This window comes from Mustela lutreola, chromosome 3 (genome assembly GCF_030435805.1).
Source record: "Mustela lutreola isolate mMusLut2 chromosome 3, mMusLut2.pri, whole genome shotgun sequence".
Lineage (NCBI taxonomy): Eukaryota > Metazoa > Chordata > Mammalia > Carnivora > Mustelidae > Mustela > Mustela lutreola.
Genome location: NC_081292.1, coordinates 41,316,972 through 41,431,829, shown reverse-complemented (window position 1 = coordinate 41,431,829; position 114,858 = coordinate 41,316,972). Strand labels below are relative to the sequence as shown.

Sequence of the window (114,858 nt, the reverse complement as noted above, 5' to 3'; positions counted from 1 at the left end):
ACATGCGTGTGGCCATTAGTAACTGGCATCTCTCTTCCTCACTGGCCAAGGGTCCCCCCCCTTGGGGGCGGGTGAGGTTCCTTAGCTCACTGCCTCGCTTTTCTCCGTGCTTTACCCAGTTGCGTCAGGGGGGGCTCAGAATCAGCTTCTCTATCATGCGTACTTTTTGTGAAAATATTTTGAAAAATATCCTTAATTAGCTTCACAATAGTGGGGCCTGTGTTTTGTGTTTAAACATTGGCCCCCACTTACGACACGGTTGTGCAGTCAGTAAACTGACTTTCCTACTGGTCGGGTAAATATCTGGCACCCTAAGAGTCCTCCTACCTGGTCTCTTCCCAGCCCTTCCTCTGGGATATCATCCCCTGCCTCCTGTGTCCCCGCACAGGGTGAGGATTCCAGACCTTGAGCCTCAGCAGAGGTTACCTCCTGGCTGCTGTGGGAAGTTCTCGTTGTTCCATATTTCGGAACACACTGGAGTCTACCCGATGGGCCTCCCTTCCCCAAATAACCCATTGTGATGGGGGAGAACCCCCTCGCTGGTCTCTGTGAACAGGAAGTGGCCCTCTCTGTATCATATTAGAGTTTTCTTGTAGAGGCCCCATCTCTAGAATTTTCCAATCTCAGGTCATGTAGGTAGCATGGTCCCACCTCCTACCCAAGTGTCAAAATGTTACTATCCTTCTCCTCCTGTCCTGGTTTATTTCATATTCTACTGGTGTCTCCAGGTGTCTGCTTCAACATCTCTTTTCTCAGAGACTTGAGAGTTCGACAATGAACCTCATAACCCTTCCTCACCTTTTCCTTATTAATTCTCGATTGCCTCCCCTCCCCCCCCCCTTTCTAGGCTCAAGACAAAATTGAGTCATGGTCCTCTCATTTTCTCTCAACTGTTATGTTCTCCCACTATTTCTTGCTCCTGCTCTTGTTTATTGCTTATGGTTATGAAAGTCATCTGTCCCGTTCTCCAAACACTGGCCCCAAGCTGAGATCTGTCTTCTTTATTTTCTCTTGGAAGCTTTTCCAGAAATATTCCCATCCTTTTACATATCCCTTCTTCCCTCAATTCTTCCCTTCATTCTTTCAGACAAATGAAAATAAGTCATGGGGCACCTGAGTGGCTCAGTGGGTTAAGCCTCTGCCTTCGGCTCAGGTCATGATCTCGGGGTCCTGGGATCAGGTCCTGCATCGGGCTCTCTGCTTGGCAGGGAGCCTGCTTCCTCCTCCTCTCTCTCTCTCTCTGCCTACCTCTCTGTCTGCTTGGTCTCTCTCTGTCAAATAAATAAATAAAATCTAAAAAAAAAAAGAGAGAAAAAAGAAAATAAGTCATCACGTGTACCTCTTCCCCTTTCTTTTGTATGCCCTTCAATCAAGCCCAACCCTGCCCACCTCCTTCTAATTTTGTCACGCTCTTGGGCAATTTGCCTAACTGTATGGTAACCATAAATGACTGATGTTGCTCATCTTCCCCATTTACCCCTTCTGACTTACAGCTGGACTAGGGTTCCAATGTCACATTGCACTCAAGGGTTTTGAATCACAGCTGTGTGTCTTCCACTGTCTCTAAGTGGAATTATGTAGCATGTGGTTAACCTCCAGTTCCCCTTTGACATAATTTGATTCCATACTAATCATCTCCAGACTAGACCCCCAAACTTGGTCAGCACCTTTTATTAGGCTCATGAAGCCCCTTAAAGTAAATAATAAACTCTCCTGCATCCATCCTTACCTGTAGAAATAGTATCCAAAATACAGCTGACTCTTGAACAACACAGGTTTGAACCACACAGGTCTACTTATGCAGAAAATTTTCAATAAATATAATGGAAAGAGTTTTCGAGATCTGTGGTAATTTGAAAAAAGATAACAAACGGCGTAGCCTAGAAATATCAAAAAAATTAAGTATGTCATGAATGTATAAAATGTATGTAGATTCTAGACTATTTTATTATTTACTACCTCAAATATACATGAATCTATTATAAAAAGTTAAAACATATCAAAATGTATGCACATGTGAATTTACAGACTGTACATGGTGCTATTCGTCTGGAGAAAAATGTAAACAAATGGAAAGATGAAGTATTAAATTATAACTGCATCAAATTACTGGAGTACTGTCATAATTTCATGGCCACCTCCTGTTGCTATCACATTTTCAAACATTGTATCTGCTTAAAAAGTCACGTGATGCAAATTATCTCCATGAAGAGCTTGTCTCTCCAGCAATCGCATATCACTGTAAAAACTGATCTCACTCTTCCCACATATTTTTCGTGTTAGTATAGCAGGTTTACCTTGAATCACATCCTTAGATCTATATGACATGCCACTAGTGATGCTACAAGTGCTCTCAAGAAGCAGAGAAAAGTTGTGACGTTACAAGAAAAAGTTGAATCCCCTGATATGTCTACAAATTGAGGATTGAGGTCTGTACCTGCAGTGGCCCACGCTTTCAAGGTAAATGAATCCGGTGTAAGGATCATTGTAAAAAGAAAGAAAGAAAAAAAAAGAACAGAAAATTCATGAAGCTATGCAGCAGATACAACCAGCAGGTTGCGAAAACTTTGCACTCTTGGCAAAATACCTTTTCCTCTCATACTGAAAATGCAGCCTTTCTGTGGGTGTAGGATTGCTAAAAGAAAGGCATACCTGTGGACTCTAATATGATTCGAGAGAAAGTTAAGTCATTATATGACAACTTAAAGCAAAAGCAAGGTGAAAGATCTCAAGCTGGAGAATTTAATGCCAGCCAAGGATGGTCTGATAATTTCAGAAAGAGGAGAGGTTTGGCTTAAAAAAGTTCAAAACCAAAAAAAAGTTCAAGATAAGAGGAGAAGCAGTTTCTGCTGGCCAAGAGGCAACAGATGAGATCCCAGATGCCAATAAGAAAATCACTGAGGGGGCACCTGGGTGGCTCAGTGAGTTAAAGCCTCTGCCTTCGACTCAGGTCATGATCTCAGGGTCCTGGGATCGAGCCCCACATCGGGTTCTCTGCTCAGCAGGGAGCCTTCTTCCTCCTCTCTCTCTGCCTGCCTCTCTGCCTACTTGTGATCTCTGTCAAATAAACAAATAAAATCTTATTTTATTTTATTTTTTTAAATTTTATTTATTTTAAAAAATATTTTATTTATTTATTTGACAGAGAGAAATCACAAGTAGATGGAGAGGCAGGCAGAGAGAGAGAGAGAGAAAGGGAAGCAGGCTCCCTGCTGAGCAGAGAGCCCGATGTGGGACTTGATCCCAGGACCCCGAGATCATGACCTGAGCCGAAGGCAGTGGCTTAACCCACTGAGCCACCCAGGCGCCCCCAAATAAAATCTTAAAAAAAAAAAAAAAAGAAAAGAAAATTACTGAGGACCATGAAAAAATGCCCAATATCATTAATCATCAAGGAAATGTACATTAAAACCACAATGAGTTATCACCTCACACCTGTGGGAATGCCTAGTGTCAAAAAGATGAGAAATAACAAATGTCGGTGAGATATGGAGAAGGAGCCCTGGTACACTGCTGGTGGGAATGCAGACTGGTGCAGCCGCCATAGAAAACAGTATGGAGGGTCCTCAAAAGTTAAAAATAGAGCTACTATATGATCCTATAATTCCACTACTGGGTATTTACCCAAAGAAAATGAAAACGCTAACTCAAAAAGATACAGATATCCTTATGTTTATTGCAGCATTATATACAATAGCCAAGATAATGGAAGTAAGCTAAGTGTTTACTAGATAGATGAGTGGATAAGGAGTTGTGTTATATATATACATATGTATATATATATACAGAGAGAGAAAAAGAGAAATATATATATATATTTCTATATAGAAATAGAAATAACTTGGTCATAAATAGAATATAATAGAAAATAACTATAATATAATAGAAAATAACTTGGTCATAAAAAAGAATGAGATCTTGCCATTTTGACAACATAGGATGGATCTCGAGGGTATTATGCTAAGTGAAATAAGTCAGATAAAGACCAATGCCGTATAATTTCACTGACATATAGAATCTAAAAACCAAAACAAACATTAAAAAAATCAGAAACAGATCCATAAATACAGAGAACAAACTGATGAATGCCAGAGGGGAAGTGTGTGAGGGGATAGGCAAAATGGGTGAAGGGGAGTGGGAGCTACAGGCTTCTGGTTATAGAATGAGTACATCACGGGGATGAAAGGTACCGCATAGGGAATATAACCAATAATGTAATAGCATTGTGTGGGGACAGATGGTAGCTGTACTCTGGTGATCTTAGCATAATGTATGAGTTGTTGAATTACTATGTTACACACTGAAACTAATGTAACATTGTGTGTCAACTATAATTCAATTTAAAAAAAGCATTGAAGAGAAAAGATATCTACCTGAAAATTTTTTTTTCTTTCTTCTTTTTTTTTTAAGTTTTTTTTTTTTTTTAAGATTTTATTTACTTATTTGACACAGAGAGAGAGAGATCACAAGTAGGCAGAGAGGCAGGCAGAGAGAGGGGGAAGCAGGTTTCCTGCTGAGCAGAGAGCCCAATGCGGGGCTTAATCTCAGGACCCTGAGATCATGACCTGAGCCAAAGGCAGAGGCTTAACCCACTGAGCCACCCAGGCACCTCCTCCTTTTTTTTTTTTTTTTAAGTGAGTTCTACGCCCGGCTTGGGGCTCAAACTTAAACTTACCACCCCAAGATCAAAAGTGCCATGCCTCTCAGGCACCCCTATGGGGAAAAAAAATGCCACAAAGGACATTTATTAGTAAAGAAGAGAAGTGAGCACCAGGATTTAAGGCAGGAAACGGTAGGCTAGCTTTACTGCTTTGTGCAAATGCAAAGCTGGGTTTATGATCAGGCTGCCCTTACTTATAAAGTTGCTAACCAGGAGGACGCCTGGTTGGCTCAGTTAGTTAAGCCGCTGCCTTTGGCTCAGGTCATGATCCCAGGGTCCTGGGATTGAGTCCTGCATTGGGCTCCTGCTCAGCTCCTGCCTGCCTCTCTGCCTACTTGTGTTTGCTCTCTCTCTCTCTCTGACAAATAAATAAAAAAAGTCTTAAAAAAAAAAAGTTGCTAACCGTGGCACCTGGGTGGCTCAGTCATTAAGCGTCTGCCATCCGCCCAGGTTGTGATCTTGGGGTCCTGGGATTGAGCCCCACATCGGGCTCTCTGCTTGGCAGGAAGCCTGCTTCTCCCTCTCCCACTCCCTCTGCTTGTGTTCCCTTTCTCACTGCCTCTCTCTCTGTCAAATAAATAAATAAAATCTTAAAAAAAATAAAATAATAAGGTTGCTAACCCCCCAGCCTTCGAAGGGAAGAGATAAACACCAGCTGTCAGGCTTTTGGTTGTACAATAAGAAAGCCTGGACAATGAGAAACATTTTTCTGGATTTGTTCCATCCATGCTTTGTCCCTGACGTCAGGAGTACCTTTCCAGTAAAGGACTGCCTTTTACAGTTTTTGATATTGGACAAATGCCCCTGGCCACCCAGAACCCCATGAGTTCAAAAGTGAGGGTGTCCAAGGAATCTACTCGTCCCCAAATTTAATGTTTCTAATTCAGCCTGTAGATCAGGGACCAGAAGGACCTTTAAAGCTCATTACACAGGGCGCACTATGGAGAAGACCGGCAATACCCGGGAGGAGAACCCCAACAGAGAGAAAACCACGGAAGTTTGGAAGGGTCATACCACTGAAGATACCATTGTTACAGAAAAAGCCGTGGAAGTCAGCAAGCCCGAAACAATAAATCCCTGCTGGAGAAAACTGGGTCTAGATGTACATGACTTCCAGGTTTACAACAGAGCCAATCAAGGAAGTCATGAAAGAGATCGTGGCTGTTATAAAAAAGGGGGCAGGGGTGGGGTGGGGTGGGACTGGGTGAAGGGTTTCAAGATACGCATCTTGGAGAAACTCAAGAGCTAAGAAACATCACACCAGAGGCATTAACAGAAGATGACCCCATGGAAGCGAGTGATTCCAAACCAGTGCCGGATGATGAGGAAAAAGACGACGAAGGAACTGTGCCAGAAAACAAACTGACATTAGGCAATCTGGCACAAGGGTTCTGGTTATTCAAGGCTGCTTCTGACTTCCGTTAGGACATGGACCCTTCTACGACATGGGCATCGAAACTGAAGCAAATGGTAGAAGAAGGATTGGTACCCTCTAGAAATATTTTTAGAGAAATAAGAAGCAAGAAAGTCAAATAGAAATTATGACGGATTTCCATAAAGTTCCACCACGTGTGCCTCCCTGTCCGCCTCGAATTCCACCTCCCCCACCTCTTGCGTCTCCACCCCCGTGAGAGAGCAAGACCAACCCCTCTTCCTCCTCAGCCTTGGTGAGGAGGGGAGGATAAAGACCTTCAATGACCCACTTCCACTTAATGAATAGTAAGTAATCTTCATGCTGTACAGTTACAAAACTCCTCTGTTGTGTACGTGTGTGAGTATCTTCATGTGAAAACCTAACAACTGTGCAGCAAGAACTGTCTGAGACATTTTGTGTCACCATCATCATCACGGCCTAAGTATTCATTGCCCAGACATCTGCAAGACTCATATGGAAGTAGATAGCCTATCCTTATGGGCATAAAGTGAGTAATTTTCTTTCTTTCTTTTTTTTAGAGAGAGAGAGTGAGACAGTGCACATGAGTTGGGGGGAGAGCAAGGAGGGACAGAGGGAGAAGGAAGAGAGAATCCCAAGCAGACTCTATGCCCAGCATGGAGCCTGGTGCAGGGCTCAGTCTCATGATCCCGACATCACAACCTGAACCAGAATCTAGAGTTGGACGCTTAATAGACTGAGCCACCCAGGTGCTCAATGTGAGTGATATTTAATATAAAATTCATAATGTGGTACTTATCTTACTGTTTTATAACCTTGCTTTCAAAGAATTACATTACCATATAGTATTGCATCTTTCATAATTGGAGAAATTACACATCCGTCTAACATCATAGGCAAGTGGTTTTTAAAAATGTAACCATGTTTCTAATACTGCATTATAAATATGACTGTAATATGGTAGGCCATAAAAATTTTATAACCATTCATTAGTGTACAGGCTAGGCTGCTGTGAAGCAATCCTATTGATTATAGTAGGTAACCATAAAGTAATCATATTGTTGCTTCTTTACTGTCAACACATGAATTGTTATATTTGTAAATGAGAATTATGTTTCACATTATCTTTTCATTTTTGATGTCTAGTGTGAATAATACATATAACGGCTACAGTGTTTATATCTTATAAAGACAATATTGAAATAGCTAATGATAGACATGACAGACAGATGATTCATCTTGCAGTCAGGTGATGTAAACTTACTGGATCCATAAAAACAGTACAGTACTGTAGAAGGATGTTCTCTTCCTTATGCTTTTCTTAATAATTCGCTTTTCTCCAGCTTACTTTGTTGTAAGAATACAGTATATAATACTTACACACTTGATCTTAGCCAAAAGGCCGAGATCTTTACACAAGTGTTTGTTGTGTAAAGATCTTACACAAAGTGTTTGTTGATTGACTTTATGTCTTCTGGTCTATCAGTAAAATTTGTGGGGAGTCAAATTTATAGTGGATGTTCCAACGTATGGGGGTCAGCACCCCATCTTCTATGTTGTTCAAGGGTCAACTGTATATTAACTTACACCTACCAGTCTAGAGTCTACAACTTCCTTTGTTTGGAATTAAGATAATCTGGCATCTTAGCAACTGGCCAAGTGAACACCGCTTTTAATATTTTGTCATTGATTCTTTCTGCTTTTAACACCCTAAAAGCTACCACAAAATATTTTAAGTCACAAAAACTATTTCTGAACTACCAGATATAAAATGTCATATGATCACTATAAACTTGATGTTACCATTGATACTTCTCTATTATGGGATATAAATTTTAGGAAATCATTAACGATTTTATAAGTCATTTATGTTTAAACACCAGAAATGCTTTTTACTCTTTTGTTCAGGCAAGGAATACAACAGGGAAAAACCTAACAGGTTTTAGCTTCTATACTGACAGACTTAGATAAAATCACCCTGAGAAATGCTTTTAAAAGACAGAAGCTTATAAAATTGGAAGTCATTATGCTCCCAAATATGCTTTATTTTACTGAGTTAAAAGGAAACTGGTTTCAAAAAAAGCCAGGTATTCAAAAACGTAATCTCTTTTACCCTCACTGTTCTTGCTCTAGCAGTTTGCTCTGCCTTTTCTATCTCCTGATACATTACTCTGTATAATTGTTTTCATCTAGTTGGCAACATTCCCTTTGTACATATGAATACCAATGTTTCTGTTTACATATTTCATTTTTCTGAAATATACCATGATGTGTCATACTGGCTCAAACACAGATGTAAAATTGTTGATAATCGTGGCCACTTATTTTTCCTATTGCAGAAATATGTTTTCAAGTAATTTTTGGAGAACTGTGAGCTCCACACCTACATTATGGCTTTTCACTAAAACTCTCTTAAAATTGAATAAATTTCATTCATGAATTCCTCATCCAAATTGAGGCCTAAGTTTTTTCCCTCAAGCTTACTCTCTGTTAGGTCAGGGTCATACCACTGTTGATTTGTGATTTACTTAGAAGTTAAACTAAAACTCTGAAAATAAGTTTACGCTTTTTTTTTTCTTTTTTACTCTTTTAACTGAACTCGTTTATTAACAGGTGCTAACATACAAGTTTCTTTTCTTTTCTTTTTATTATGCCTGTACTTTTTAATCATCGTCATGAAATAAGAACAACTGGAAACCACCTGGCTTATCTTGGGAAAGCTAGCGCTTGGGTGCTGTGACAGATGTCCACTGACTGTAAAGCAGCAGGTTTCAAATCCCCTGGGGTCTTAGCAGGGGTGCAGTTAGGACAAATGAGGGCTGGGCTTGGTTCCTGGTTTTCCAACTCTCCCTTCTCCAGCCTCTCTTCGACGTGCTCTAGGAGCTCCCATCTCTAGTTTTTAGCTGATTTGTATATGTTACCCTTGCGTTTGTTTTGCTTGCTTGCTTTCTCTTTTTTCTGTCACCTCTGCCTTTCTTTTTCTAGGAGGTATGGAATGTGCAGCCCTTCCTTTCTGCATGATTCTGTCCCAATGCCATTAGGTGGGCCGGAGCAAGGCAGGGGTCTATGCAGAGGAGCAGCTGGTATAGGGTGTCAGAGACTAGAGGAGAGTGTGCAGAGCGGGTGTGAAGGTTGGGGGAGGATAGATAGCCTGGTGCAAGGAGTTAGAGCAAGATGTCTATGTCGGGGGAGCAGGTTGGCATGCTGGTTGGAGCCTGAGCAGGGTGAGGAGAGAGGGTATCCTTCCATGGGGGTAGCTTGGTGCACAGTTCTATATCTCAAGAATGATGAAAAGGGCAGTCACACGGGCGGAAGCCTGGAGGCCTGGTGTCAAAGCTCAAGTAGGATGAAGAGGGAGCTTAGCCATGTGAATGAGGGGAGTCAGAGACCAAGCAGGGTAAAAATGTCTGTGTAGGTGTTTCAGAGCTGGGGCGGGGGGGGAGTCCACTGGTGAGGACTGGAACCCAAGTGTGGAGGGTATCGAGAAGTGAGGTCCAGAATGAGGTTTCAGAGAATGAAGAGGGTGAAGATGTTCACAGGGGATATGAGTGGGGTTGGCCCAGCATGGGGTCTTGGAGCCTAAGTGAGATAAGGGAAGCACCCATGATGGAACAGCCTGGTATGAAGCATCAGAACCCCAGTGGGGTTAGAGGTATCCATCCATGTGAGAGAGAGAGAGGTAAGTGGTGATGAGAGGTTACAAACAGGGAGACTGATCGAATAATTTAAATATACTAAAGTGAATGTGACCTAGTCTTTCACCATCAGGGAAAAGAAAAACCCTATAGTGTTACAGTCAGAAACACCAATATGAAGTCATGGATTTCAATGCAGAGACAGATAGTAATCTAGATCTAAATGTGTATATGTCCACATGTATATACGCATGCTCTCCAGATTTGTCTCCTAAAAGAGCTTGAGAGTGGTACTCCCTCCAAAGCAACAAGCACACTGAGTGCCCAGAACTTGACTTTTTCTTTTTAAGATTTTTTTTTTTTTAATTTGACAGAGAGATCACAAGCAGGCAGAGAGGGGAAAGCAGGGTCCTCAACAAGCAGAGAGCCCCATGCAGGGCTCGATCCCAGGACCCTGAGATCATGACCTGAGCCAAAGGCAGAGGCTTAACCCACTGAGCCACCCTGGTGCCCCCAGAACTTGACTTTTAAGTACTCTCCACTATAATATAAGAGCTCCTAGGGAAATGGCCAACTCCTGGGCTGGGGCAGGGGAAAGTCAGGATGAGTCTAGAACATCCTACTGTAGCAAAATGTAAAGAACTCGAATAACAGTTTGTCAATAGGCCACAGAAACCAGCTTGGCACTGGCCAAATTAGGGACAATATGAACTTCAAAATAAACTATGATAATAAAGGGTAGTAAAGTATGGTCCCTGGGCTGACAGCAGCAGCAACACTGGAAACTTTTCAGAAATGCAAATTTTTGGGGTCTCAATCCAGACCCACAGAAACTCTGGAGATGGGGCCTAGCAGTTTGTGTTTTAATAAGCCCTCCAAGACATTCTCATACACTCGTTTGAAAACCACTGAACTAGGAAACCATGAGTCCATTAAAGAAATGAATAAGATGAAGATTTGTTGAGGAATGTAACTTCTACATGGTCTCCAAAGTACTTCACAAAACACTTATTATAGGGACGTCTGGGTGGCTCAATTGGCTAAGCCGCTGCCTTCGGCTCAGGTCATGATCCCGGGGTCCTGGGATTGAGTCCTGCATCGGGCTCCTTGCTCAGCAGGGAGCCTGCTTCTCTCGCTGTCCTCTGCCTGCCTCTCTGCATGCTTGTGTGTACTCTCTCTCTCTCTCTCTGGCAAATAAATAAAAAAAAGTCTTTAAAAAAACAAAAAAACAAAAAACCACACACTTATTATATTTTTATTTTTTTTTTATTTTTTTTTTTTTTTATTTTTTTTATTTTTTTTTTTTAAATTTTTTATTTTTTATAAACATATATTTTTTATATACATATATTTTTATCCCCAGGTCTGTGAATCACCAGGTTTACACACTTCACAGCACTCACCAAATCACATACCCTCCCCAATGTCCATAATCCCACCCCCTTCTCCCCAACCCCCTCCCCCCGGCAACCCTCAGTTTGTTTTGTGAGATTAAGAGTCACTTATGGTTTGTCTCCCTCCCAATCCCATCTTGTTTCATTTATTCTTCTACCCACTTAAGCCTCCCTGTTGCATCACCACTTCCTCATATCAGGGAGATCATATGATAGTTGTCTTTCTCTGCTTGACTTATTTCGCTAAGCATGATACGCTCTAGTTCCATCCATGTTGTTGCAAATGGCAAGATTTCATTTCTTTTGATGGCTGCATAGTATTCCATTGTGTATATATACCACATCTTCTTGATCCATTCATCTGTTGATGGACATCTAGGTTCTTTCCATAGTTTGGCTATTGTGGACATTGCTGCTATAAACATTCGGGTGCATGTGTCCCTTTGGATCACTACATTTGTATCTTTAGGGTAAATACCCAATAGTGCAATTGCTGGGTCATAGGGCAGTTCTATTTTCAACATTTTGAGGAACCTCCATGCTGTTTTCCAGAGTGGCTGCACCAGCTTGCATTCCCACCAACAGTGTAGGAGGGTTCCCCTTTCTCCGCATCCTCGCCAGCATCTGTCATTTCCTGACTTGTTGATTTTAGCCATTCTGACTGGTGTGAGGTGATATCTCATTGTGGTTTTGATTTGTATTTCCCTGATGCCGAGTGATATGGAGCACTTTTTCATGTGTCTGTTGGCCATCTGGATGTCTTCTTTGCAGAAATGTCTGTTCATGTCTTCTGCCCATTTCTTGATTGGATTATTTGTTCTTTGGGTGTTGAGTTTGCTAAGTTCTTTATAGATTCTGGACACTAGTCCTTTATCTGATATGTCGTTTGCAAATATCTTCTCCCATTCTGTCAGTTGTCTTTTGATTTTGTTAACTGTTTCCTTTGCTGTGCAAAAGCTTTTGATCTTGATGAAATCCCAGTAGTTCATTTTTTCCCTTGCTTCCCTTGCCTTTTGCGTTGTTCCTAGGAAGATGTTGCTGCGGCAGAGGTCGAAGAGGTTGCTGCCCGTGTTCTCCTCAAGGATTTTGATGGACTCCTTTCGTACATTGAGGTCCTTCATCCATTTTGAGTCTATTTTTCACACACTTATTATAAAAAGAGTAACCCTACAATGCAAAAGTCTAGGCTACACCACTTAATGGGTTGATCTAAGTGAACATAATGGAATGGGACAAAACCGAAGTGAGCACCGCCTGATATGACAAGAAACATAACTTCGGTGATATTCCTGCTACACAGAGGCATAACTTAAAAATGAGAAAATGTCAGACAAACCCTTGCTGGGGGTCATTCTACAAAATCACTGCTGCAGCATATTTAAAAAAAATAACAAGGTCTACAACTGTAGTGATCGGAAGAGGCACGCGCACCCGAATGTTCAGAGCAGCAATGTCCACAACAGCCAAACTATGGAAAGAACCTAGATGTCCATCAACAGATGAATGGATAAAGAAGATGTGGTATATATACACAATGGAATACTATGCAGCCATCGAAACCCCCTGAAATCTTGCCATTTGCAAGACGTGGATGGAACTAGAGGGTATTATGCTAAGTGAAATAAGTCAATCAGAGAAAGACAACTACGTGATCTCTCTGATACGAGGTATCTGAGAGGTAGGGAGGGGATTCGTGGGGGGCAGGGAGGGAAAAAATGAAACAAGATGGTACTGGGGAGGGAGACAAATCACAAGAGATGCTTAATCTCAGGAAACAAATTGAGGGTTGCTTGTGGGTAAGGGGATAGGAATAGGGTGGCTAGGTTATGGACACTGGGGAGGGTATGTTCTATGGGGAGTGCTGTGAAATGTGTAAGCTTGGTGATTCACAGACCTGCACCCCTGAAGCAAATAATACATCGTATGTTAATAAAATTTAAATAATAATTAAATTAAATTTTAAAACTATTAAAAATTATCAAAAGATTTGAATATCTATTTTTGAATGAATGGCCAATAAACAACATTAAAAGACCGAAAAATATCAAGGTCATGAAAATCACGAGAATCATGAGTTGGAACAGCAACTCATTCTTTTCAACAGTAGCAGACACATTAAAAGTGCTCAATAAATGTTTATAAAGTAAAAGCTTTGCCTTAAGCAGCTCTGGAATTTTGGTTTCTTCAAGTCATTAAAGCGTTCCTATAAAATATATAAAAAATTGAAACTTTACAATTTCATCCTATTACTTTTGTAGTAGTTTATCTTAAGTCAGAATAGCTTATCCTGAGGCATTCTTTTTCACACTCACTGAACTACAAAGTAAGATTATCTTTAGGCAGCTCCAAATAACAATAAACTATGTTGTCAGTATACAGAATAATGTGTTTTCTGTCGGCCTGCAGTACACCCATAAGTAGTTTTACCCTACTGACTGGAAAAAGAAAAGGCTGATGTGAACACATTCCTTTTTCACTTGCCTGAAAATTTGCTAATGAATGGATCTAATTCACTAGGAGGTAGTTTCCAACTCTAATTTTGGAGTTAATACTAAAACTATTTTCTGTGTATCAATAACCAAGAGTTCTCATCAGATTCAGAGTTGGAAGAGGACAGGAGTAAGTCGTCATGATCTTGACAATGGCAATGACACCAAAAGCACAACTGACAAAAGAAAAAAACTGACAAATTGGACTTCATTGAAGTTAAACTTTTGTGCTTCAAATAATACCATCAAGAAAGTGAGAAGACATTTCACAGACTGGGAGAAAACATTTGCAAATCCTGCATTGGTTAGGGACTTCTACTCAGATTACACAAGTAACACTCCTACAACTCAATGAAAAAAACAACCTAGAGCAAAGGATTATAACTAACACTGCTCCTAAAAAGATACGCAAATGGCCAATCAGCACACAAAAAGATCCTTAACATCATTAGCCATTAGGAAAATGCAAATGAAAAGCAGAGATACTTGTCACATGCTATAATCAGAGACAGTAGGTGTTGTGGAAGATGGGGAGAAATCAGAGCCCTCCTATATTGCTGATAGGAAAGTAAAATGGTGTGGACTTGGGAAAAGTTTGGCAATTTCTCAAAAAGTTTAATACAGAGGAACAACATAACCCAGCAGCTCCACTTCGAGGTATATACCCCAAATGAAGGAAAACATGTCTACACAAAAGCTTTAACACAGATGTTCACAGCAACATTATTCATAATAGCCCCAAAGTGGAAACAGGCCAAATGTCAACTGAAGAATAAAATATTACAATATTTGGCAATAAAAAGAAGTACTCTTGCTTGATACTACACAAATGATACTTAACATACTAAGTGAAAGAAACCAGTCACTGAAGACCACATAATACACGATTTCATTTGTGAAGTGTCCACATAAGGCACATCCACAGAGGTAGGAAGTGGGTTAGTGGCTGCTTAGGGTTAGGGGAATTGGGGAATGAAAGGGGAGAGCCTGTTGACAGTCCACTTCTTTTTGCAGTGTTGAAAATGTTCTGGAAATAGTGGCATGGTTTTAGCGAATATACCCAAAACCACTGAATTTTATACCTTGAATTGAATTGTGTGGTATGTGAATTATATCTCAGAGTTGCTAAAAATAAAGAATAGTAAAGCATGTATTTCCTCTAAAGATTAAGATGACAGCAGTATGCAAATTCAGAGTCTGAGTGGTACTTACTGCTTTTTTCTCTTGATAAACTAGTTGATAATACCATCAAAGCTTTACTGTAGTCATTTTAACTGGTATGAATAATAAATAATGGTCTGGATAAAGACAACATAGTGTTAACAATATTATCAACCAACTTCCTCTACTTTTCATTTCTTGATAGAACAATAGGGATCTCATGTCAAGCAATGGCACCAGCGGCAGTCTGTGCTTGCCCAGACATTGGCAGTGGAGGCAGAGAGAAATACTGTTGGTTTTATGGCTTAAAATTCTGCTTCCTAGTGGCAAAATTTCCTAGGAGAATGCTTTTGTAAAATAATATTTCTCTTAGTGTAGATGCCAAGTACAAAGTAATTCTTTTTAAAGATTTATTTTAGAGCAAGGGGGGGTAGGGACAGAGGGAGAAAATCTTCAAGCAGACTCCCTAAAACGAAGAGTTGGAGGCTTAACCCACTGGGCTACCCAGGAGCCCTGAATACAAAGTAACTTTTAAAAATTTATTTTGATATTTAAGAGAATGCCATTGATAATAACCTTTACAGAAATATACCTTAAAAATTTTAGATTACCCAACACCAAATCTATGGAGCCTGACATTATAGTTAATAAATGAATTATCTCAAATAACTTAGTTTTTTAAAAAAGCCTTACAATTACTTCAATAAATATAATTTCATATATTTTAATCCTAGACTTCACTATGAAATTTTATCTTGTAAAATGTATAGCAATCTAATACATGTGAATAGGTACATAATTGCTACTTCAAAGCTACAACCTATATTTGAGAACAAAATTGGTATATCTGAGAGAAAACAGTGTGGCTAAAGTCCTGGGACCTTTCAAGAATTACTAGGTATACAACTGAATGCTACCCATTTTTAAAAGTTTCAGCATACAGGTAATAAAGATATATAAACAAATGACTTTAAATTAACTATGGAATTTTATACATTGACCCAAAGGTATGAAATTCCTGTATTAAGGTGTATTCAACTTAATATTTTCTCTTGGTATCTACAGAATCTTGCTTCCTTCATATTTAATAGTTACCAATTTGGTTAATGTACTGCAGGTCCAGTATAATCCACTCAAGAGGAATGGCCTGAAGAATAGGCACCAAAATCATTTCAGGTTTACATATAACTAAGATTTAGAAAAGCTTTAAAAATACAGAACACATTCTGAAAGAAAACACATCTTGGCTTCTATCTGCATGTAAATTCCATGAAGAGGAAGGAAATTTTGTTTACTGCTCTGCCCCTTAGTGCTTAGAACAACACCTCACACCTACTGAAAGAAGCAAAATATGCATTATACTTCCATTACCTTAAAAAGGGGGGGAAAATCTTCAAGTCACAATATGCACAGTTAAGTCGTAAAATATTTTTTATTGTAAAAACAGAGTCAACAGAAGTTGACGATGCAAATGTCATCACAGAACATTTCCCCTTGGTTCCTGAATTTGCTAGGTTCTGATGGACCAGAATATCTCCATTAGCACTTCTCCGGTTTCAGGGTCATTTTGAGATATGTTGTTTAATTATATGTATATATTGCTTAGAAACAAAAGTCCATCTGATATTAAACAAAAAAAACTGCTGGGTCTTTGTTTCACATTTCCTACAGGGAGATCTATAGATCTCAGATACCTTCACAATTTAATGGTCAAGTTAGTGCCTTAACCAAACCCCCAAATTCTCCACCACATTATTAATTCAAACTCATGACATCTGCAACATAGCCAGATTTAAATATTTAAAACAAAAGTTTGGAATTTAAAACAAACGTTAGGCTGATTTTTTCATATTTGAAAGACTGTAGTTATTTGCAGCATACAAATGGAGAGAATAGTGCAAAATGCATCAAGTTTTATATGATAAATATACTTTCAACCTAAATGGCTGCCTCAAAAGCAAAGAGTGAAAAATTACCAATTCTCAAAAGCAATCCAGACTGACTCAATAAAGTTCACAATTTAGAGAGATCAATTGCTACTCTATTCTATATTTGCAAAAGGATTTCAGAAACAGATTAAACACACAATTGTTTTACAAAAATAGAAATATTGCTTGGGACTTTACAAAACTTTATAAAATATAACACTATATTTGCAAATTCAAGATAATTTCACACTGAAATAGACAATACTTCCACCGATATAAAGTCTAGTCAAACTTAACTGGTCTGTCCTGACCATTCTTGCACATTATTTCTGAAGTCTTCAGCCTAAGTAGATCTGTGCTCTACCATGGGATTTTTTTTTAAGAGATTGTTTAATTTCAAAGGTTTTATAAGATTTTTCATTCTAGAAATAATATTAAAGCAGATGAACTCATAACTACAAATGTTTTACTAAAAGTAGAAACTAATGCAATGTGACAATTCTGTATTTGATAAATTTCAAACCAAATTTTTAAGAATGAAAACCTACCTACTGATTTAAAATATATGTCTGACAATTATAATTTGGTACCTATAAAACGTAAAAATATAATCACAACTATTTTATGGAAAAATATTTATTCTTAAAGAATGAAGAAGCTCTAAATTTAGTTATTTGTAGCTGGATGGAAGATGAAAATTTTATCATTTTATCACCTCAAAGAGCACCAGTGTATTTTCAAGATGAACTAAAAGAAGGTGGGGGCTTATTTCACGTAACAGTGCTATTATAATAAGGCACCACTTGGTATATGAAATAGCCAAACAAAGTATTGTCAAATCACGCTTTTTGTTACTGGTGTCTTAACCATTAGATAAGATGGTTAGGAAAAAGCTAATAATATTAGCTAACCATATTGTTCTCCTTTTCCCATCATTTTTTGCTTTTAGTTTTTCCATATAACAGAACACATAGTAAACAACAATGTAGTACATGATCTGTTAAATATCTTTTCCCAACCTTTCAACAAAACAATCTAAAATGAAACAAGCGTAAGAAACCAAAAATTTATCTGATATACTTTGCAATAATCTATCCCTGTAGAAGAGTGGGGAGTTGGGTGGCGATGGGGTGAGAACACAATGACGGGACCTATTTTCTAAAGGATATATTGAGGCACATAGGTTAAAAGTTTCTCAGGCAAATTCACGGCTAGAGCAAAACTGAGAGAAAGCTCAGAATTTTATATATCCCCAGAGCTGATTTCTCAGGTAGTCACACCCAATTAAATATTTCAAAATATGTCCTTAGTCACTACTATCGTCATCGTCATCATCATCAGATACATCATTTAAAGGAGACTTCAATGACTGACTGTATGAGTCCGATCTAGTAGGCTGGCACGTGGCCATGTCCCCGGTAGAAAGCAGGTCATAGCAGAAGTCACAAATCCGTACAGGCTTCGAGGACTGGCTTGGAAGAAGAAATCTCTTTTCAGAGCAGGGCCCACAGACAACAAAACCACATTTGCGGCAATGGTGACGACGATTAACAGGTGTGAATTTTGCTTTCTGGCAACGCATACACACAGTGGCCTCAGAGTCAGGAACCCAGACAGCAGCATGTTCATTACTGGGTGTCTTCCCACTTTTGGAGAGTAAATCAGTAACACATTTATTTATGTGATTCATCCACTCTGATTTCTCAGTGGCAGTGGCAGCATAAACTGCAAATGATTTAGTTGGTGTCTTGATAAGCCATCCATTCCTCAAGTCTCCCTCATCTTTGATGGAATCAATAGTGACATTTTCCAGGGGAATAATATGTTGTTTGTTATATTTTTTCTTCTGGATGACAATATTGCCATATACAAGAATATCATTAAATAAGAAAAACTGCCTTGCTTTGGGTTTCTTTCTGCACAACTTAGTCAATACTCCTTCTCCAATAAGAACCCTTCCAGGTATAGTTAAGGGCTGACCAGCTGCTCCAAAACAGTTTTCTACTATATTTATACGTCGAGTATTTGCTTCACTGTTTGCCAAGCGATCCACCATCTTTTGCTTGTAGCCTTTAAAAAAAGAGAGAGAAATTAGCACACAGAATGATAAATTCATATGTTTGCATATATAAAAATTATATAACCTAACCTATATAACCTAAACTATATAACTTAAATTTGCTCTAATAAATCCTTACTTTTACTCAAAGGCAAAATGCTCTAAAACTGTTTCCCTCCAAGATAAACACCAAGCATATCAAAAGGGTTAACATCTACTTTCTATAATCATCAAAAATACTTATTAACCATCTTCACATTGCACTATACTCATTAAGTAGGTCTTTATAAAAGTATAAACTTCTTACAGGCAATAAAGGAATAAACAACTGGACAATAAATATAAGTCATCTCTGCAAAATAATAATCTCAGTTCCATGAAATTTAATCTCAGAAGGATTCTAAAAAAGGGTGAAATTCTGTAAAACCCGAAGAAATTAATGATTTTTCTGGTAAGCTAGTCCCATTGAGCTAAAGCCTTACTTAATCCTCTCACCTGGATTACCAGAACTATTTCAGAACATGTCTCCTTGCTTTTGGTCTTCCTCCCTAAATCAGGCAGTGATTTCTCAAATGCAAATCTTGCCATGTCATTATTCCAAAGAACCCCCCTTCATCAACAAAATGCAGAATTTTTAGCATGGTATACAAGGCTGTTTATTATCTGGTTCTTTTTTTATTTGTTTTTAAAGATTTTACTTATTTATTTGACAGAGAGAGAGAACGAGAGAGAATAAATGAGAGAGGGAGAGTGAGCGAGACAGAGCCAAACCCACAAGTTGGGGGGATAGCAGAGGGAGAAGCAGCAGGCTCCCAGCTGAACTGATCGTAGGACATGGGGATCATGACAGGAGCTGAAGGCAACGCTTAACCTATGGAACCACCCAGGCTTGTTTACCACACTTCCCAGACCTGTCATTAGTCACTCTCCAGCTTAAACTTGATGTTCTAAGAAAACTCCACTACTTATAGTCCCACCTCATCCATGCCCACCTTCTCTCATGCTGTTGTACCCTTTACTACTTAAACTTCAGGATTCGGTTTAGTTTATCATATTGAAGCCAGAAGTCTCCCTTAAACTCTTTTAGACCAAATACCTTCCTCCATGCTCTTTACATTCCAAGCACCTTCTGGCTTCATTCTTACCAAAGGACTGAAATCTGTCTTCTTTAAAGGCTGCAATGGAACCTAAAAGAGACCATATATCTATCTTTGGAACTGGCAACCTCCGGCACAGCAAAGGTGATCAAAAATGCTGACAAGAACATTTTGGCATTGTACAAAAAGCTCATATTAGTCTACTTTTCACTTGATCTTAGACAAAAGGCGGAGGAGTGATCATATTAATCTACTCTTAAATGATCATAGATTTAATCTCTAGATCCAATAATGTCTTCACTCAAGTCCATGAGTTGTGACCTATTTCAAATCTACTAACCTAATGCTACCACAACCAAGTCATATTAAGGAGAAGAGGAGCATTTAAAGTCTAACAGCTGTATCTAAATTCCAGTATTCAGGGACGCCTGGGTGGCTCAGTTGGTTGGACGACTGCCTTCGGCTCAGGTCATGATCCTGGAGTCCCGGGATTGAGTCCCGCATTGGACTCCCAGCTCCATGGGGAGTCTGCTTCTCCCTCTGACCTTCTCCTCATTCATGCTCTCTCTCACTGTCTCTCTCTCAAGTAAATAAATAAAATCTTAAAAAAAATAATAAATTCCAGTATTCAGCTCATAAAGTGATGATCTGTACCCCTTCTTGGCCTCCATTATAAAGGTCCTAATTATTCCTGAATTTGTCTCCTCTAATCTTGGGTCCTCATAAAGCCCTCTTGCTCTCCACAAGAACAGGCTCTGTCCCAAAAGTTGTTCCCAAGAAATTATATGATAATGCGTGATTCCAAACTGTGATGACTTCCTTTCCAATAACAGCAAATATCCCAGCCACTTAAAGGTTTACTGTCCTATGCACAGTGCATCACAGAAGAGGAAATAAAAATAGCTCATAAACACGAAAAGAGAGATTGAGCCTCTTTCTATGTTTATGCATAATTAAAGAAATGATAATACAACATTAGTGTAATTTTTTCACTTATCAGGTCAACGAAAATTTAAAAAATTTCCTAAGATGCAGTACTTCCGAAGATATAGGGAAACAGTCACCCTCATATATTATAAAATATGTGTATTCACTGACCTAGGGATTTTATCAAAAGTAATTCCAGTTGAATGTATAAAGATAAGTGCAAGGATATCCAACATAGCACTGGTTCGTAACATACACACAAAACTGGAAAAGCTCCAAATGTCCACCAAGAGGAACTGGTTGAACAATTTATGACACACCTATAACAATATGCTAGACATCTGTCAATAAGGAGACAGATCTAAACACAGCGATATGGGAAAATGTTCAAGATATTTAGGTGGGGAAAGAGCTGAACACCATAATCTCATTTGTTTCACATATACACTAATACACACACATACAAATAAATAAATAAATAAATATATATATACATATATATACACACACAAATCTAAGATGCTACAGATTTTAAGACACATCTTCATTTTATGTGCCACTGAAAATAAAAAATGCTGCCAATTACATCATGGCATACCCCTGATTATATGACGTCCCAATTTCAGAGACATAAAATAGAGTAAAACATGTTCATCTTTAGACTCAATGAAATATGGTATAAACACATAATCATATATAGTTGTAAATATGTAAGCACACACAGAAAATAAGAGAACTATGTAACACAATATCATCAATTGTTACTTATCTCAAAGAAGTACAATTATGGATAATTTTTCATACTTTATACTATCTTAAAACATTCAACAAGTATTTATTTTGCTAGGCACAGATCTAAGTGAAAGAGAAAAAAATACACAATACAGGAAAGGTCCCTGCTCCTTAAGGCTTACATCCTAGTTGGTGAGAAGTAAAACAGAAAACAAAATTGAGAACCAGCTTACAAATCAATGTTATGATTAAAGTGGTTTTTTTAAAAAAAACAAATGGGAAGCTATTCAGACTGGATAGTCAGGGAAGGCCTTTCTAAAGTGGTATTACTTCAGCTGATAAGAAGAACTAGACAGGCATGAAGTGTGGAGACAAAGAAGTACATTTCAAGCAAAAGGAGTAACTGTGGAGGTGCTAAGGCAGAAAGAGGTTTTAGAGAACTGAAAGTACTTTTTTTTTTTTTTTTTAAAGATTTTTTATTTATTTATTTGACAGAGAGAGATCACAAGTAGACAGAGGCAGGCAGAGAGAGGCGAGGAGGAAGCAGGCTCCCTGCTGAGCAGAGAGCCCGATGCGGGACTCGATCCCAGGACCCTGAGATCATGACCTGAGCCGAAGGCAGCGGCCCAATCCACTGAGCCACCCAGGCGCCCCCTGAAAGTACTTATTTATTCCCATCTAAATCAACTGCAGATTCTATTGCTTTGGACATACAGTTATTAAGCAGCTCATACCCGACGCAAACAGCTTCCTATGATTGCTACTACTGGAGTCAATACCATCTAAATTTGTGCAGTACTTTTCACATTTTTTTATTAAAGATTTTTATTTACTTATTTGACAGAGAGAGCTATCACAAGTAGGCAGAGAGGCACGCAGAGAGAGAGGAGGAAGCAGGTTCCCTGCTGAACTCTCAGAGAGCCCAACTAGGGTTCACACAATCCCAGAACCCTAAGATCATAACCTGAGCCGAAGGCAGAGGCTTAACCCACTGAGCCACCCAGGCGCCCCATTTTTCACATTTATTATCTTTTGACTTAACTGTCTCAAATTCCTATAAAGTAATTAGAGAAGTTTTTACATTTTTCCAAAGCAGCATCTAATAACAGCATCTAATAAAATTAGCTGAAACATAAGCTGAAGGAGAAACTGAGACACAGAGAGATTCAATAATATTCCAGGCAAAACAGCCTGGAAGTAATTCTACTCACTGGGAGTCAAACAACCAACTGAGCACTCTGAATGCAATACAGTATATTCTATTCACGGCAACCTTAAATAGATATGCACTATTAGCTCCATTTTACAGATGAGTAAACAGATAAAAGAAGTACTCTGCCTAAGGCTGTTACAGAACTGAGGCTCCAATCTGATTCCTCAGTGCTGTTCCCAATATATTATGGTACACTAATTTTTCCCTACGACTCTACTAACTCTACAAGAACTGAGAAAGCTATTGCTAACCTTTGGAACTTCACTGCACAACTTACAAAGAAGAAAATATTAACTTGAGCAAATAACCTGAAATGACAGGTCATCATGATTTATTTAGCTAGTATCTTGAACGTTTCATTCTTTGAATTTTGCAATGTATTAAAGCCTGAATCTCTTTTCATAAATCTTGTGCCATTTAAGAATGATACAACAAAAGAAAAGCTTAGACATAATTGGTATTTGTCTAGAACAAAACAGCTTTCAAAGTTTGACAGTGACCCACATAAAAAGTACATTTCATACTATAAGGTTGTTAAGTACATACTCATGTAATTCTTTCAACTATAAGTATAATGTATCATTATACATTATAATGTATCATTCATTTATTTTAATGATAGTCACAGCCCACTTGATTGATTTCACTAATGGACTGTGACCTCTACTGGAAAAACAATGAGAAGAACTGAAGACCTTTCCATTATCCCTGTCGGTCCTAAAATATTTTCTGTATGTGTCTGACAGGAAGAAGGAAGGACTGAGCTAAAAAACCTCAGAAATACACAAGTGCCTTACACACACACACACACACACACACACACACACACACACAGTTGGGCATCCAGCAGGATCAGCACAGAAAGGAACAGGAGAACAGGGGAAGTTAGTGAAAGGGAAATCAAAGTACCCCTTTAACTGGATTACTGCTAGATACCGCAAAGTAAGATTCTTTGGTGAACTGGGTTAGGGTATTACCCTTTAGCTCAGGGACTCAACAGGGCCTCAGCCTTTCCTCAAAGCTCAAATCCAAATCTACCACCAGCACACGGAGGTGCCCCAGGCAGTAAGAACTCTTAAAGACTTTTGTGAGAATATTACAAGCATCACTCAGCCTAGCCAAGGAGTGAGTTCTTTGGATAACTTACTCATTGAAGGGCACAGCAAGAGGAAGCAGAAGACAACAATAAGACAAGGACCAATTAAATTTGTCTACTTCTCTTAGGAATACCAGTGACTACAGAAGAGCGAGGAAGAAAGCTTCTGCATCTCTTAGCAGAGATGACTTCTTTAGGATGGTTTCCAAGAAGTAAAATTACTGGGTCAAAAGACATGAATGTTTAAGGCTCCTGCTACCTTTTACAAAATTTCCATTCTGAAAGGTGACACCAATTTACCAAGCAGCACAATGATTGTACCCAATCCATCTCATCTCACATATTTTTCTTTAAAAAGTAACTAGTAAACAAGATAGATTTCAAAAATGGTATCTTTTATTCATTTACTTCATTTATCCAACATTTCCTTAATGCTTTTTAGGATGGCATTCACATTTTTTTCCCTCTTAGAGCACAGAGTCTACTGAAGGAGAAAGACAGTAGGTAAGTACACAACTAGGTGATTCTCAAACATGAAGTGCAATGAAGGAAATCAGCAGGGTGTCAAGATACAGGCAAAAACTCCTTTACTGAGTAGTTCAAAAAGGCTGCAGTGTTGTTACACACGGAGTCTTAAAGGATGGGGAGTTAGCCATACAAAGGAACTAATACTGCGGACAAAGGTCCTAAGACAGCAAAGAACAATACAATACTTTTAGTTTAATTAAATTTTTTATTTCATAGCTATCTAGTGAAGGCAACCACTTTCTAATGTGTTACCACCTATATTTCTAAGCTCGTGTATATATAGGGGTTATCAATATGTATGAGTGTTTTACACATGCAGGCTAAAATTTTTATTTCTTTGCTTTTCATAGTATATTAAGCTATAATTCTATGAATGTGATGTAGGGACAGCTTTATCTCTGAGGTAGTTAAACTTACCAGTATAGTCCTTTGTGATTTTTCTTTTACGACTCCTAAGCTCTCCTGATCCAGATATCAGACACACCCACAGGTTTCCTCTGCTATCTCAAAGTAGAGCATTCCTAGGTAACCTTTTGTAAGCCAAAAAGGCTTAAAAGCAAAAAAACCAATTAACATTAATTTACATGAAAAAAATTTTGAGTGTTCCCAGACTGAAAAACCCCCTACTTTAGGCTTTTCTGATTCTTTAGGACACATCCTGTTAACAGGTAAACAGAAATAAATGAAGATAAAAACACAGATGTTTTATCAAAGACACAATTCAAAGCTGTGGCGGCTTCGGGCATGCTGAGCTCCAGGAAAGGAGCTTGGTGATGTCACTCCAGCTGCTCAGGCTTTGTACTGCCTCTATAAAGGCAAAACACTATTTTCTTTCTTTCTATATATACATATACATATATATATATATATGTATGTATATATTTTAAAATATATATATTTAAGTAATCTCTACACCCAATGTGGGGTTCGAACTCAACCCCAAGATCAAGAGTCGCATGCTCTACTGACTGATCCAGCCAGGTGCCCCAGACAGACACTATCTTCACTTATGTCACCTTTTTTCATAAAAGTAAAATGTTCTTTGGGTTTCTTTCAATTAGTGAAAACAGGTACTAATGTAGGTCTTTCATAAAAGTGAGTTGTTCAAACTCACTTTTCAAAAAGTGGGGTATACATTTTTTGTCTATTAGGATATGAACTTTACATTTAATTCTTTAATCCACCTGAAATTTCTTGAGAGAGGTTAAAAATTTTTTTCTTTTTGAATATTTGCATTCTAAAAGAGCTAATCCACTATTTCATAACCACCAAATACTGCGTGACCTCAGGTTTCCCCCCTTGTAAATGGGAATAATAATAATAGCAACAGCTATGTCAGGAAGAGGATTAAATGATAATGCATATAAAATGTTCAGCAAGTAGTAATGAAAGGACAGCACTTATTAATGGCATTAATAATCTAATCTACACGTTTACAACACCGTTTTATATTCAACTTTTATATATTTTATATATTCTGCTTCTGGGCTATTCAGTCAAATCTATTAACTGATTTTCTATTTTTTTTTTTTTTTTTTAAGATTTATTTATTTATTTGACACACAGAGAGAGAACACAAGCAGGCAGAGTGGCAGGCAGAGGGAGAGACAGAAGCAGGCTCCCTCCCGAGCAAGGAGCCCCATTCGGGACTTGATCCCAGGACCCTGGGATCATGACCTGAGCCAAAGGCAGGCACTTAACTGAGCCACCCAGGTATCCCGGGTTTTCTAATATTTTTTTAAAAATTATTTTATGTGAATCAGCTTTTTTTTTTTAAAGATTTATTTATTTATTTGACAGAGAGAGATCACAAGTAGGCAGAGAGGCAGGCAGAGAGAGAGAGAGAGAGAGGAAAGCAGGCTCCCTACTGAGCAGAGAGCCTGATCTGGGGCTTGATCGCAGGAGTCTGGGATCATGACTTGAGCTGAAGGCAGAAGTTCCAACCCACCAAGCCAACCAGGCGCCCCTGGTTTTCTAATTCTTATCTGAGTACCATGCATCTTGTAGGACTAGTCTAGGCTGTCCCCATTACTTAACCTTTTAAAAAAGTCTTACTTAAGCTCTGTTTATTTGTCCAGATGAAGTCTACTTAGAACAGGGATTCTCAACCTTAGTTGTACATTGGAATCACGGAGTGCTTTAACTTCCAGTATACCAGAAAAAACAGTCCTCCCAATTTACTGAGACCAAAATTTTTATTTTTAAGATTTTTAGCCATTTTATGACTAATTTATGGAAGTAATTAAAGGAATAGTTAAAGATGATTTTAAGAATGATCTTTATAAAAAATTAAACATAGCAAACTTCTTATTTCACATCTGTTATTGAAGGTACATATATCCAAAAACCAGCATCCTTTCAATGCTTATAAGCTATCATGCATGAATCTGTAATATATTCATTTCCATGTTTAATGACTCTGAGTTTGAGAAAACTCATCTAGAATATCATCTGAACACAGTCTGAGATTTCATTTATAATGATTCACCAGCATTATTAGTTTAAGTGTTGCTGTTTCTTTATACTCACCTTCTTACGGGTCTGGCACTTCTGAAATGTCTACCTTTCCTGATTTTTTTTCTTTGCAGTTAAAGATGAAAAATGCAGAATAAAAAAAATCTAAATTCTCAACTATGTTAAATGAAGGCTTAAAATAAACAGAAAAAGGATGACTACCTCCAAACTGTATTTGTATCTTTTTGAAAGATGATGTGTATTTTGGGCAATGCCATAATAAAACTGAAAGATGGTGTAATAGTGATGATTTATTTCATCCCTGTATCATCCTTCTAGGCAATTACATTAGTCTTCCACTTTTTTTCTTTTTGGTTAAATAATTCTTAGGACATTGAAATAGTGAACTGCTTCAAAATATAGAAAAGCAAGGTCATTAAGAACCTGTATTATAGATTTATGTATGTCCTATGAAGCCGGATATAACTGCAAGCTAGAATGAATTTTATTCTATTCTTAGTAAGTAATTTCCCTTTTTGTTTTGCAGATCTCTAAGAAATGGTAAAAGTTACAAAATATCAATTACTACAATTTTAACTGCTTAAAATAGAAACTCAAAAACCAAAAATGGAAGCCAATCTAATTACAAACATAAACGGTTATAGAAATACTGATCCCTAGGTCCCTCCCCCCAAATAAAATATTCTGATTTTATTGGTCTGGGGTATGGAAGGTATGGCTGGAAACTGGAATACTTTATTTATTTTTAAAAAAATTTTAATTTTTAACAGATTTATTTTAGAAAGAGAGAGAGAGAAAGAAAACATCAGTGGGGGAAGGGGCAGAGGGAAGAGACAGAGTGGGTATTTGATCTCAGATCTCAGGACTCTGAGATCAAGACCTGAGCCAAAACCAAGAATTGGATGCTTAACCGACTGAGCCACCCAGGTCCCCTGGACAGTGGAATATTTTAAAGCTCCCCAAGTAATTCTAATATACAATTAAGGTTTAGATCCATTTTTCAGTTACAATAAATTAAAGAAAAAAATCCACTAAAATTTTTATGGAATTCATACTACACCCATATATTAGTTTAGAATAAGTTAACACTCCAACATCTTCTTGAGTTTTTATTGCTCCTCGTCAAGATTGATGATTATCTCTTCCCAAGGTTTCAAATCTTCTTTTGTGGCCCAATAATTTTGAAGGTTTCTTCTCACAAGATTATTACACATTTCTTTTTTCTTTTTCTTCTTCTTCTTTTTTTTTCTTTTTAGGGAGGGGCCAGGGAGAGCATAAAGAAAGAGAATCTTAAGGAGGCTCCACGGAGCCTGACATGGGGCTCAATTTCACAACCCTGAGGTTATGATGTGAGCTGAAATCAAGAGTCCAACACTTAACCAACTAAGCCACCAACCCACTTAACCAACTAACCAACTATGCCCACACCTAAGCCCCTACACATTTCTTTAGTAGGTTCCCAGAAACTTCATAGTTTTTGTTGCCATTTTGAATCTAGCTTTCCCCCATTATATTTTCTAATTAGTTATTAGTATTGATAAGAAAACTACTGGTACTTCTGTCTTTTCCCCTCCCATGTCCGGTCATTTCAGAGAACTCTATAAATTCCCAATTTTCCAAATGATATCCCCCTTTGTCTTCTTTTCCAGCAAACAATATCTGGCAGTGCTATTTCATAGCTAAAAATGTAAGAATCCAAGGCAAAAGAATAAAAAAAAACTTAAACTTTTACAAAGCTAGATTTGTATACCAAATAAAAAAAAATTTTAACAATCCAAAGTTTCAAGTTATCTCCTTCATAACTGTAGACAAGAAATGCATTTGAATTGTCCACTCTAGTCTTTTTGGTAACATCTTGTTTCTGTTCTTCAGTGGACTGTCTACCACCTGTTAAAAATGTAACACTAGAAGAGGCAAAAACTCTTCTAAAAAAGAAACAGAATACTATTTACAATGGAGAAGCGAGTCCAACTGTCACAGAATACGATGGCCCAGTTCTTACTGAAAATCAAAACTTCTTATCTCATCTTTGAGGTGAGTTTAAAACAAAAAATCATATAATTAATTTCTTACATGTACCCATGACATCTGCTATCAGTGAGTATCAGTATTCAGCTATGCATTATAGTTGGGAAAATCAATACACTATAAACCAAATGGTTCTAATCTCAACTCAGGCACTAAAATAAGAGATTTCACACAAATTACCTAACTGTTGGGGATGGAGGAGGGGATGGAGGAGGAGCAGCAGCAGCCACCACCTTAAATAAAGTATCTATAAAGCACCTTCTTTGTTATTTTTTTTTTAAAAGATTTTATTTATTTATTTGTCAGAGAGAGAGAGAGAGAGAGAGAGAGAACGCACAAGCAGGCAGAGGAGGAGAGAGAAGCAGACTCCCTGCTCCCGATTCGGGACTCGATCCCAGGACTCTGGGATCATGACCTGAGCCGAAGGCAGCAGCCCAACCGACTGAGCCACCCAGGCGTCCTGACCTTCTGTCTTTAAAATAATAAACTCTGGGACGCCTGGGTGGCTCAGTTGGTTGAGCAGCTGCCTTCAGCTCAGGTCATGATCCCAGCGTCCTGGGATCGAGTCCCACATCGGGCTCCTTGCTCCGCAGGGAGCCTGCTTCTCCCTCTGACTCTGCCTTCCACTCTATCTGCCTGTGCTTGCTCTCACTCTCTCTCTCTCTCTTACAAATAAATAAATAAAATCTTAAAAAAAAAAAAAAAAAAAAAAAAAATAAAATAATAAACTCTGATTGTGGTTGGGACATGTTTCTGGTTTACTGCAAGGCTAATTTGCCCACAAATTAATTTGTAATAAAAATTTTGACTGTATCTTACTATCAATCAAGATTTTAAAATCTGTTGTTACTACGTTCCTGAACTTCATAAAATCTATCTATGAAAAACCCACAGCAGATATCATCCTCAATGGGAAAAAGCTCACAGCCTTCCCATTGAGATCAGGTACACGACAAGGATGCCCATTCTCACTACTCTTGTTCAACACAGTATTAGAAGTCCTAGCAACAGCAATCAGACAACAAAGAGAAATAAAAGGTATCCAAACTGGCAATGAAGAAGTCAAACTCTCTTTCTTTGCAGATGACATGATACTTTATATGGAAAACCCAAGAGACTCCACCCCCAAACTACTAGAACTCATACAGAAATTCAGTAACGTGGCAGGATACAAAGTCAATGTACAGAAATCAGTTACTTTCTTATACACTAACAATGAAAATACAGAAAGGGAAATTAGAGAATCAATTCCATTTACTACAGCACCAAGAACCATTAGATACCTGGGAATAAACCTAACCAAAGAGGTAAGGGATCTGTACTCGAGGAACTACAGAACACTCATGAAAGAAACTGAAGAAGACACAAAAAGATGGAAGACCATTCCATGCTCTTGGATTGGAAGAATAAACATTGTTAAAATGTCAATACTGCCTAGAGCAATCTATAGTTTTAATGCCATTCTGATCAAAATTCCACCGGTATTTTTCAAAGAGCTGGAGCAAATAACTAAAATTTGTATGGAATCAGAAGAGACCCTGAATTGCTAAGGAAATGTTGAAAAAGAAAAACAAAATTGGCGGCATCACGTTGCCTGATTTCAAGCTTTACTACAAAGCTGTGATCACCAAGATGGCATGGTACTGGCATAAAAACAGACACACAGACCAGTGGAACAGAGTAGAGAGCCCAGATATGGACCCTCAACTCTAGGTCAAATAATCTTTGACAAAGCAGGAAAAAATATACAGTGGAAAAAAGTCTCTTCAATAAATGGTGCCAGGGGCGCCTGGGTGGCTCAGTGGGTTAAGCCGCTGCCTTCGGCTCAGGTCATGATCTCAGGGTCCTGGGATCGAGTCCCGCATCGGGCTCTCTGCTCAGCAGGGAGCCTGCTTCCTCCTCTCTCTCTCTCTGCCTGTGTCTCTGCCTACTTGTGATCTCTCTCTGTCAAATAAATAAATAAAATCTTTAAAAAAAAAAAAAAAAAAAAAATAAATGGTGCCAGGAAAATTGGAGAGTTATATGTAGAAGAATGAAACTCGACCATTCTCTTACACCGTACACAAAGATAAACTCGAAATAGATAAAAGACCTCAATGTGAGACAGGACTCCATCAGAACCACAGAAGAGAACATAGGCAGTAACCTCTTCGATATCAGCCAGAGCAACTTCTTTCAAGATATGTCTTCAAAGGCAAAGGAAACAAAAGCAAAAATGAACTTTTGGGATTTCATCAAGATCAAAAGCTTCTGCACAGCAAAGGGAACAGTCCACAAAACAAAAAGGCAACCCACGGAATGAGAGAAGATATTTGCAAATGACAGTGCAGACAAAAGGCTGATATCCAGGATCTATAAAGAACTTCTCAAACTCAACATACAGAAAAAAGATAATCATGTCAAAAAATGGGCAGAAGACATGAACAGACACTTCTCCAAAGAAGACATACAAATGGCTATCAGACACGTGAAAAAATGTTCATCATCACTAGCCATCAGGGAGATTCAAATCAAAATCACATTGAGATACCACCTTACACCAGATAGAATGGCCAAAATTAGCAAGACAGGAAACGTGTGTTGGAGAGGATGTGGAGAAAGGGGAACCCTCTTAAACTGTTGGTGGGAATGCAGGTTGGTGCAGCCACTTTGGAGAAAAATGTGGAGATTTCCTTAAGAAATTAAAAATAGAGCTTCCCTATGACCCTGCAATTGCACTACTGGGTATTTACCCCCACGATACAGATGTAGTGGAAAGAAGGGCCATCTGTACCCTGATGTTTATAGCAGCAATGGCCACAGTCGCCAAACTGTGGAAAGAACCACGATGCCTTTCAACGGATGAATGGATAAGGAAGATATGGTCCATATACACTATGGAGTATTATGCCTCCATCAGAAAGGATGAATACCTAACTTTTGTATCAACATGGATGGGACTGGAAGAGATTATGCTGAGTGAAATGTCAAGCAGAGAAAGTCAATCATCATACGGTTTCACTTATTTGTAGAGCATAACAAATAACATGGAGGAGATAGGGAGATGGAGAGAAGGGAGTTGAGGGAAATTGGAAGGGGAGATGAACTCTGAGAGACTATAGACTCTGAAAAACAATCTGAGGGTTTTGAAAGGGGGGGGGGTGGGAGGTTGGGGGAGCCAGATGGTGGGTATTATGGAGGGCACGTATTGCATGGAGCACTGCGTGTGGTGCATAAAGAATGAATTCTGTTACACTGAAAAGAAATTAAAAAAAAAAATCTGCTGTTACTGCTGAATTGAGACTACAGAAAACGTAAAAGGGAAAGACAAACAGAAAAGTAATGAAAGAAGAGGGGAAAAAAGCAACAAACTATCAGAGATACATCCTCCCTGGGCAAATGTAAAAGTATTAAAGCAAACTACTCCTCCTCCTAATACAGGTAAGTCAAATAAACAATCTCTGTGTCTACCACATATGAAAAGGACAGGCCCATTCTCGTTTTCAAAAGTTCTATAGTTTAATAAGCATATAACAATAATCAGGAAATTCTAGGTAAAATTTTCAATAAAATATTAGGATGATAAAGCAAAAAAAAATACTTTGAAATCTATCAAGTTAAATTTGTAATTTCAGTAAATTTTACTTATTCCATCAAATAAGAGACAAAAGTTTTGTCCTCCCCTTTCCAATAGGATTTCTGTCAACTGAAAATCAACATGTATTCTTTTATTAATTGAGGTATAACTGACATGTAACATATAGCTTCAAGTATAAAATGTTTTGGCATTTGTATACATTGCAAGATGATTACCACAGTAAATCTAGTTACCATATGTCACCACACAAATGTTTTCTTGTGATGAGAACTCTTAAGATTTACCCTCTCGATTTTTTAATGTGCGCAATATTATTGACTACTGTCACCATGCTCTATATTACCTCCTTGTGACTGGAAGTTTGTTCCTCTTGACCCCCTTATCCCATTTTACCCATCCCCTGGCAACCACCATTCTATCTTTGTGGTTTTTTTCATCTTTGCTTTTAGATTCCAATTTTAAGTGAGATCATACAGTACTGTCTCTGCCTAACTTACTTCATTAGCATAACGTGCTCAAAATGGCGAGACCTCATTCTGTTTTATGTCTGAGCACTATCCCATTTTATATATATATAAATATATGCATCATTACAAATTTATATATATAATATAAATAAATAAATAAATATCCATTCTAACAGGTGTGAGGTGATACATTGTAGCTTTGATTTGCATTTCCCTGATGGCTAGTAATACTGAGCATATTTCCATGGGCCTATTGGCCATCTGTATGTCTTCTTTGAAAAAGTATCTATTCAGATCCTTTACCCATTAATTATTAAAATTGATTGTTTTTTGGCTACTGAATTGTAATAACTTTATATATTTTGGAAATAAATCCCTTATCAGATAATGATTTGCAACTATTTTCTCCCATTCAGTAGGTTGCCTATTTATTTTGTTGAAGGCTACCTTTGCTGTGCAGAAGATTTTTAGTTTGATGTAATTCTACTTGTTTATTTTTGCTTTTGTTGCTTTTGCTACTGGAGTCAGACCCAAAAAATCACTGCCAAGACAGATGTCAAAGAGCTCATTGCCTACATTTTCTTCTAGGAGTTCTATGGTTTCAGGTCTTATATTCATCTCTTTAATCCATTTTAAGTTGATTTTTGTGTATGCTGTGACTCTACTGCATTTCTAGACTCTAGTGCATTTATTTATTACTTTTAATAGTCTTATGATAAAGTCTTTAGGGTTTTCTATATATAAAAGCAAGTCATCTGCAAATAATGAGTTTTACTTCTTTCCAATTGGGACAGCTTTTATTTCTTGCTTATTAACCACTGTGACTGGGGATTTTCAATACTATGTTTAATAAAAGTGGAAAGTAGGCAGTAATCTTAGAGGAAAAGTTTTTAGTTTTTCACCATTCAGTATGATCTTAGCTCTGGGCTTGTCATACGTAGTGCTTACTTTATTTTTTAAGATTTTACTTATTTGAGAGAGAGAAAATGAGACAGAGAGAGCATGAGAGGAGAAAGGTCCGAAGTAGAAGCAGATTCCCTGAAGAGCAGGGAGCCCTATGTAGGACTCAATCCCTGGACTCCAAGATCATGACCTGAGCCAAAGGCAGTCACTTAACCAACTGAGCCACCCAGGCGCCCATAGATAGCCTTTATTATGTTGATGAATGTTTTCTCTATATCCACATATTCAGAGTTCTTATCATAAATATTGAATTTTAACAAATGCTTTTTCTACATCTATTGAGATGACCATATATTTTTATCCTTTATTTTGTTAATAGGGTATGTTACACTGATTTGCAAATGTTAAACCATCCTTGCATCCCTGGAATAAACCTCACTCAATTATCCTTTTAATGTACTGTTGAGTAAGGGTTTGCTAATAGTCTACTGATGACTTTTCCATCTGTGTTCACTAGAAATACTGGCCTACAAATTTTTTTGTGTGTGATGCCCCTGTGTGGTTCTAGTGTAAGATAATGCTGGCCTTGTAAAGTGAGTTTGGAAGCATTCCCTCCTCTTCCATTTTTTGGAAAAGTTTGAGAAGGGTAGTTATTAACTCTTTAAATGGTTGGCAGAGTTCATCTGTGAAGCCATTTGGTCCTGGACCTTTGCTGGGAGGTTTCTGATTACAGCTTTGATCTCCTTACCTTATCAATCTATTTAGATTTTCTACTTCTTCATTATTTAATCTTGGAAAATTGTGTATTTCTAGAAATTTGGTCCATTTCTTCCAGGCTGTCCAATATGTTGATATGTAAGTGTTTACAATAGTTTATGATACTTTGTATTTCTGTGGTATCAGCTGTAACTTCTCTTTCATTTCTGATTTATGTGAGCCCTTCCCTGTTCTTCTTGGTAAGTCTAAAGCTCTGTCAATTTTATCTTTTTTTAAAAAAATATTTTATTTATTTATTTGACAGACAGAGATCATAGATAGGCAGAGAGACAGGTATAGAGAGAAGGGGGAAGCAGGCTCCCCGCTGAGCAGAGAGCCTGACGTGGGGCTTGATCCCAGGACCCTGAGATCATGACCTGAGTGAAGGCAGAGGCTTAAGCCACTGAGCCACCCAGGGACCCCCTGTCAATTTTATCTTTTAAACCCCCCCCCCCAAAAAAAAACTAGCTTTCAGTTCATTGATATTTCCTATTGTCTTTTTAGACTCTTTTTCATTTATTTCTGCTTGGTTCTTTATTTCCTTCCTTCTACTAACTTTGGCTCTGTTTGTTTTTCATTTTCTATTTCTTTTAGGCATAAAGTCAGATTATTTGAGATCTTTCTTGTTTCTTAAGGTGGGCCTATAATGCTATGAGTTTCCTTCTTAGAACTGCTTTTGCTGCCTACTACAGACTTCGATAAACTGTGTTTCCATTTTCATTTGTCCCAGAGTATTAAAAAAATTTTTTTTTTTTTAAATTTAAGTAGGCTCCACAGCCAGTGTGGAACCCAGCCTTAGGCTTGAACTCACAACCCTGAGATCAAGACCTGAGCTGAGATCAAGAGTTGGATACTTAACCAAATGGGCCACCCAGGCTCCCCCAAAGTATTTTTTTTAAAAAATTTCTCCATTGGTTTCTTCATCAACACACTGACTGTTCGGTAGCATGTTGTTTAATCTCTAAATATTTGTGATTTTCCTAGTTTTCTTCTTACAACTGATTTCTAGTTTCGTATCACTGTGGTCAGAAAAGATGCTTGATATGATTTCAATTTTCCTAAGTTTATTAAGACTTGTTTTGTGGGGTAACATATGATCTATCTTGGAGAATATGTTTCATCTGCATTTGAGAGAATGTGTATTCTGCTGCTTTTGGATGGAAAGTTCTGTATGTATCTATTAAATCCATCTAGTCTGATGTGTTAAGGCTGATTGTTTCTTTATTGATTTCCTATCCAGGTAATCTATCCCTTGATGTAAGTGGGGCTTTAAAGTCCCCTACTATTACCATATTGCTGTCAACTTCTCCTTTTAGGTCTGTTATGTACAGCAAACATTATTTAGGTGCTCCTATGTTGGGTGCATAAACACATACAAATGTTATAATCCTCTTCTTGGACTGACCCCCTTATCATTATATAATGCCTATGCCTATCTTTGTCTCTTACTACAGTCTTTTTTAAAAGTCTAGTTTGTCTGATAAACGTATAGCTACTCCAGCTTTCTTTTGGGTTCTATTTGCATGAAAAAATCTTTTCACATCTCTGCACTTTCTGTGTGTATCTTTACATATGAGGTAGGTCTCTTGTAAGCAGAGTATAGATGGGTCTTTTTTGGTTGTTGCTAAACCTATTCAACCACAGTGTCTTTTGATTGGAGAATTTAATCCTTTTACATTTAAAGTAATTATTGATTTCTGGCTGTATTGTTGTTCTTCTCTGTTCCTTTCTTCTTCTCTTGCTCCCTCCCTTGCGGTTAACAGTGTTGTGCTTAGATTTCTTTCTTACTATGTTTTGTGTATTTGTAATAGGTTTTTGCTTTGTCATTACCATAAGGCTCATTATAAAATCCCATAGATACAAAACAGTCTATTTTGACTTGACAGCAACTTAAGTTTAAATGTATTCTTAAAACTCTAACTTTTTGACCCATATTTTGTTTTTTATGCCACTTCTTATTTTGTGTCTCCCTTAACGGGGTTATTGTAGTTACAGGTTTTTAAAAAATTACCTATATCTTTTAACCTTCATATTAGCTTTATAAATAATTTATCCACTCTCTTTACTGTATATTTACCTTTACCAGAGATATTTACATTTTCCAATGTTATCTTATTAATGCCCTTTATTTTCAGCTTAAAGAAGTCCTTTAAACATTTCTGTAACATTGGTTTACTGGTGACCAGCTCCTTCAGCTTTTGTTTGTTTGGGTAAACTCTTTACCTCTCCTTCAATTCTGAATAGTAATCTTGCCACATAAAATAGTCTTAGTTGGAAGCTCTTATCTTTCAGTACTTGAAATACATTGTGCCACATTCCCTTCTGGCCTGCAAAGTTTCTGCTGAAAAAAATGCCTATCTGGGACGCTTGGGTGGCTCAGTTAGTTAAGCCGCTGTCTTCGACTCAGGTCATGATCCTGGGATCGAGTCCTGCATCAGGCTCTTTGCTCAGCAGGGGGCCTGCTTCTCTCTCTGCCTCTGCCTGCTGCTCTGCCTGCTTGTGTTCTCCCCACCTCTCTCTGACAAATAAATTAAAAAAAAAAAATGCCTATCATGTTACCAGTTGTTTTTTCTCTTGGTGCTTTTAAGATGCTCTGTTTAACTTTTGACCTTTTAATTGCAAGGTGTCTTGGTGTGGATCTTTGGGGATTCATCTTATTTGGAACTCTCTAGGCTTCCTGAATCTGGATATGTTTCCTTCCCAAGTGAGGAAAGTTTTCAGCCATTAAGTCTTCAAATAAGTTTTCTGCCCCAGTCTTTCTCTCTTCTCCTTCTGGAACCCCTATAATGCCAATGTTATTCTGCTTGATGTTGTCCCTTAGGTCTCTTAAGCTATCTTCATTAAAAAAAAAAAAAAATTATGTATCATTATTATTATTTTTGGCTGCTCTGTTTGGGTGAGTTACACCGCCTGGACTGCTAAATTACTGATTCTTTCTTCTGCTTCATCTAGTCTGCTGTTGAATGCCTCTAGTGTATTTTTCAGTTCAGTTACTATATTCTTCAGCTCTGTGAGTTTGTTGAGTACTTCCTTATTTTTCTATCTCTGCTGAAGTTCTCACTGGGTTCATTCTTCTAAGTTCTGTGAGCATCTTTACGAAGATTACTTTATCAGGGCAGAGACCCCTGGCTCCTCAAGGAGCTGCTCCACTTGTGAGATCCATCCCAACTGTGCACTGCCACAATGGGTGGGGACTTTTGGCAAGACTGCCTCTCTGCCTCTCCTACCTGTCTCAGTGTGGCCCTTCTCCTGTTTGTTGTAAGGAGTTGTATGGCTAGTTTTCAGGTACTTAACCAGAGGAAGTTGATCCATAGGTGGCTGTAGATTCAGTGTGTCCATGGGAGGAGGGGAGTTCCTATACCATCATCTTGAACACCCCTTCCACAACATATACTGTAGAAATTAGTGATTAACAAAATAAAGTTTATGTTTTAGATAAGAAAAAAAGGGACAAACATCTATATTTTGAATTTAAACTCATATAAAGCTAGATTGAGAGAACTGAACAAAATTTGAACATTTAGAGAGAAGCCATAGTAATTTTTTAAAAAGTCTCTCCTAGACACCAAATCTATTATTCAAGGGTAAATTCAAATGCATACTCTACAGGCTTAGCCAGAAAAGGAAAAAAGAAAAAAAGTAACATTTACTCAACACCTATACACATGCTGGGCACTTCCACATTTTACTATTTTAATGATCTAAATTTTGTTAAGTGGTAATTATGTACATGTTACAAAAGTAAATTAAGTCATGTATAGTTAAACAATCATCCTATTGCCTCACAGCTAGTTATTATAAAAATGTATGTTTTTCTATTAGACTTTGCTACCTTCAGAAATATTATAGAAATATTTGACTTAAGTGAACCATATTATGTATGTGAAGAAAGCCACTGATAAGAGAAAAAAATTAAAGCATGGTAATAAGTATAAAAAGGCTAAAAGTGATCATTCAAATATACTAAAAGGAAGTGAATAGTGTTTAGGGTGTCAGTAAAGGCAATTTCAAATAGGTTAGGCTTGCTAGAGAAATTTACCACAGTATATAAAACCCAAGCTATAGTGGAGGATTTTAGAGAATTTGGAAAACCAGAATAGAGACACTGGGAGTTACAAGAGATTTTTGGAGAGGTAGGAGATAGTGGGAAAAATATAGACCTCAAGTTTAAAGCAGGACTTCCAAACTTTTTTTTTTTTTTAAAGATTTTATTTATTTATTTATTTGACAGAGAGAAATCACAGTAGATGGAGAGGCAGACAGAGAGAGACAGAGGGAAGCAGGCTCCCCGCTGAGCAGAGAGCCCGATGCGGGACTCGATCCCAGCACCCTGAGATCATGACCTGAGCCGAAGGCAGCGGCCCAAACCACTGAGCCACCCAGGCGCCCCTGGACTTCCAAACTTAAACCAGCATTTATAGCATACAACACAAGGCAAGATTATTCTTTTTTTTTTTTTTTTTTTTTTTAGAGAGAGAGAACATGTGCATATGCCCACACATGTGGTAGGGGAGGAAGGGGCAGAGGGGCAGAAAGAGAATCTCAAGGAGGCTCCATGCCCAATGTGGATCTCGATGTAGGGCTCAATCCCATGGCCCCAAGATCATGACTCAAATCGAAATCAAGAGTCAGATGTTCAACCCACTGAGCCACCCAAATTCTCCAAGATTAATATTCTTTAACTATACATAATCAGGTAATCCCTATTCAAAACCCAAAGGTTCCCTGGCTGATCAAATTAAATCTAAAATCCTTAATCTGGCATTCAAAGCCTTTCAGAGTCAAGCCCCAGCCTGTCTCATGCTATCTTTCCAGTTCTACCTCTTTATATATGTACTCTTTGTTATAGTCAAAGCAGATTACATGGTATTCTCAGAATATGCTGAGCTTCCTAGCCTACCTCTGAGTCCAATATGTGGCCCCCTCCCCTGTTATTCTGAAATTTTACCAATTCCTCATGATTCAGTCAGTTCAGTACTCAAAGCCATCAGTCTGTACTGATCTGAGAATGGCCAACAGTTAGAAGTGGCAGCAGCTTTTTCACCTAGAGTTTGACAAAAATCAAAGACTTCATTTTGACATCTATACTAGTGTTCACAGAAAACAGGAACCAAACCTACACATCAATTGCTTCACTACACCCACAGTTTTTAAATTTACAAGCAAATGTTTGGATCCATTTAACTAGTATCTAATTATGAATTCTAAGTATTGAGCATGACAGATCCTGTTTTTTAAAAAAAAGAACCAATCTCATGATAATATACAAAAATGATTTCTTCTCTTGCCAAGAAGCACAGCTGTTTAGTTAGCAAATAAAAAACGATGATGTGTGCATATTTTCACCACCAACAAAATTCAGATAAAGAAGTGCATCATTTCAGAAAATTTTTATACAGGGGCAGCTGTACAGTGTTGACTGCTATAAAGAACCACTGTATAATACTGAAAGGCTAGTAAAGCTCAAATAAATATTGCTGTGGAGCTGGTTATTCTATCATGCCCCTAACAAATTTTCTTTAATATTTTTCAAAGCAGTTGCAATCTGCTCACCACATTTCAAGGCTTTCTGCTTTGTGTCAGAGGAAAAAAGAATGAAGGAAACACTGGGATTTAAGACATGTACCACAAAATTTTAATAAAAAGCAAATGAGTTAAGTACTGTGATAAAAATAGTTAACAAAGCAGTAAGGAAGCAAAAAAGGAAGAGTGAAGGTATGGCGTGAAGACTGTAGCATTTGAACACTTGAAACAGGTGTGAACAATAAGTGGAACCTCAAAAGGCAAAATAATGGTAAAGGCACAAAGCTCTGCAAGAAAACATGTGTTAAAAAAAGTCACATGTGGGACGCCCGGGTGGCTCAGTGGGTTAAGCAGCTGCGTTCGGCTCAGGTCATGATCCCGGCGTCCTGGGATCGAGTCCCACATCGGGCTCCTTGCTCGGCAGGGAGCCTGCTTCTCCCTCTGCCTCTGCCTGCCATTCTGTCTGCCTGTGCTTGCTCTCTCCCCCTCTCTCTCTCTGATAAATAAATGAAATCTTAAAAAAAAAAAAAAAAAAAAAAAGTCACATGTACAGATGCATTAGAGGCTAGAGGGAGTTATTTAGTAGAAAAACAGGGGAGGAAAAAAAAAGGAACAGATTTTGGTTCTTGAAGAGTTCTTTCTGAAACTTTTGGAAAGAGTGATCTGATGAGTTGTTAAGAGTGACGTTTGCAACAGAAAAGAATAGCGATCAGGTTCAGGACTGCTATAACTAACCAGAAGTGGAAGAATAAAGCTGAAATCAATCCACGGGTTCTTGGTCTAAGCAATAGCGAAGCTGGTAAGAGCAATACTAATTTTCCATAAATCTGTTGAAGTAGCAGTAAACATTTACTGACCTCTTACTCTGTACAAAGTATTAATAAAAAGATAGAAGTACTCAAACTAACAATCTCTGTGAAGGAGAAAGACAAGTTTAAAATAGCATATAAATCCAAGTTTATATACATAAAACTATGTAATTCATGTGTTATACATTAGGGTATGTGTCTATAAGAAAGAGAGTGATGGGAATAAATGATAAAGAAGAAAACAAAAGACAAGAAAAGAGTTTGGTACCCATGTAGTATGCTATGAACTAAGGAATATGATTAATTTAAATCTGTGCACTCAGTTTAAGGAGCAAAGGAGAAACAAACCAAACACATTAAAAAAATAAATAAGAGTGATGAAGCCCAGGGCCAAAGTGTTTAGTTGGGAGGTAATTGTGGCCAGGGGGAACATCTAGAAGTAACTCTAATATGACTAGAAATTCAAGCTGGGCCATAAAGCAAAAGTGGTAGGTCAAACTATTTGGGGGAGAGGGAGAGATACAGGGAGTAATGGTGTACAAACATATTCCTCAGAGAAGAAACAGGTGAGCCCAGGCTGGAGCAGGTAGGGACAGAAGAAAGTATGGTGGCAGAGGAGAAATCTGGTAAGATAGAGAAGAGCCAAACTGCAAAGGAAAATAAGCATCAGACTAAAGAGTTTAGACTTTATTATACAGGCAACAGGAAGACAGGCTTTCAAATAGGAAAAGGTTAATCAGTACACACAAAAGCAGTAGGCAGGATGACTGGAGAGACTACTGAAGTTAGACTGAAGGCAAACAAAACAAAACAAAAACCCAGAGGGTAACAAAAGACTGAGTCATAATAATTGACAGCCTAAATAAAAAGGGGAAGAGAGACTTAGGAGGTATAGAAAATAGGATTTAGAAACCGACTGAATATATGGGTGAAAAGTGAGTGCAAGATGACTTCAAAGGTCTAAGCATAAGTCATTGGTAGATGCTAGGTTTGCTTGGGGAGGAAGAAGACATCAGTTTAGGACATACTCATCTTGAAGTACTTTCAGGGTATCCACAAGTCAAACACAAATGCTAGGATGAGCAGGGAGCTCCAGGACTGAAACAGACTAAGCAGTCATTCATATAGAGATGCTGGTTGATGCTGTGGAAGACAGAAGTCAAAGGACTGAACTTAAGGGAACACCTACTTTAGAAAGCAAGAGACAAGCAAAAGAAGAGAGAAGGGGAGAAAGGAGAGCACAAAGTACCCTTTCAACGTGATTTCACGTGTCTCACAAGTCTCAGAGACTAAATAACCGGCTTGTGCCAAAAGTCACAAATAGCAGTGAAACACGTGGAAAAACTGAGGACTAATGATAATGTATAATAATAAAATGCTTCAGAAAGCACTGCCCTTTGACCCTGGCATTTTTAACCACAGAAATTTATCTTGAGAAAGAAACTCTTGTGGAGGTTGGGGGAGGGGCACACATGCTGTACGTAAAAAGTTTTTCCTCTGGCATTAAGTCTAATAGTGAAAAACAGAATTTAAATTTCTAGCCAGAGAGAGGAGTGGTTATTATATATACCATGAAAAAGTCAAATGTCTTAAAAGAAGATATTTTACCACAAAAAATTTTAAAACTGCAACAATGAAGGGAAAAAAGCATTAAAGTTTAAGAAAAATATTTGTAACATATGACAAAGGGTCAACATTTTTACTATAAAAAAGGCCCATATAATTAAATCAAAAGAAAAAAAGGAAAATATCCCCAAAGAAAAATGGATGAGATACAATTTCCAAAACAACAAATAAAAATGACCAGTAAATGGAATAATGTTGGTTCTCAGTGCTAATCAAAGAAATACAAATAAAAATGATGTATTATTCACCTAAGATGTGGGGGAAATGGGCACTAATTCTTCACAGAATACACTGCAACGACTTTTCTAAATGCCATTTTTGGCATCAGAAGCACTCTAGAAAGTTTACACAAGAATTCTATTTCCAAGAACATATGCAAAAAAACAGACCATTGTACAAAGTTATTCACATACAAAAGTTCACTCTAGCTTTGTCTTAATAATGCTGAAAAGCCAGAAATAACTTAAGCGGTCAACAATAGGAGCCTAGTTACGTCAATTATGGCACATCCATATTATGATTTTTCGACAATTCTTGACAGAACAGATTAATATTTAATGTGGAAAATTGTTAAATAAGGCAGTTATTAGATTTCTAAACAGCACATATAATAGAAAACCCCCCCTTTTTTTTTTTAAGTCTGGAAAGATACACACCAAAAATTTAGTACTCATTGTCTCTAAGTACCAGGATAAAATATTTTTACGTTGCCTAATTATTTTATAATGAACACATATATTTTAAAAATATTTTATTTATTATTTATTTCCGAGAGAGAGTGAGTGAATGAGAGCAAGCGAGTAAGCACAAGATGGGGGGGGGGAGGGGAGGTCAGAGGGAGAAGCAGACTCCCTGTGGGATTCTGGGATCATGACAGGAGCCCAAGGTAAACGCTTAAGCTTAACGTTAACTGACTGAGCAACCCAGGCCTCCAACACATATTCTCTCATAGACAAAAAATACTTACTGATTAAGTAATAAGATGTAAAGAACATGTAGAAAAATATGTGTAAAAAACAAATGCAAAATTACAGATACAACTGATAAAAAATAAACAATAAAGATCTTTTTAATTTTTCCTCAACTATTATTTAAATGAAACAAACATAAAGAAGTATAATTCCACTTACAAAAATGGAAAGAAAAAAAGACGAAAAAGTTAATGCAAAGGAGAAAACAGAAAATTCACATCACAAAATCTTAATCATTTTAGAAGCAAGTTCATCCTAAGAGTCAAGCATTTCAAGATTGGGGTTAATAATCTGAGTTAGACTGAAAACACAACAGAGAAAATGAATCAACTTGGGGATGAGAAAAGGATTAGAAAGCAGCTAGTACACAGGCAGCTGGAAAACAAATACTCAACAGTCACCAAAGCTGTGACTTTTTTCAGGAGTGCTAGGCAGAAAAAGGAAACAGCGGTATTTACAAGTTGAGAATCGACCAGCTATATACAGCAAAGGTCAAGGAGAGGAATATGAGGTGCTAGTGATTTCACAGAATATGAACTCCAAGGTTCAGCACTGGAAAGGTGGAAAATGAACAGCCTGGGAGAAGACAATGAGGACAAAAAGCTGGTTCATCAGGTAAGATGGAAAACAGAAATATGGGCTCCTGAATCACCACCTCGTTAGTTTAAGACCTGAGGCAGTTCAAAATGATGACAAGGTTAAATAACTGGGTCATTCGTGTAGGTTGCTGATGCAGAGTGGTGGTGAAGGTCACTGGAATAAGTCAACTGTAGTTACTTACAAACGGGGCCCACCTTTCTGGTCTGAAATGATTATAACTGTACTGTAACCTTTATATACTTCACTTTCCTTGATTCAGATATATTCTTTGTAGTCTGATAGGAATTTGGGGGGTACTTAACCTGTCTCTGTACTTTATTCAACCACAAAACGAAGAGACTAAGGAAATGGAAGAGTGAATTTTATCAGTGATTCTCAACCTTGACTACACATTAAAATCATGGGTGTTTAAAAAACAAACAAACAAACAAACAAACAAAAAACAGGCAAAACTACCTATGCTTTGACCCCAAACCCAGCAATTCTTTTTTGGTTCTAGGATTCCAGGGTGGAGTTCAGGAATCATTTTTAGTAAGTTCTTCACGGAATTCTAATGTGCATCCAAGGTTGAAAACTAAAATACATATATCTAACTGCTGCTTACTTTTTTTTGTTTTGTTTTTAAGATTTATTTAATTGAGAGAGATCGCAGGGGGAGAGAGAGTCTTAAGCAGACTCCATGCTGAGCTGGGAGCCCCACCTAGGGTGGATCTTACCACCAGGAGATCAGATCTGAGCCAAAACCAGAATGCTCACCAACTGTGCCACCCAGGTGCCCCTAAAAGTTGCTTCCTTTAAAAATTCTATGATCCTATGTAAATGACAATTACTTTGTTCATTTGCTAATGAGTATCATGCACCATGCACTTCCACAAACATATTTTAGTAAATCCTCACAACACTTTGAGGTAAATAGCCGTGTCCAGTTCACAAATGAGTCCTGTGAAACTTAGAGAAATGAAGCAACTTGTTCTAGAGTCACAGGCCAGTAAGGAGTACAGCTACAGATATGTTTGTTCCAGTCCACCCCACACGCAACCTACTTTTTCTAGCACTCACAGTAACTACTTGAATGCCTTCTCTTCCTTCCTAGAATCTTACAAATTAGGCACACTAGTGTGTAATTAATGGAGAGAAAGTTATTTTTTGGGGGGGGGCAGGGATTTAACCCCAAATTCTACAGTAGTTTCATTATATAATTAGTAAACACCTTTACCTAGAGAGGTTTGGGACCTGACACAGCACTCTGCAAGTGTATCTATGAAGTATACTTTATTCAGCTAAGCCAACAAAAACATTGTTATTAAGCATGCAGCTGGCATACAAAGCTGGTTCTCATAGATAAGCTTATCAATAGAAAAGCAATTTTTATATGCTTTCCATTAAGTAAGGCATTCTAAACCAAAATCCTAAGATAATTCTGACAAAACAATAACTGACAGTAAGGAGAGTTGCTCTATCAAAGAGCTTAAATGTATAAACATGACCTTCAAATTTATAAGGAATTACCTCTATTTCCACCTAGTACAAATAAATTCAATCACACTTTAAAATTATGATTATTACTCTTTTGTTGCCACATTGCTGCTTCTTTGCTGATTATACCATTATCTACTTAGAAATTTCATAAACATTCAAGGTCTGTATTTCCAGGTCTAAATTTACTTAGTTAACAAGATAAACATCCCCCCCGACACACCTAAAAAAGTATTAGAGAAGATTGAACTTCTATGCCCATGGAAAGGGCAATTTATTTTATTTTATTTTTTATCTTAGTTATTTGAGAGAGAGCTAGAGCGCACGCTCCTGAGGGAGCACAGAAAGAAGGGAGGAGGGGCAGAAAGGGAGGGAAAGAATCTCAAGCACACTTTGCTCTGACTGCGGAGCCCCCTGCCCTGAGATCATGACCTGAGCCAAAACCAAGAGTTGGATGCTTAACTGAATATGCCACCCAGGTGCCCCTGGGAAGGGCAATTTAATAAGAAATTCATGAAGTATGATTTACAAGGAACAGATGTGCCCTCATCCATTCAAGCCTTTCCTGAGCTTCTGCTATGTTCTCTGCACACTGGGGATGAAGAGGTCAATCATGCAAAGGCTATTTAGTCAAGGAGGTGCCATGACAGATCAGTGTAGTATTTACTGGATGGCAATGGTATAAGTTCATTATTCTTGGCGAGAGAAAGGGAGTAGGATAAGGAGAACAGCACAGAGAAGGTTTCAAAAAGTATAGACTCAAGTGAAAATTTCACTACAAGAACCCTTGTAAATCAGCTCTCTAGGAAATTAATTAATTAATTTAATTCTCTGAGGAATTAAAATCAGCAAGAGCAGCAAAGACAGAGGAAACAAGGTGGACAGAGACTGCTCCATGACAGGAGTTCAGTATCCTACAAAGTTAAAGCTATAGGAAAAACACGAAGGCTTCAGAGTCATAAAGACCTCAGTTCAATACCAGTTTGGCTGCAAGACTTATAAAGTTAGTTAAGTCACCTCATTCCTAGGTGAATTCTTCATGCATAAAAACAAATGTGTATAATGGTGTTTACTTGACAATGGAGCAAAACAAAAAGGATTTAAGAACTAAGGAAATTAGCAGCCAAATCTGAGCAGAAGCTCTATCATTACCTCTAGATTAAGAAGAGAAATTCTCCAAGAAATGTTTTAGGGCTCATCCTATTTGTGGTTAAGAGCCCCTTCAGTTCATTTAACAGAATTTTAAAGCTAAAATGCCTTTATTAAACACATCAATTTACATTCATTGGACTGGGGTAATTCGGGCTGAATCTTTTTTGATCCCTTGGGTCAGTACACCACTTTTCTGTTTTTGAGGCGATAGGATGTGCTTTCCAATTAAGGAGAGAAACATAATACCATTCACCTCCAGCGCTGTCAAGACCTGAAGAGATTAAAAATAGAAGCTTTCCTTAATACTGAATTAACCTGAGGACCCCGTGAGCTACTACAGTACAGAAAAAAAGGGTGAATGCTCAAAACATGGCAGACACTCACCTTTAAAAAAACAAAGAGAAGAAAAAAAAGCTTTGTAATGTCAAGATTACTTCACCTTAAGACACATGCCTTTAAGTCTGTCAAAGTTCCTAAGTCTGTCTTTAGTTAAGTCTCTCCTGTAACGTACTACATCACAACAAAGAAGGTATTTATCAACTTACACACTTTGTGAGTCCATGAATTACAAAAGGGCTTAGTTATGTGTAACCTTAATACTACCATGTCCACCGCACACTCACGAGTTATTGCTATAATGCAAGAACACACAAGGGAATTCAAGCAACATGAGCAGCAAGCTCTCGGACCTCGGGAAATTTTTAAAAAAGGAAAAATAAATTCGGCCGAAGACCATACAACTTTAAAAGGCTCTAAATAAACGCGTTAGAGCCAACGCTTCCATCAGAACAAATTCTGTGGTGCCATTTTTTGCCCCGAGTCACATAAAAAATATGCCGTTCAACTCACAACTTCCCTAATGCCCAGACCCCTCAAACTTTTTGGACAGAAAGACGAGGGGACCCTGAGACGCCACTGGCCGCGAACGGGACCCCAGCCCTCGTGCCCCGCAACTTCTCGCTCGACCTGCGGACCCCCTTGGCGCCTCCGCCCGCGCCCGGCCCCGCGGTCCGCGGCCCCGCCGCCCCGGCAGGCGCCAGCGCGGACCCTCCGGACAGCCCCGGAGCCCGCGGGCGCAGGCGGCGGTGTCCTGCGGGCGGGTGCGGCTCGCTCCCGGCGTCGGCAGGCCAGCCCCAGCGCGCGGGGAGCGGCCCGGAGCGCCCCGTTTCTCACAGACCCCAACATGGCGTCGGCCGCCGCCCGCGACGACGACACCTCCCCGCGCCGCAGACGGCCCGGGGACCGCGGGGGAAGCGCCAGAAAGTTTCGCTTCTCCTCTCCCGGCCCGCGAGGGACCGACGCACAACCAGCCTCGGGCTTCACCTACCCAGGCGGGCACGGGCGGCGACGGCGGCGGCGGCGAAGGTCCGACTCTTCCTCGTCCCGGGCGCCGGGCGCGGACTCTGTCCGCTCGTCCGCCCCAGCCTCCCAGGGTGTGTGCAGACAGCGGCCCCGCGCAGCCGGCGCGATCCGGACGCGGCGGGCGGGCGGGCAGGCGGCCGGCCGGCACCGCCGCTCGCAGGTGACTCCCCCGCCCCTCCAGTCGAACCCCACAACGGCCGCTTGGGCTGGTCTCTCCCCTGCGCGTGCACGAGCGCGCCGCCGCCCACACGCCAGGCGCGAGCACTCGGGCACGAGCACACCCACAAGGCTCACTCCCCGCCCTTTCTTGCTTGTTCCCTCGCCCCGCCCGTGCGGCCCCGCGCGACGTGCTCGAGGGGGAGGGGCCTCAGCGAAGGCCACACCCACCTAGGCTGCGGGGACGGAGAGGAGGTTCCTCCGCTCACTCTGTGGACTCGCGCACTGGCATCTGTTGGGTACGCGTGGGACGTTTCACCTGGAGTTCCTGCCTCTTGGCAATCCTTTGGCAAGGATTGTTCATCTCATTACGAGTATTTTTTCGGAAGAATGGAAGGAAGGTTGGGTTGCCTTTCCCCACCCACTGAACGGGCATCCCCAGGCAACTCAAGAACTTTCTGCGGGCGGGAAAGAAAGGCTTTTTGGATGTTAGATACCCAAAGGCGTGCGGGCAGATGTCTGTTTGCTACTCCCAGTTAGCGCGGCTTTCTTGCCTGTCACACCTTTCATTTGCTTTCCCTGAAACCCCCACCTCTTGAAACCGAAAGAGCTGCGGTTGCAACACATACACCCCGCGGACTATGCACGGCTCTTTAAGTGCAAGACTTTATTGCCTGCCTTAGAACTCCGGTCTTACCAGAACTTTGCCCTGACGCTGCAAAACCTCATCTACCTACTTCACATACTTAGAAACGGTAATGATAGTATATAAGGTTGAATCTGCCCTTCCTCATACCGCAGCAACTGTTAAGCGCGCTGGTGGGTACGTGGAGAGATACCAAGCTGTCCGAAATGGCCAAGGAATGGGGAAAGGGGACTGCATACTCCACACAAAAAGTGTGTAGGTGAGAATTAGATTTGGGTAAATTTTATCTTTCCCACTGGTCTGTTATTTCAAGGATATTTAACCTTTGTTTGATGTTTCTCAAATTAGAGCCGCCAGCACCCAAGCTGCGTGTAAATGAGCATCCACCAAGGAACAAGAGGAGCAGGTCTTGTTTCTGATCCGCTTTTTATCTGGGATTCTACCTCCTCTAGGTCTTCGTCTCCCATCATCCCCTATTTCAATGTCTCAGAAACAATTTTTTTTTAATTAGTAACTAGAACAAAACTAGCAAGGATGAACTTTTTTAAACAGGGGAACTTACAGTATCCCCATCACGCAAATCTTCACATGTGTTATAGTTGTCTCTGTAGACAAGGACAATGTTCACGGGACACTTGTTTAACCATCACCCTACCGGCACCTTCTTTCAGCCTCTGCCTTCTCTACATGCAAAGCAACATTTCATCAGTGAAAAAAGGTAGGCTTGATCACCCAAGATCGTTTTAAATTTTGAGGTTAGGAGTTGCTATGTCTAGCCTACAGCAATTGTCACCGAACATTTTTGGTCACTCAGTCATCAGTAAAAATGTTTGCCCACACTCCCCTCCCGATATACTTACTTTATCCTAAAAGGCGTGGACTTAGAAGCCAAAAGGACTATAATGAAAGCATCTACCTCCCATATCATTATGAAGATTAAATGAGTTAATATTTGTAAAGCATGGTGCCTGGTACATGGTAAGTGCTATGTAAGTGTTAGATAAAAACTATTGTATATAATAGATATTAATTACACATGTAATAATAGATACAATATATAGTATGCATATACACACTATATTTTATATAACTAAAATCTATTATATAACTAATATATTACGTACATTATAAAACATACACACACACAAAAAGAAATAATTATTTAAAACATTGTGTGAGTTTTCTTTCTTTACTCTGCATGTTCTGTCTCCTCCCTGGGCTATGCGTAACCCAATTTGGACTCCACTGATTTAGAGTTGCACCAACAAATATGGTAACCACTAACCACATATAGTTATTAAAAATTCAGTTCCTTAGTTGCACCACATTTTAAGAACTTAATTGCCACATGACTACTGGACAGTGCAGATATAAAATATGTTGCAGAAAGTGCTATTGGATAGCACTGACAAAGCTGACATAAACAAGGGTCTAAGGCAATAGGATCAACTCATGCCTGACAACTGTAACCACTGTACCATGTTCAAATTGACTGATAAGATCTCTCTCTGAGCTTCACATCTCCTCTGTAAAATAAAGATAAAAATAGGAACTACCTCACGGATTGCTGAGCAGAGGAAATGAGATAAGGTGTGTAAAGTCTGTGGCAGAGTCCCTGAAACATAGAGGAACTTGAAAATATTGGTAAAATTTGAGTTTCGATAAACTCAGTAACTGAATTTGATAAATTTGATAAACCTGAAAGGCAAAGATCATATTATTTATTTTAATGGGTAAGTTTTTCAAGGTATTAATTTGGGAAAAGACAAAGAGTTTGGTGAACTTTTGTTGAAAGCAGAGCATTCAAGGAGGGCTGGAAAACACCAGGACTTTTACTTACTCCTCCATTTCTTCTTTCTGAAGCCCCTGGTCTTCTAGTTGTGCCCATCTCAGTGAAATTGCATTCTCACCCACAAGTCTGGTGAGTTGCCACCAACCGTCTCATCCTCTTTCCTACTTCCTTCATCCAATCCCTTTGCTTCCTAAATATCGTCGGACCTTCTTCCAAAACACTTCATCTAAACTCCTCTCCTCTCCTGGTGACCCCTTCACACAGGGACAACACAGGACTGTACCACTTCCCCTGGTAGCAAGCCTTCTGTGGCTCCCCACAGAGGCTGCTATATACAGTTGTACAGGTTGTAGTAGAATAAAACTTTGGAAGATTGCCTTTCACATTGGGGCATTGTAAATTTTGTATTTATTACAAATATCCTCTGGCAGATTTCAAAGAAGTGCCTTGTTCTGCTAAAACTATTTTACAACAATTTTCCAGCAAGATAGAAATGCTTCGAGGAGCAGAGGCCTTTCTCTCATTTGCCCAAATCCACATGGAGTAGGAACATTTCTTTCACTTAGAACAAAATGCCAGATCATCACAGGTCCTGTAAAGCCCAGCACAATCCAGCCTCGACCATTGTCTCCACCATAAAATGATGCCAAGCTCCACCAAAATCCATTCGTGTCAGTCTCCTGTTGTTTCTAAAATATACCATGCTCTTTTCTGCTAAGGGACCCACTTCCTGGCCAATTTTCTACCTAGAGAGTCAAGCCCACCGCACCCCACCTTTTACATAGCTGTGGCTCCCTGTTATCTTTCAGGCCTCTGCGCCCTGAGAGAGTGCCCATGTAATTCTGGGTCGCAGCCCTGTGTGCTTCCCTCATAGCACCTACAGATCTCCCTGGAGACTGTAAGCTCTGTGAGGGAAGGGAGCCCCTTGTCTTCTCTGTTCTATCCCCAGCTTCTCTGTAGTCAGCTTAGCACCATTGCCACCCCTCTCTACATTCTCCTCTGCACCACGGGAAAAAAGCTCAGAATTCTCTTTTCTGGAAGACTTTTCCCTGAATGGTTCCTGGTTAAATTCTGCCAGTGGAGACACCTATGTGAGATTTGAAAGGCAGAAGAAAAGGAGAAATCGCTGTTCTCCAGCACAGCTTCAAACAGGCAGCTCAGATCAGAAAGGGCTGTTTCCCTAGATTTTTGAGAAGATATCAGTGAAACCTGAAACATAATATTCTGTGGGTTTGTGGGTTTTTTTTTTTTTTTAGATTTTATTTATTTAGTTGACAGACAGAGATCACAAGTAGTCAGAGAGGCAGGCAGAGAGAAAAAGAAGAGGAAACAGGCTCCCCACCGAGCAGAGAGCCCGATGTGGGACCTGATCCCAGGACCCTGAGACCATGACCTGAGCCAAAGGCAGAGGCCCAACCCACTGAGCCACCTAGGTCCCCATAATATTCTGTTTTTTAAGAGGGGTGGTAAGGCTGTGTTCTTAAAAAGGGAAGTGGAAATTTTCCAAATTAAAAGAGGTAAAAGAAACATGACAGGGATGCCTGGGTGGCTCAGTTAGTTGGGTGTCTGACTCCTGAATTTGGCTCAGGTCATGATCTCAGGGTTATGGAACCGAGCCCCCTGTCAGGCTGTGTGCTGGGCATGGAAGCTACTTAAGATTCTCCCTCTCCCTCTGCCCCCCTTCCCCCCTAAAAAAGAAAAACACATGACAACTAAATATAATACCTCACTCTAGACTGGGTCCTGTAGTAGAAAGGGAGAACACTACAAAGGACGTTATTGGGCTAATTGAAAAAATTGGAATATGAACTGAAAAGTAGATAAATGTATTATATTAGAGTTAAATTTACTGTCTTGGTTATATAAGAGAATGTTCCTCTTCTTAGGATATACACACGAAAGTATTCAGGGGTAAAGGACCATGAGGTATATAACATACTCTCAAATATTCTGAAAACATTTCATATGTAACATATATTTGAAATATTATCTCTGAAAGAAAGAAACCCCTTATATATGTATGATAAGGCAAATGAAGTAAAATGATAGTAAGTGAATCTGGATAGAGCATATGGTGTTCTTGGTATAATTTTTATTTGAGCAAACTCTAAGTTTGAAAATCCCCCCCCCCCAAATATTTAAAAATAAACACAATAAAGCACTAAAGAAACTACTAAATAATTCAAAACAAACTAAGATAGGTGTCTTAAATATCCAGTCTCAAAATAAGTCCAGACTGATAGCCATGTGATTAAATAACAATGTATTTTATGTATTGTTGTTGTTTTTTTTTAATTCTCCAAGGAACAAAAAGTGAATTTACCCTTCCTGCCTGAGATAAAATGCTCCCTAGCTATGGGGGTATAACCTCTCCTATACAGGTGTTCTTTCTAAACACTTAAATACAGGATGTTTGCAGCTTTACTGACCACTGTATCCTACAACCAGCTTGGGCCCATCACATTTACTGGAGATCCTGAGCTGTAGGAAGTGGGAACAGATACTATATTCCTTACAAAACTTCATTATGTGAAGAGAATAATCCAAGTTATAACCACATCCCCCAATTGCATCATTGCAAACTTTTTGCTTTAAAGCAGGAAGGCCCCATGACTCCTGGAAATATAGTTCTAGGCATTTTAATCTGAGAGCCTTATAGTCAGCTCCTAGAAGATCATTTAGAAACATCTCCCAATAAAATGACATAGAAAGTTCTCTTAAAAATATTGCAAGACAGGGGCGCCTGGGTGGCTCAGTGGTTTGGGCTGCTGCCTTCGGCTTGGGTCATGGTCTCAGGGTCCTGGGATCGAGCCCCGCATCGGGCTCTCTGCTCCGCAGGAAGCCTGCTTCCCTCTCTCTCTCTCTCTCTCTCTGCCTGCCTCTCTGCCTACTTGTGATCTCTGTCTGTCAAATAAATAAATAAAATCTTTAAAAAAAAATATTGTAAGACAGTAAAATGATCCATGGTTGCTAGGCATTAGGGGAAAGGGAGGGATTAACAGGATTTTTAGGGCAGTGAGACTATTCTGTACAATACTATACTCATGGACACATGTCACTATATATTTGTTAAAAGTAATAGAATGTAGCATTAAAGGAGTGAACCTTAACATATACTATGGACTGTGGGTGATAAGGACGTGTCAATGTAGACTCACTGATTGTAATAAATGTGCCACTCTGGTGTGGGATGCTGATAGTGGGGGAGGGTGTGCTTGTGCGTGAGGGTGGGGGTAGGAATTTTATGGAACTCTCTGTACTTTCCCCTCAGTTTTTCTCTGAACCTAAAACTTCTTTTTTTTTTTTTTTAACCTAAAACTTCTTTAAGAAATAAAATCCATGCAGAAAGAAAAATATATATATTGCACACGTCTCTTGGAAAAGCTAGGGGAGTTGAGAAGCTTTCTGGAAGGAATTTGAATTCATTTCTTAAAAGACTTATTGTAAATTGTATTTCCCAGACTACTGCTCTTTTAACCACCTGTCAAGCTATCTTACCTTACAATAAAAAACTGACATTTAAATTTGAACAAAGAAGCTTATTAACATTTAAAAAAATTAAGTTTTCTTGGCAGAAATTTGATGTTGATCTTGGAAGTTTTAACATATGAATCTAGTATACATCAAGAATCTTGTGAATTTTCTCAACAGTGGTTATAAATTGATCAGGGATTTGCCTCGCTCCTAACCAAGTTTATGTATTTCCAACAGGGACACCATGTGTCATACTGGAAACTAAGGGACTCGTTTCAAACTCATCTCTGTCTTACCAGAAACATAAGGCTTAATGTCCCGTGCCGAAATAAGTTCCAGGTAGAGTAGTAAATTATGTGTAAACTATGCAAACTTTTGTATAAAACAGACCTGAAAAAGATACAACTATATTAATTCTTTACCTTTGGTAGGATTATGCACAATTCTTTTCCTTCTTTAACAAGATATACTTGTTATATCTTCTATAACAAGTATATATTGTTTTATTTAAAAAAACAGAAGGCACAATCATCAGTGAATTTTCAATGAGGTAAAAATCATATTCAAGTACTCATACACAAAAAGGCACAATGGTTGCTTTCTTCTCTAGAAAATTCCTAAATTATTTGCACATTACCTTCCCTGCCAGTAGAGTGGAATTATACAACAAATGCCTTATGCCTTTACATTAACCCTGTAAATGACAAAACAGTAACATCAACAAGCAGTTATTGAAAAAGTTCACCTTCTATAAAACTAGCTTAAAATAAGTTCAGAACCTACAAAGTTGGAATACTGTAACATGTTTTTCAAAGTTGGTGCCAGATTAAACAAAATTCAACAGAAACTTGGAATCCAAGTATTATCAAGAGAATCTATTCTAAAAAGCCATATACTTTTCAGGAGTACTAGTATAAATAGGTCATTCATACTTTCATGTAAAGAGAAGAAATTGAAGCATGATTTCATTAAAAAAATTCATTTCCAATAAAAAGAAAAGCTTTCAGAGTTTGGAGTCAGAACTACGTTCAAATTCTGATTCTCTAACTTATTAGCTGTATAACCTTGTGTAAAAGGCTTAACTGTTCTGCTCTGCTCAATCTTCTTATTAGTAAAATCTGTAAAAATGGGAAAAGAATCCCCTCTATCCTAGGATGATAAAGATTGGGGATAATATAAGGCAAACTCATTGCAAACAGTAGGTGCTTGGAAAATACTAGGTACTCAATAAATAGTGGATGTGGTGGTCATGTTGTAGTAGTAAATGCTTTTTGCTGTTGAAATTATTAATAAAATATAAATTCTATCACTTATGTGAAAAGGAAGGAAATAGCCTATTAATTCTTGACATTCCTGATTTATAGATCTCTGGCCAGTTCTTGCAAAGGTCCCTGCTCCATATTTGTGTCTCTCTGACGACCCTTTATACATTCTAGATTGACAACAAACAAGGAATGTTCACAAGCAGAACACATCCTGTGAAAACAAGCCATCATTTAGCTATAACCACCCAGCTGCTCTTCTCACCTCATTTCCCTCTGCTCTGTATGGAGCAGCTCCCAACACCCATCTCAGTCCATGACTTCCACCCAGACACACCCACATGTTGCTTCAGTCCTTAGCCCAAGCTCAGCTCCCAGAACTGGTAGGTGCCAGACAGGCAGGCCTGGCCAGACACAGCAGGTCTTCTGGTTCTAGAAGAGGGGCCAAGTGGCTGGACCAAGAACACTCTGGAGAAACTCCTTGTAGAACAGTAGTCCTGTTCCACCTATTTGAGTCTTGGCACATGCAATCTCTGTTTACTGCACTGTGACTCACACATAAGGAAACCCGAATTTGGAAATGAAACTGAGTGGCAAGGCAGGCAAACCAGCCAAGAAATAGGGAACACAGTCAAGAGACACAGGCTCACAGCCAGAGACTGTAGGATGTGGTGCAGAGGACTATTTCTAAAGTGTGGGGTCAAACCTGTTGGAAAGGACATTTTGATCTGGAATAGATTTTTAATGATAATGCAAAGGTCTGAATGACCTCCTCTGCCATATAGTGCCTTCTTTTCATGTTCTCCAAGTACTGAACCATTTTCCTGTCATTTTTCTTTCATATAATCTCCAGCATATCTTCACTTTATTTTCTCCTAGCCTCTGCCATCCTGCATGAAGAGTCCTGACACACATTATACTTCTCCAGAAATGGAATGTCGTGTATATGTATAGAAATATAGATATGTACCTCGTGGATTAGAAGATCAAAATAATCCATGGAAATCTACTTGGGGATAAAGTTGGGATGGAAATATAAGATAGAGTAACTCAGTCCTATTTATTTATAAAGCAATTCATTAATTTATTAAAAAATATCATTGACTACTATGAAGTATTGTTATTAGAGTTAGGGGTGGCATTGGGTACATAGGGAAGACCGACAAGAACCCTGTCTTCAAGGAGCCCACCTTCTAGCAAAGGGATAAAACACATATAATAAGATAATTGCAGACAGTGATGAGTTCAGTAAAGGAAATAGAGATGGCAAGTACCATGACATCAGCCAGGACTGTGTAAGGGCCTATTCAGCCAGAGCAGCCCCACTCCGGGTAAACTGCCATTTTGCTGTAAAGCTTAAATTGACCTTGGCCCCCCAAGGGGAACTTACTTAAAAGCAAGTCCAGGAAACCAGTCACAGGTAACAAAGTCCAAGTACAAGGGTGGGTCAGGCCAGGTGGAGGTATTCAATCAGTGGGGGCGCATACTGTCTCCTAGCTACCAAGGAGTATGAGCCCCTGCCCTTTGGGAGCCTTTGGGCGCCAATCCTAACCAAGGTGTGATAGGCTAAATCAAATGTCTACTAGGGTAAATTGTAATTCAGTTGGTCATCTAGCATCACTATGGAGTTTCCTGTGTGTGCTACAATCTCATTGGCCACCTGTGTGTGGCCAGGCCCAACCACATGGCCTTTGCTCTATAAAAGTTAGTCTGGAAAGCAGGGAGGGATCGTCCTCTCTGGAGGGGTGGCCCCGACTGGTCTGTTTGACGGTTGATATGATTCCTGATGCTTGGCGCGAAATAAAGCTTTGCTTGACCTTTGCTTTGTATCAGTCTCGCTCCTTTAATCACTGACCCATTATTGGGGTACCCAATTTGGGGGGGACCCAGCAACTGTTTAGGGTGGGAGGTGTTTTATTCCCATAATATTCATCCACCCCACCAACACTATCACTGGTCTTTGAGAAGACAGTTGATAGTCTCTCAGTCTCCTGGAAGTTGCTATGCAAATGCATCTTTAAGACAAGAGTCCTAGCTGAAAGTTGCCACTAGCCCCTCCCACCATCACACACTCTCAACCAGATTATTGCCCCTAAACTATCCTTGTATAAAAGTTCTGGAGCTATCACAGCGTATTTAATGGAAAGTGACTGGCTATTTTAAATAGAACAGTCCATACAACTTCTCTAAGAAGATGGCAATTGAGTTGAAAGATGAGAAAGAGGCAACTCCTGGAAGAGCTGGGGAAAACTGTTCTAGGACAAGAAGGAACATATGCAAAGTTCCTAGGGCAGAAAGAGTTTACAGTGAACTCAGACTAGAAAGATCAATGTGGCTGGAGGGGGCAGGTATTAAGAGCTAATTGTGGTAGACAGAAGCCAGAGGGTTCTGGCCTGAACCAGAAGGGCCTGAACTAGGTTATAGGCAGGAGAGTGACACTCTCTGATTTAAAGTTTCAACAGATTTAACTCCGAATTGAAGACAAAAATGGAAGCAGGAAGACCTCTTAACTAAATACTGCAGTAGTTCAGGGGAAGACAATGACAGATGAGGCCAGCAGGCAGCTTGGAAAGAAATAAATGGACAAAGAGGGATATTTGGGAGATAAAACAGGTAGGACTTGCTAACTGACTGCAAGAAGGCAAAAGAATGGGAGGAATGAAGAGTGACTCCCACCTTTAGGCTTGAGCAGTTGAGCAGATCGTGGCTTCATTTACTGACATAGCAATGCCTAGAAAGGAGCTGATTTCAGAAGTGGAGAGAAAATCAAGAATAATTTGACATACTTGGTTTGAAATGTCTATTACTGATCACAAGTAGTGATGTCAAGTCTAGAGTAAGTGGAGAGAGCTGGACTGGAAATATAAACTGGGGCACTGTCCACAAAGGACACAGTAGGGATGATGTCAAGAAATTTATTAGGACCTTTCAAAATCAGGGATCTAAAGATGAATGAATATAATCTATCAAAAAGAAATAACACTTTATACACAAAGATATTTATGGCAGTATAGATAGACTATCTGGAAGCAGTTGAGTGCTTTGTCAATGAAATACTATTCAGTAATTTAAATTCTTTACTAAGACTTCTGGATAGGAAAAGGATATATTTATATTATAATTCTAAGTGGGGAAAAAACACTAAACTTATCTACATCATATGATAACTATACAAAAATATGCACAAAAGATAAGGAAATACATGAGAGTTTAATCATAGTCATTTTCCTTTGGATTTTCTTCATATTTTCTGTAATTCCCATTCTGTTTGATAGCTTAAGTGAGGCTTATCCTAAGGTAACAAACAACTCCCTAAATTTTAGTGGCTTATCACATAAAATTATTTCTTGCTCATCCAAAGTCCACTGTAGGTCAGACACAGTAGATAAGAAAAGATGGTCACTATCAACACCTTTCCTTCCTATACTATACGCTACTTCCTATATCAAGTGTAGGGGTCTAATTTCTCTTGCTTTAAAGTTGGACTGACCTTGGTGACTTGCCTTGACCAATAGACTATGGCAGCAATGACCAAATGGGACATCCAAGGACAAGATGTTAGAAGCTTTTTAACTCCTCCTGGGTCTCTTGGAACACATGCTCTTGGGATGCTTCTTCTCAGACCCAAGACCCATACAGTAAGAAGCCCAAGGCATTTAGGTGCTGTGGTTGACAGCGCCAGAGCTCTGAGCTGATAGCATTAATTCCAGCCATTTTGGACATCCTGCTCAGATGAGTGGTTAGATGACTGCAGCATCAGTCAATGGCTGTCTGCAATAGTATGAGAGACCCTTAGTGACAACTGCCTAACTGAGCCCGTCTAGCACCCGCAGAACCATGGGAAATAATTGCTTTAAGCCAGTAAGTTTGGGAGTGATTGGACACCCAGAAAAAAACAACTGGAATCTGTGGCCACTTTCCAAGGCAGCTGGCATCCTTGCAGTGACTCAGGGATGCAGGCTTCTTTGCTCTTGTGGCTCTACGGTCTCAAGATCTGGTCATCGCTATCCCCTAAAAGGGAGGCAGAACTGAAGGTCTGCCCAGGATGTTTCACTGTCTCAGACCAGAGACAGGTATCATTTTCACTTATAGCCTATTGGTCAGCATGAGGCAAGCAAGGAAATGTAGTTTCTTGGGGTGTGGGAGGGAGAAAAAAAAATGACATATTGGTAAGCACTGGTAACGTCTACTATGTCTTTACATAACTTCCACTTTTTACTTGTGAAATAGTCTAAACATAACAAAACTACAAAGGGGAAGATAATGGGCATCCATCTACTCACTAACCAGACATCAAACTCTTGCAACTACACACAAAAAAGCTTTATTTTTAAAAAGGTTGTTAGATATTAGATGTCTCTGGAGAGCTTTCTGTGGATGCTGGGTGAAAACTGCCGATTACAACCCTTCAAAGGATGTCAAGTTCAGACTCCCTTAACACAGTCCTTCACTATGACTCCTTAGCCTCCCTTTCTGGAGAGCTTACAGTTTTCCCCTTCACAGACTTAACAGAGGACTTTTTTTTTTTTTTTTAAAGATTTTATTTATTTATTTGTCAGAGAGAGAGAGAGAGAGTGAGCACAGGCAGACAGAGTGGCAGAGGGAGAAGCAGGCTTCCTGCAGAGCAAGGAGCCTGATGCGGGACTCGATCCCAGGACGCTGGGATTATGACCTGAGCCAGATGCAGCCGCTTAACCAACTGAGACACCCAGGCGTCCCAAGGATGTTGTTGTTGTTTTTTTTTTTTCCCCTCCTTATATCCATGTACTCTTCTTTTGGTAAATCAATATTGCAAATTTCCTTTGCATAACCATTTCTACCCCATTCTTAGAAAAACGGTTTAGGCATATCAACTGACTCTCAGCTCCAAAGACGAGCTGGCTTTTGCCCAGCATGCTACCCCATACTCCCAGACCCAGTAATTGGTCCCATTCCTGGAATGCAAACCCAGGAATTGTCATTGACAATTAAGGAAAAAGATGTTCTCTCCCCTTCTGATGTGAACAAAGAATCCTATGACCCCAGGACTGTTGGGCTCAAAACAGAGAGAGTAAAAGAAATAAGACCCTTACTTAGTCCATCAAGACTTATCAATAGCTTAAATCATCTCTGGCCTGAACAACCATTTGCCTTTTAGGTAAGACAATGAATTTCTTTTGTTATATCAGTCTAAATTGGATTTTCAGTTGATATCAACAAAGAGACTAATTATTACTAATTAATAGCAGTGTAATCCAGCCACCTTAAGTCACTTTTGGTTCCCTAAAATACATGTATTTTCACTTCAAAATAAGGTTCAACTGAGCCTAAGATGTATTGAAAATAGGGGCGCCTAAGTGGTTCAGTTGTTAAGCATCTGCTTTCAGGCCAGGTCATGGTCCTAGGGTCCTGGGATCAAACCCCACGTTGGAATCTCAGCTCATCGGTGAGCCTGCTTCTCCCTCTGCCTCTGTCAGCCACTCCGCTTGCTTGTGGTCTCTCTTTCTGTCAAATAAATAAACAAAATATTTTTTAAAAATAAAAAAGATGTATTGAGAACAGTCTCCACAAAATGTCTGGGCCCCTGCTGTGGGCTGAAGAACAAAATTACCATCTGCATCCTCTTTTAAAAGTTGAGAACATTCCAGATTATCAGCTGTTGAGGCGTGCCATTCCCTAAGTGTTGACTTGTAGACTTCAGTAATTTTAGCCATTTGCCTGGACAAATGACCATGGGAAGCTCTCTGAGGTCCAAGTCTCTCTCAAAACCATCTGCTGAAGGGCACCTGGCTGGCTGAGTTGGTAGAACACACAACTCTTGATCTCTGGGTGGTGAGTTTGAGTCCCATGTTGGGGGTGGAGTTTATTTAAAAAACAAGCAACAACAACAAACTATCTGTTGAGCAGTTGGGTTGAATGCCCCTGAGAATAAATTTGGCGCGGTGTAGACCCTCACCAGAAGCACGACAGCTTGTGTACTGGAAAACATGTGGACAGAAAATTTCCCCTTGAGTCAAAGTTATGCTTTTAACTTCCTGATGTGGTTCTATGAATGGGGAAGTGTGTGTCCCTTGGAGAATATGCTACAGAGCTCCAGGCAGTGTGACTGAGTCAACGAGAGAGCGTTTCAAGGTGATGTAAAATGGGGAAATGGAGAAACATGTTTCCATCAGAGGAGCCAGACCCTCCCTTACTTTCATATTATAGTTTTCTCATCTTCTCACCACATTTGAACAGCTAGAGAAGCCTCCAAGAAATGACAGAACACTTAAAAGTTGCCAAGGGAGACCTTCCAGAAAGAGTGTAGTGAATGAAACACATGACAGTCTTCTCGTCACTATCTATCTTCTTGAGTCACCATATATTTTTCCCTCTCTCCTTCAGCCTGCTTGCGGTTGACACACATTGAGGTGTTCAAGACAAATGACGGACAAAGCAGATCTATGGAACCCATAAAGGGATTTTTTGAAGTATTGGCTATTTGGTAAGATGAGCACAGGATTTGATGTTTCCCTACAAATGCAAGGCTTTCTGGATATACACTTCTGCTTATTGCAAATCTCAGAAGAACATTTATAGTAGCTTATTTGCAATTTCAGATCTAAGTGGAAGCATGGGTGTCAAAGGGAGTTTTAGAAATCCCCATGGGATGTTGAAGAAAGTCTTATCTGTCTTTTTGGTTCTTGTTGCTATTTTGATCTCAGGAAAAAAAGAATGTAGGAGAAAGTAAAAACATCATTATCACCTGTATTCACTGAATGAAAGAATGTGATTCTAGAACAGGGATAGAAAATATATACAGCAAGTTGGCGAGATGACTCATGAGTACAAGCACCAAAATAGCTCTGCTTTCTTATATGATATGACAGGTCTGCCAACAGCTAACTAATGTAATAGAATAATGAATCCCTTGGGACTAGTTCCTGTAAAGCACACCTACAAATGTAGTACCGGGAAAGGCCACTTTCACCAAACATGGCTACTAGCATATGGGGGGGCAAGGAGTAAAGGCAAGGAGGTCTCGCACCGGTAAATAGCATGGTACCAGACACCCTTTTCCCTCCATCTGTCTGTGGTGAAGCCCCCAGGGGCCACAGCTGTGGTGGGGAGGCTGAGGTAGGCCTTTCTGGTTCTCCTTTTTCTCTTCTGCGGGCCCAGGCTGCTGAAGGTCTTCTTTCCAAGCAACACTGCCCCTGCTATCTCTGGATTCACTTCTCCACTTGAAAGCTGGAGAACCAGGCTTGCTTGTTTTACCCCCTCTGTCCTTCCCTCACATAAGCACATGTGGACTCTCCATACCAAGGCCTAACAGGATCACCTCAGGGAGGCAGGCTGGGAAAGAAAAGCACATGTGGGGAAACCTCAGGCTTCAGGAGATCTTACCAAGTTCTCACCTTTGAGGTCCTGGCTGTCATTCCCAACTCCCCGGAAGTCCCTCAGCCTCCATGTACTCTGAGCTCTCTGCCATGACTGTGTCATGAGCCTGGAGCTCACCTCAACCTGAGGTGCCCATGGAGGGGCACCCCATACCCATGGCCACTCTCCCTGGGGGTTCCTGCATTCCTTGAGTCTGAGGCTCCAACTGGGACCGAATGATGAGTCAACCAGTATCCCCTATGATGCCATTTTTTCTGAAATAAATAATTTGTGTTTCTGAGGGCCCCAGTCTGGATGACACTCCTTTTCCAAGGGAGAGAAATGACCCTGTCCAGACAATTCCTCACATGCTCCACAACAGAGCTCAGAGCCAAGCTGGCTGGCCTTGGGCCCTCATTCTGCACCTGCTTGCCACTTACAGGACTTCAGGCACATCAATGAACCTCCTTTAGCCTCGGTCTCTTTACTCGTCTAGTGGTGGTGGGGTTTCAGAGAGATGGTCCACTGAGCATAGTTTCCAGAACACAGTAAGAATTCCCAGCGGGACTCTTGTCAGTATCTGGCAGCCATGATCCAGCCCCTAAAGGGGTAATGCCTGACCCGGCAGGGGCCTTCAGGGCTGCGCTCCATCCCAGCAACCAGTGTCCATTCCAGCTGGGCAGTGCCTGGGCCATCCCTGTTGCTGAACATTTTTAATCTTCATGTTGGGTACACTGTGTACATTGAAAGCAAAGTTACACTGAGAAGTGTGTAGTGAGTCCTTAAAGCACAGAAGAGATGAGACAGGAACCAGCAGAAGCACGGAGGGATGAGAGGGAGCAGGAAGGCAAGGTCCCTTTTGTCTGCCATGCCATGTGATAGGCAAATCTGATCTTAGCAGCTTATAGCATCATGGAGAAATATGGAGAAGGTTTCTGTGTTATTTTCTGTGGCTGTCATAATAAATGACCACAAGCCAGGCTTTAAAACAACAAAAATGGATTCCTTCACAATTCTGGAGGCCCCAAGTCTGGACTCCCTCTGAAGGTGTTGGCAAGGTTGTGCTTCCTCTGATGACTCTGGTGGAGAATCCTTCCTTGCTTCTTCCAACTTCTCGCGCCTCCAGGCTTTCCTTGGCTTGTGGTGACATAGGTCCGATCTTTGCCACTGTCTTCACATGGCTTTGCCCCCGTGTGTCTCTGTGCCTCAAATCTCCTTCTGTTTTCTCTTTTAAGGACATCTCTTGTTGGAGTTAGGACTACCCTGAGTCCAGGATGATCTTACCTTGAGATCCTTACTGTAATTATATCTGTAAGGAACTTTTTGCAAAATAAGGTCATTTCAGAGGTTGTAGCAGTTAATATTTGAACCTATTAGGGGGGCACCACTGTTCAACCTACTATAATTATATACAAAAGCAGAGGTCTTGGGGCACCTGTGTGCCACAGTTAAGCATCCAACTTTTGGTTTTGGCTCAGGTGGTGATGTCAGCGTTGTGAGATCGAGCCCCATGTTGGGCTCTGTGCGCTCAGCATAGAGAGAGTCTGCTTGGGATTCTCTCTCTTTGCCTCTTCCCCATCTCTAAAATAAATAAGTAAATATTAAAAAAAAAAAAAAAGCAGAGGTCTTTGCACATGGAGGGCACTTAATAAGCATTGTGGCTTATGCATATCTACATTGTGCTTGATGATTTTCAGAAGACTGTAATTCTATGACATCAAATAAGATAATGTGGAAACCTTGACACGTACACAGAAATGTTCCTCAGTACCATTCTTCTGCTCTGGTTCTAGAACAGAATCTATTTTTTTCATTTTTCCAACTTCTAGAGGCCATCTCTGCTTACATCTTCCTTCTTGACTCTGGTCCTTCTGCTTCACTTTTATAAGGACCCTTTGGATGACATCGGGCCCACCCAGGATAATCCAAGGCAATTGTCTCATTTCAGGATCCTTAATTTAATGACATCAGCAAAGCCTCTTTTGCCATGTCAGATCCCATAATCAGGTTCCAGGGATTAGAATGTGAACATGTTTGGGGTCATTATTCTGTTGACCAGAGTTGGGAACATGGGTTTCATCCTTAGAGCAGCAGAACTCAATGGAGGGTTGAAAGTAAAAGAATGAAATCAACAGAATCAGAATGACAAAACCAGAAGAGTCACGGGATTGCAAGGACAAAAGCGTTAACCGTGGCCAGAGGACTTAAGAGTTGACATAGAATCACTCTAGACAATATTTGAAACTTATAGAATATCTGGTCATGTGTAGGATAACTGGTATATATCAGTTTTTCTTCTTCTGTAGTCTGGGTTTGGTCGTTCACAGTTCTTTGAGGTTTTTATGAAGCACTGAGTCCCAGGACTCCTTTGGTTATTATTATCAGAGGTAGCCAGCTGGTCAAGATGGACCTGGAAGATTCTTCAGGTCAAGATTCTATACCCACAATGAGTATGAGCCCAGGTGTATCTGTGTCTAGGGGAATGCTGCCCTAGCAGGCACATGTCCACAACACCTTAGCAAGCATTGTCCAGTCTAGAAAGATCCTGGAGCTGCTGCTTCAAGAATAAGGAAATGGCCACAGAGCAATAGGAAGGAATGTCTTAAAACTAAAAGATCCAAGAATGTGGACTCTGTTGATTACTGGAAATGCTTCATTAACACTAAGTGAAAGAGTGTACAGAATTGCTCCTATTGATAACATGCATATTTAAGGGATATGAAAATTAATAAGATTTGAATAGATTCTTAAGTTTTCCCTGACGTTTGTGAAGTTTATTCAAACTTGTCTGTGCTTCTGGCAATAACTCCCTGTCTCTCCTCTTGCACAGAGCTGCTCAGAATTGCCTGGAAGGCCCTCTGATGACTGCTTTTGGCTGGCCTCTTTCTGCTCCTGTCTTCACTGTCTTTCTGAATCCATTCCTCTCTGCTTTAGCTTTTTGTACCTACCTTGTTGAGGGGGCCTGTTAGAATAAAACTCCTGAGTTTACTGGCTGTCTCCAACCTGTCTGAGAGTCTTGGCTTCCCCTTCATAGCCATGGGTGAGAGCCTCAGCCTCCCTGCCCAGGCCTCTCAGGTCCCACAAGCCAGGCCAGCCCATCAGGCTTCCCCTCAACTAGAGGATCAGAGAGATGGAATAATAATTCCTTTCCAGGGATGCCTGGTGGGCTCAGTCTGCAGAACATGCGACTTAATCTCTGGGTTGTGAGTTTGAGCTCCATGTTGGGTGTAGAAATTACTTAAAAAAAAATAAAGTCTTTAGGTGCCTGGGTGGCTCAGTGGGTTAAGCTTCTGCCTTCGGCTCAGGTCATGATCTCAGGGTCCTGGGATCGAGTTCTGCATTGGGCTCTCTGCTTGGCAGGGAGCCTGCTTTCTCCTCTCTCTCTCTGCCTGCCTATCTACCTACTTGTGACCTCTCTCTGTCAAATAAATAAATAAAATCTTAAAAAAAAATCTTTAAAAAGTAATCATAATTCCTTTCCAGAAGCTCATTGCCTGAAGAATTACAAGTTATTTACTAATCAGCATAAGAAAACCACTTTCAACCAGAAATTTTCCATAGCAACACAAATCCTAGAACTGACACTGAGTGTTGGGATCCAGAAAGGATATTAACCAAAGACATCTTGATGGTAGGGGGAAGGGGGCAAACAACCAACCCTAAAGAGGGCCAAAAGGTCCTTCAGAAGACTGGAAGACAATGTGGTTCTGATGTATAATTATCCACTGTATCAAACCATATAGTACAAGAGAGGCAGAGTAGTGTAAAGATTTAAAAGCACAGATTCTAACTCCAGATTTTCTGGGCTCAAACCCCAGCTCTGCCCCTTACAGGCTGCTGCTTTTGGATGAAGTGACTTAACAGCTCTTTATTTAAATTTCTACACCTGCTCCATCAGAATAATAATAGCTCTTACCTTACTGGGTTGTTTTGAAGATTCAATGAGTAAGCATCAAAAGCCCTTAGAACTGTGGCTGGGACGGAGCAAGCACTCAGTGTGTGTTAGTTCTATCTGTACTGGAATATGTCTAATGCTGCACATTGCTAAGAGTGGGAACTGCTTAAATAGCCCATCTAGCTTCTTAAGTGGATGGCACTCACGAAAGATACACCACAGAGCAATGCAATCATGTCTGTTGATCCAGACCTCTGCAAAAGCATCTTTTTTTTTTTTTTAAGATTTTATTTATTTATTTAATAAATAAATAAAAACAGCATGGGAGGGGAGAGGGTCTGATGGAGAAGCAATCTCCCTGCTGAGCAGGGACTCAATCCAGGATCATGACCTGAGTGGAAGGCAGCTGCTTAACGAACTGAACCACCCAGGCACCCCTGCAAAGGCATCTTGATGGTTGCTGGGTAAGAGGCTGAGGCTTGTTCTGTCTGCAGCATGGTTTGTGGGGTAGGCAAGATGCTAATGAGACCACAGCTACAGAGTTAAATATGTTCATTCTGTCTCATGACCTCAAACTGAAGTCTTTGCTTCTCCAAACATCTCTCAGGTACATGCCCCTAGTCCTAAGAACACCTGCCCACCATTACTGGCTACTATTGGACTAAGGGCATGATTACTGGAGGAATTGCCCTAATTCTGTGGGGCAACATTAGGATCCCCTTTCTGAATTGATAAGAATGCATTCTATCATTATCCAGGGGGCTTGATAAAGGTAATTCAAAGAAGATAGAGAAAAGAAGAATTCCTATAAAAACATACTGATCCACAACTTCAAATTGTTTGGAAGTGTAACAAAATACTTCCTAAGAGAGGCAGAAATGGCCCCATCTGCAAAATCTTGGAGAAGCCACTTTTTATTTCACCAATTAAAGTTTGTTTCCATATCAGCAAAGGGGGTAGAGAGGTTGCAGACAGTGACCTATCAGCCTTATTTGGAAGACCAAATCCTTTCTTACATGGAACACATAGAATGTCATATGACACATTATTAGAAACACTATCCCAGGGGATCTATAGCATGTGTGTGGGGGGTCATTCATTATGTCCCTAGGGCCCAGGCAGCACCTCCCCTATGCTCTTGGGTCTAGATGGCATGTCCATTTATGATATTCTAAATTGCATACTCAAAATAATATGAATATGAATATGAGTATTTATGCATGAGTTTACTACTACAGAGAAGAGAGCCCCTAAGTATTCCACGTTGGTCTGAGACTCATCTCAAGGCTCTGCCCAATTCTTCTGGGTCCTGGATCTTGATAAAACCTAAGGGATGGCTTTGGGAGCCATTTAATGCTCTCTCTGTGCTAACCTCACTGCATTTCCTCTTAGAGGCCCCCCACTCCACACCCACCACTCAGGACAACATCTTCTGTGTAACTGGATTTCCTTTTCTGTAGAAAATAGTATGGCAGTTTCTCTATAGCGGGTGCACCATTTTACGTCCCCACCAGCAATGCACAAGCGTTCCAGTTTCTCCACATCCATGCCAACATTTGTTGTTTTCTATTCTTTGGTTAATGGCCATCCTAATGGATGAGAAACACCAGCAGATATTAAGGTCACCTAAGCGACCTTAGGTCGACCTAACTAGATACCTGCTGCCCAGACTATTTAATTCCATAGTCAGGGCCGTCCTGGGTCCCTCAGGTTTCCCCTGGGACTGTCCAAGCTCTTAGGTCACCGATCCAAATGACCCAGGGCATGTGGACATTACACTCCCAAGCTCTTCTTGTTCCTTATATTCAGGAAGACTCCATCTGTCCCACACATTTGTCTTTAATGACTTCTCTGGTACTTTCAAGAAAAACTCAATAATTTGTATTTATATTAGCTTTCTTAAAAAAAAACACTTTAAAATAACAGCTTTATTGAGATATAAGTCACATACCACAAGATTCTCCTTTTTAAAGTAATATTATTTTTTAAAAAAATATTTTATTTATTTATTTGACAGAGAGAGAGAGAGAGATAGATCACAATTAGGCAGAAAGGCAGGCAGAGAGAAGGGGGGAAGCAGGCTCCCCGCTGAGCAGAGAGCCCGATGTGGGGCTCGATCCCAGGACCCTGAGATCATGATCTGAGCCGAAGGCAGAGGCTTTAACCCACCCAGCCACCCAGGTGCCCCTAATGTAATATTCTTAAAGGCAACTTTCTGGTTCCTATGAGTGATTAAGATGATTGCCCCACATTCATGGTCCCTTTTTGGAAGAGGAGTCTTTTGTGATAGAGCAAGAGTGTATTGTCTCCCAGCTAGACATTTGCTTACAGACATGGCCAGCTGTCTTGGTCAGGCTCCTTTGGTTGATTGAAACAAAGACTCACTCAAGTCCTTAGAAAAAGGACATTTATGATAAAGATCTCTGTTAGCAGAGACTAGGAAGCCATCAGGAACCAAAGCTACTTTTTCTCTTTTTCTCTTGGGCTACACTATCTCTGTCTCTGTTTCTTACAGCAACATTGTTTCTTTGTGTCCATGTGTTCCATTCAAAATTTGACTTGCTATTACCGTTGTTGGTGGCCCCAAATCTAACTCGTGTTCAGGCTTTCTAGGCAGCCTTTCCTTTCCTGTTCCTGTTAGTAGCAACTTCATTCTCTCAGAGAGTTCTGATTGTCCAGCTGGGGTGCAGAGTAAGTACTGACCAGCCAATGTAATACTGTCCTAGAATCAGGCGCCCAGACTGGCCCAATTTACTTTGCCATGAGGAGGGACTAAGGTCACAAAATAAACACAGCTGCTGGGGTAATGTGGAGAGAACCCAATGGCAACTCTGCACACAATGGGGTGAGTTACAGGAGGCAAGCCTGAGCTTAGGAAACATGAATCTTTTACAATGGGCAGTAATAATACCCTTTGCTCCAGAGGAGACATTATCTTTATTATACTGGACTGTAAACATGGCTGCCCTTCGCTCTGCTGGAAGATGCTATTTCTATATTCCAACCATATTCCAAGGCTATTCACTGTATAAACATTCTTAGATGAGGCTAAGAAAAATGGTCTAGAGGGGCACCTGGATGGCTCAGTTGGTTAAGCATCTATCTGCCTTTGTTTCAGGTCATGATCCCAGCGTCTTGGGATGGAGCCCTGCATCACCTCCCTGCTCAGCAGGGAGTCGGCTTCTCCCTCTCCCTCTGCACTTCCCCTGCTTGTGTACACTGACTCTCTCTCTCTCAAATAAATAAAATCTTTAAAAAAGTAATATGATCTGGGGCGCCTGGGTGGCTCAGTGGGTTAAGGCGCTGCCTTCGGCTCAGGTCATGATCTCAGGGTCCTGGGATTGAGTCCTGCATCGGGCTCTCTGCTCAGCAGGAAGCCTGCTTCCCTCTCTCTCTCTCTCTCTGCCTGCCTCTCCATCTACTTGTGATTTCTCTCTGTCAAATAAATAAATAAAATCTTTAAAAAAAAAAAAAAGGAATATGATCTGAAATAAAGGGAGGTCAGTAACTGAGCTTGCAAGCCATACAGAAAAACTCCAAAAAGATCCATGGAGAGTTGTTTTCTGACAGTTATCAATAAATCTCTTCTCCTCACTCTGTGTGTGTGTCTCTGTGTGTGTGTGTGTGTGTGTGTGTGTGTGTGTGTGTGTGTGTAAATACTAGGGAGATCATAGGATTTTATTGTGTATGCTGTGAGGTGCTGTTCCTGATTGCAAATGTGGACATTCTAAAATCTTTTCTACATGGTGATGATTATACCACCATAATCACCACAGCCGTGCTTAACTGCAAAGCTAATGTGACTACTGTTGTTCTATTCTTTTTTTTAAAAAAAAATTTTATTTATTTATTTGACAGACAGAGATCACAAGAAGGCAGAGAGGCAGGCAGAGAGAGAGAGGAGGAGGCTCCCTGCAGAGCAGAAAGCCTGATGCGGGGCTCAATCCCAGGACAGTGGGATCATGACCTGAGCCAAAGGTAGAGGCTTTAACCCACTGAGCCACCCAGGTGCCCCTGTTGTTTTATTCTTTTAAGAGTTACAGATATAGATCAGCCTTTGCCTGGGCCTTTCTAGCCTAGAAGGCTAACTAGTCTCACCTAAAGGAGTACGGATGAATGTCCACATGGCTGAACCAGGATATCCAGCATGGCAGGGAAGGCCCCAACCATGGGGGTCCAGCACACATTTAAATGCCAATACTGGCCAGGCAGGTAGGTAAATGAGTGAGGTGACCAGTTGTAGTAACTGGGATTAGTGGAGATGGGGGCGAAAAGGAGAGGGCATCCTCCATCCAGAAGGTGACAGCCACTACTCCGGTCTAACTGATTATTTCATCGAGAACGAGAGTCCCAAGTTTCTTGATTTCCATCCTCCCACCAAAGAACTTGAAATGTGAATTGTATGTGATATCACCCACTCTTTAGATGTTGCAATTAATTCAAATTTAAAACACTGCAAGTACCCAGAGAATAACCCAAAGGAGCAGTGGTTGGAACTGAGAGAGCCACATTAAGGAGGTAGCCAGATCTGATAGACGCCTGATGCTCCACAGATAGCTAGCTAAAGCTTCAGTTAGCTCAAGTAACCAAGCTAGAGAATGTGGCTAGGGCTCTCCTAGACATTCTCTTCCCCTCTCCCCTCACTGATTCTTCCCCAGGGGAAGAAGAGTAGCTTATTTGCAGAGGGAAGTTTAGAAAAAAGAATTGTGCATATCTGGATCAGCTCACTCCTCTCCTTCTCTTTGAGATTTGTCTACCTACAAAGAACACAAGACTTGGTCTACTCCCCTAGGTCTATGTCATAAGCTTTTTAAATTTTTTTAAAAATATTTAATTAATTTATTTATTTGACAGAGATCACAAGTAGGCAGAGAGGCAGGCGGAGAGAGAGAGAGAGAGAGGAGGAAGCAGGCTCCCTGCTAAGCAGAGAGCCCGGCTCGGGGCTCGATCCCAGAACCCTGGGATCATGATCGGAGCCAAAGGCAGAGGCTTTTAACCCACTGAGCCACCCAGGCACCCCCTATGTCATAAGCTTTACAGCTGCCAATGCATATGGCCTGAGGGACAGGGATGTGTGCAGCATCCCGTGGGCTGTTTAGTACCAGAGACTGGGTCAGCTCCCGAAACATCATCAATATCAACTTTTCTCCCTAATAAAGCTGAAGTGCTGTACTCCATCCTACTGATTCTTGACTCTATTTCTCAATTATTTCTAAATGTGGGCAGGAATAAAGGTGTGGCATTTTAAAAATCCCTTCTAGTTCAAATAGGCATTATTACTGTTTGACTTTACAAAGGTGATTAAACAGAGAGAGGCATTGGTTGATTGAGATCTTTGCTCCTAACAGGCACTAATGTGATTTATGCCTGCTTATCAGCCATTCCTTCTTCTGGTATGACGACTTGATTTTACTTGGAATTTTCTCTGTATATTTGATAGGGGTGAGGTGGACTCACCCCCTTCCTCCAGGGGCAGGATACTTCAGGGCTGGCGCATTAGGGCAACACAGCCACCAGGATACCGTGATTGATACAGGAATGAGCATATGATACAAGATTGATAAACTGGGGTTGTTTAAACTTAATCTGATGTAATACTTGGGAGAGTACTCTCTTCCCAGCTGAGTCACCAAAAGGAAGGGATAGAAACTTGGGCTGCTGACAGCTATCTTGCCATCGTAAGAGAGTGTGTACAGAGCCTGAAGAGAAGAAAGGAATATAATGGTTGTTTGCCAGTTACTGATGTATTGTCTCTTAGTCCCAAATTCAACTTTTATTGTCTACTCTGCAGAAGTGTAGATGGGCCCTTAAATATTTTTTTTCTTTACTACCTGTAAATAATATAGTATATATTATACTATACTATACTATACTATAGTATATTCTAAGAGGATGACCTTCCAGCAAATTCCCAGGGGTGCATTTCCAGAAGTTCTCCTGAAACAGCATGACAGCCTTGTCTGCCAATCAGTGAAATAGAGCTGTGACCGCTCCAACAAGGTCTGGATCTCATCTCGGGGTCAGGGGATGGGAATGGCTGGAGCTCCCTTGGATACTCTATCCCAGTGCCAAGAGGAATATTGCTCCTTATATGTGTTATTCCTGCATTTTTTAAAGAATTCTCTTTGCTTCTATGGCTCCTCTGGCTCAGTTGGAGGAGCATGTGACTCTTGATCTTGGGTCTGTGAGTTCAAGTCCTATGAAGGGTGTAGAGCTTACTTAAAAATAAAATCTTGGGGGCACCTGGGTGGCTCAGTGGGTTACGTCTCTGCCTTTAGCTCAGGTCATGACCTCAGAGTCCTGGGATGGAGACCCGAATAGGGCTCTCTGCTCAGTAGGGAGCTTGCTTCCCCCCAACCCCCGCCTGCCTCTCTGCCTACTTGTGATCTCTCTCTCTCTGTCAAATACGTAAATAAAATCTTAAAAAAAAAAAAAAAAAGAGTACTCTTTATAGCCAATCCCTTGTTATTCCAACACCCTGTTATGGTTAACAGTTCTTTAGATTAAACTTTACCTGTATAAATGATTGTGTTTTTTTAATCCTGATGGGACACTGTATGACACAGATATCAAGTGAGACCAAGCTCTAATGGCATTGACTGGGCCAGAACCTTCCTCTTCCTGTGGACATGTCAGTGAGTAAATTAATACTTTTTTTTCTTCATTTGAGCCATTTTGAATTGGGGTTTCTGCCTCTGGCAAGTTAAAGAATCTCAATTTTGTAAGCCACAAAAGGGGAAACAAGCAGTTAAAAGAACAAGAAATGCTGTTTACCTGGAGAAAGAAAGTCACCTTAGGAGGCAGTATGAGAACTGTTTACATTTTTACCGTGGGAAAGAAGAATGGAAATGTTACTGTCAATTTGAATTTTATGACCGTAATATGATTTGTCATTTGATGATCAAATTAGGACCAATGGATGGAAATTACAGAGACAAAATCTCAGTTCATCATGACAACACAAGGAAGAACTTTCCAGGAATTCGGTAATGGGGTTTTGGAATGTAGGTGAGGTTCAGTGGGGTGGAGTCCAGAGCCCATGACCAAGAAAGAATTCTTTGAGATGTCTTTGGTGCAAAGTGGGGGCTTATTAAAGTAAGGGGACAGGACCCAGGGGCAGAAAGAGCTGCTGCAGGGGGTTGGGGAGGGGTGTCTGATTATATGCTAAGGGGTTGGGGTTGGTAAGGGGAAAGGAAAGTTTTCAAAAGAACTTCCATAGGCTAAAGAGTTCCTAAAGATACAGGAGAGTATCTGCCATTGTAGAGTTAAGGTTGTTTTCCCCTCTAGCAAGGAATTAACATTAAGATAGTTGGGAGATTCCCTGAAAGAATGTCAGTACCTTCCCATCTAGGAGCGGGGGCTGGGGAGAGGTTGCAGTGTGTCAGCTTATGCTTTGTCTTCAGCTAGCCTTTTGTCCCTCATCATCAGTATCCAAAAGTGGAATGAACTGCTTGTCCACTGTGAGGGCCCTGTCCCTAGAAGTGTTTGGAGTCAAGGGGTGATGGCCACTGGCAGGTATGCTATGGAAGAGATCATTGTATTGGGTGGGAAATACACTGAATGACCTGAGAGGTCCTTACAAATCTAAGAGTCTACTATTATCTTTCTGGAAATTTCTTAGCCCAAATCCTATTAGACAGTCCCAGTTAAGAGAAAACCAGACTAGGACAACATTGTATATTATGTGAATCGCTTGAGATTGGAACTTTGGATACTGACAGATATTATCAGCAGATGCAAAGAAAATGGACCAAGTCACCAGACAGGAGTGTCTAAATTCACTTCTTTGCCCTGCTGAGAACACAATGTATTGCATGAAAAACAGGAAAGCAATTACTGTAAATAAAATTATTCTGAAAACAAACATATTAAACACTTGACTTTAATTTGGCTCAAGTGTATTTACCTGACTCAGAATTAGATTGCTTAAATGAGTAGGTAAATGAAAAGAGCTCCAAGATCTGGCTTCACCCAAACTATGGAACATTAACCTGGGAGGCAGCCAACATTCACTTTATTCCTGCTTTTTATAGTAACCTTGGGGCAAGGGAGGGCAGGGTGGAGGGGAAGAAGAAAAAGAGCTTGGTTTTGCTGAGTTTTGGCTTGTCCAAGCACAAGACTCAACAAAACAATAGTCATACCTACATCAGAGAGTATGTAAAAGTAAAACAGGAAATGCCTACAAAAATAGAAAACAATGTGTTCTTCTATGGACATAATAGATATAGTGACTCAGAATTCTTTAATGCAAAGGTTTCTAGTCAGAAATTATACTGAAAGCTGCCTTATTTAGCCAGTATTTCCCAGCACCCTCTGAATTAATATACTTTCAAAAATATGTGATCCCAAACTACCCAGCTCTAGAATAGAAGTTGGTTTCACATATACAAAAAACACACAGAAAGTGAAACTAAACCTATAGAAAATCGGTAACAAGTGTATTCAAACTATGATATATTTAGAAAGTCAAAGGCAACTTTGCATCTCACCTTCTACGGAGTAGCCTCTAAACCAAACATTTCAGCAAATCAGACTGTTTCTTTTCACTATTAGTAATTTTTTCTTTTCTTTTTTTCTTTCTTTTTCTTTTTTTTTTTTAAGATTTATTTGACAAAGAGGAAAAATTGAACCACAATTCCATCATAGTTTTTGTGGAGCAAAACTTGCTTTCTCGTTTTAATTACTTGCTTTGTCCTTCTGTTTACTATTGTTCCCTTCGTCTATTTTTTGCATGTAGACCGCATCCTGGGGAGGAAATCATTTTAAAACCCAATTCTTACGGATATCCTCATTTCAGTGTGTTTTTGTGATTGCATATTTATTCCTTACACAGAGTGAGGCACAACAGGAATTGATCAGGAGCCGAGAAGGGGAAGAACTGCCCCTGGATCGAACCTTTACAATCTAGCTTCCCTGATTGGTTAAGATCAATTTCTAGATCAGACAGACTCACCCGTGTTCAACTCACTGTAGTGCCTCATGTATGATTCAGGGACTCATTATCTGCAGCCTAGATCAATGCAGAAAGCCCAAACACTCTCAGAGTCTCAGAGGGAGAGGGCTTGGGAAAGCACTTTTGCAGATGCTCCCCTGAAGCCCAAAGTGATGAAAAGGGTACCAGAGAAAGCAATAGAGGCCAATCTTGTATTAATGGAAGAGCCATTATTTTATAGGCATTTGCAAATGCCCAGTTATAGGAAATACTTTAGAGGTGAGGCAGTAGAGGTAGGGTAGTTCGGAATGAGAGTGGAACCCCAGGGTGGGGGGTGGGTGGGTGCCTCCTGCAAGCCCGTGAGAACGCTTCGACGGTAACCTGGGCTGAAGAAGTGGGAAGGGTGGGACATTCAAGAAGCTGGTCTCCAGGCAACGTCACTACAGGCTCTCTCCTCTGCATGCTCCTCTCATAGTCAAACCCTGGCATGAACCATGGAAGTTTCGACTAGGCAGCGGAAGTGAGGAGTGCAGACAATGTGGAGGCAGGCGTGATGGCACAGCCATTTTCGTCGGCCAGCCGGAAGCCCAGAACTGGTGGTGACCCCTCAGAACACAGCCAGAGAGCGGAACCAGCTTTTAAGGAAAACGGGTCTCTCTGGATTGGGGTGGTGCCCCCACCACACTGACAAGTAAGAGGAGAGGCTTCAATGGTACTAAAGACTTTGAGATCTGCCCATCAAAGCGCAGATGTAGCTGAAATCTTACCATTAGCAATGGCCTTTTTCAATAAGCTTGGGATATGGCTGATTCAGCATGGCTGTATTTTCTAAGGCTTAAAGGAAAAAAAAAACACTGTTCCTTTCATAGTGCCTGGTCCCAGGGAGGGCTTGGGTTGTTGGGAAATGAGGCCCTAGGAGGAAATAGGATTTTTTAGGATTCAGGGATTTTTACTTCCCCTTTGCCACAACTGTAAGTTTGGCTCTTTCCCCCTAGAGAGGCGTTCCAGACCTAGGGAAGGGCATGACCCAGTACCTACCACCCAATGATCCCGAAACCATACAGAAAATCCCATTGATCCCTTAACAGATAAGCCAAGGGGTTGTGGGAGTGGGGTGGGACCTCCGAAGGAAGATGTCCTGTTTTCCTCTTCTCACATTACAAACGTGAAAAGTTTTCTTCTTGGTAATCGTTTCAGGTTAAAAGGAACCACCATCCAGGTTTTTCTCCTTTAGTCCAAATTTGGTCCAAGAAAAAAGAAACGTGGAAATGAGGCCAAGAGTCTTGCAACTCTTCTAGGAAAGAGAGTGTTATAAGAACCTGGGGGTTCCTTTATGTTTTATAGTCCTCTCTTTTACTGTATATAATTATACTAGGGAAAAATGTGGAATGTTGGCACACATGTGTATTGTGTTAAGATGGTCTCAGAGAATTAACTTAGATTAGGTATTTTTCTTTTGTTTCTGTTCTAACACGTGTAGTTTTATTGAAGTAGAAAAAGAAGACACCATGGGACAGCACTAATCTTGTTTTGCTGAACACGTTGCAATATCTGTTAATTTTATGGAGTCACTTAAGACATTCAACAGAATGTCACTTATAAAACTAAGTTTAAGTACAAATATGCACTATTTTAAAAGGAAAAGAAAAAAAGGAAGAAACATCTGTATAGAATCTATTGCAAAATGATATTGGCAAGCCGAGTTAATGGTATGAGGGATATAATATTAATTAACAAGAGCAGGGCACAAAACTATATACAGTATAATTTTAATTTTAGATAAAACTTATGTGTTTAATTAAAATCACAGAAATGGAAAGTAGAATGGTGGCTGCCGGGGGCTGGAGGGAGGGGAGAACGAGGAGCTACTGATTCATGGGTACAGAGTTCCCGTGCTTTGAGAAGAAAAGAGTTCTGGAGCTGGGGGCGGTGATGTTACTTAATCCCATGGAACCACACACTTAAACCTGAGTAAAATGAGAAATTTTCTGTTATGTGTATTTTACTACAGTTTTAAAAAATTAACATTCAATTTTAAAAGACTAGAAGAAAAGGGGCACTAGAGTAGCTCAATCGGTTGAGTGTCTGACTCTTAATTTCAGCTCAGGTCATGATCTCAGGGTTGTGGGACTGAGTCCCATGTTGGCCTCCAAGCTCAGTGGGGAGTCCGCTTGAGATTCTGTCCCTTGCCTTCTGCTCCTTCCCGTACTCACGTGTGTGTGCGCGTGTGTGCTCATACACAATGAGTGCCTCCCTCTCTCTCTAATTAAAAAAAAAAAAATCCTTGATAAACAACTAGAAGAAAATATAACAAAATACCAGGAGTTGCTACTTTGCAGTAGTGGGATTGCAGATAGTTTGTTCTTTTCATGCCTTTAAAAAGTATTTTCTAACTTTTCTACTATAAGCATTTTTTAAATTAAAAAATAATCTTAAACATCTCTCTTCAAATTTCAGTTTCCTCAGACTTCTCAAATTGTCAGTTTACTTTTCAACTTCCTTAATATTTCCCAAGCACAGCTACTAGGTTTTCTTCTTGGGACACAATCTGTCTCATTTCCCCTTAAGGTTTTGTAGAATCAGGAAACCATAAGTTCCAAATATTCCAATAGCATTCGGTTTCGTCCTCGTACTCAGAACACCAATATTTAACCCAGAGAGTGTGGTCATTGTACCTGTATGGGGTTTTTCAGCTGTCCGCAGCCACTGCCCACCTCAATTTCTCTGCTTTTTCTCTTATCTCTTCCCTTTGTTGTCTCAGAGGCTGTGGTAGATGAGGTTTCACACCTTGCCCCCTGACTGCCTCCAGTTCATTGTTTCACGGTTCAGTGCTCTATCACCTCTTCCCAATTCTGAACACTCAAGATGTAGCAATAGACACTTTTATTTATTTTTTTAAATTTATTAAGAGAATTCACCCTGGAGAAGCAGAAGAGACTCCAGATCGAAATATTACCACTAAAGTATCAGCTGTTCTCACCTGTAAAAAAACCCTTTACAAACACGGAGCAGTAGGAAATAAAGGGCCTCCTCTCTCCTTTCTAATGTTTCATAGCAACTGCAGACAAGCAGATTCAGGAGACCCCAGGAATCTCTGTCTCAAACACCTGCAACAGCAGCCTCTTTTCCAGTCCAGCCTTAGACACCGGCCCACCAGCCTCTACTCCAGTCTAGGAGTTGACTTTGGAAAACAAAGTAGGTGGTGGGAATGAGAGGAGTCTTAGAGATCCCCCGCAAGCAACAGATGAGTCCCCATATTGCAGGATTTTCCAAAGAACTTTACAGTCATCAGAACCTAGGCTCCCCCATCAGTGCCTTCAAGTTCTAGAAGTTAGTTCTTTCAGGAGCATACTGATTTCCAAAAGCTTGATTTTCAACTAGGAGTCAACCATATAGGCAGAAAGTAGATTGTACACCATGATTTTAGTGACTATATATAGTAGTCTATATCTCCTACTGTTGAACATTTAGGTTTTCCCATTTTTTATCTTTTACCAATTATGCCATTACCATCAAAGGATGCAGTAATTCTTTATTTTCATGGGGAGCTTCCCTCCTGTGTAATGCTATTAGCTAAGTTCATGTTGTATATATGGGAATAATTCGATTTAACTTCCCTTTCCATTAAAAGCAGTGGTATGTATTTTAGGGGCAAGATTTAGCTGGACGGTTAAAACTGTCCTTCCCTCTGGCATGGGTCCTCGTTTGAACTCTGTTAACCTCACTGCCTAGGATGGGAACTGGAACTGCCTTTAATCATAATGAGTAATTTTTTTTCAACTTTAGGCATACTAAGCTTTTCATAACAACAATAATCGTGATTCCATTAATAACAACAACAGTAATAGTAACGACTATCACTTGATGTTGCTCTGTATGACAGGCCCTGTTCTAAGCACATTCATTAAGTCAATTAATTCTCGTGTGAACCCTGCGACATAGGTATGTTATTATTATCCTTGACTTGCAGGGATAGCAGCATAGTTAACACAGCTAATAACCTGCTAACCCTTAGTGTGAACCCAAGTTCACACTAACATGTGAACCCTTAGTATGAACCCTTAGTGTGAACCCAAGCACACTGGCTCAAAGTCACATTGCTATGCCTTACCTGAAGAGGCTACATGAAGTTGGGGAAATCTCTGTGGGTATTTGAGGGAACCACCAAAGAGTTTTGCAAATAAGCAACATTAGCAAATTCCTACTCTTAAAATAAGCTTCAGCTCAATACCCTCAGCTGTCTTTTTCATTTAAGAGCTGATTTTCTGGGGCTTCTTCAACACTTCATTTATGTATGTTTTGCATCCACTATATTTATCATAATGAGGCTATTTAACCCTACTAAATGTGACATGAGGGAAAGGATCCTGTATTGTTATTTTAGAAATTTTCATACTTATTCAATCAAGCACATTTATCCTTTTATTTATTTACCCATTTAGTGGTAAAATTCAGCTGCTTTTCCATAATCTCCATTATTCTCTGCACCAAATCACCCCAAGTCAACCTATGATCTAAGCAGAAACAATGTGCTTGCTACACAAACCAGAGTAAAGACGCGTGCCTTCCATCCAGCCCTAGACTAAGACCCTTCAGCTCCTTTATTTATATAGAAATGAGGCTGCTACTACTATGTTCTGTAGACTTATGTCAACTACACAGCACAATGGCTGGCCCTTCCATTCACCTGTATGAACCAGCAAGTATCTCATTGATCAAGTACTTCTACCAGCCACTGTTTAGACTCTGGGATTATAGCAGTGATCAAAGCAGAAATCAAAGGAACGGAAGGGCCTGCCCTCATGAAGTTTATGTCCTAGTACATCATACAATAGGATGTCAGGTAGTAAAAGTTCTATGATGAAAATAAGGTTGGTGTGAGGCATTGAGAGGGGTGGAGAGAACTCCAGTTTTGAATTCCTCTATGTACATTACCTGTGCTTCAGAAATTTTTGGAATGAAGGCATGTTACAGCTCAAGATAGAAACGTGGTCTACTACAGGGGCGCCTGGGTGGCTCAGTCAGTTAAACATCTGCCTTCAGCTCAGGTCATGATCCCAGGGTCCTGGGATCGAGTCCCGTGTTGGGCTCCCTGGTTAGCGGGGAGCCTGCTACTCCCTCTGCCTGCCACTGCCCCTGCTTGTACAAGCTCTCTCTCTATGTGTCAAATAAATTAATAAAATCTTAAGAAAAAAAAAAAAAAGAAATAAGAAATGTAGTCTACTGTCCTACACTAGAATCAGCTATTGGATTATAATTCTATTCTGAAGGATGAACATTTGCTTAAGTAACCCATACTTAAAAAATAAAGTTGGCCTCTAGACCAAGAGGAAGCTAGGCCCTGCTAGGAAACATTTGACTTGGATCCAACAACTTTTGCTCACTTGCTGGATTCAAAGAGAATGATACTTTTAAGGTCAAGTTTACATGCATTTTTTTTTTTTAAACCTGCATCTTTTACCTTATGAATTTGTTAAGATTTCCCTTTGGACACGACTGAAGATAGACTTATCTTGCTTTGGGATGACAAAGAGAAAAAAAAAAAACTAAAAACCTAGGCGTGAGTAAATTAGGCAACACTCCGAAGTGGGATGCTAGCAAAACATAGCCCAGTCAGGGCTTATTCTTATTTGAAGTCATTCTCTGTCCTAGCCTGTCATCAGATGAGTGGCTTTGGAGTCAGCTCTGGACTGCTTTGTTTGGCTTCCAAGGATGACCACTAATTAGGATATTATGTATCTAAAGAATGTAGCTCTTTCCAGGCCTGTGTGAGTTCTTAGAACTGGGGAACTTTCAAAGGAAAGACTGAGATTTACTTCCTGGCACTGGCAGTTTGGAGAAAACCAGCTCAACAGTGACCACTTCCCAGCCTTCTCCCTGTAGCCCACCCACTCTTCCCTGAACCGCCCCCCACCAGAACTGGGCTCATCTGCTAGTCTGATCTGCCCCGTCGTCCTATAGTTGCTTTATGTGGTCTGTTTCTTAGGCTTTCTGGGGACCCATGAGGCTGAGGGCTGCTTTGTCATGCTTTTAGCCTCAGTGTGTCATACAGTGCCTGACCTAGAGTAGGTGCCCAATAACTGGATGCCATCACAGTGTCCACTAGACCATCCTCTTTTAGGAGAAAGATAAATGTCTTACGAGTCCGCATGCATACAGTATTTTCTTTAAGAAAGCGTTGCAAGCTTAGAGGAAGTGCTGTCGCTAGTTGGTATTTTAATTCCTCCAGTACAAAGGGTGCCAAGGATGGCCCGGCGCCCGTCCTTGTCTAACAGGCCAGCTCTGTGGGTGCGATGGGATTGACGGCCACCAGCCAGGTGTTCCAAGTGCTGGAAGGATGAGCCCACCGCAGGGACGTCCCTTCCAAAGGCATCTGGGCCACTTCACATCATTCTGGTGCCCTTGCCTTCGCCAAGCAGAGGCCTTTTCTTGATTTTGCCTCTCTGCAGAAGAAGATGCAGCGGGTTTTGCCTTTTCAAAATGCGCTTTGGAGAACACAGAATCTCCTGGAGCAGAGGTGAAGAATGTCTCTGTTACTCCTTGTCGCCTCTTTCCAGATTTCTTACTTAGGCTACTCAAATCCTTCCTCACACCGGTGTAAAAATACTCACTTAAAAAAAAAAAAAAAACAAAACACCTCACTTTAGACAGACTTCGCATTGCTTTGGGAATCCTCCCAAAGGGCAGGAGGAAAAGCTTTTCTATTAACTTCTCTTTGGGGACAGTTGGAATTCGTTTATTTACATTCCGAGGACCCACTTTTCTGTTTTCCAATGAATAAAGACGCCCAAAGCTGCCTCTTTGTTGAAGCTTATGGCTGGTTTTTAGGTTGGCAGAGGGCAAAACTGATCAGTTGGTAACTACAAAAATATGGCACATTACAGGGCTATGTATGGAGAAAAATTTTCCTCTGGTGACTACTAATGTTTCTGTCAGTATTCCATTGTAGGCTGAAGAAAAATTCAAGATGTTAGAAATTTCTCGCAGAACATGATGGTGATTAGAGTATGGAAAATAGGGGCTTTGAAAGTTGGTATCACTGTTATTTCTAGGGGCAAAAAAGAAAGTTGGGAGCTGACTTTTTAAAAGGATTCCTTTATAATAAGACTTTATAAACAAAATCTTGGTACAGTACGTATCAACAGAAGAAATTTTGTAATAAAAAAAATTTTATTTATTTATTTGACAGACAGAGATCATAGTAGGCAGAGAGGCAGGGAGAGAGAGAGAGAGGGAGAAGCAGGCTTCCTGCTGAGGGGAGAGCCCGTTGTGGGACTCACTTCCAAAGACCCTGAGACCATGACCTGAGCAGAAGGCAGAGGCTTTAACCCACTGAGCCACCCAGGTGTCCTGGAAATTATGTAATATTAAAAAATATATGGCATGGGCATGGAATAAAAATCTCTTTAAGAGATGTCGTCCATAACTCCAATTCTGGGGGAAAATCTCTGGTGCTTTAGCTGTTGATTTATAATGTTGAGTATTTTTTACATGTCTTAACTAATGTTCTCCATTGGGCACTGCTAAGAAGCCCATCAGTGAACTCGATGGTACAGAAATTCCCACACTGGAGAAGCAATACGGGTAGAGAGGAGACTGGCTTTAGTTTCCATCAGAACCAGAATTATATTCCCACCCAGGCTATTGTGGACTTGTTGGTTATATAATCTCTCTCGGTCTTAGTTTCTTTATGTGAGGTCTGGGCTCAATAATACCTTGCAGAATTTTTGGGTAGGTTAAATGAGAATCCACAAAGCTCTAATACCCATGCTACCCACACAATAAATATTCAGAGCATTTGGCTGTCATGATTTTGGAAACATCTCATTGTAAAAATGCTATAAACATGCATCAGAAGCAAAATTTTTTTTTGGCAGTGCTTTATACCTATATCTATGTCAAGATAATTCTCTAGCTCCAAAAATTAAATACAGAGATGACAGGTTCCTCAAGAAAAAAAAAAATTGCAAAGCAAATGACTTCACATCTTAGGTAGAAAAATAAATTAAACGCCAGAAAGATCCAAGCGGAGTATATGAGATTTATTGAGGGAGAGTGTGGTGGAAAGATAATGAATGTAGCCATGGAGCTGAGGGTATTTGAAAGACAGTGATTGATTCGATGTGTCATGGAGTCTGGATTTGAAGTAAAAATAGGAGAAAAAAATCTTCTCTTGATAGAGAAGGAGAAAGCAGAGGAATCAAGACACCAAAGGTCTTGCTGAAATAAAAGATGGATGGTAATTGAAATGCAAAGTGGTGGCTTACGATCAGGGCAGGCTGTTGGATTTAAGACTTCATAGCAAGAACAATTCTAGGTGATGACAAGATTTGGGAGGTGGTCAAGAGAAGGGTGGCTTAAGGCACTGAGGGGACATTCTTTTGAGATCAATAGAACTAAGATCTTGAAGCTACCCAAGATAATGGCAGGACTTGGTGTGGAAAAGAAAGCTGGGTGAAGTGCTAAAGGCTCCTTGAATCAAGAGGAGGAATGTCTGGAGGTCGATGTCTGACATTGACAAAGTGTAGTGTAAAGGCTAGTTTAGTATTAGCTGGAGCTGACATTGGGGTTCTCCCAACTCCTGCATATAGTCTGTGGGGTGAGGGAGAATGAGCGGCATCTCCTTGGGAAGGCTATGAAGGAGAAATGGTGTCTTTGCAAGAATGAGCTAGGGTTCGTTTAGCCTAAGGAGATGGAGAGAAGGACCCAGTAGTGACATCATGGTGTGTGAGAGAGCGATTACATGAAATGAAGTTCTAGAGGGCTCAGTAAAGGTTGCAGAGGGAAGGGAGCAACAGGAAGGTGGTCACTGGCAAGGAAGCTCAAAGCTCTTTGGGGTTAGAGTATAGGCAAAGAGATGACCAGGAGGGCTCACATTTTGGCTACTGGCCAAAGGTAATAGGAATCTGGTGCTGGGAAGGACCGGCTGGCTACAAATGTTCTGAAGAATGAATTCAGAAGTCCCTCAGTAGAGGGTAGGGGGATGAAGACTCAGGTATTTCTAGAAGGCAGCCTTTCTTGGACTGGAGAGGGAAGATTTGCCCAAAAAGGGAAGGGCATGGTCAAATGAGCAGAGAAGAGGGACTTTCACACCACCAGGAATCAATGACTAAGTAGTTCAGTGGGGCTGAGACGTAGTGTTCGTGAAAGAGCGACTGGTGGGGCCAGATCGTGAGGGGCCCTGAGGCAGCTGCTCAGAGGTTGAGCGGGGATGTGCCACAGTGGAGACTGGCTGCACGCAGGCTATGGGGGGGTGGGGTGGGCGGGGGAGCTTCGGAAAGCTGAGGTTTGACCCTTGCTGCACTCACCCCACCCCACTCTAAATAGGAACATGTAAATACTGTGGAACAGATCTTCTTTGTGTACATTTTGCTTTTTTAGGACCTACGTGAACAAATAGATACAGTTTCCGTTTGTTACTCTTCCTTTTTTATAAGCGGTGATAATTAACTGTACTAAATCTCTTGTCATTTGATCTAAGACCCCAAACTCACTTAGAAACCAAGTAATGCACATCACTGATGCTGCGGGGACCTCACCACCTAACAATCCTTAAATGAGACATGGTTATTCTTGATTTATAAACTTATTCATGCCTTGACTCCTTTCATTAAAAATCCAGGGTAAGTAATTCAGAAACACAAGGATAGGCTAGAGAAATAAAAGGTAACTGGAATAAAAATCTAAGTAGAGACCCAAGGTAGGATGTGGGGCTCTGAATTGCTACAGGGATTGATAAACTCACAGAGTGATTGATGTGCTGTTCTTAGAGTTGTGAACAATTTGGAAGTTTAAACATTCTGAATTCACACTGGGTTTCTCCGTGACTGCTCGACAGTTAAATATTAGCTCATCACTATTTTATTCCTTTTGCTATTTTTAAAAATTTATGATTATTTATTTATTTATTTATTTATTTGAGAGAGCGTAAGAGAGAGCATGAGAGGGGAGAAGGTCAGAGGGAGAAGCAGACCCCCCAGTGGAGCTGGGAGCCTGATGCGGGACTTGATCCCAGGACCCCGGGATCATGACCTGAGCCCAAGGTCGCCGTTTAACCAACTGAACCACCCAGGCGTGCCTCCTTTTGCTATTTCATAACATTAACAGCAGGAGTCTGTATAAGTTATGCATAAAGGACGGATCATTTTGCTGACCTCCTTATCATCAGTTGGTCCTAAGACGTTCTCCTGGAGTCCAATGCAGTGATAGAGACTGTTGTTCTTATTCTGTTTACAAGCTACAGCTGTGTTAGCCTGCGTCTGGTGTAGGGGGTGGAGGCTGTCTGCATGGGCCTATGCACGCATAAGTGTGTGTTCTTAAGTCTGAGCGTGAACTGGTCTATCTTGGGTAGCATATGCGAAGTTCACACATTGGTCAGAATTTGAGATTTCGAGTTCTTTTAACTTCAGCTGTCGCTGGCTCTGAGGCAGGAGCTGAACACAATGATAGAACTTTGTAGCTGGAGGGGCTTCAGGTCATCTGAGCCACTCTGTGTGTCCAGATAAGGAATCTGAGACCCCAGGTAATGACTTGCCTGAGGTGGTGAGATAGAGGCCTTTGAACAAGCTCCTTTTGGTATTTGTTGATCGGGATGATTGAGGTCTTGGTATAATTTCGATAAAGAATGCTGAAATGAAGAGGTGTCCTTTGAAATGAATGTTTTAAGGCAGAGAACAGAGAGTGGGAGACCCACTGTTAATATTGGGTGTCGCTTCTCCTGATGCCTGGTTCTAGGGTTTGGGCGCAGTTGGGCGGGCAGTGGAAGGACAGCTGCTCCTCAAGTCCATCCATACATAGGGGTTACATTCTAGTACACGTGGCAAAAATCCTGCAAAGTTCAGACTCTTGAAGATCCTTTAGGAAGAGCCCAGGATACAGCCTCAGGAGGGCAAACACAGCGTTTCCTTCAGTTTCAGAACAGACGGCTGATGCTTCATTTAAGCACCGGGTGAAGCCACTGGCTTGTGTTTGGGGACACAGTGTAACCTACACATATCTTTAAGCACCACACAGTGAGATACTCACCCCACCAGAGGCCAGACTCTAATGCAGGGACAGCAGGACATCCACTTAAGCTCTAGGAGATGGAGGGCAGGCAGCAGCAGCTATACTAAACAAAAACTAAAAGCTGTCTAAAGTTTTTTTTTTATTGAAACACATAATAGAGGGACGCCTGGGTGGCTCAGTTAGTTGAGCATCTGCCTTCAGGTTGGGTCATGATCCCAGGGTCCTGGGATGGAGTCCTGCATTGGACTTCCTGCTCAGTGGGGAGCCTGCTTCTCCCTTTGTCTGCTGCTCACCCTTGTTGTGCACTCTCTGTCAAGTAAATAAATAAAATCTTAAAAAAAAAAAAAAGGAACATAAAATTGAATTTAAGCATTTAATTTTTTAAAAGATGTTTTATTAATTCATCTGAGAGAGAGAGAGCGAGCGAGCGAGCGAGAAAGCAAGAGAGAGGGAGAAGCAGACTCCCCCCACCCCCACCCCAGCAATGTGCCTGACTTGGGGCTCCATCCCAGGACCCTGGGATCATGACCTGAGCCAAAGGCAGATGTGCTTAAAATTTAAGCAATTTAAGCATTTAAGCATTTGCCTACTTGATGCCACCAAGGACTATTATTTTGTTGAAACCAATTAATTCTAATATGTAAGTTATATAAATGAGATTATCCCACCCTTTCAAAATACTTCTTTCGCTCCTCTCTTATGTCCTTCCCTCACTTGTTTTTACCTTCTTTCCCCAAACTTAGCTTCTATGTTTTTTCCTGAAAGAATTGTTTTCACCCTACCCCCTACTAGCTGTATCTTGCTTAGAATATGATACTCACTTTCTATGTCCCTGTATTTACTCTTTTATTTCCCCCTTCATCCAAGCTTGTCAATTACAGCTTGTTTATCCTTGAGAGTAAGGGTTTATGGGGTTTTTTCATTTTTAATTAAAATTTTGTGTGTTTATTTTGTTTTTCTTTTTTCTTTCAGGAAAAAAATATTTGATGACTTCCCCTCTCCTTCAGCTTTTCCTTGAGTTAATGCTAATTTCCTAGCTGCTTGCTTATTGGTTGTGTGACTAGACACAATTTTTTTAAACCAGTTTAAGCCTGTTTCCTCTCCTGTGAAATGGGGATAATAATAGCATTTTCCTGACAAGAGCTGTTTTTAAGAAGCCCATGGGATGAATGCTTAGTTCGGGGTACCCCAAATGTTTAATTAACGGTAATTATTAAGATTTTCAGTTTTAAATCTAACACTTGTATTTTAAATTACACCAACTAGCTGCTGCCTGAAGACAAAGGATATTTAATTTCACTTCACTTCATCCTCATTATATATGTGGGTAATGGCTGGGCTATGAAACTACTTTGAACGGGGAGATCTCACCGCTTTTTCTTTTTTTTTAGTCTTTAAAGAACTTTATTTATATTTTATTTATTTATTTATTTATTTTAAAAGATTTTATTTATTTATTTGACAGAGAGACACAGCCAGAGAGTGAACACAAGCAGGGGGAGCAGCAGGCTGAGGGAGAGGGAGAAACAAGCTTCCCACTGAGCAGGGAACCCGATGGGGGGCTCGATCCCAGGACCCCAGGACCATGACCAGAGCCAAAGGAAGATGCTTAATGACTGAACCACGCAGGTGCCCCAGAACTTTATTTTTAAAAGTGTTTTAGGTAGGTTCACAGAAACATGGAGTGGAAAGTACAGGGAGTTCCCATATGTCCCCTCTCCTTACCACACACAGGTGGCCCACTGTAAACACGGGGCATCAGAGTGGTAACTTCGTTACCATCAATGAGCCTACGTTGGCTTGTAAGTGTAATATTTGCAAGCGTAAATTTTTCTGTAAAGCTGTCATTCCTGTCATCCCTGTGTTCTGTAAGCCCTCCTTAGGAACCCCCCCTTTACCCAGCATGTTAGGATAAGGTAGTCAATGGGGACCAGCTGCGCATTAACCTTTCATTATCTATTCAAGATGCGGGAGTCCCTCGGAACTGGATGGACTGGTCCGAATAGCACAACCAGTGTGTCCTGTGTGACTGCCTCTTCTCTTGTCCCTTCTACTTTGCAAAGTTCTTTAAGGACCTCAAAATGCAGAATCTCAGCTGGAACCCAACAATGGGGTGAGAGACAAAGCCAGCTTCAGAGATGCCAGGGTTTACCCTGAAGGGACGTGGGCAGAATCTGCCAACAAATAATAACACGAATCTATTCAGACCGGGCTCTGAGTGGGTGTGGTGAATGAGTAACGAGTGTCCCCAGCAGCCCTCCTCCTTCTGCATGAGAGCACAGAATAAACTGTGCCTGGGGTGGGTAGCTCCCCAGCCTCCTGTAACTGCTCTCCGGCTGGCTGCCCAGCACCGATCCTCTTGCCAGCCTGCGTGGAGAACCAGGCAGGAGGATCTGGCTAAGCATTAACTTTCAAGTTCAGCTTTCCTCAAATTAAAGAGGGGATGATGTGACAACAGGACGTGGCCCTGGGTCCTGATGGTCAGCGTATTTGGCCCTGATTTCTTTTTCTGCAAGGTTGCCACATTTGAGTTACAGAAATGATAATACAATTTCTTCTCTCCAAACTACCAGATGCCTTAAAAATTAATAGAAGTGGAATTTGAACCTAGGATGTAAAAGTGACTCAAAAACAAGGTCCTGGAGAGCCATCTGGTAATCTTTGTTGATTTACTAAAAGAGGAGACAAATATCACAAAAAGCAAGGGGCAAAGAGGAAATCTTTGTTTTTTCTAAAGTTTTCCATCTTCATGTCTACTGCCCAGTATTAGATTGGTCAAGAAATGCCTTTTAATCTCATTTAAAAAATAATCAGGTTAGTAAGCAATTCTCTTGGATAGTCAGTTGAACGGCTTCTAGAGATGTTTTCAAAGACAGACTGGCAAGCACAGTGTTCTTGAAGGTCTGGTGTTGTTCTGTGTTCAACTGCCAGAACAAAGCCCCGCAGAAACTACCTCACCCTCTGTCTCTCCCTTAGGCAAACTGGATATCTGATTCACAAGACTGGAAAACCCACCCCCACCACTTTGGGCTTAAATTACAGTGTCCTAATCAACAGGTTCATCTAACCATGGTTGTGAAAGGTTCGACTGAAAAGCTGATTTAAATGCGGGTTACTAAACTTTCCAGGGGCTACAAGAGTTCATAATTTGTTCTGCCTTTACATTCAGGGAAACTCTTTTAATGAACCTCATTTCGTGTTGACACACAATAGACCATCTTGGCTGGAAGAGACAGGAAGCCCCCTTGCTCAGGAACCCTGCGCAGTGTGTGTGTGTGTGTGTGTGTGTGTACATGGGGGGTATGGTGTGTCCAGCATGAACACAACTTCTGTCCCCTCTTTGGGGAAGCTTCCTATATTCCAATGATCAGTACCCGCCATTTTTCCCATCAGCTTCTCCTATGACCATTTCTCTACCTTTAACCATTGCAGTAAATGGCTGTAAAGGCTAACTGTGAACACCATTCAATCCATCCTTTCCTACCACTCCCCTGGATTACTTTTTCTTCCTTAGCACCTACTACCACCTACCAGGCTACTTATTTTGTGTACACATTTTGTTTGCTGTCTCTTCTGCCAGGAGGTCAGCTTTATGAGACCAGGGCTTTTGGTTTTGTGTATTGTTTTATCTCCAGCACTTGCAACGGTGCCTGGCACATAGTAGATGCTCGATCAATATCTGTGGAGCAAACACACAATGGCAGGCCCTATTGCTCAAGCTCACTTCCTGTCTCTTAGTGCAGTGTTACTCAGAGTTGCTACACAGGAGAGGAGAGTGGCAGAAGTTAGGGGGAGAGGATACGGTTGTCATCACGGTCAGCTTCCTGGCTGTGCCCTCTGCAATTGCCTAGACCTGGGCTCAGAATGGTGTTGTGTTTGATTTAATGCTCTGCTGTCACTATGTCAAAATTCCTAAGAATTTTTTTCTTTGAACTTCGGCTTCAGAAGTGAAGTCTAGTGGGACAGTGGAGGATGCTTGTGAGAGACAATGCCCTTCCTCACCACCCCATTTACATAAAGTGCTCGAGATGCCCTAGGAACACTGAGTTCTGGTGGACCCATGATGCATGGGAGCTCAACAGGTGCAAGATAGTTGTGTTGTCTCTGCCTGGGTGAGGAGGGGCTCTAGCAGCCTGGGAGACCACACATTTTTGTTCAAACTAGAACTTGCTTCGATGGGGCACCTACCTGGATGGCTCAGTTGGTTATGGGTCTGCCTTCTGCTCAGGTCAGGATCCCAGTCCTGGGATCCAGCCCTGTGTCGGACTCCCTAGTCAGGATGGAGCCTGCTTTTCCCTCTTCCTCTCCTTCTGCCCTCCTCCCCCCGCCTCGCCGCTGTCCCTGCTGGGCTCTCTTTCTCTGTCCAATAAATAAATAAAATCTTATTAAAAAAAAAAAAGAACTTGTTTTGAACACAGATAGAAGGCAAGAGACATGAACGAACAAAGAACTCTATCATATCCTATGTTATTCCTGGTCCTTTCCTGGATGAGTGGACCACCTGCCCTGGAAACCAGACGTAGAAGGAAGGAGACGTAGAACAGTCCCTAGGTCCTTTGCTTTCAGTCTTTCCTTGCTTGTCAGTAAGCTGAAGGTAGAAGGCTGGCATTCCGTTTTGTATTAAGTGAAATAAAATTAGCTGAGTTAGTTTTGTACAACATTTCCACTGTTATGTTAAGAATGAGACACTCATGCAAGTACCAACTCGAAAATAGAAATTTGGTGAAATGCTCATATTTGCATTTAAAACTGGCATTGCACACCATAAAGATGAACAGTGTAAATCACGCTAATACTTTAGAAGTTTACTTTTTCTTTACTGAGGAAAATATTAAATACCAAATTTAAAAAACACCATGGAAGGAAGAAAATACCTTTATATTTCAGTACCTTTAGCAGCACTTTTCTCTTGCTTTTTGAACAAGGATCCCCATGCCTGGGACCCACAAATTACCTAGCCAGCCCTCTTTGTCATGGCTGGAGTTGAATAATTCAATCCAGCCTGTCAAATTCTGGGGCTATGTTTCTAAAATAAACTCTTAAGTATAGGAAGCCCAACTTACCAACAGATTGCATTCCACTTATTATATAAGTCAGCTGCTTGGAACTTGGCACGTATTTTCTTACAGGAACACTGTTTTGAATAGCGGTCGGTTTGCCAAACTAGCCCTCAAAAAACGTTCTCAGACCACAGGATGCCAGATCGCTCCAGTCCATCTGAATGATTGGATTAACGTCGCTGAGGGCTATCTGTGCTGTTGGCCAACCGCCGCGCTGCAGGCCGGCACTGCACGGTTGGGTGGGGTCATGGGACTTCTGGTTGGTTCTGGCCAGTGAGTACCGGCAAGGGTCGCCCAGGCCAGAGCCTTTCGTGGACAGTGTGAGGCCCTCTGAGGTGCTTTTCTTCCTCTCGGATAAGAGTGACTGGCACTATTGCAGGGGTGACTGCCTCATCCGCTGGGGGCGCAGGGAGGGTAGGACACAGAGCAGGGTTCCAGTGGGCTGCGACAGCAGGTAGCATTACACGGCATTCCCTGACCTCCTCTGACCGGTGACACCATTCGTTAGGGTTCTTTGATTGCAGGTCATAGAAACCAGACCCAGCTCATGAAAGCACAAAGGGCTGTGTTGGCTCCTGGGGCAGCGGACGGACTTGAAGAAACATCCGGGTCTTAGTGGCGGGGGCAGCAACAGGTCTCTTGGGCCTTTCCGGGCCCCCGTGTGCATAACTGAGTTCCCATCATTTTCTGCTCCTAGGTTAGCCCACCAAGAGTCAGACTTCAGAGACAGAGGACTAAGTTGGTTGAGTTTAGGTCTGCCCCTCCCTTACGCAGGAGTGGGGACCTTGAGGAACCGTCCTGGACTGCCCCCAAAGAAACACGGAGGGTTTTGTTTCCAAAAGCAACAGGTGTCCGCCATAAGGCTGAATGGCCTCTACCAAGCAGCCTTGGAGGGTGGGGGGAGGGGAAAGCAATGTCGGAGGAGCCCTTCCCCGGAGCACTGTGTCAGAGGCCGGGGTCCGGGCTCGGGGATGCTGGGACATGCTTTGTGTCTGAACATCAAAGGGCTTTCCTGGCTTTCAGGTCACCGGGTCTCAACCCTGACTGCACGTCTGGGATGGGGATGGGGAGGAGTTTCTGTAAAAATAACCAGTGCCTGGGCCTTCCCCCTGATTTAAATTGTACAGCTAAATTGTAATTTAGCTGTTTTGTAAGCCTGGACATCGGCTTATTCACAGCTCTCCTGGTAAAGCCAACACGGACCCAGGATTACAGAAAGGATTTGCTTTGGGCCTTAATCTGGCCAAGCCCCACCCCAGCGCTTGGTCCCTCCCTCCCTGGGGTTGGGGGACTCTGGGTGGGTGTTCCTCTTCCATAGGTTTATCCTGAAAAGGATTCGAGCTGCTTATTGTTTTTCTAGAAGCTCGAGGTATGTTTTCTGCAGTGTCTTAGTCCCCCTTTATCTACCCAGTGAAATCTCAGGCTTGTTGCTGGAGGAAATATACTGAGCTACTCAGTACTCAGAGGAGAAGAAGAAAAACCAGGAAGACTAGGCTGGAAGTCTTTCATCCCACTGTTATTTCTTCCCCTGCTGTGGCTGTCTGGTGACCCCTCTGTGGGCCCGCTTAGCCCCAGGCCCTTCCTGGAAAGAAAAAGGGACTTCAGCTCTCTACACTTATGCCACACTCAAGCGGTGAAGTCACATCCCCGGCCCCTGGTCACATCTCTTGCCAAGGTGTGTGTATTCGCTCAGCAGCTTGAGCCAATCTTCCTTTGCAAAGCGGGCACAGCAGTACGCTGGGGCATCAGCCATCCTGGGAGCGGAGACTTGTATAGTTTTGAATTGCAGTTATCATGAGATCCTGTGGAATTGCTTCCTCTCTTTGATCTTGACTTAGTGTGTTTCATGTTGGTTCCACTGCCCCCGTCATCTGCTGGAAGGCCGAGGAAGAAATGTCTGCTGCAGCTTTGGGAGTCGTTCCAGAGTGTTCTGCTCAAGGTTCCTTGCAAGTGGTAGGTGGAGGCATTTATAGGCACATCCACTTGGCAGAAGGCCTCTGTTATGGGGGGCACTGGAGCCTCCTCCATGTGACCTAGGTCACCACCCAGCACCCGCCAGCTGCAGAGGATGGCAAGCAAAGCATCAGCCTCCGTGTGAAGGCTGCCAGCCCGCTACAGCCTCATTTTGGAGTCACAGCTCTCTACTGGCCATAGCTGTCACCTGTGCTGCGCCCCTGGATACATGGGGTACATGCCAGTGTCCCTGGCATTTCCCTTTGCTTCTTTGGCTTCTTGAGGACATTCCCAAGTATATTCATAACACGGAGGAAGTCATGGAGTTTCACTCAAACTGTTTTTCTTTTATTACATGAAGGGGATGCCCTCTGGTATTAAAATTCTGAATTCCTATACCTTTTCTTAGAATCATTCCATTTCAGCAGTGGAAGAATATTTGATCTCATCTGACTCTCCCAAGAGAAATTTTCACAGGAAAAAACTTGAAAATTCTACCTAAAAATCTTAGAATTGGTAGTGTGGGTTGTAACAGGGACATGGCATGGTATATAAACAGAGATTTGACTTAGAGTAGCCAGGCTCCTGACCCTTATGCTGACCCTTATGCTAACTTCCCTCTGACCTAGGGAAGGTGGACAATCTGGTAGTTAGGGACATGGGCTTTCGAGTCAGACCCTCTTGGGATTAAGACTTGGTCCAACCTGGTATGAACATGTGAACTTGCATGAGTAACTTGACTTTGTCAAGGGCTCAGTTCTTTCATCTGTATAAACAGGACATAGGAATTTGTGCAAATTTGCATTTACTTAACTTCCTTAAGTCATGAGTTCCCTTGGCTGGAAACTGGGGATAATAAGTATCCCTAACCCTGGACAGTTGTTGTGAGGATTCGATGATACAAAGCCCTTGAAGCACAGAGTGGGTATGTCCTGGGCACAGAGTAGTCCCTCCCCAAGTCCCAAAATTCAAGTTCTGGCCACAGAGGTCCTTCCCACCTCCATTGTAGGTGGTTCTTTGGATCAAATGAAGCAGCATTTTCAAAAGCACTTGGAAAACTGGAGATGGACAGCCATATAAGATGGTTGTTTGGAAACATAGCTTTCCTGGCTCATTAAGGCTAAAACTCTTACTTTCTGAAGGAGCAAGACTTTCAATGGATACCCCATTTGTTCTTCATGAACAATTTTGTGAGATAACAGAAAAAATGTGGGGCACCTGGGTGGCTCAGCTGGTTAAGCCACTGCCTTTGGCTCAGGTCATGATCCCGGAGTCCCGGGATCGAGTCCCATATTGGGCCCCCAGCTCCATGGGAAGTCTGCTTCTCCCTCTGACCTTCTCCCCTCTCATGCTCTCTCTCTCTCACACAAATAAATAAAATCTTTTTTAAAAATGTGAAATCTGTAGTTTCTAAAAGCTTGTTTTGGGAAGCTTGAAAGGCAAGCTAGTTTTCTAGAAATGTTCTGTCAGGTACCCAATTCTATCCTGTATCATTAGCCAATCTATTTCTAATTATCTCTGTCCCTCTGCCTCTTTTCCTCTCTCTCTCTCCTTTATTCCTCTCTTCCCCTCTCTGCTCTCCCTCTGCCTCTCTCTCTCTTCCTGTCTCTCCTGATTCTCATATAAATGCCCGCAGGGACCTCACGTCTTAAAAAATTAAGAAAAGCATGAGCAAGGGGCACCTGACTGGCTCAGTCAGTAGAGCATGTGACTCTTGGCTGGCTCAGTTGATGGAGCATATGACTTTTGATCCCAGGGTTTGGAGTTCAAGCCCCACACTGGGCATGAAGCCAACTTAAAAAAAAAAAAAAAAAAAAAAAAAAAGCACCGGCAAATAAAATCCTCCCTAATTCCTGTTGCTCTCCAGCTACGGCCCCATCTCTCCACATCCTTTCTTGTCCAAACATCTGGAGAGAGAATGGAGACCTTCAATTCCCTTATCAGTTCTATTCAAAGATTCAAAGATGTTATAGCTTTTCACATTAACTATTTCTAAAATTAGGCTGTATCTTTTGTGTGTGAGTGTGTTCCAATAAAACTTTTTTTTAATAGATGCTGAAATTCGAATTTTCACTGATCATGAAGAATGATTCTTTTAATTTTTTTAACCCTTTGTTAATATAAAAACCATTTGGGGCGCCTGGGCCATACAGAAATAGGAATTCAGCCCTAGTTCTGCCAGCCCCTGGGCTGTGTCTTTTAAACCTGTCAAGAGAAACTTGCCAGCCAGGCTGAGGACAAGCTCTATCATGAGTGTCTTGGCATCTGTACATATGTGAACTTGGCTTGACACATCTGCTTATCAGATGTGCACTTCACCAAGTTATTTGCTTAGATGGCATCTCACGTGACTGAATTTTATTATTATTTTTTTAAAGATTTTATTTATTTATTTGACAGACAGAGATTACAAGTAGGTAGAGAGGCTGTCAGAGAGAGGAGGAAGCAGGCTCCCTGCAGAGCAGAGAGCCCGATGTGGGGCTCGATCCCAGGACCTTGGGATCATGACCTGAGCTGAAGGCAGAGGCTTTAACCCACTGAGCCACCCAGGCGCCCCACGTTACTGAATTTTAACTGTAGAATCTTAATCATTAGTTCGTGTCTTTAGAAAGACAGTACAATGACATGGCATGAAGTCGAAGTTCAGAAGATGGCTCTCACATGCCAGGCCATGGAATTGATGCAGTGGAAATGGCCAAATCCCTCAGAATTGATCCCAGAATTTTCAAAATTCAGAGAAGTGAGAAGAATGGACAGTTTTTTAAAAACTTCTGGTTTGGCTCTCGGGAGAAGCCATCTAATTTCCATAATGTGGAGTCCCATGAAGGAGAGCAGAAACTTCAAGGGAACCTAGAAATGCAAACAATTCTAAGGTTCTTCCTCAGACCTTGGATTTATATGGTTAATTTTAAAGGTATTATAGAAGTCAAGGTCACAAATCCTGATTATGGAAAGAGGGATGCCTTTGCATAGTTTTGCAAAGCTGCTGATGGCCAGACATTATTTCCAAGGCTCTTTAGATGTTGAATACAAAGCAGGCTTAGGGGCTTAAGTCTGCCTCCGGCTTAGGTCAGGATTCCAGGGTCCTGGGGTTGAGCCCCACATCGGGCTCCCTGCTCAGTGGGGTCTGCTTCTCTTTCCCTCTCTGTCTGATGTTCCCCCTGCTTGTGTTGCTCTCTCTCTCTTAAATAAATACATAAAATCCTTTAAAAAAAACAAAGCAGACTTAGAATTAATTATAATATAACATAATATAATGTAATGAAGAAAGTGACATATTGGTATTTTGATGAATGTAAGCTATTGATAGTCGAAAAAAAATATGTAATTCTGCAGAACTAGGATGAGGGGAGTGAGATGCCCAGGAAGAAAGGTAAGGAGGAGGTCACTTTCAGGGTGTGGCACAAGTGAAAGTGAAGGCCTCCTTACACTTTCTGTCCTAGGTACCTCACTTGTTTCACCCTAGACCAGCCTGGAATTTAATAGAGACTATTTTCCTTTCCTCAAGAGCTGAGAAATCCATGGTGTATCTTACAATCCCGGGTGACTTAGGATCAAGGAAGTACAGTGCTTGGGGTTCTGCCAAGGGGACGAGGTTGTCCCCGGTCTCCTTATGGGGTCTTCTTGACCTGGCTGCTTTGGTGCATCTTTTCAGCCTGGGTGGCCTGCAGGTTTCCTAACCCAGTATGCTGATCACGCCCCATGTGTATATTTCTGTGGGTCCTGAGCTCAATGTAATTGTTTTTTCAAAATCTGTCTCCTCTAGCCTAGGAGTTCCTTTGGAAGAAAAACTCTTCATCTCTTTCTTTTGCCGTGGCTGGTGCCCACGTCTGGTGATACTCCGCGAGTGTCAGGGCAACACATGCATAAAGCAAGCTGTTGAATGAGTAAGTACTTTTCACAGTGGAATTCAAACGACTTTTAATTCTTGGAAGATGCAGAGGATGCAAGACTTGACCTCATAAAGCAAGTAATTTTTGACAATATCTTCTTTCATCTGGCCAATTTGAAATTATATGGTGACCCTCCTTTAGAAAATCTGAACTTTCGGGGCGCCTGAGTAGCTCAGTGGGTTAAAGCCTCTGCCTTCGGCTCAGGTCATGATCCCAGGGTCCTGGGATCGATCCCCGCATCAGGCTCTCTGCTCAAGCGGGGAGCCTGCTTCCTCCTGCCTCTCTGCCTACTTGTGATCTCTGTCAAATAAGTAAATAAAATCTTAAAAAATAAAGAAAAAGAAAATCTGAACTTTCACCTTCCCAGGTGATGAATACTGATCATCCAGATAAAGGGGCCATGTACCTTTAGTTTTTAAGACTCACAACTCCTGAAAATTTTTTTCAGGAGCTCAAGAAAGTTAGTCAAAATAGCTGCAGTCCTTGGGAATCTTTGGAAGAAGATGCCTTCGTGTACTGGTTCATTGGGCAAGGCTACAGGTGCATTGTATAAGGCTGCAAGCTGTGTAAAATCCCTCTTGTCTCTCTGAAACTAAGATGCTAACTTTCTAAAGGAAGCAGGGCTTCAAAATTCTGTTGAGATCCCTAGACAAAGCGTCTGGTTCATATACAAAGAGGCATAACTTACACGTGGCTCCAGTTTCCAAAATGTGAGGTTCTGAGCTGATAGCCCTCTCCAGCCTCCCCCCTGCTCCATAACTAGACAATCTCCTGTACATCTTATCCTGACAACAGGTTAGATCTGTTTATGCTGGCTTATTGTAATTTGAGAAATCCTGACTTTGTAGCATTTAAATATTTATTTATTTATTTGAGAGAGAGAGAGAGAGAGAGAGAGACTCTCAAGCAGACTCTGTGCTGAGCACAGAGCCCAAGCACAGAGCCTGAGCCAAGAGCTCCCTGCTGGGCTCCAACTCACAACCCTGAGATCATGACCCTGAGATCATGACCCTGAGATTACCATCTGAGTTGAAACCAAGAGTTGGAGCCTTAACTGACTGTGCCACCCATGAGCCCCCAAGTTTGTAGCAGTTAAAGAAGTAATTATTTAAATAAATAAATAACTATGTAGGGCCGCCTGGGTTGGGCTGCTGACTCGTGGTTTGGGTTCTGCTCCTGACCCCAGGGTCATAGAACTGAGCTCCCTGATGGGCTCAACGCTCAGCAGGGAGTCTGATTGAGGCTTTTGCTCTCTGTCTCCCTCCGCCCCTCCCCCTGCTCATGCTCACTCACACACACTCTCTTTCTCTCAAATAAACGAAAAAACAAAAACAAAAACAAAACACTTTAAAAAAGTGATTATGTAAACATGTATATTTGTATTTTCTGGTCAGCAGAGTGGAGGTATGGACAGTAGGGGGAGGGGCTGATGGCTGCAGAGATTCACAGTAGGTTAGAGAAGATCAAAATCACATCTCATTCCCCTTCCTAGTGATAACTGCTGGCATAATGCCATTCAATCTCTTTTAATCCCATGTATTTAGGACGTTTGTTATAGCAATAATACTTAATTAGCATAGAAAAGTAGCGGGGGGAAGCCTGTAATTCCAGCATTTAGATAACCAAAGTTACCGTTTTTGATGTCCTTTGTTTTTTTGCCCTGCATATAAAGGCAAACACTGAATATGCATTAGTCCTTATGCATTTCCCCAAACAAAAACATAGCACAAACTGTAATTGTACAAGAAGAAATGATGGCACACAGAGTGTGCACACATACCCCACATCTCAAACTTATTTATAAACATTGATGAAAAAAACAAAATAGTAGGAATGGACTCCAGCAAAATAATTTAAGACATGTACTATGACTGGGTGAAGTTCTACTAGGAATGCAGAGATAACAAAATATTAGGAGATCTATTAACAAACTCAATCATATATGAGCACTTCTAATGACCATTTTGACACTGAAATCCATATAAGCTTTAAATGTGATTTTTAAAAAAAGTCTCAAACTAACAGAATTATGCTTAATTAGACATAGTCCTGTTAATGTCAGAGAAAGGCAAGTGTCACTATTATCACCTTTTAAAAAGCACTTGTCAGTATGATGAGCAGGGCTATTAAACAAGATGTCTAACTCTAGGAGGGAATGAGGCAAAATCATCTCTGTTTGCAGATGATGTGATTGCCTACTGAGAGAACCTAAAATATTTTCTTGGAAGTAATGGAGTTCAATACAGTGTGTAAGTACAAGTACATACATACATACATATATATATATATGTAAAATTGATAGTTTCTTATATATCAGCAATAATCCTTTAGAAAATATAATGGAAAAGCAATTCCACTCATCATTAACATCAGAAAAATAAAACACCTAGGGACATATGTAACGGAAACAAATACAGAAGAAAATAGAACAGCATCTTTGTGAAACTCTCCTGGGGGTTTCCTAGGGTTGCCATAATGAATGATTGTATACTGAGCAGCCGACAGATTTGCTCTCACAGTTCTGGGGGCTGGAATTCTTTTCTTTCTTTCTTTCTTTTTTTTTTTTTTTTTAAGGATTTTATTTATTTGCTAGAGAGAGAGAAGGATATCGAGATAGTGACAGAAATAGCAAGAAAGAGCATGAGAGGGAGGAAGTGGGAGAAGCAGGCTTCCCATTGATGGGCTCCATCCCAGGACTCTGAGATCATGACCTGAGCAGAAGGCAGACGCCCAACCCAGTCTGTTGACTGAGCCACCCAGGTATCCCTAGGGGCTAGAATTCTGACATTAGGGTGTCAGCAGACTCCTTCTGAAGACTCTGTGTAATACCTTGCTCTTGGCTTCTGTGTTACTAGAATCCCTGGCATTGCTTGGCTTGTAGACACATTATTCTAGTCTCTGCCTCTGTCATCACATAGCCCTTTCCTTGTATTTCTATCCCTATGTCCTTGCTCCTTTTCTCATAAACACTTCAGTCATATTGGATTACAGCCTCTCCTAATGACCTCATCTTAAGTTGACTCCATCTGCAAAGACCCTATTTTTCCAAATAAAGTCATATTCACAGGCACCAGGGGTGAGGATTTCAACACGTCTTTGGGGGAAACACATTTCAACTTATAACAGATGGGAAGACCAATACTAAAAAGAAGTGCGCTCTCAAACTAATCTATAATTCCTATTCAATCTCAGTAAAAATCCCCAAAGGATTCCAAATGAATCCTGAAACTCACAGGGGGAGTGAGCAATGTGAAAATAGCCAGGACAATTCTGAAAAAGGCAAGTCCCAAGGAGATAGGTTTTACCCTGCTTAATATTAAAATGTAGTACAAAGTTCCAATAACTGTGTGTTGCTGTGGCAGGTACAGACAGATAATAAAACAAGGTAGTGCAGACCCAAGTGAATCCAATGTGTGTGTGTGTGGATTATGGGCTGAATGGTATTCCCCCCAAATTCATATATTGAAGTTCTGAGGACCTCAGAATGTGACTTTATTCGGAACCAGGGTGTTTAAAGAGGTACTTAAGTCAAATGAAGTAATTAGATAGGACTTTAATCCACTATGATTGGTGTCTGAGTAAGAAGAGGAGGGTAGGACACCGACATGCACAGAGGTAAGATCAGGTGAAGACACAGGCAGAAAACAGACATGTACAAGCCAAGGACAAAGGCCTTAGAAGAAACCGATCCTTATGATAACTTAACCTTGGACTTCCAGCTTCAAAATGGTGTGAAAGCAAGTTTCTGTTGCTTAAGCCATCTGGTCTGTGGTTCTTTGTTATGGTAGCCCCAGCGAACTAACAGTGTGTATATATAAATATGTATCAGAATTGAGCATCTGTGTGTGATAAAAATGGCATTTCAAATCTCTGAGACAACTCTCTCACAGGAAAACCATAAGGCTTGATCCTAGTCTCATTTTTATACCAATAAATTGTAAGAAATAAATTCAACTATTAGAAGTGAACCATGAAACACTATATATGGGTAAATATTTTTATTGTCTTGAAGAGCAGAAGTTATGATGCCAAAAGGAAGCTATAATGGAGTATTTCATAGATTTAAAAACGTGCAGTTAAAAAAAGAAACAACCTGGCATATTGAGAGTAATAACATTGAGGGGCATCTGGGTGGATCAGTGGGTTAAGCCGCTGTCTTCAGCTCTGGTCATGGTCTCCTGGAATCAAGCCCCGCATCGGGCCTCCTGCTCGACGGGAGCCTGTTTCCCCCCCTCTCTCTGCCTGCCTCTCTGCCTACTTGTGATCTCTCTCTCTGTGTCAAATAAATAAATAAAATCTTAAAAAAAAAAAAAAAGAGTGATAACATTGAAACAAAAATAACAAACTAGGAAATATGTTTGCAACATATATGACACTGAGTTAATATCTCTAATATGCACGGGACATTTAGAAATTAATTTTAAAAAGGCAAGGCCTTTAAAAAGTAAGCAAAGGATATAAACAGCAGTTTCCAAAATAAAAAGCAAATGATAAATAAATATATGAAAATATGTTACTTCTCACTCTTCATTAAAAGAGTGTTCGTCAAAACAATAAAGATAGTTTGTATTTTGTTGCCAGATGGGTGGCAATTACAAAGATTGACAGGATAACAATCTTTTGGCAAATATTTTCTTCTGCCCTGTGGCTTGTGTTTTCATTCTCTTGACAGTGCCTTTCACAGAGCAGTTTTTAATTTTAGTGAAGTCGAGTTTATCAGTCAGCTCTTTGGTGTCGTACCTAAAAAGGCATCACCATATCCAACGTCACCTTGATTTTTTCCTATATTATCTTCTAAGAATTTTATAGTTCTGCATTTGACATTGGGTCTAAGATCCATTTTGTTGTGACGAGAGTAAGATATGTGGGTTCAGATTATTACTATGATTTTCGTATATGGATGTCCCATTGCTCCAACACCATTTATTGAAAAGACTATTTTTTCTCCATTGTATTGCTCCTCGCAGTTTCTTGTTCAGGATTCCATCCCCTCACCTTTTATTTGAGGTGCGTCTTTTATCACATGTCGGGTTCTTTATAGAAGGTACCTTTCTGGTTTCTTAATTTTGCTCTGTTAATGTGTTTGCCCATAATTGCATATATTTGCTTTTTTAATTTAATAGGTGTTAAACACCAGCCCCCAATTATTACTTTTTATTTTTTTTTTCACTGTAAATGTATTGCTTTTCTCTGGCCTGTTTATTTTTCCAAATTACTCAGGCCTCACCAAAAAGTCCTGTTAGAATTTTGAATGTAAGTAACGAAGCCATAAATTAATTTGGGGAAGACTGACACATTTGTTTCTCATTTCTAGGCATCTGGTGGGTCTCTTAGCTGTGTTGTTTTGCTCATTAATCAAACCAGGCCAAAGGGCAAGGAGCGTGAACTCAGCTGAAAGGGGGTGGGGCACGACACTAGGATAGGCATTCCCTAATTTTGGTTTATGTAAGGAAGCGTCCAGAAATTGTGGGGATCACAGGGCATTCCCTGGGAGAATGTATCAACCAGAGACATTATGGGGCTGGGACTTTGTTTTGAAGTTTTTATCCCAGGACAGATTTACCCCAAGGGGAAGTGAGGCTGTGTTCTGACACAGATCCCTTTGTTTGCATGAAGGGGTGTGGAAGAGCTGGCTGGAACTGGCACTGCGTGTTCTACATGGGACCTTCCCCTCGAGGAGGAATGGAATGCACTGGCAGGTGGGAGGGGCAGATCTGGGTTTGAGTTCTGGCCCCGGTGTGACCCTGGGCCCCTCACTCTCTGATCCTCATCTGAAATGTGGATGATACTCACGTGACAGGGTGCTTCTTTGTGTTAAATGAGATAATGACATAAAGTATGTGTACCCTGTAAGCTCCAGCCCACTAAAAAGTAGGGTGGGAGGTCAGGGGCTCAAGGCTCTAGTCCCCACCCAATTCTTCCGAGCTGTGTTACATGAAGCCAATCAGGCTACTTCCCGAAGTATCCTTTTTCTCGGTTGTACCGTAAGGTCAATGTAACTTAATCGTGGCTCCCTCTGGGGGTTGTACGAGGCTGGAACGAGAGAACGGAGAGATGACCTCGGGCATACAATAAGCCTCCAACTAGGGTCACCTGATAAAACACAGGATATGCAGTTACTTTTGAATTTCAGACAAACGACAAAGAATTTTTTAGTATAAGTACATACCAAATATTCATAGGGCATACTTACACCGAAAAAAATTATTGGCCGTTTATCTGAAATTCAAATTTAACTGGAAATCCTATGCTTTGATTTGCTAAATTTGGCACCCTGATCCCTAACAGATGTCGGTTCCTTCTCCTTCTTACCATCTGTAAGCATGCTTTTATAATAACCTTGGCCACCTCCTGGGTCATTATATGAGGATCTCATTAATTCCCATGAATGGATTCAACCAGCAAAGGCTAGCTGGGCTGGTACGGAGGGTTCATGCAGGCAGAGGAATATAGATTCACCAGGTTTCTGGCTTGGGCATGAAAAAGGTTAAGTGCAGTTCAAACACGAGCTGTTGGGGGACTTTCTTTCTGTCTGTCTTTCTATTTCTTTCTTTCTTTTGTAGACCTCCTTTTAAACTGGGAACGCCAAAAGAATGGCATTTGATCTCTTTCAGGAGCTTAGTGTAGTATCTGTCACCGACAACCCCCCCCCCCCCCACCTTCCCTAGGAAGCCTGTCAGTGCAGAGGAAGGTCATGGTCACAAGCAGGTCAGGGGAGAAGCCGGGATTAGCACCTCCAGGCTTGCAAAGCCAAGCCACACTCTCCGGGAACCTTCCTAACTCTGTTCACACCTGTCCATGAGTCAGCACTTTATTCTAGGTCCCCTGAATAAGGAGCCCTGCCACCTGCCCCATGGTAGAGGTTGCTTTCTGAGGTCTTCAGAACGATCAAGTGAAAGAACAGGCAGCTGCCCTGGGCCACAGCTTCAGATATTCCCTGGGTGCTGTGTCAGCTACATCCCCTGGACAGGAACAGGGACAGCAGAGCCCATGCCTCACCGTGTGATCAGGTCACTACAGGGTAGGTAAAGCAATGACCCACCAACCAGAGTCAGAGGGCAGGGAGCAGCTAAGTGCGGCAGACTTTCCTCCTGCTCTTTTGGGGGTGCTTGGGGTGGGGACAAGGCAAAGCTGTCAGTTATGTTAGGGAGGGTAAGAGTGTCCCAAGCTGAAAGTTTTGTATAAACTTATTCTGGGTTGGGTGACTTACAGGTGGAGCCGCTCCCAGCCAAGAGGAGAACAGAAGCCCCCTAGACCTGGGCTGAGCTCCTGTGCACACACCTGAACCTCAGAGTAGTACATCTTTGTACCCAGTTCCCTCTGCAAATTAGGTACAAGGAACTGCCAGACTCCTGGCATCGCTGTGGGACATAATGAAAAGCAACCAAAACGCTTAGTCTGGCACCTCATGTTAATAAGGCAAGGAAAAGCAAGTCTGAAGTTGAGTTTAAATGGTTTCCCCTGAGTAAGCAGAAAAGATTTCCATGATGCCTTGCTTTCGGCAGGTGTCCTGGGGGTGAATGGGGGGGGGGGAGTTTCCCCCTCCCTCCCACTGCCTCCAGGAAAGGGTGCACATGTGTGTGTCTGTGTGGAGCATGGAGGGGTGATGAACTCACTGCAAAACCACCGAATCTTTATAAACTGAAAACCTGGCCCTTGGGAATACCAACCAGCAGGCACATCTGAAAGACAATGCCAAAGGAATTTTGTGATACCCAGGATGGACCACGGAAGAAAGTAACAATGTCTCTGTCCTTAGCCCCGCTGTGGGTTTGCATCTGTGTGATGAAGGGTCTTAATGGGAAATACCACTCCCAGTTTCTACACTCACCCAAATATAGATATGAGATATGCCAGGACCCTGATGGGAGGGATCTTCAAGGTGGAAAGAAGGCAGGTAACACCTCTTGGGTGCAACTGGGTGCTGTGTGCTCTGCCAACATCACTTCATTTATCTAATCAGGTCAGGAACTCTGTATCATAAATAGGTCTTATCAGTTTCTAGAAAAGGGTGCCCAGAGGTTAAGCAGCAATGTCACATAACGTGTAAGCAAGAAGCCTGCATTCACACTGGCTAAGGTGATTATGGCACACTCTTCCACTGAATCCAGGGCCCCCTCGGCACTCTTCCAAATACAGTGGCTGCTTTCCTTCCAGGCAGGCATGGGAACCAAGCCCCTCATATCTCTCATCCCACCACTACCCAAGCTGCCTTCCAGTCGGCCATTACAAGCTCTTTGTGCTGGCTCAGGTGACCCCTCAGGCCCAGCTTCCCCTGCAGAATCCTGGTGCTGGACTCAGGTGGGCAGCACCAGGTGTATAACAGACTTCCTGTGAAGATTCATCTTTGATTTGGGGCATATTAACATAATAAAGGCCATATATGAAAAGCCCACAACCAACATCCAGTATCCTCAGTGGGGAAAAAGTGAAACCTTTTCCCTTAAGGTCAGGAACGAGATAAGGATGTCTGCTCTCACCACTTTCATTCAATAGAGTATGGAAATCCTAGCCACAGCAATCAGACAATCCGATAAAAACAAAGATTTATCTTTGATTTGGGGCATTTTTAAAAAATTTATTGACAACGCATACTTTCAAATCAATCATTGTCCTCTCCTCTGTTAAAACATAAATCCTGGGGCATCCGAGTGGCTCAGTCAGTTAAGCATCTGCCTTTAGCTCAGGTCATGATCTTAGGGTCCTGGGATGGAGCCCCATGTGGGGGTCCCCACTCAGCAGGGAGCCTGCTTCTCCCTCTCCCTCTGCCCCTCCCCCCATTCATGCTCCCATGCTCTCACTCTCCCTCTCTCTCAAATAAATAAATAAAATCTTTAAAAAAATTACTGAAAGAAAAAAAATGTGAACACCTCTGGGATTAGGTGACGTCTGTGCTTTAGTGTGAATTTATGCTCTGGGTCACTTTTTTCTTTGTCCATAAGGACAGGCTAGGCTTTTCCAACTCTCTGGGATATTGGTTAAACCCCAAGGCCGAGAATAATAAGTATCTCCCACCCCTACCACTTTCACCTCTACCAACACACATGTATTTCTTTTTTTTTCTCCTTCCCACACATGTATTTTTTAAGAGAGGTGCTAGGCCATTTATGAAGAACTTGCTAAGAAGTATCCGAACTGGTCCTACAACTTCTGGTCTTGCCACATCAGCCACGTCCAGCCTGTTCTCTTGCTGAGACATCAAGAATTTCTTTATTCAGAAAGAATGCAGGCCACTCAATGGGGCTCCATTAAGTTGTTTCTTGGAAGTGGTGTATACTTCTAGAACTTGTTGGGGCCAGGGCTGGGATGTTTACTTGACCAGGTGTCAGGTCACCTTGGAAGGTAGTCAGGCTTGAGGGTCTTGAAAGCACCCCACCCAAGATTTCTGCCTGCTCAGGAGGGGAGACTCCAGTGGAAAGCATCTCCGAGAGCTGTACCTTCAAGCAGGAGTTGAGGAATTTTTATTGAAAGTTAGCTGGAGAAGTTAGCATTCATGTTGCCTGGATCGGAGAATGGCACTGGAGATCCCCAGCTAGGGGTCTTCAAGGACCCCACTAACATACAAAAGGAAGGAAAACTTCCAAATTCATTCTATGAGGCCAGTATCACCCTGATACCAAAACCAACTAAAGACACTACCAAAAAAAGAGAACTACAGGCCAATATCTCTCATTGATATTCATGCACAACCCTCAATAATATGTTAGCCAAATGAATCCAATAATACATCAAAAAAATTACACAATCAAATTACACATCAAAAAAATTACCACAATCAAGTGGGACTTATTCCCGGGATGCAAGAAAACAATCAGTGTGATCCATCACATCAATAAGAGAAAGGAGGAAAACGACATGATGCTTTCAACAGATGCAGAAAAAGCATTTGACAAAGTACAACATCCATTCATGATACAAACCCTCAAAAGGTGTGTCTAGAGGGAACATACTACATATAATAAAGGCCTTATCTGAAAAAACGCACAGCCAACAGCATCCTCAGTGGGGAAGTGAAAGCTTTTCCCTTAAGGTCAGGAACAAGACAAGGATGTCTGCTCTCACCACTTTTATTCAATAGAGTATGGGAAATCCTAGCCACAGCAATCAGACAACATAAAAAAGCAAAAAGCATCCAGATTGGTAAGGGAAGAAGTGAAACTCTCACTATTTGCAAACAACATGATACCATATATAGAAAACCCTAAAGACTCCACCAAAAAACTACTAGAACTAATAAATGAATTCAGCAAATTCACCGGATTCATAATAATGTGCAGAAATCTGTTGCATTCTTATACATTAATAATGAAGCAGCAGAAAGTGAAATTAAGAGAACAATCCCATTTACAATGGTACCAAAACAACAAAATACCTAAGAATAAATTCAAACAAAGAGTTGTGAAAGACCTGTGCTCTAAAAACTATAAAACACTGACAAAAGAAATTAAAGACGACACAAAGAAACAGAAAAACATTCCATGTGCATGGGTTAGAAGAATAAATCTTGTTGAAATATTGATACTATCCAAAGCAATCCACACATTCAATGCAATCCCTACCAAAATTCCAATGGCATTTTTTCACAGAACTAGAACAATCCTGAAATTTGTGTGGAACTACAAAAGACCTCAAATGGCTAAAGCAATGTTGAAAAAAAAAAATCAGCCATCGGAAAGGATGAATACCCATCATTTACATTGACATGGATGGAATGGGAGGGGTTATGCTTATTGAAATAAGTCAAGCAGGGAAAGAAAATTACTATATAATTTCTCTCATGTGTGGAACATGAGGAATAGCGCAGAGGACCACAGGGGAAGGGAGGGAAAACGGAACGGGAAGAAATCAGAGAGGGAAGCAAACCATCAGAGACTCTGGACTCTGGGAACCAAACTGAGGGTTGCAGAAGGGAGGGGTGGTGGAAGGATGGGGTAACCAGGTGATGGGTAGTAAGGAGGGCATGTGATGTGATGAGTACTGGGTGTTATATGCAACTAATGAATCATTAAACACTACATCAGAAATTAAAGATGTATTGTACAGTGACTAACTGAACATAAAAAATATAGAAAAAAAACAAAACAAGTTATCACAATTTCTGGTTTCAGGTTATATCACAAAGTGGTAGTAATTTAAATAGTATGGTACTGGCATAAAAATAGACACATAGATTAATAGAATAGAATAGAAAACCCAGAAATAAACCCACAATTATTTGGTCAATTAATCTTCAGAAAGGAAGAATGAATATACAATGGGAAAAAGACAGTCTCCTCAACGAATGGTGTTGGGAAACCTCGATGCAAAAGAATGACACTGGACCATTTTCTTTTACCATACACAAAAATGAACTGAAAGTGAATTAAAGAGCCAAATGTGAGACCTGCAACCATAAAAATCCTTGAAGTGAGCACAGGCAGTCATTTCTCTGACATCAGACATAGCAACATTTTTCTAGATACGTCTCTTGAGGCAAGAAAACAAAAGCAAAAATAAGCTATCGAAACTACATCAAAATAAAATGTTTCCGCACAGCAAAGGAAACAATCAGCAAAACTAAAAGGCAACCCACTGAGTGGGAGAAGATATTTGCAAATGACACCTCTGATAAAGGGTTAATATCCAAAATATATAAACAACTGATACAACTTAACACCCTAAAAACAAGTAATCCAATTATGAACAGGCAGAAGACATGAACAGACAGTTCTTCAAAGAAGTCATACAGATGGTCAACAGAGACATGAAAAGATGCTCAGCATCACTTATCATCAGGGAAATACAAATCAAAACTACAGTGAGATATCACCTCACACTGCTCAGAATGGTTACAATAAAAAACTCAAGAAACAACAAGTGTTGGCGAGGATGTGGAGAAAAAGGAACCCTCATGTGTGGTTGGCGGGAATGCAAACTGGTGCAGCGACTATGGAAGACAGTATAAAGTTTCCTTGAAAAGTTAAAAATAGAACTACCCTACAATCCAGTAATCACACTACTGGATATTTACTCCCAAAATACAAAATAACTAAGTCAAAGGGATACAGATACCTCTATGTTTATTGCAGCCTTATTTACAATAGCCAAACAATGGAAACAGTCCAAGTGTCCATCACAGAGGAATGGATAAAGAAGATACGGTAAGGGACGCCTGGGTGGCTCAGTGGGTTAAGCCTCTGCCTTCGGCTCAGGTCATGATCTCAGGGTCCTGGGATGGAGTCCCACATTGGGCTCTCTGCTCGGCAGGGGAGCCTGCTTCCCCCTCTCTCTCTGCCTGCTGCTCTGCCTCCTTGTGATCTCTCTCTCTGTGTCAAATAAATAAATAAATAAATAATCTTAAAAAAAAAAAAGAAGATATGGTAAATATATACAATGGAATATTATTGAGCAGTAAAAAGAATGAAATCTTGCCATTTACAACAACATGGGTGGAGCTAGAGAGTATAATCCTAAATGAAATAAGTCAGTCAGAGAAACATAAATACCATATGCTCTCACTTATAGGTGGAACTTAAGAAACAAAACAAATGGCCAAAGAGGAAAAAAAAGAAGCAAACCAAGAAACAGACTCTTTTTTTTTTAAAGATTTTTTTTTTATTTATCTGACAGAGATCACAAGTAGGCAGAGAGGCAAGCAGAGAGAGAGGAGGAAGCAGGCTCCCTGCAGAGCAGAGAGCCCGATGTGGGGCTAAATCCCAGGACCCTGGGATCATGACCTGAGCCAAAGGCAGAGGCTTTAACCCACTGAGCCACCCAGGCGCCCCAAGAAACAGACTCTTAACTATAGGGAAGCAACTGATGGTTACCAGAGGGGAGGAGGTGAGGGGATGGGGGAAATAGGGAGATGGGAATTAAAGAGTGCACTTACCATGATGACAAAAAATAATTAAAAAAAAAAAAGAAAAAATACTGCAGAGGGAAAAATATATTATAGGATTGTGTGTGATTGGCAGAGTCTGAGACACATGCCTTCATCTGTTGCAAGAGAGCCTGGAATTTGATTTGAGTTCTGCGTTGTAGAGGTGGGATGCACAGGGTTGAAATTATCCCACACGTAGCAAGGGCATTTAACATGACCTGATATGTCAGTAAACATCACTGATGTCTGCAACACGTGGTGTAGGAAGTCAGAGAATCACGGCATCCGGCAGCCAGAGTATAGTTGCCAAATGGAACATAAGATGCCCAAATATAGCATGCCACTTTCTTAAACCAAAAAATTATTCCTTGTTTATCTGACATTCACATTTAACTGAGCATCCTGGTTTTTTTTGTATGTGCTGAATCTGGCCAGGGAGGAGTAGAAATCCCATTAGCTGATTAAAGGGATGCTTTGCCCTTTTGCTTCTCATTTCTCCTCCCTGCTACAAACCCAGAGAGCCTGAAGCAGGTGCTCGATGTGGATGGAGGAGTAGAAATGCTCAGAGAAGAGACAAAGAAGGGACAGCGACCCTCCTCACGGCAGATGTCTGGGTCTGGGTCAGGTGCGCGGGTCAAAGATGGGATGGGAGATCAAAGCGAAGGAATCAACTGGCCGAGACCAGCAAGGGCTCCCTGAAATTAGCCTGGCACTTTTAATATCTGAAAATAAACATCATCGGTTAATACCAAAATTGACCAAAATGTTTTGAGATCTCCCTCGGATACAGTCCTGGGTGGGAAAGAGGGAAGCAAGAGCACAGATTCAAAAGTCAGGGGTGGGAAGAAAAGTGAAGGTGATGTCCACCTGCTCAGTGACTTGGGCCTAGTCAGCAACCCGGTTCTGGTCCCTTTGCCCAATCACTGCTCTCTTTCTGCTGAATTGTACTTCTTGCTTCTGGGAAGAGTGACACCCACATGTTACCAGGCTGTAATTTTACTGGATTGCTTTTCTTCCTGTGCCAGGAAAGAGGACAGGGACCGCAGTGAGGGGACAGAGTGGGGGCAGAAGTTGCAGAGGGGACCTCAGAAATAAGGAGGACCCTGTGTGGACACGATCTCTCAGGGCCTGACTACTCATGAGGCAGGACCTGAGTGGCTCTGGTGAACGTAGCCCAAATCCTACCATCAAAAGGGAAAATATGGTGAAGTTTCAGATTTATGTGTTGGGAATTTTCTGCACAGGTCCTGTGAAAATTTCCGAAAGCAGGGCTCTTGCCAGAATTCCATGTGACCACAAAAGCATTGGGTACAGGGAACCACTTAGGACATTTGTCTACACCTGAGTTTTCTTGACTTAAGCAGATGTGAACGGCTTCTATCTGACTCACCCTTAGCTTGACCTATTTTTGAAATGCTTTCGTTACAAAAGGCTGGAGATAAGTGCCGAGAATTATACATTTATAATCCCAGTATAGACAGGATTGTCTAACCCTCTCATTTTAGCTGCTCTCTGTCCTGCCGCTGGTAGGTAGGTGAGTGCTGACCGAATGTTGGGCAGTCTAATGGCCCGAGCTCTTTGCTCTAGCAGTAATTACCAGGAAGGAGAGGATGAGGTAGGAGATGGCGGTGGGGGAAAGGCATGTCCGGTGCCAGAGCAGCAAACTGGGGGAGGCTGCGAGGGCCCTAGAGATTCATTTGGAATTCTGCCTCTGCTTTTTGGTACCCCAGGTACCATTTCAGGGTGGGTGGACCACCAGTGAGGTACCAGCACAGTAGGGTGTTGGCTTGGTCCAGTGGGAAGAGCTGGGATTTTGGATTCAGATCTGGGTTTGGATTTTTTCCCCCATTTTACCTGCCATGTGATGTTGCCTTTCACTCCATCTTCTAGAACCTGTTTCCTTGCCTAACAAATGGGTACAGTGATTGCCTTCCATGCCTCTCAGATTTCATGTAAGAGTAAAAAAATATTACCTGTGAAATGGTGTTACAGAGTGCTCTATGTTACAAAGTGCTCTACAAAATGTACTGACAGCACTTGAAGAACTTGAAATGGGGTTTCTGAAAATAGGCCTTTTTCATGGGTGGAAGGGGGGGGAGTCTGAGTTCTTTCACCACAGGTGAATTCCTGATGCTCACATGGTTTGCCCTTGCTGAGCCAGGGCCCGAGACCCTCTGGTTGGCCAAGACTCTCTCCGACCCGACTACCTGTCAGGGTTTTCGTGTGGGAGCCCCATGGGCCCCACGTCCCTCTGGGTAATAATTAGACCTGCCACTAGTAATGCTGAGAGCTGCTGGTCTAGTGCCCCCGAGAAAGTCCCTATTTCCATCTCGTGCCCACAGACGAGGAGGAGGGAGCACTCTGGGACTGTTGGGGATGGCAGTAAAGCAGACAGCTCCTCGCTGGGTTTGGCCACAGCCACCTGCTAGCTGCCTGGGCAGTCACTGAACGTGGAAATTTGAGGGGATGTTGGTGGTGACTTTGGGTTCAGCTCAGATGACATGCTTATTCCTGCTGCTGAGAGCAGCTACCCACAAGGACATATAGGAGCCTTCTCTGATGTGGAGAGGAAGGGTTGTTTATTCTCTCCTGAAATTCCCTTAGACTCCATCTTTGTATAGAGAAGATATGGTATGGTTGGCTGAGCCTGGTGATTTGATTCTGGCTTGTTTTCTTGGAGATCTGACTTGTTACCATTGGGACCCTGGGCAGGGGTGGAGCTGGCCTTCTCTGCATCTGTTCTCAATGCCTGGTGTTAGCAGAATGCTGGGATTCTAAACACTTCCCATGTCTAGCTGGGCCAATGTAGATAGTGCCAGGAATCTGTGGGAATACGCAGTCAGGGAATACACAGGCTCTGGAGGGCACAGGTGAGCCGGAAGAAGAGGAGGCCCTGCCTCGGCCAGAAGTCTCAGGCACACTTCCTACTGGGCTCTGCTACCTGTCCCAGCTGTGGCCAGCCTGCACCTGTAGATGAGCTGTTCTGGGGTGGGTGGGAAATGGGGAAATCAGCAGCACTGAGAAGCAGGACCAGAACAAGGTTCATTTATAGACAAAAGGGTCGCTCTATGGACTTCGGAGATTAGTCTAGGCTGGATAAGCCCTTTGCTGGTGTCTGACATGCAAAATGGAAAGCTGCTCTTATCTTTGTCTTTTGCCGTGCTAGCCAGCTGAGAATGCCCTTAGCACATGGGCAGTATCGACACAGCGCAACGGTTATTGAAATATGCAAGTTTAGATCCGGACTGTTCGCATGCAGACCCTAACTTGATCCCTTCCTTACTGGGTGACTTTGGGCAAGTGATGTAACCTGTCTGTGCCTCAGTTTTCTCCTAAGGAAAATGGGTCTCATCACAGTATCACCTCCTAGGATTGTTGTGAGGGAGGGAAATGAGTTAATACATGTAAAATGCTTAAAATAGGGCCTGCTGGCACAAGATAAAGACTCAAGAAGTGCGAGCGATTCTTGTTTTGTGTCATTATCACAAGAGTGGCCGGTTTCCCCTTTTCTTTTGGCATGCCTGGCTCTGATGGGAAAAAGAAGGTCCAACCTGTGTGTCAAAATCAGTCACTTGGTTGTAGCTACCTGAACAGTTGTGTTGGGAAGGAACCTGAGGCCACATCCAGTCCCAGCAAGGGGGAATTATAAATGTCCCATTAGCAAGGTCCGCCATGAGCGAGGAAGTAGGGAGTGGTGGCCTGAGTGCCAGAGAGTTTCCTGTTCTGTGACTTCTCTTACTTTTAACTTTTTTTCCCCTACCTCTGTCTCAGTTCCTCCTGCCTTTGCTTCTGCAAAGCATCCTGGTCCTGGGATGGGTTTTCCTGCCAATAGAAAGGAATCTAGAGTCCATTCCAAGTAGGAAACTTCCAAGATTATTTTCTTTGGAGGCAGCAAAGTCCACGTGGCATGGTACTGAGGATGCTTCTAGCCCACTGGTGTGTCTGTAGGTAGTTCTGTGTGCAGAGCAGGAGTGTTTGTAGAGAAACCAGGAAGCACTTCGCCAGTTAGCTTTTTATGACCCCATGGTTCTGGAATCCAAACACTAAACAAAATTTAGCATAGGAACTTTTTCAGAGCCTTGCTTTGACAATCACTGATTTGTTAATCCATGCAGAACCTCGTACTGAGTTATGTCTGTTTCCATTGTGATATGGTCATCTGGTGCGTCTCTGTTTACACTTTGGTTTGCAAATTGCATTTCTGGCAGTTTTTATGAGCTGCGCTCTGTCTTAAGCCAAAACAATCTGAGTTTGAATTCCTTTCTTTAGTGATTACTAGCGTTAAAACTTGAATAAGTTGCTTAAATTCTCTAAGCCTCACTATCTTTGTCTATGAAATGGGAATAACGGTCCCACTTGAGCAGCTTGTACTGAGGCCAAAGGGATCGATGTATTGAAAGCACTCTGCATAGGCCTTGCTCAGCACTAAGTGTACCAAAAGCAGTAGCCATTCTTTTCTTAGCCAGAAAGGTCATCAATGTTAAGTGATATAATATACAAAATATGCAATGTGATACAATGTCAATTTGTGTGACACTTTTGCATTTATCATGCCTC

General features: G+C 41.1%; 1 protein-coding gene across 3 annotated transcripts; it reads right to left on the bottom strand.

The window, feature by feature from the left end:
- Window positions 1-16,145: 16,145 nt before the first annotated feature.
- On the bottom strand, window positions 16,146-91,754 carry PLEKHF2 (pleckstrin homology and FYVE domain containing 2). Of its 3 annotated transcripts, XM_059165986.1 has the most exons (3): window positions 48,003-48,322; window positions 24,730-24,861; window positions 16,146-18,730 (listed from the first exon to the last, which is right to left on the bottom strand). In XM_059165986.1, the coding sequence occupies exon 3, from the start codon at window positions 18,714-18,716 to the stop codon at window positions 17,967-17,969; it is 750 nt and encodes a 249-aa protein (XP_059021969.1). In that variant the 5' UTR covers window positions 18,717-18,730; window positions 24,730-24,861; window positions 48,003-48,322; the 3' UTR covers window positions 16,146-17,966. The 3 variants fall into 3 exon arrangements, with proteins under 3 accessions (XP_059021969.1, XP_059021966.1, XP_059021967.1); XM_059165983.1 differs by lacking the exons at window positions 24,730-24,861; window positions 48,003-48,322 and adding an exon at window positions 91,600-91,754; XM_059165984.1 differs by lacking the exon at window positions 24,730-24,861 and having other exon boundaries at window positions 48,003-48,321.
- Window positions 91,755-114,858: the final 23,104 nt, after the last annotated feature.